Source organism: Humulus lupulus, chromosome 9 (assembly GCF_963169125.1).
Source record: "Humulus lupulus chromosome 9, drHumLupu1.1, whole genome shotgun sequence".
NCBI lineage: Eukaryota > Viridiplantae > Streptophyta > Magnoliopsida > Rosales > Cannabaceae > Humulus > Humulus lupulus.
In genome coordinates, this window is record NC_084801.1 from 142,563,629 (window position 1) to 142,707,807 (window position 144,179).

General features: G+C 39.2%; 1 protein-coding gene and 1 pseudogene across 1 annotated transcript; one reads left to right on the forward strand and one right to left on the reverse strand.

Annotated features, from left to right (window-relative positions):
* Nucleotides 1-5,103: 5,103 nt before the first annotated feature.
* Nucleotides 5,104-6,723, reverse strand: LOC133800114 (uncharacterized). Its single transcript, XM_062238085.1, has 2 exons — nt 5,456-6,723; nt 5,104-5,350 (listed from the first exon to the last, which is right to left on the reverse strand). Exons 1-2 carry the CDS (start codon nt 6,721-6,723, stop codon nt 5,104-5,106), a joined length of 1,515 nt encoding a protein of 504 aa, XP_062094069.1.
* A 55,285-nt stretch (nt 6,724-62,008) lies between these two features.
* On the forward strand, nt 62,009-109,003 carry LOC133800116 (casein kinase 1-like protein 11; annotated as a pseudogene).
* Nucleotides 109,004-144,179: the final 35,176 nt, after the last annotated feature.

Sequence of the window (144,179 nt, forward strand, 5' to 3'; positions counted from 1 at the left end):
AAAAACTTCATTTTGCGAATCTTGCGGAAAATTAGCATAAAACTCGTAGACCAGGGACTTGTTAACATCAGTCAAATTTCCCTTCACAAAAGTAGCCCAGCCTCTACGTGCTATGTTAGCCCGTATAGGCTCATAAATCAGATCCTCATATGGCTCACGTTGAAACTCCATACCTCTTTCAGGGATCACTATCTTACGACACAATTTTGCATATCTGTCTGCCGCATCTTTACTAACAAAACGAGCATTATCATATCCCAGTGGAGGCGAGGGGTCCCTACGACGCCTAGATGATGAAGCTCCAATATTCCTTGTCTTAGGTCCCATTACACACTAATCACAACCTTTTCAGTCAAACAACAACCAGCCAATACACCACCAACCCACAAAAAAAAAAAAATTGACAACAATTCTACCCAAATTTCAGCAGCACTTCCCCTTATTTTACTTCCTTTCCCAAAACAATAGTAATACAGAGTATACTCCCCCAGCAAATATAATCAAGGATACACCAAAATCCTAAATTTCTCATCCACAATTTGCAATTTCACCCCAAACTTTGCTTAATAGAGATTAAAATTGAAAAATAAAGGAAAGGACCTTACTTGATGATAATCCATAAGCAAAAAGTTGTGATGATGAGTCCGCAAACAAAAACCCCATGAGAATAGCAGAAATTTTCAGATTTGAAATTAGGGCTTGAATGAAGAATAGATGTGTAAATTTTTAGAGAAACAAGAGGATGATTGAGTGGTTGGGTATGTTGAATTTGTGGAATAAAGAGATGTTTAGGGAAGGATTTGAGTGAGATCTAAGGTAGAATGGGTGGTTATGGAGGTAGAGAAAGAGATAGAGTCGGAAGGGAAGAAGAAGAAAAAAAAATTGGGGGTAAAATTCGAAAAATTTGGGGTTTTCTTAAAATTGGAGCCGAGGTAGCGCTGGGGCGCTACTTTATGGCGCCTAGGCGCTGCCTAAAAAAAAATTTCTGGGGCTCTCGGGTTCGACGCAGCGCTGGGGCGCTGCCTTTGGCGCCTAGGCGCTATCTGGATCTTTTCTGGGGAGTCCTCTCTGACTTGAGCAGCGCTGGGGCGCTAGTTTGTAGCGCCTAGGCGCTGCCTCCTCCATATTTTTTATTTTTTTTATTTTTTTATTTTTTATTTTTCTTCTTTTTTTTTTCACGCTTTTCACGGTTTAACTTACCAACATAATAATAATAAAATAATTGTCCAAAATTTTTGAAACCAAAACAACACTTAAAATTGTTTAAAACTAAAACAAAACAACTAAAAGCATGGGATGCCTCCCAAAAGCGCTGTCGTTAACGTCATTTAGCCGGACGCTGCTTTTCTTGCCTTCAAGAATCCACCAAAGTAATATTGACCTTCGTCTCAATTTCGCCTCCATAGTAATGCTTCACCCTCTGTCCATTAACTTTAAACGGCGAAGAATCACCTTGTTGAATCTCCAAAGCCCCGTATGGAAAAACTTTTGTAACAATGAATGGCCCCGACCATCGAGACTTTAATTTTCCCGGAAATAACTTGAGACGGGAATTGAATAGCAGCACCTTATCCCCAACTTGAAAAGTCCGATTGACAATATTATTGTCATGCCATTTCTTTGTTTTCTCTTTGTAGATTCTTGCATTCTCGTAGGAATCATGGCGCAATTCATCTAACTCATTCAGTTGAGCTAGCCTTAATGCTTTCGAAGCGGCCGGATTGAAATTCAACTTCTTTAACGCCCACTGTGCCCTATGCTCCAATTCAAATGGCAAGTGACAAGCTTTACCATATACAAGACGGTAGGGAGAAGTACCAATTGGCGTTTTAAAAGCCGTCCGATAAGCCCATAACGCATCATCAAGCTTATTCGACCAATCTTTTCTATTAACGCACACCGTCTTCTCTAAAATCAGCTTAATCTCCCTATTTGACACTTCCGCTTGCCCATTTGACTGCGGATGATATCCCAATGCCATCTTGTGCTTAATTCCATATTTCTCCATTAAAGAATCAAAAATCTTATTGGCGAAATGAGTCCCTTCATCACTTATAATCGCTCGAGGTGTGCCAAAACGAGAGAAAACATTCTTTTTCAGAAACTTGACTACCACCTGAGCATCATTAGTTGAAGTAGCAACTGCTTCAACCCACTTACTTACATAATCCACCGCCAATAAAATATACAAATTACCGAACGACGGTGGATAGGGTCCCATAAAGTCAATACCCCAAACATCGAATAATTCAACCTCCAATATATTAGTGAGAGGCATTTCATGGCGTCTTGAGATATTACCTACCCTTTGACAACGATCACACCGTTTCACATAGTCATAGCTGTCTTTATACAGAGTAGGCCAGTAGAATCCACATTCAAGGACCTTTGCAGCAGTCCTTGCTCCCCCAAAATGTCCACCAGTCGGCGATGCATGGCAATGAAACAAGATGTCCTTCATTTCTCTTTCCGGTACACATCTTCTGATAATCAAATCCGGACCTTGTTTAAATAAGAAAGGATCATCCCAGTAGTAGTTCTTCACATCATGATAAAACTTTTTCAGTCTCTGCCCAACAAATTCCGGTGGCACTACGTTGGCTGCCAAATAATTCACATAATCCGCAAACCATGGCATAAACTCATCCTCCACTGCAAATAATTGCTCATCTGGGAAACTCTCATTAATCTCTCCTGCAGCAAGTTCCGACTTATCCCCCAACTCGAGTCTTGATAAGTGATCCGCCACCAAATTCTCTGTACCCTTCTTATCCCTAACCTCCATATCAAACTCTTGTAAAAGAAGCACCCAACGAATAAGTCTGGGTTTAGCATCTTTCTTAGCAATAAGATGCCTGATTGCGGAATGATCAGTATACACAATAACTTTGTTCCCCATCAAATACGGCCTGAATTTGTCGAATGCATAGACAATGGCAAGAAGCTCCTTCTCAGTGGTGGCATAATTCAACTGAGCGCCATTTAGTGTTCTGCTGGCATAATAAATAGTCCGAAATACTTTGTCAACACGCTGCCCCAGAACCGCACCCACTGCAAAATCACTTGCGTCGCACATTAACTCGAATGGCTGGTCCCAATCCGGTGAAATTACTATAGGTGCCGACACCAACTTCTGCTTTAGTATCCTGAAAGCTTCAAGACACTTCTCATCAAACTCAAATGGCACCCCATTCATCAACAATGCCGAGAGTGGCTTAGAAATCCTGGAGAAGTCCTTTATAAATCTTCTGTAAAACCCCGCATGACCAAGGAAACTTCTCACTCCCTTAACTGAAACTGGAGGCGGCAAATTCTCAATAGTAGCAATCTTAGCCCTATCAACCTCAATACCGTTCTTAGACACCTTGTGCCCAAGTACTATGCCTTCATTTACCATGAAATGGCATTTTTCCCAATTCAAGACTAGATTCGCCTCTTCACATCTTCTCAGCACAGCCTCCAAATTCGTCAAACAACTGTCAAAAGAAGACCCCATCACAGAGAAATCATCCATAAAGATTTCAATGCTCCGTTCCACCATATCAGAGAAGATAGCCATCATACACCGTTGAAAAGTGGCAGGGGCATTGCACAGACCAAACGGCATACGACGGAATGCAAAAGTACCATATGGGCAGGTGAAGGTCGTCTTTTCTTGATCCTCAGGAGCAATGGCTATTTGATGGTATCCTGAATAGCCATCCAGAAAGCAGTAATACTGATGTCCAGCCAATCTATCTAACATCTGATCAAGGAACGGCAGTGGAAAGTGATCTTTTCGGGTTGCTTTATTCAGTTTACGATAATCTATACAAATCCTCCAACCAGTTACAGTACGCGTCGGGATAAGTTCGTTATTGTCGTTTTTCACCACTGTAATCCCTCCTTTCTTAGGGACTACCTGAACTGGACTCACCCAACTACTGTCTGAAATAGGATAGATCACCCCAGCATCTAACCACTTCAAGATCTCCTTCCTTACCACCTCTTTCATTGCTGGATTCAATCGACGTTGTGCTTCAATAGAGGGCTTACTGTCATCTTCCATCAAGATTTTGTGCATAACTGTGGATGGACTTATCCCCTGAATATCTGCTAATGTCCATCCAATTGCTAACTTATGAGTTCTCAACACCCTTAACAATTTTTCCATCTCCTCATTAGAAAGAGAAGAAGACACAATAACTGGTAAAGTCTCCTTCTCACCCAGAAAAACATAGCGAAGATGTGCAGGCAATGATTTCAATTCCAGCTCTGGAGGTCTCTGAACTGATGGTAATGGTCTCTCAGGTCCTTGGCCCAAATCTTCATATTTGCGATTATAAATTGGCCCTTTAGAATTCAACCACTGTACACACTCTTGGACCTCACTGTCTGACTCAGAATCTATATCTCCAATTGTTAAGCTCTTCTGAAGTGAATCCTCTGTGAGATTAATTTCAGCCACCGCTTTCTCTACCAGGTCAACTCTGAAACAGTTGTCATTGACATTTGCAAACTTTAAGGCCTTAAACACGTTGAATACTACTTCTTCGCCCTGAACTCGCAGTGTCAACTCACCTTTTTGAACATCAATCAAAGCCTGCCCAGTAGCTAAAAATGGCCTGCCCAGAATGATTGGTACATCCATATCCTCCTCCATATCCAGAACGATAAAATCAGCAGGAAAAATAAACTTATCCACCTTCACAAGAACATCTTCAATAATTCCCCGTGGATGTTTTACCGATCGATCTGCTAGTTGTAGAGTGACGGTTGTCGGTCTTGCCTCACCCAAACCCAGTCGTCTGAACACAGTTAAGGGCATCAGATTAATACTTGCTCCCAGATCACATAAAGCGTGCTTACATTCAAATTTACCAATGGTGCAAGGTATAGTAAAGCTCCCCGGATCTCTCAACTTTTGGGGCAACTTCCTCTGCAATATAGCACTGCACTCTTCAGTGAGTGCCACTGTCTCATACTCCTCCATCTTTCTTTTCTTTGACAGAATCTCTTTCATAAATTTGACATAACTAGGCATCTGCTCTAATGCTTCAGCAAATGGAATATTGATGTGCAGCTTTCTGAATACCTCTAAAAACTTAGAAAACTGTTTATTTTTCATAGCCTCTGAGGGTATGGAACTTGAACTGGCTGACTATCAACAACGGGATGACACTTGTTTGAACCCTGGTGATCTTCAGTAACCCCATTCGCTTTATTATCTGATTTCTCACCCAACTCTTCAGTCTGAACCACTGACTTTTGTACACTGGGCTGCTCCACTTGCTTACCATTCCTCAACGAAATTGCTTGACAATTCTCTTTAGGATTTACCACAGTATTACTAGGTAAATTCCCTTGCGGTCTGTTATTAAGCATGTTGGCCAACTGACCCACTTGTGTCTCAAGGTTTCGAATAGAGGATCTGGTCTCAGTCATGAATTGAGTCTGAGTATTAGTGAGGGTCAACAGGGCTGCTTGCAATTCATTAGGCTTTTCTGGTTGATCTTGTGGTCTAGGCTGGTGTGACGATGAGGCCTGATTCATAGGCTGTTGTGGCATGTGCTGCTGGTATGGCCCTTGAAACTGTGACTGTTGGCTCTGATTATTTCTCCATGAGAAATTTGGGTGATTTCTCCACCCAGGATTATAAGTATTGGAGAACGGATTCTGATAAGGCCTCTGAAAATTACCAACTGCCTGTACCTGAGCCTGATTAACTGGCATATTACCACACATGTTGGCCGCTGTACACTGTTCATATAAATGAGGCCCTCCACATATTTCACACCCTGATTGCATCTGTATAGCCTGGGCTTGAGCTGAGATCTTGTTTTGTTGCAACTGCTTTGTCAATGAAGCAACCTGAGCAGTTAAAGCAGTTATAGCATCTAATTCATGTACCCCGGCTACTTTTCTCTGTGAAGTGTCTCGTTCGGCAGGCCACTGATAGTTGTTCATAGCCATCTCCTCTAACAATTCATATGCCTCATCAGCCCCTTTACTCATGAAAGCACCACCTGCTGCTGCATCTATTATAGTGCGAGTAGTACCGCAAAGCCCATTATAAAAATTGTGGACTAACATCCACTTCTCTATACCGTGATGAGGGCATTTCCTAAGCAGGTCTTTGAATCTTTCCCAAGCATCGTACAACGACTCTCCCTCATTCTGATAGAAGTTATTGATTTCTCCCCTCAACTTAGCAGCTTTGGCAGGAGGAAAGAACTTTGAGAGAAACTTCTGAGCTAGTTCCTCCCAAGTATTGATTGAGTTGGCCTGTAGAGAAATAAGCCAACTTTTTGCCCTGTCCCTTAGTGAAAAAGGGAACAATCTCAGCCTTATTGCATCATCGCTCACCCCATTAAACTTAAACGTTGCACATAGCTCAAGGAAATTCACTATGTGCAAGTTAGGATCCTCATTGGGGAGACCACCAAACTGAACAGAAGTCTGGACCATTTGTATCATCGCCAGCTTAATCTCGAAGTTATTGGCAGTAATAGTAGGCGGCCTAATGCACGAGTGTACTCCTGTGACAGCGGGGAGCACATAATCTCTTAATGCTCGCACATTTTGGTCCTGAGCGATATGATTCTGACCATCATTGTTGTTAACCCCGTCTCTTTGGTTGGCAGCCATTGATACTTCCAACCTCTTTTTCCTTCTGTTTTGTCTGCAGGATCTTTCGATTTCAGGATTAACAGGAACAAGATTTGCAGATCCTTCACGTCGCATACAAAAGATTCACCTATTAAAACAGAATGCGACAATTTGGATTAGTTCAAATAATAAAAACAGCCAAATTAGAATAAAAATTAACTATTTTGATATTAATAGAATATCAAATCCCCGGCAACGGCGCCAAAAACTTGGTGCGATATTTTAAGGCTACGCAAGTGTACGTAATCGCTTTAGCAGTTTATTCCGGTAAGACCGGTATCGTTCCCACGGAGACTGATTTATCAATTACCAAATAATTAATTTTTTTGGTTTCTATTTGACTAATGAAAATTAGATTTGTGAATTTTTAAAACAAGAAAACAGAATTAAATAAAAATTGCAGAAATCAAATAATAACAAGAACTCAAGGATTAAATTCACCGTAAAATAATTAGGAATCCTAATCTTCTCTACTATCCACTCTATTAATCTTTAATGCAATTACTACTGAAACTCTTCTCACTGAAATGATAGGCATGCAAAAGTGTTAACTATTCGAGTTAAGAGATAGAAAACTCGACCTAATGTGAATTCCCTATATTTCTATGGTCAATTCAAACAATAGGAAGCAATGAATACAGCCATAAATCACATAAACCAATTTGATACTTTCGTTCTAAATTGAAATCTATGTCTATTCAATTTTAGCATATTCAAATCTCACTTTTCAGATTTTGATTCAAATTCATAAATCGTATGTAAAAGTTGATCAATCAATCACATACACAATGAACACAAACTAAATAGATTTCAGATGAAGAAGAAATAAGTAAATGCATTAAATCATAATAGAGTTTCAAGAGAGTCAATTAGAAAACCTAAACAGAAATTTAGTTCATGAACATGACTAAATCAAACATAAGCATAGAATTTAACATAATCAAAATCAAAAGATAAAGAAAAGAACTCTAGGTTTTTGTTTCTTCTCTAGCCTCCTTGCTTAATCTGATCTCTCCCTCTAAAAACGTCATTAAAGAAACTTTTATAGACCCTAATTCATTTTTGCATGAAAAGACACCTTTACAAGCCTATTTATTCCGTCTAGACCAATATGACCCAATCTCAAGTGCTACATATATGTTTCACTATCGGAATCAGTTTAATAGATTTAGGATTAGCTGTTTTTGAATAATTCAAAATTATAAAAAATTTGTCATTCATTATAAGTATGTAATCTTTGTTTATCCCAAAGCATTTGCATAACAAGTAAATAAATAATTTCTTTAAATAATAACTACTTTATTAATAAAAGAAATAAATGTTATGCAAAAATAGAAATAAGTTTCCAAACATTAATAATCAAAATTACTAACAATAAACTAAATTTCTAGACTGTAGTTTTCTTTGTTTAAAGAAATCTAAAATTTCTAAAACAAAATAAAGAAATTTAAATTGTTCAACTAACAATAAATTACTAAATAAAAACTACTCTCCAACTTCTCTAGCTCCTTACTTGCTACCAAAATCCTCATCAGTCTCTTCCTCCTTTTTAGGGTTCTGATTCTGCAAAAGGAAAGACAAATGAAAAATAGATTAGTGGCATATATTTTTGAATCTACTATCCAAAAATTTGAATCTTATATTCATTGTATTTGAATCTTTTATTCAAATTTGAAAAATATATGTAAATCTTATTTACCTTTTTCGTTTGATATAAACGATGACACTCAGCAAAGACTTCATTTGTCATTGCTTGCCACATCTCATGTGCTGAGTCATAGTGTATATATTTTTCCTTTGTTTCGTCAGGCATGGTTGAAAGCATGCAATAACGTGCCAACCGATCGTATTTAATCTAATTTGCATATTTTTCTTTTGCTTCATAGCTAGTACCCAGAGGTGGTTATGTTGGAGGTTTTTCACAGACTGTTGACATCATCTTCTTATAAGAAAAAATGGTCAACATGCCTCGAAACCAGTGTTGCATTTTTTAGGTTCAAAAACCAAGGATTTGAGAAAGGCATCGGTGTGTGATTCACCAATAGACATTTTGCTGGTAATAAATAAATACAAAAAATATTATTATATTTAGAAAAATAAATATCAAAGTTTTCAAAAATTAAACGTGATGCATGAGCACAATTAAAACACATAAAATAAAGATTAATTTCCACGATAAAATTTTCTAACAATTAAAGTGCCGCCTTAGGGTCAGTCAAATTAATTTTAGAGAATTTATAAGACATTCTTATCTTTATTGTTTAATACTTAAAATAACTCTTTATTTTCTCTTTTAAACATTAAAGTACCGCTTAGTTTGGTCAAGTTATGATTATCCACTGCACGAGCTTAATCATAACTTTGTGAGTGTAACCCATTATTTCGGAGTTCATGACTTAACTTAGGACATGCCGCCTTAGGGTCGGTCAAGCCTAAAATACATCATTAGTTCCTATCTATGTAAGAAATACAACATTGCTATTGATATGTCTAGACACCTTCCTTGGGGGGACGAAAACAAAGCCGTCGCGAGGCGCTATTCATATCTCACGGTGTTATATTAATAATGGAGACCATGCGTTATGTTTGAGATATCAACCCTCTCCCACTCACTATTTTGAAATAAGTATTTTTAACCTAATTAATTCCAAATTAATTATAATATCTTTAAACCTTATGAACATAATTAAAATTGGAAAGAAAGCAAGTTTCTAGGTCCATATCCAATTTTAAATTACCAATCATGTTCATCTAAACTTTACTAAAAAACACTTTTACAATAAAGTTGGTTTAAAGAAAATAAGTCATAAAGACTTAAAAATTTGTGTGATATTTTACCAAGTTTTGAAGATAAAACTAAGTAATTTACATGCAATTGATTTCACAAAACAATTCATATAAACAAATAGGACAATCCTAATAATCATGCTTCTACAAATGAGATGCATGATTATGATTGTGTGGGTTTTTATGTATGGCATACAATGCATGAACATGTTATCAATCACATGAAATTAATTATTTAAATAAATAAATAAACAATAAATGTTGAACTGAGTGCTTTTGGGTATTTCTAATTTTACAACCACTTTATAAAATTAAAAATTAAAATAAAACTGCCTTGATCTCCATCGGGCTTCTTTACTTTACTGTCGATAGGATATGTGTCGTTGTTGGTCCAGAATAATAATAAGAAAACAATTTTCTAATTATTTTGATTAATTAAAACAAACTTTCAAATAATCATTATTTTTATTTTTCTTTTTAATTAAAACAACTTTTAATTAAAACTAAAATGAGTTTAAATTAAAATCTGTTATTTTGAAAAAATAAATTTTAAATAAGATATTAAAAAAAGTTTTGTTAAGAAAACAAAAATATCTCATTATTTAAATATCAAATTTCAAAATTATGATATTTAAACATTTTAAAATTTAAAAAAAAAAAGACAGATTAATTTTAGAAAAAAAAAATTATGGACCAGTCAGGCGGGGACACGTGGCGTCAAACGGGGCTAGACTGTACGGAACCGTACGGATCCGTAAGGACCCGTCCGTACAGTCCGTACGGCGTCCCCCGCAGCGGCTCGGAGGTCGGCCTCGGATGATCGGTGGCTGAATTCTGAATCCCAGGCTCCGTTCTGACTTTTGTGTGATCAGAATTACAATTTTATGGTGTCAAAAACCAAATAAAATTACATAAATCCTATGCCCTTTAATGGCTTACACAGTGATCTAATCATAAACAAATCCTAACCCAAAAACACCATACAATTAACGATTCAACATTCCCATGCATTCAATCACATTAACCCATCCATTCATTCATCAAAATAAATAAATGCATAAAGTAAACCCACACAGATTCAATATATATATATATATGTGAAGATGGCTCTGGTACCATTTGTTTGTTTTTATTTATCAAATCAGAGATTATGCGCAGCGGAACAACAATCAAATTGTTAGTTTAATCCCATAAGATTTCTAGATCTACTTCTTCACATGCATATATATATTGAATCAAAGACATGATTAGAAAAAATACCTCAGGTCCTTCCTTGCTGCTATCTTTTTGTATGGCTAAATCCTTGAGATCTCACACCAAGATCTTCCAAAATGTTCTCAACACACAAAGAACGAGTGTGGGCTTGCTATACAAACAAAAGGCAAAAAACTATTTATCAGATGTTCTCAACACATGAGATCTGATAAATTTTGGACCTAGGTTTTGTGAAGAACATTGACTTTTGTTTGTATCACTGTAAAGAACGCCCTAAGCTAATACTTATAAAACATTCGCATAACATAGTTTGTAAAAGAATACCACTCATTATCAAAGTCTCAGTGGGGACTTGCTTAAAACCATGCAAGTTGGCGCCATTAGTTTTAAAAGAAAACATAAACTTTTATGCAAAGTTTAAAAGAAACAAAATTAAATAACTGAGTCCCACTGATAATTTAGGAAAGTCTCTTAAACAAAACATAATTTAAATGGCGTTCTACGATGATCGTTTTTCCGTCCATAGGATTACCCCACGCCATACACCCCATGATGATAGAACTCCTCACGTCACCACACGTGCCATAAAGAAATCCTATTTGCTACCTGGAAGGAAAGTAAGGGGGGTGAGCTAAAAGCCCAGTAAGGAAGTACAAACAAATAAGCAAGTAAGAATACAACAAATACAAACACCAACGTTCATCTATAATATCATGGCATATCAAAACATAATCGTAACATATTATCATTGCATATCATAACGTAGTCATAACATATCACCATATCACAATCATACAGCATACATGATGAGCATGGCTCGCTAGTTGTCCATGTCACCTTATGAGGTAAACAGGAGTCTCTGGTCCTTGAATAACCTCGGCGCGTCCGCCCTAGGAGTTACGTCTCAATGTCCTTAGTAACTCGTTCGATGTATCTAACATCGTAATTTGTTTGATGTATTTAACATCGTAATCTGTTTGATGTATCTAACATCCATACACAAATCACATTCAACATATCATCACATTACGGCATTCATATTTCATAACAATTCATTCATACAACAGTCTTACCATTCATAGCATAAAATCATAGAATCTATCTAACTTCCTTACCTCAGGTCCAAACTAACAAATTTCACAATCTTTCAACGAGCCTATATCATAATCAAAACAACATTTCTTAGGTTCATAAAATTACTATTTTGCCCTTCCATACAACTCATGTGTGCATGGGCCATGCACACATAATAACAGTTACACATAACATGCAATTATTCTTAGCTACACATAAAGCCATAAAAGAATAATGCTCATTTTACCTATTTTACATGCATGACCCTTTTATAAAAACCACATAGTTGAATAATAGACATAATTTTGGATGTAAATGTGGAGTTGCATGTAACATGCATAGGTGGGAACATTACGTAATTGTGACGTTTTCAAAAACGATAATTCTATATTTCTTACTTTTATTGTTTTAAAATCAATAGACATATAACATGCTTTATTTTTCTTAAAATTTCTAAGTTGATTAAATTTTTCAAAACATTATTTTATTTTATAAAATAATTTGATTTAGCTTAAAAATAAAATATGTGCAAATTTCATTTATTAATCTCAAATTACAAAGAATTAACCAAAAACTTGGAATTAATTAAAATACCTATTTTTAATATGTTTCTTTAGAAAAAATAAATTTTATCATTGTGTTACATAAATGATGTGAGAAAAAATATTTTTAAGTGTGGAAAATATATTTTTATTCAAAGTATTTAAGACTTAGTTTTATGTAGCATAAATCCATATGTGACAATTAAATAACAATTTTTAATCTTTTTAAAACAAACTTTCAGCCACCATTTATTTTCTTCAAAAATCACAAATAAATAGAATCTAAATATTTTTCTCAATCAAAATAAAGGAAAATCATAACTTATCAAAATATGCATTCATACCATTAAAAATACCATTTTTCAATATTACCATAACTTAGGAAAATAATTTGTTCCAAGAACTCATCAAATTCATTTTAGTGAAACTCACTTCACATTTTCTTACAAAAATTCCAGCAACTATTTCTATCTTTAAAAATCACCATATTCAATTTAAAAACTCATATTTTCACAAAAATTCTTTAGGTAATTATTTGAGTAAAATATCATTTTAATGGGACTTAAAATACCCCTTTTAATTTCATAAAAGTAACATAACATCAAGGACATTACTTATGCATGCAAATCATTTTTTTTATCAAACTTTTACCCAATTATTTACAAAAATCAGCAAGCTTAATTCCTCAAGAGATTCATCTTTTATCCCAAAAATTTCACATAAAATCATACATGTCCAAAATCTCATCATACTTTTATTATATACATAATTATAAGAATATTACTAACATATTCACATGAAATCTTATAAAACCAATTTTTCTATTCCATTGAATCTACACATGAAATCCAACAACAATAACAATGGCAATAACATGCATAAATTCATAAACACCATATCTCATAAACATGCCTTATAACAAACCTAACATATTTCTTATCATATTTCTAAAATCATCATTTACCATTTTACATAAATCAAAGATTAAAAAGATAACCATAGCAATATAAACATAACATATATCCTCATTATAAACCCTATCAAATCCATTTTCTCAATCATACCCATGAACCCCTTTTAAACAAATCATATTCTCTTAAAAATACAAATCATAATCATCAATCCTACAATAATCAACCATTAGCATCACCATAAAAAACCTCAAAGATAAACCCATCAAAACCAATATATAGGCTAAGAAAGACCATTACCTCTCTTGATTGTAAAATCAAGAACACAATATGATCAACACCCAAACTTCACACCCCTTGTTCAAGCCTAGGGTTTTATTTGAAAACCACCACGAGGAGGAGAAAGAATCCAATCACACACAACAAATAAAAAAAGTCAATAACATATAATCAAGAAAAGAGATTTGACAAACCAAAAATACAAGAAAACATACTCTAAAATGGGTTCCTCTTCACCTTCTTCTTCTTTCTTTCTTTCTTTCTTATTCTCCCTCTCTCTCTACACGCCACTCTCTCTCTCTCTAGGTCACTGTAGCCACAAGGAAGAATGCCCCTCTCTTCCTTTCCTTTCCCCTTTATTCAACTCTCTCAATAAAGCCTCACCAACACAAAATGGTAAGTTTCCTTTTTCTATTTTATTTTCTCATAATTCCTTTTTATTTTTTCTTTTATTATAAAGGATTGGAGTCAAGTGATAGTTTCCCAAAATGTCTATCCTCATCCAATTAACTTTTATTCTCTTAAAAGAAAAATGGAAAAATATCAAACAATTCCTTACACTACACGTCCACTACTCTTTCCATATCCTTTATTATTATTATTTTTTATTTAATTTCCTACTTATTAAAATAAACTACCCAAAAATATCAATAAATGGAAATTATAAAATGTGTAGAAAATCAACACATGTGCACCTTATTACCATATACTAGCACACACTAAAACACTAGAGTGCATCACTATCTACCATGCACCTTAGTGCATTCAACCATAACTCGCATAATTACCTCAATTGTCACACTTATTTAAAATGTAACACTAATAGTAAAATAAACATGTTACACAATTATTCACTTATTAAATTAATTAACCAAACAAACAATTAACAAATTTTAAATCCAAAAGACTATACCAAACAATTCTAACAATTAAATAAAATAATAAACAATCAAATAAAACAAACAACAACTAAATAAAATAACAACACTTAAATAAAACAATTCATCACACTTAACATTTAAATAAAATAAATCACAAAAATTTAAATAATCTAAAAAAAAATTTGGTGCACTACAATCACTGTTCTCTTTTTTTGAGAGAGATTTCTAGATATTTTTTTATCCCTGCAAAATTACGTTCTGAAAAATTGATATCCTATATTTAATATATCCAATATATTAAAATAAAATCTTAGTCATTTTAAACAATTTGAAAATAACTAATAAGTTATCAGATTTTTGTTTAAATAATAATATTTTAATTAAATTGCAATATCTCATTATTTATTTAATATTTAAATAACTAAAATTGTGGAACCTAGAAACTGATCACAGTCTCTTATGCGTATAGCACAGTGACTGTGCACTGTGCTACACGTGTACCACATGCCAGTGATGACATGTGATTTTTCCTAATTTTTATTATTATTTAAATACCAAAAATCCCAAAAATAAATTAATTCAAAATTAATTATATTTTTGTTAAATAAAATAATTAATTAATAACACATAATTATACAATAATTATGTTTGATACATAGAAAAATATTTTACTTATCACATATGTCCTTTTTACCTATTTTTGTATTTACATTTGTCAGTGTTTGTTTGAGCCATTTCGGGGACCATAGACCTATAACATTAAGCTCCAAAAAATTAAAACTAAATAATTAAACTCTTTAATTATAATAGTTAATTTATTAATTATGATATTTCTCCACTATAAATTCATAATTGCACTCTTTATGTTATAGATGTACTTTTACAGAAATCTTTTCTTAAGTCGTCCATTGATATAACCATCTTACAATAGTTCAACCCTCTAATTAATTAGTTCATAAATTAGAATGGAAGAATTACCATTTTACCTTTCTAATTTACTTCTTATTCCTTAAGTACCATCAATTCACTAGTGAATAATTAATCTATAATCTAATTATAGATTTGAGCTCAAAATCATTCAGTTCCAGAATTAACCCTTAAGGGAACTAATATACGATCCGTTAGGAAAGATTAGATTCCGTATTGTTGATACATGTTCCCAGCCATCCATGATATTAAATCTCCAAAACAAAAGTCATTAGCCTCATTCTTTGAAGAGACCTTAACGAATGAATCAAAAGATTTAATAAACATGAATAGAAGTTCATGAACACTCAGGATTTAGGTTGATCTATAAATGATTATCAGTTAGGATATGAATCACAAGTCTTTATTGTTAGATGGTTTTTGGATAAAGACTTTAATTCATATCGGTCCATGTCATATATAATCATATTATATAAAGCACCTTTACCGAGATGTCTTACCACATCAATAATCTGAATCTAAATTATTTGTATCATTATGATACTCAGTAAACCATACTTACAACTCCAATCAAAGAATTCCATAACTTTAATTTGTTATTGTTGACTATTTTTATTCATTCATGTGATCTTAATTCTCTCATACTAATACAAGATCATATCCTCAATAATGAATATGGAATTTTTCTGATATTTACAAAATTATTCAATCAATAATTTAACAATCTAAATATAACAATAATAATAAACCATTGTATTTATTTATTCACAAAAAAAAAAACAAATGTCTTTACATGCTTTTAGGACACACTCCTAACAATCTCCCACTTGTACTTAAAGCAAGTGAGGCATTTCTCTCAATCCCATATATCGTACATGACCCTCTAATTGCTTTGCTGGAAGCGTCTTCGTCAACGGGTTTGCCAGGATGTGTTCTGATACAACATCAGAATGGACACATCTCCTCTATGTACGATTTCTCTGACTAACTGGTATTTGCGCTCTATATGCTTTCCCCTCTTGTGACTTCTTGGTTCTTTAGTATTAGCTACTGTTCCACTGTTGTCACAATAAAGAACAAGTGGTTTCTCCACTTCTGGAACAACTTTCAGATCAGAGTAGAACTTTTTGAGCCACTCAGCCTCCTTAGCTGCTTCACAAGCCGCTATATACTCGGCTTCCATGGTGGAGTCTGCAATGCTGGTTTGCTTAATGCTTCTCCAGACTAATGCTCCTCCTCCAGCAATAAACACTGATCCAGAAGTCGATTTCTAACTATCTTTGTCTAATTGAAAATCAGAATCAGTGTAACTAGTGGAGTTCCGGTCTAATTGAAAATAGTTTTTCTAGTATTTCTAAGATACTTGAGAATATTATTCACTACAATCCAATGACTCAATCCAGGATTGGATTGATAACGACTAACTATCTCTAATGCATAACAAATGTCAGGTCGTTTACACAACATGGTGTACATCAAACTGCCTTCTGTTGAGGCATAGGGATACTGTCTCCTCTTCCTCTTCCTGAGGTATTTTGGGACACTACTTATTGGAAAGGAATACTCCAGAATGGGCTGGCATATCACCCTTTTTGGAGTTTTGCATATTAAAACCTTCTAGCACCTTATCAGTATAAGGTACTTGAGACAGTGCCTAAGTTTTGTTCTGTCTATCTCTAATAATCTTAATGCCCAGAACATACTTGGCTTCTCCCAAATCATACATTTGGAATTGTTCAGCTAACTAGTTCTTTACATTTAATAATGTCTCTACATCATTCCCAATGAGTAGGATATCATCAACATAAAGAAGAGGAATACTACTATACCATCTTTGTTTTGTTTATAGACACAAGGATCGTCAACATTTTGTTCAACAACCAAATGTTTTACTTGTGTCATCAAATCTAAGATTCCAAGATCTAGAAGCTTGTTTGAGTCCATGAATGGACCTAAGAAGCTCGCAAACCTTTTGCTCTTGATCTTTTAATTCAAACCCTTCTGGTTGAGACATGTAAATGGTTTTGTCAAGGTAGCCATTCAGAAAAGCTGTTTTGACATCCATTTGCCAGATCTCGTATTCCATGCATGCAGCTATGGACAAGAGCCTTGCTTTGAAAGTCTCTACTTTCCCATCCGCTCCTCTTTTCTTCTTGAATATCCACTTGCAACCAATGGGTTTGATATTCTTAAGTGGATCTTCAAGAACCCAGACAGAACTGGGAAAAGGAGTAATGAATTTTTGGAAAATCTGGTGTGAGTTAATCAAAGGAAGGTTGTTATTGGTAATCTTGTTTTCTTCTAGAACAGATGATAGTTCATAAAGAAATTCAAGTTTGTTGGTTGTGGACTTGCGGAAAGATGAAGGAGTAAGTGACAATGGCGATATTATAGGAGCACTAGAGCTTGTAGAACTAGAAGATGAGCTTTCGTTTTCCATGATCAAAAGTAGAGACTCATCGGTAGGATAGAATGAAGTACGATTTTAATACCATGCGGTATATAAATATATATATTTCTTCTATATAAAAAATGTGTAGATAACATAAATTCTTGGTTTTAACAGTTTGTTTTGTTTACTTTAATGAAATATTGTAAAAATTTAACAGAATATCCTTTTAAATCTAACTAAAATAGATATTTATTAATTATATTAATATAAATTAAAAATTAGAAAATAACATTATTATAATAATATTTAATATAAGACCACATAAATAATAGTTATATAAATATAAATATAAATTCAAATTCAAATATTATAAGATATCATTATTATAATAAGATATAATACAATATATTAAATTATTATATTAATATAAATTCAGATATTATAAATTATTATTATTATAATAATTTTTAATATATGATTACATATATACTAATTATATTAATATAATTTCAAATTCAAATGTTATAAAATATCATTATTATAATAATATATATTACAAAAGAAGATATTTAATAATTATATTAATATAAATTTAAATGTTATAAAATATTATTATGATAATAATATACAATCCAATTTTTTTACTAATTATATTGATATGATAACATATTATAAATTATTATTATAATAATATTTAGTACAAGACTTGATATTTAATACTTATATTAATATAAATTTAAATATTATTGTTTACTGCCTTTTCTGCTATAAACAAAATCTGAGAGTATGAAGAAAATAACATAAAAGAACACAAGGGATTTTACGAGTTCAGACTATAAAAGAGCCCTAGTCCACGAGTCTATAGTATTTAGTGAGCTTGAATATTATTTTAAGCAAGCTTCAATGGTGGTTCTCAAGCAGCGTATATATTCACTGGGTTACAGATTTTCTCTCTCAAAAAATTCGAACCCTTTACAAGGAGACACCCCAACCCTATTTATAGAGGATGGGGTCATTAATGGTAATCATCTATAATTAATACAAGATTCCCCCCATCTTGGGGTATTAATGTTGAGTTAATACTAAAAAGGGTTACACTAAAACAAAGACTACGACCCATACAGATTCTATGGGGCCCATTACAGAAAGTCACACACCAACATTATGGGAAACATTTTTGTGACTGTGAGGGTGCGGCGCACGTTTTCCCATGTCAGGCAGCGTTGTGGAAAATGATGATTGTCGAGTATACAAACTCGACACCACTAATCAAGACCCACCAAAAATTTTCATATGATCTTCTGGTGGTCCATGCCCGCAGTGACTAACGCCTGGCAGCCACTCCAGGGCCAAGGACTAGAGTCATAAACCTGGAAGGTGGGCGAGTAAGGAGAACTTCTCGGGATGTGTCCTCGCTTGGAGACATCCATGACCTGGAGATTGGCCAGGGGAATTCTTGGGACATGTCCTTACTCTGAGACATCCTCTCCTCAAAGACAGACCTCAGGGTGTAGCCTCACTCAGAGACACCCACGTATTGGCCAGACTGGATTTCCTAGAGGAGCTCACACTTCGAGAAGTTCATAACTCGTCGCTAATTACTCCTAATTGCCACGTGTTGGGTGGTGAAAACACGGACAACATTTGCCCCCAAGTCTTCACTCGTCCTTGGACAGTGGAGACTTTGACTGAGGAGTAATTCAGAAAGGTCTTCGGATGGAGACACTTGGGCTTCCTCTGACTTCACTCTGAAAAGTCACACCACGTGTTGACTCCCTATTGGTGGGCCCATCAATCCATGTAATTAATTAGGAGTCCATTCCACTACTCAAAACGTCTACTCCATACCCTAGGTGTCCTTTCGCTCCATACCCAAGGCATCCTTTTCCTGAGCTAATGATCACGATCCGTGCCTTTTAGATTTTGATCGTTGAATTGTTCTCGAGTACCTACGTCATAGGTAATCCGACAGTCAGGGTGAGATTGCTTCAACCCCATGTTTTACGAGTATAAAAACTCGATAACCTCCTCTCACCAAGAACTCTTACCATTCAAAATTCAAAAACTCTAGAACTCTTTCTTCTCTCTTAAGCCTCCCAATCCTTCAACTATTCTTGACATTGATCTGCGATTCTAGACGGTTGGTGAGAATCATCATATTTTCGAGCGAATGGCAAACAATTCTTCAGAATTCAAACTTGTTTTAGCATTTATCGACACTATATATCGAGTAAGTATTTACTGGTTTTATGTTTTCGTTGCGCTTAATTTGGGAGTTCAGATGCATGCTTAGGAATGGGGTTTTGTGGTATTTAAGGGGTTGTTTTGACCTTCTATAGGTCTTTAAGGCACTTTTAAGTGTTAGAAGTGGTCAAAATGGCTTATGCACACCTTAGGCAACTTTCGCCTTTCTGGACATTTGACCGGAATCTGGAAAATTCTCAGATTCTGACGGTTTCCAGATTCCGACGGTGTTCATAATTTCCGGTGGTGTTTTCCAGTGCCAATTCTTTGGTCCCGAGGGCACCCCTCGTCCTTAGCATTTCCTCTCTCTTCTCCTGGAGTAGTTGTCTTAGGGATTCTCATCTTGACCCATCTTTCTTCGGGGCAAGGTTCTAACTGCTTGGTTTGTATTTTCAGATGTCCGAGGAGCTCCACAAACTACACACACAAGGGTTCTATGCCTAAATGGCTCGAGAAGATGTGTAACACCCTAAGAAGGAGAAACAAGTGGCTGGTAGTAGTCAAGCCCTCATAGTACGATAGGACCTTGCCCTGGTGGCAACAAGAACCCTTTGAGTTGTCATCTCAGAGGAAGAAGGCAACGCAGGTCCGATACCAACGGACAAACCCTACACCATCGCGGGGTGCGAGGTGGAGGCAATCCACATCAAGCTTTGACACTGAGGAGTCGTGGAGAAGATTCTCACCCACTACAAGGTGGATACACATGAGATGTTGGTGCGCTTGACTTGGAAGGACGAGAGGGCGCACAAGAGCATCCATGGGCTCATGCCTTGGAGTTCCTCTCATCTCCACTGCACCAGTACTATGTGGACTTCCTCAAGTTCATCGGCATAGCCCTTTTCCAGTTGTCCCCAAATGGATATTGGATGCTTTTTGGAGTGCTCGAAGAAGGGGGATCAGGATGGGTACTACAACCTGATGAAGCACACGATCTCGGGGAAAGGTTACAAGGCTCCAAGCGACAATGAGAATCACTCTTGGGACTACAAGGATCACTTCTTCTGGGTGAGTAGTTTCCCAACGAGGACAAATCCCACCTTACTCCTAGACTTTGCTAGAGTTGGTAAGCATTTTTGTCCTCACATAGTTTCATCTAACAGTTTCCCACTCACAATTGATCCTTAATCTTAAAATGTGTCATTTCAGGTCCCTATCGCCATACACCTTTCGTTGACTCCACCGACGAAAGATTTATGGTGATGAACACTATCCGCAACGAGGATTTTGATCTCTCATTCCTTATTGTTGATGCCCACCCACCTTCAACAGTACAGGTTACTGCGAGAAGGGTAGAGTATAAGCCTGGTGAACCTCAAAAGATTCTGGGATGCGATGCAATTACGCCACGAGGCGAGGCTCCATACTAACTATATGGCAGCTAAGGAAAAATTTATACGCATGCATCACCTTCGTGAGGAGCATGTAGAGAGCATCCTCACCATCAAGGTCACTGTGGAGGCAAAGGAAGAGGAAGAGCTTGAGGTGGGGATCGATCCATATTCCATGCCCCAAGGTAAATCCCCAATTGGACTCCATTATGCTAAGCACGTAGGGAGGGAACTAGTCCCTACCATTCTTTATTTTTTCCATCACTCTACGAGTGTGGGAAAATCTCGGGACATCGCTGGTCTGAGGAGGAGTACCAAGATTATCAAGACCTCAACGACGTATACCTCCGTCATCCGAGGAGGAAGAGACACCGCCAAGGTTCCGCACCTCTTAGTGAGATGAAAACTATGTGTGCCACTTGGTTTTTTTAGTACGAGACCAATCTGACATAGGAGATAGGTCAGCTCAGAGAAGCCTGATCGTGTTGCAGCTCTCTAGGAGATTTATACTTTGTCTCGCATGCGTTTTTACTTGTTTTTGTTGTTTTCCTTCTCTTTCGAGGGTCTAACCAGTTTGTTTCCTTTGTGCAGAAAGCATGGGCCTATCTAAATTGGTCAGGTCGAAGTGTCAGAGGGTGATGGGACCTTCTCAGATAGATCCCCTGGTGGTGTCAATCACGGCGTCATGATCCCCTGGCTATTGCAGCCCCAGCCCCAGTTGCCCCACCAGCCCTTTCAAGTGCTCCACCGCTCCTTACCCTGAGGACGGTGGCTCCAGGTGAGGCCATTGACCTCGAGGTTTCCTCCCCTCAAGATGAGGAATTCTCCAGAAAGGGTAAGGAAATCCCTCCTAAGTTCCCCACTCCCCTCTGGTCAGAGTACCTCGATTGATAGTCTTCCTAGAACATTATTATAGGATAGACTTTGAGAATCATAAGAGAATTGTTGAGCACTACAACACCCGTATCGATGAAGGTGGTGAGGACTTCAAACTCTTTGCTGAGTTCTTGTGCGAGGTCTGGCCGGAACGCCCTGTTGCTCCTTATAGCTGTGAGGAGTTGGTGCTTCTCCTCATGGGCAGAATAGGAGAAAAGGCTGCTCCGCTCACCGCGGAGCTTCTCCAAGGGATAGCGCGGTCCTGTGCAAGTTACCTTCTTACAGCCTCTCTCATTGTGGCAGCGACAATGAGGTTTCTCTGGTAGCCACCAGCCGCCATTCCTCTATAAGGGTAAGTCTTCAAGTGTTTATCTCAGTTCATTACCTAATTCTTCATCCTTTTACTGATGTAATATTCTGATTTGGCACAAACTACAACTCTCAATCAATGGCTTGGAGACATCATACTAATGCGGTCCTATGAGCTGAAGGAGGCTTGGGCAGAGCTATTGCAGACTCAGGAAGAGCTGGCGCGGTTTTGGGAAATTGTGGTCCCTTTAGAGGAGCACTCGTGACTCCAAAAGGAAGTGGAGGACACGGGGGGTCATGTCTGTGAGGTGTAGAATCTATTGGCCACTGAGCAGTCGAAGTTGTTCATCCTGGAGGACACCTCCTCCAAGTTGTTAGAGGACGCTGTGGGTCAAACTCGGGCCATGTTGGAGGAGCTGACTAAGGCTCGCGAGGAGCTTCGGCTAAGTCGGGCAGAGTCTTTCGCATGTGCCAAGGAGCTAATCAAGGCCAGGGAGGACATTGCATGGGCCACTACTCAAGTCGAGCTTGCCGCCAAAGAGGCGAAAGACCTCCGTCATCAAGGAGAAGAGCTGGAGAAGGATCTCGGCGTGATTGCTGATGATACACTCGTTGTTGCGTGCCAAAGCAATAGAGATATGGACCTCTCATTCACTAAGGAGCCCAACATGAGGACAATGCTCAAGGCACGCCTTGAGGCAGAGGAAGGCAGGGCATCCTAGGATATGGAAGCTTTAGCGGTGGATCGCATTCTCGAATACAATCCTATGATCGAGCGGGTGGCAGAGGAGCCTTGAGGCCAAGGGCCCCAGTAATTTTGTCCTGTTTTATAAATTTTTTTTTTAACTAAGTAGGCCTGCTTTGCATAGTTTATTCGTGTGTAAACAATCAGCGTTCGAGCCCCTGAGCTCTGTTTAACTATTTTTCCATTTAAACTTATGCATCTTGGACTACACTGTTCCCATGATTGCTCTATTGTTATTGAACTGACATTTAATAAATAGATAACATAGACTTTGCTAATTCAACTCAATGTAATGTAACTCGCGAGAGCCCTAATTTGTTGACCTAGATCTTGTATTGATGTCTTCAAAACACAAGTCTTTATCAACTTCTCTTAGCAGTTAGACAATTTTTAGGAATTTATTATTGCTCTGTAGGCTCATAGTCCCCAAGTGTAACTTTAATGCAAAGTCAAGTGACACTTGACACGACCCTACGTCCTTGAGTTCCAACGGCTTAGGACGGGGTCAGTCTATGGTACTTAGAGCATGAGGATATTCCTGCTAGTGCCTAGATGCTTATGCATTTAGTGTTTCTTCTTAGGCTCGCGGTAGTAACTTTAATGCGTGGTCAAGTGAGGGCACTTGACTATCCTACGCCTTCGAATTTCAATGACTCGGGCTTTGAGGTCTATTTACACTATAGGGATTTTGTAACGTCCCAAATTACCTAATAAGGCTTAGGGTCTTGATTAGGGGGCCAGGATGGCAATAAATAGAATTATATGTTAAATGATATATTTGTGTATGATTATGTGATTATGTGAGTTATATGATTATATAACTAGTTATTCATGTTTAGGAATATTATATATGCATGTGGGCCCATTTCTTATTAGAAGGGAAATGTTCATAATTTGACTTAACTGCTTATGTGATTATGTGCTTAACTGCTGAAATATGAAATAAATGCCTTATCTGCGTGCCTATTTAGGAAGTGTGAGACAATCTGATAGGTCCTGGCCCTTGACTGTTACATGAATGATAAGGAACATGCTTATTAGTATTTTTATACATGTGTAAATGTTTGAATATGGTTATGTGCATCGTTAATTGTTTATGGATGCTAGAAATGCTTATTAGCATCGTTATTTGCTGATTAATATCAGGAAGTGCTTATTAGCACCATGGATGAATATATTACGTGTTCGCATGCTTTTTAGCATTGCACCCATTTTTCATTTTGTTTGGTCTTGGTCTGTCAGGCGGCAAGAGGTATGGTTATTACTTACCTAATGACTGATTTGGTTACGGCAGAGTGGGTAAATATTAGTATGAATCCTCGAAGGTCAGAGAGGTTGGCTGGCCAAGAGTTACTAGCCAGGGAAAAGAATGACCAGGGCCAGGCCCCACCGCCAGCTCTAGAAAACATGCAACAGGTGCTTGCTGACATGTAAGCGAGATTAGAGAGGCAGAAAGAAGAGATTCGCTTGTTGAGACAGTAACAGGTTCTAGCAGGGAACCCATAACCTTCAGTACTGGCAGTGATACAGCCAGAGGTACCAGTTGTAGTGCAGCCCCAGTCAGGGGGAGATAGATGGGAAGTGTTGTATGAGAGGTTCAAGAAACAACACCCTCCCTTTTTTGAGGGCAACTCAGATCCACTGAAGGTTGAGCAGTGGACGACTATGATAACCACCATCCTGGATTTTATGAGGGTAGGTGGTAATGAGATAGTGGCCTGCGCTACTTACATGTTTTGGGAGGATGCCATAATATGGTGGGAGGTGGTATCCCAGACCAAAGCAGTAAACACCATGGAGTGGGAGGAGTTCAGAACTTTGTTTAACGAGAAGTACTACAACGACGCAGTTAAAGATGCAAAGGCTAAGGAGTTCAACAAGTTGCTTCAGGGTAACATGATAGTGATTGATTATGCCCTGAAGTTTGATAGATTGGCAAAGTTTATCAGGGATTTGGTGCCCACTGATGGGACCAGAAGAGAGAGGTTTCTCCAGGGGCTACAGCCTATGATAGCCCAAGATGTTCGTACTACTGTGCTAGGATTGACCACCTATGCACAGGTCGTGGATAAGGCGCTTACAGCTGAGAGCATAGAAAACAAGATCTGGCATGAGAATGTGTCCAAATGGGATTTTAGGAGGCCAGGACCTCCATTTATAGGCTTTGAAGGGGCAGACGCCCTAGTGACCGAAAGAGGAAGACTCTGAATACAGTTTCAACTTTGTGGCCAGATAGGAGGCCATAATGCATACAGATGGGCCGCCAGGGTGGCGGAGAGACCTGGAGAGCATTCCCAGAGTGTACCCGGTGCAGGAGGCCCCATATTGAGGAATGTCTGGCGAAGGCCTATTTTGTTTGCGACAGTGTGGGGAATTTTAAATGTCTGCCCGAAAGTAAGAAAGGAAGAGCCCAAGAGGGTGGACAGCCTGACGCCAGCTCGGGTGTTCATCTTGACCCAGGCAGAGGTCGAGGCTAGTCCCTCACTGGTTACAAGTCAGCTTTCTAGTGCTGGAACCTTCTATACGATTTTTATTGATTCGGATGCTACACACTCTTTTGCTTCTAGTAGGATTACAGATGGATTGTGTAGACCATGTGACTTTTATCCTGTGGGGTTTGGTACTATGCTGCCTACCAGGGAATTAGTGGTTTCCAGAAGATGGGTTAGATCACTACCAATTACAGTGGATGGCAGGGAATCGTCAGTTGACTTAATGGAATTGGTAATGATTGACTTTGACATAATTCTAGGTATGGATTGGCTAGAGAAGTATGGGGCGATGATAGATTGCAAGAAGAAGATGGTAACCTTTAATCCCGAGGGTGAGGACCCCCTCGTATTCATTGACACTGTGCATGGACCCTGTATACCTATGATATCTATACTTATAGCTAGAGACCTATTGCAGGGGGATGCATAGGGTTCTTAGCTAGCGTGGTGGATACCACTCAGGTCATGCCAGTGGGACTTGGATAAACTCGATTAGTCTGTGAGTTTCTAAATGTGTTTCTAGAGGATCTGCTAGGATTACCTCCACAGTTGTGAGCTTTCCCAATTCGCAGATGCATTGAATAATCCCATAATAAAAAAAATAGGGAGATAGAGTTTGTGATTGAATTAGTGCTAGGGACAGAGCCAATGTCTAGGGCACCTTATAGGATGACTCCAGCTGAGCTGAAGGAAATAAAGGTTCAACTATAGGAGTTACTAGACTTGGATTTTATCAGGCCCAATTTCTCGCCATGGGGCACACCAGTTCTCTTTGTGAAGAAAAAAGATGGTTCTCTAAGGATGTGTACCGATTATATAGAACTGAACAAGTTAACTATCAAGAACAGATATCCTCTACCAAGGATTGATGATCTGTTTGATCAGTTGTAGGGTAGGATGGTATTCTCCAAGATAGATCTTTGATCTGGTTATCACCAGCTGAGGATCATGGAGGAGGATATACCGAAGACAACTTTTCGCACCAGGTACGGGCATTCTGAGTTTTTAGTGATGTTATTTGGATTGACTAATGCCTCAGGAACATTTATGGATTTGATGAACAGGGTGTTCAAAGATTACCAAGATCGGTTTATAATCATCTTTATCAACAATATATTGATATACTCTCAAGCAGAGACAGAACACGAGCAGCACCTAAGATTGGTATTACAGAGGTTGAGAGAACACAGGCTATATGCGAAATTCAAGAAGTGCAAGTTTTCGTTGCCACAGGTGACTTTCTTAGGTAACATAGTCAGTAAGGATGGAATTATGGTGGATCCAGCGAAGATTGAGGCAGTTAGAGATTGGCCAAGTTCGAAGAGCGCTTCAGAGTTCAAAAGTTTCTTGGGTTTGGCAGGTTATTACAGACGTTTTATAGAGGGGTTTTCCAAGATTGCGTCATCACTGACAGAGTTAACACGCAAGAATCAGAAATTCATATGGTCAGACATGTGTGAAGACAGCTTCCAGAAGCTCAAGAAGGGTTTGATCACCGATCAAGACAAGTTTGTGGTTTATTGTGATGCCTTGAGGCAAGGCCTAGGTTGTGTTCTTATGCAGACAGAGAAGGTGATTGCCTATGAATCACGTCAGTTGAAGGAATATGAGCAGAGATACTACACACATGATTTCGAACTTGCATCAGTGGTTTTTGCACTAAAGGTGTGACGACACTACTTACACGGTGAGAAGTGTGAGATATACACTGACAACAAAAGTTTAAAATACTTCTTCACTCAAAAGGATTTGAACATGCGGCAAAGACGTTGGTTAGAGCTGGTAAAGGATTATGATTGTGAGATTTATCACCCTGGGAAGGCCAACGTGGTAGGAGATGCCTTAACCCGAAAGGGTCCGGGACAGTTATATAGTGCCAGGCAGATTTCAAGGGAGTTGGCTGACGATATGGCTAGAGCAGGAATTGAGTTAGTGGTGGGCCAGTTAGCCAACATCACCCTATAGTGTAGTCTTTTGGAGAGGATGAAGGAGTGCTAGTTAGATGACCCACATTTGGGCCAGATTAGAGAGGAGGTCCTAGCTAGAGTAGCTACAGACTATACGGTGTGAAGCATGGGCTTGTTGAGATACAAGGATCGGATCTGCATTCTGATGGACATTGGGATCAAATAGGAGATTTTGGATGAATCTCAATCTACCCCTTATTCTCTACACCCGGGCACCACAAAGATGTACCAGCATCTGAAATTTTATATTGGTGGCCTGGGATGAAGAAGGACGTGACTAAATACGTGGAAAGGTGTCTGACCTGTCAGCAGGACTGTCACAGTCTCTGGATACTCCAGAGTGGAAATGGGAGGACATCATGATGGATTTCATGGTAGGATTTCCCAGGACAGTGGGCTAGCACGATTTAATTTGGGTCATCATGGATCGGTATACGAAATTAGCTCATTTTCTATCAGTGAGGATGAATTACACGGTTGACCAGTATGCAGATCTCTTGTGAGAGAGATGGTTCGCCTTCATGGGACTCTGAGGTCTATCAAGTCTGATAGGGACCCTATCTTTACTTCCAGGTTTTGGGGAAGTTTGTAGAGAGCCATGGGTACACAGCTAAAGTTCAGTACAACTTATCATCCTCAGACTGATGGTCAATCTGAGTGAACTATCCAAATATTGGAGGACATGATGAGAGCATGTGTGTTGGACTTTGAAGGATCCTGGAGTAAATATTTGCCTATGATGGAGTTTTCCTATAAATATTGCTACCAGTCTACTATTGGAGTGGGACCTTATGAGATGTTGTATGGTAGGAAGTGCAGATCACCCGTTCACTGGGATGAGATGGGTGAAAGGAAATATTTGGCTTCGGAGGTGGTTTAGAGGACCATTGAGGCTATTGAGAAGATTAGAGCTCGGATGATCGCGTCTCAAAATAGACAGAAGAGTTATTCAGACCCAAGGCGAGGAACGTGGAATTCCAAATGGGAGACTTTGTCTTCCTTAGGGTTTCACCACTAAGAAGGGTGAAGAGATTCGGGAAGAAGGGCAACTTGAGCCCTAGGATTGTGGGACCATTTGAGATCCTGGAGAGGATCGGTTAGGTGGCTTATATTTTGGCCTTACCCCCTGCACTGTCTACCATGCACATTATATTCCATATTTCCATACTGAGGAAGTATGAGTCGGATGGGACTCATGTACTGAGCTATGAGGATTTGAAACTGGAGACAAACTTGGCCTATGAGGAACAACCAGTATAGATTTTAGACAGAAAAGACAAGGTCCTGAGGAACAAGACTATACCTATAGTTAAGGTGTTATGGAGGAACAGCAAGGTCGAGGAAGCGACCTGAGAGCTGGAGGCAGATATGAAGACTCAGTATTCCGAGTTGTTCAGGTAAAATTTCGAGGACAAAATTTCTGTATGGAGGGGATAGTTGTAACATCCCAAATTACCTAATAAGGCTTAGTATAGTATCGAGTTATCAGGAAATGGGAATGAATAATTGAGGATATATTTGGAGTTAGTGAGATTACGAGGGAATACTAGGGGATTTTGACTATTTTGCCCTCGGGCACGTTTTTGGTACCTAGAGACTCGGGATTAGCTTAAGTAAACTTAAGCCTTAAGGAAACACAAAAACACTACCTCACCCAACCGACTCTCCCTCTCTCTCTTTCTCTCTTAGCTCCCTAAGTAGGTTCTTGAAAAATTAATAAGATTTTGGCTGGAAACCAAGGAATTCAAGGCTCGGGTTAGAATTAGGGATAATTTGTGGCTAGGGGATCATCACTCATAGAAGAGGTAATACTTTAATCCATGTTCCAGTTGAGTTTCTGCCATGTTTTTCCTTGAGTTTTGAGGTGTTCTTGAGCTTGTAGCTTAAGTAAGAGATTTAGAATTTTGATGAGTTTTTCATTCAGTTTTTAGTTGGATTTTGTTGCTGGGAGGATATCAAATTTCTTATCGGGATTGAATTGTTGGTTTAAGATGGTTTTGATTGAGTTTGGCTAGGGAGAAATAAAGAAATTATGGGTTCACAGTGTTAGATCGCAGCCCTATTCCTGGGGCACCGCGACCCAACTGAACCTAGGGCCCTAGGGGCTTTTGTCTAAGAGGCGCGGTGCGACCCTCAAGGGTAGGTCATAGCTCGTGTCCCATTTCCAGGAGGAGGAGGGCCTCTGACTTGAGGGGCACCCCGTGACCCTCAAGGGCAGGTTGCGGCCCGCTTGGGCTGTTTTGGCCAATGTGAGTTTTTAGTGACGTGAATTTATTCCTAAGGGCACGAGATCAATTCAACTACCTAGTTTAGTAGAATTCGAGGTCCCGGAGGCAAGGACTCGGTCTGAAAGCCTTTATTTCCTCATTATTGATAGAATCATATATTATGGTTGTGACTAGGTTATAGCTAGGGGCTCAAAATTGGGATCGTGCTCGAGGGTCGTCCTTATTTTACGTTATACTCGGACCTGATGTAAGAAAACTGCACCCAATACGTGATATATGTGATTAGGGATTGGCCCAACTGTTAGTAGTAGTTATGAATAGGGCTTGGTCCCTTGAGAATGATTATGTTTTAGTTATCATTTCTTTTGTTAAGTAAACATACTTTAATATTCTGTACCTGATTAAGTGTTACATGACTGTTCGCATGGTTTGCGTAGCTAAGGCTTGACCCCATTAAGGAACATGGTTATTACTATCTCTACGATTACTTAATGATGTATTAGGATTAATATGTATGCATGCATGTATTGTTTAAGTATGCCTATCTATATCGGTTTCTATATCTGTATTCGAATACCTAGTGCAGGGCTTGAGTTATTAGTAAAGGACGACAATAGCGTGTTGCGCGTTGGTTGAAAGGCTTAGGCCCAAATCAACAACGTGCTATTACGTTGGATGACCCAATGGTCGAAGGAAAACAAAGTGTTTGGCTAGCTCTATGGCTAGTTACCCAGAGCTAAGGGCGAGGGTCCTAGGTGACTCTATGGTCACATAGCTACGACATAGGGCCCGGGGTTGACTCTATGGTCAAGTACTCATGGAACCGGCCCCAAAATGGTCCAATGACCATTTATTTGTAATTGTATGCCTGTATGAGTAGGTTTTTACTAGTGGGAATGCTAGATAAGTATCTGGAGATTCGTACTTTATGTTCATCCACATGTTTAAGTTTTCTTGCTGAGCCTTGGCTCATGGGTGCTTTGTGGTGCAGGTAAAGGAAAAGGAAAGCTTGCTAGCTATGAGTTGGAGAGCTTCGGTGGCGGCGTGTACATATGCGGCTGCTCGTCCACCACGACCAAGGATATCTCAAAGTAACTAGGGTTGTAGCCCTAATTTTGCCGTTTAGGTCGGCTGACTTTAAATTTTGATGGATATACACCCTTTTAAATGTTCATTTGTAATATTTTGGGATCCCATGTACGTAAGAAACGTTTTAAATAAAAGTCAACAGTTCTTTTGGCCAATTTTTTTAACCCTAACCCTTATCGTCAACCTTAGTTACACGTTTATAACCAAATGAATTGATTAGCAAGTCTAAACACAATTTAAAATACACAGTGTAACGGTCCTGGATTAGGAGGACGTTACAGTTTTTCCTTAGTTCTTGACGATTATGACATTTAGTGTTATCTTCCAGGCTCGATGTCCTTGAAAGTAACTTTAATGTTTTCCTGTGTTACCGAGTCCCAATGACTCAAGTCCCTAGGAGGTTATTCACACTAAGCCACCTGCCCCTCGGATATGAATCATTGGGACTTGAAACATTGGGACTCGGTAACATAGGAAGACATTAAATTTTCTTTCAAGAACATCGAACCTAGAAGACAACACTAAATGTCCTAAACGTCAACTTGGAACCTAATAATGCGGAGGTTGTGAACTCATCATCCTAAGTTCAGGCAATTGAGCCCCTCGCTTTTAGACTATGCTTTTCGCGATACTCAAGTTTCAGCGCTCGAGGTCTAGCTCTGAGTTTCAATTACTCGGGCTTTTGTTTGCATTTCGAGATCATAGGACTAGGTTATTGCTCCCCGGGCACAATTTCCACGGGAGGAGACCAAAGTCGGTTGTCGCGCTACTTGGGTTTTTTTACTTGTGGTCAAATCCTGACTCCGAGTGCTAGTAACTCGAGCCCCCACTCGCATCTCGAGATCGAGGCACTTGGTTGTTACTTCTCAGGCATGGAGTCCACAGAAGGTAACCCTAAGTCCATTCTTGCGCTACTAGGATTCTTAGTATCCAATCCCTAGACTCTAAGCATACGACGCTCTGAACAAGTTTGGCTTCTTAGGTCGCGGACTCAAGACTTTAGTTTCCTAGGTTTTTCTATTCTCGGGATACCAACCCTAGATTTACTCTGCTTTAGACAAGCTTAGCTCTCTAGGTCTAGCTCTGCGAGGCTGCCCTAACTCTATGCCTCCCAAGTGATCGGAGACTAGTCGCGTTTACTTGTCCAGGGCAATAAGCAGGTGCTCTACAAGTAGTACATACAGAACAAAGGAATCTAAAAAATATAAGCACAATCTATTGAATTTTTTTACCATGTTTTATCTACACGGTTTCCATAAATGGAGCCCGGAAGCTACAAGGAGATTACAAAAACTAACAAATTTACTGCTGATATCACTGGTAATATCGGTGTAGATGCTCAACATTCCAGGCGTGGGGTATTAATTCCCCGCTCAGTCGGGCTAACTTGTATGTCCTCAGACATACAACACTCTTGACTTGGTATGTGTAATGCCCCAAATTTCCTAATAAGGTTTAGGACCTTGATTAGGAGGCCAGGAGGGCCATAATTGATTTATTATGGTATTTAATGATTTTATGCATGTTTACGTGAATTATATTATTATATGATAGTGAATGCATGCATATGGGACTATTTATTATTATAAGGGTATTTTGGTAATTTGGCCGCTATGGGCGTAATTGTGTATTTTGGGTGCATGGTTGTGATTAATTAATATAGCCACATTATAAGGTGGATTGGTTCGAGCTATTCGGCATGAGACGATCATGAGATGTAAGTGTTCGGTCTAGTCATAACGGGTTTAAGTTCAGGGCTCGGGGTGAGTCTCAGAGTCATTTTGATGACTAGAGCATTACCGGGAATTAAAGGGTAATGGGATAAGATTTACTGGTATTTGGGAATATTGAGAATAGCGGGAATTGGAAAGCGTTAGTTATAATTAACGAGATAAGTGGGAAAGGACGATTTTACCCTTGAGAGTGTTTAGAAGGATTTATTTGGCCTAAGGGCATTATGGTCTTTTGACCTTAAGGATTTATATCAGCTTTGAGTGTTTAGAAGGCTGTGGAAAACAGAATAAAACAGAGCCTTATCTCCTTCTCTCCCGTACAAGATTTCTCCCTCATCTTTCCCTTCAATTTTGAGAGCCATTTTGAGGAATTAAGCTAGGAGAGCAAGGGTGGAAGCTAGGGAACGTGTTTCAGCCATTAAAGGGGATTCAAAATCAAGCTTGAGGTGAGTTCTAGTCTTTAGTTTCTGGTTGTGCTCTGTTTTTCCCTTTAGTTTTTCAGCTTTTGATTCTTGTTGAAAGTTTGGGTTTGAAGAGGTTTTAATTGATGTTTAGCTTGGGTTTTGATGAGGGGGAGTTATGGGTGATGTTTAGAGGTTTAATTGAGTGTTTGGAGAAGGTTTGGAGCTAGTTTGAAGGCTTTGTTCTAAGGGAAAACGCAGGGGGGTCGAGTTGGTGCGTTGCTGATTTTTGGCTGATCTGGGTAATGAACCGCGGCCTGGCTTTTGTGTGCCGCGGCCTAAGGTGGCTTCTGAGGAAAAAATGCCTCTGTCAGGGAGATGAGCTGCGGCATGGCTTTGGTGAGTCGCGGCCCATCAGGGCAGATTTGACCAAAATTGTGTTTTTAGCTTAGGGATGCTTACCATAGGCCTCGTGGTTGATCCTACTACTTGGTTTAGTGGAGATTGATGTCCCGGAGGCTAGATATTGGTTTGGGAACTTGTGTTGATCATTTTTATTGATGGTATCCTATATTTGGTTATGACTAGGTGACCGTTAAAGGACTAAAAGTTGATCGTTCTAGCTCGACTTTGAGGTAAGAAAACTGCACCCTATGTATATGTGACATGCATGGCTATTATCGATGCATGTTGGTTGATTATTGAGTATGACATGCATGGTTATTATTGATGCATGTCGGTTGATTATTATGTGTGACATGCATGGCTATTCTTGATGCATGTTGGTTGACTATTAAACGTGACATGCATGGCTATTATTGGTGCATGTTGGATTGATGGATATATTGCATATGATGCATGAGAAACTTGTGATTAGGACATGCTTTGTATGCTGGGTATGATATTGTTCAGAGCTTGTGCCTCTGTGGTTGTGCATGGTCCTAATTGTACTAGTATCTGTTAGTAAGCATGCTGAACACCTTGTTTACGAGTATTGGACATGTGATATATAATTGGTGGCATGACTTACCTGTGTATGGCGCTGACTAGTCAGGGACCGACCCTAAAGTTGAGAATCATGCATTGAATGGATCTATGGCATTAATGCTGGACCGACCCTAAGGTCGATGAACACGCATTGAATGGCTCTATGGCATTAATGCGGGACCGACCCTAAAGTCGAAGAACTTATAAGCGCTTGCCTGGTCTAAGACCAAATGATTTCAGCCAAGGTGTATGACCCCGATGACTGCTTGTCACATGGCTGGGGGACGCTGTCCTTAGTTACGACTCTAGAGTCGGGAGGATGGTTATGTTGGTGACCTATCACCATGCACCTATCCTGATCAAGCTTATGAAGGAACCACTTATCAATTAAGCCCTGGTGACCCTATCGTCACATGGCTAGAGGGAGCTGTACCCACTTCTGTGACTCTTGGCTATTGTCACCTACCTGTTTTGGACCGTTGGTTCTGATTGGCTGTTACAATTACTGTTGATATTATATCATGTTATCTGTTGATATTATATCATGTTACCAGATGATATTACATCATGTTATCTGTTGATATTATATCATGTTATATTGTGTTTTCTTGCTGGGCTTCAGCTCACGGGTGCTACGTGGTGCAGGTAAAGGCAAGAGGAAGCTAGACCATCCTTGAGTTGGAGAGCTTAGGTGATGACGTGTACATATGCAGCCGCTCGTCCGCCACGGCCGAGGTTTAAAGTGGAACTAGGGTTGAATCCTGTTTTGCCGCTTATAACGGCCTGTTGTAAATATTTTCTGTAATAGACTCTGAAATTATATTTTCGGGATCCCAACGTATATATTAAACGTTCTAGTGAAACGTTACATCTTAACCAAAGTTTTTAATCCCTAAACCGCTAATCATACTTAGTTCATGATTTTGGCCAAATGACTCGGTTAGCGAGTTTAGCACAGTTTACAAGGCACACCGTAACGGTCCCTGGAGTTTGGGCGTTACAGTATGGGCCCTCCCAGTTAGGTCCCAGCACTCCCGCACCAGGGTCTCGGATGGCTAAGAAAACCCTTCGCAACACTGGATCTTTATCCCCAAACTTCATATCCTTCACTTTAGAGTCGAAATACCTGGCCACTTTCTGCTGGTGGGACGCTACTCGAAGCTGAGAAGCTTCATAGAGCTCCTCCACACTGTATAGGGATTCTCAAAGTAAAGTGTGGTTTGTGGTCAGAAATACGTATCCCAATAGTGCATGGAGATTTCATCCTCAAATGGGAGCATAGATTCATACCCATAGGCCATTGAGAATGGTGACTGGTCAGTGGAGGTCCTGGTAGTGGTGCGGTAGCTCCACAATGCTCTAGCAAACTCCTCGGGTGAAGCACTTTTTTCCTGTTCAAGCCTTTTCTTCAAGGTGCCTTTGAGTGTCTTGTTGACTGCTTCCACTTGACCATTTTCCTGCATGTGGGCCATAGAGGAAAAGCTCTTCACAACCCCATGCCGCTGATAGAAGTCTGTGAACACTTCGCTGTCAAGCTGCAAGTCATTGTCGGAGACTATTTTTCTCGGGAGTCTGTAGCGGCAGACGATGTTCTTGATGAAAAAATACAGTGCCTTCTTAAAAGTGATTGTAGCGAGTGGCTTGACCTCGACCCATTTCATGAAGTAGTCGATCATCACTATGGCATACTTCACCCTTCATTTACTTGTGGGCAATGACCTGATAAGGTCAATCCCCCAGACAGCAAAGGGCCAAGGGCTGGTCATCAGGGTGAGCTCATTTGGTGGAGCTCGAGGTATATTGGTATAACGTTGGCACTTGTCACCCTTCTTGACATAGTCCATTTCTTCTCCATTCATGGTGGGCCAAAAGTATCCTTGTCTCAATATCTTCTTGAATAGGCTCTGCCCCCAGTGTGGTCCCCGCAAAAAACCTCATGCATTGCTCGAAGTATTAGATTGGCCTCTTTCCTGGACACACATCAGAACAAGGGCAACATATATCCTCACCTATACAGCTTGCTGTCCATGAAAACATATTGAGGTGCCTCGTAAAGTAACTTCTAAACTACTTTCTTATTCTGCGGTAATTCCCCAGAGACAAGTTATTTCACTATAGGCTCCTTCCATAGGTCCTCGAGCTGGATTGCTTTCACTTCCTCGGGGGCTGACATGCTCGGAGAAGCTAAGTGGTTAGTGGGGACAACATTGATGAGTTCAGAATCATTAGTGGTTGCCAGCTTGGCGAGGGCATCGGTGTTAGAGTTATGTTCCCGTGGCACTTGTCGAATTGTGAATTTTTTGAAGCTTTGCAGCATTTCTTGGGCTTTCGCCAAGTAAGTGGCCATTTCTGTCCCCCCTGACTTAGTATTCCTAGAGCACCTGATTAACTACAAGCTACGAGTCATTGAAAATTTTGAGGTTCTCGACTTTGAGATCTAATGCTACTCAGAGACCAACAATGAATGCCTCATATTGTGCTTTGTTGTTTGAGGTGTCAAACCCAAACCTCAGGGCGCTGTGAACCCTTTCCCCCTCAGGGAATACAAAAATAAGGCCTGCCCCATCACCATTTTCATTCAATGTTCCATCTACATATAGCTTCCACACGGGCCTAACCTTTGGGGAATCTCAGGTCTTTCATGGTTTTTTGTGCACTCAGCGATGAAATCTTCTAATGCCTGCCCCTTTGTGGCAGTCCTCGGATGATAGGAGATGTCAAACTGACTGAGTTCGACACACCACTTGAGGAGTCTTTCGGATGACTCTGACTTTTTGAGGATCTGTCGCAAGGGATGGTTCGTGAGGACCTTTATGGGATGTGCTTGGAAATAGGGCCTTAGCTTCCGAGAAGCTGCCATTAGGCAAAAAGTCAGCTTCTCCATGAGTGGGTACCTGGACTCCGCTCTAAGGGTTCTCTTGCTTACATATTATACGGGATGTTTGACGTGGCCTTCTTTGAGATAGCCATGTAAAGCAGAAGGGCCTCTCCGTCTACAGGATTCCACAAGATAGGTGAGTTCGCCATGTGCACCTTAGCTGCTAGAACGCCTGTTCCCAATCCTCCGTCCATTAAAACCTCTGACCCCCTCGAAGTGTGTTGAAGAATGGGATGCACTTGTCAGTTGCCTTGGAAACAAAGTGACTCAGGGCAACAATCCTCCTGGTGAGGCTTTGAACATCCTTATCCTTTCGGGGGGATGACATATCAACCGGGGCTTTGATCTTCATAGGGTTTGCCTCTATCACTCGAGCACTGACAATAAACCCTAGGAACATTTTGGAGGCGACTCCAAAGGTGAACTTTTGGGTATTTACCTTCATCCAAAACCTGCGAAGTACCAAAAATACTTCCGCCAGGTCCTTTATGTGGCCAGGGGTTGTTCTCAACTTGACCAGCATGTTGTCTACATAAACCTCAATATTCCATCATAGTTGTTCCTTTAACATACGGTTCACGAGCCTTTGGTAGGTGGCACCAGAATTCTTCAGTCTGAAGGGCATTACTTTATAGGAATAAACTCATTTATTTGTTCGGAGGCTGGTGTGTTCTTGATCCACAACATGCATGGAAATCTGATTATATCATAAGTATGCGTCCATGAATGACAAGAGCTCGTACCCAAAGGTGGTGTCAACCATCTAGTCGATCTTTTGCAGCGGGAAACAGTCCTTAGGGCATGAATTATTGAGGTCGGAGAAGTCTATGCAGGTCCTCCAGGTGCCATTTGGCTTGGGCACGATGAGCGAATTGGATACCCTCTTGGGATATTGGGCATCCCGAATGAATATGTTTGCAAGTAGCTTGTCCACCTCCGCCTTCAAAGCCTCAGCCCTGGTCTGGTTGAAGGTCCTCCGCTTCTGCTGAATCGGAGCGATGTTTGGATTGGCATTCAAAGCATGACGAGTGGTATTTTGGTGAATGCCCATCATGTCAAAGTGAGACTAGGTGAAAACATCCTTATTTTCTCAGAGGAAGCTCACCAGTTCTTCTCAAACTTCTACCTTAAAAATTTTCCTGACCTTTGTCTTCCTTTGAGGGAAGGAGGCATTGAGGGACACTTCTTCGACCTCCTCCATGGGTTCGATAGCCCTTTCTTCCTTAACCTGAGGGTCCAACTCAATGGTTTCATTAACCTGAACAATATACACCTCCTCCTCCCCGAGATGGGGCTGTTCAGGGGCTAACTCCTCTATAACCATTATTGGTTGCCTAAGGGACATATTGTAGCATTGCCTTGCATCTTTTTGGTCTCCTTGAACCGTGCCGATCCTCGACTCCCCGGGGAAATTTATGCATAGGTGCCTAATTGAGGGAACTGCCCCAAACTCAACTAAGGTCGGACGCCCAAAAATGGCATTATACGTTGAGGAGCAATCAACTACCATCAATGTGCAATACTTAAAAGGTTGGCGAGGCGCATCTCCAAGTGTCACAAGAAACTTGATTTGGCCCATCGGTATGAGACCTTCCCCCGAGAACCCGTATAAAGTTGAGGTGCACGGGGATAGATCACTTCTGGTAAACCTAATCCTCTCATAGGATGACTTGAAAAAGAGGTTCATTGAAATCCCTTTGGAAACCTGGCACTCAATCACCAAAGACTTGTGTTTGGAAACTACACTCTCCGAGTGTCATCCTTGATAAATGTGATGACTTGGTCGATCATCCTTGGCATGTGGGCTAGCAATTGAGCTAATGCCAGCACTTCATCGTCGTGCTTTAAGGCCCGCGCATTCCTATTATGCGAGCCTTGAGAGGTGTCCCCCAAGTGGGGTCCTCCAAAGATGATCCCCACTTGCCCATTCACTGGGGGAGGTCCGTGGACTATCTGATGCTGCGGAGTCGTAGGCACCGCACCCAGAGCTAGGAAGCCACGGAAGATAGGGCTCCCGCAGTAGGTTCCTGTGCTTGTTGTTCTCCATCCAGAGCATACCGACGAAGGTGTCCCAGCTTGATGTGGTTTTCGATCTTAACTTTGAGTTAGCAACACTCATTGGTGTGGTGTCCCACATCGTTATTAAAATGACAAAATTTATTGGGATCTCACCTTTCTCGGTCTCTTTGAATGGGTTATGGCTTCTAGTAATGGACGTGTTGTTCTATGGCCACATAAATGTTCTCCCGAGAATCCACTAAGTCAGTGTACTCAGAATACTGCGATAAATACTCTCATTGGGGGTGGTTCCCTATCCGGTCTACTCTGTCCCATTTCCTTTGAGCTTTCTTCCATTGCCCTTGCCCCCGTGTCTATTGCTATTGGGGGTCCGACTGGGTGCGTCGGACTGGGATGGAGAAACAAGTCCAGCATTGTATGCAGGTTGATAAACACTGTATCCAGTGGGCGCTACTCCATATCTTGTCGAAGCCGCACTGACACCAGCATTCAGCACACCACTAAAGTTAGCTGGCAGGATGCTTAGAAGGGACTGGGCTCTCTCCATACTTGGTTGGACAGGAGCATAGGGTGGATATTGGGTCCCCAAAGCCATGGGGCCAGGCATCATCAGAGCTAAAAAGGTAACGGGCCCTCCAAATGCCCCAATTTGGGTGTCTTCCCAGCTTATATATTCTTGTGCTCAACAAATGAAGTCGTCTAGCCTTTGAGACCCTCTCTGGTAAAGGTCATCCTAGAACAGGGACCCCACACGGATGCCGGCCTCTAAGGTCATTAGCTGCTGGCAGCCATCAACCCTCTTGGTCCTTGCATCTTCCTCCTGAAGTGCTTGATGTAAACTTTGAGGGTCTCGAAGGCTCCTTGATTTATGTTGGCCAGAGCATTTACCTTAAAGCTCACCTTTTGAGCTGCTATGAATTGTATTCGGAATTACGACAACATCTGGTGCCACAAATGAATGGATCCCAGCCTGTGTTGGTTAAAATATTCGTCTGCTGGTCCTGTCAAGTTTATTAGGAACACATGACACTTGGCGTCTTCTGGGACGCGATGCACAGACAGTGAAACAATTGTAGTTGAAAAATGTTTTAAATAAAATAAATAATTGAATTAAATTATTATATACAGACTATGTCTGATATTATATGATAATATTAAGTGAATATTAGAAAATTCCAAAGTTTATCTATGTGGTCTTAATCTCATATAGTTGTGAGAGGATCGAGATTAAGATAATAAACTTGAAACAGTTCGCATTAAAATAAAGTTATGGAATCTTTAGATTAATTAGTGCTAGTACGGTCCACTAGTATTATGAATACATGTGGCCTAGATCCGGGTTACTAGTGTAGTAGGACACTTTAGTGGAGGTACTTGATATATAGTGATATATAGAACTAGACCAGATGAGATTTGTTAATACTTATTTAAACACTGTTTCATAGTATGAATCAAACACATCAAACGATGATCATATACACGATGATCTTAATCCTAAGGTTGCTATGAAATCCTATATATGTCATCTGATCCTTTGACTCATGCATTAAGGTTTGTCAGAATGATCAGGCTAAAAACAATTATTTTGGGGACTCAATGATGTATATTGCTAAGGATGTAGTTTAACAGATATGGAATCTAGACCTTCTTATAGATTGAATAATGGTTCTCTATTAGGTTGGCTTTGGGAACTGAAAATGTTATGAGCGCTCATGTCGCAAACTTGTTGTGACACAACCTTCACTAGTAAAGTCAATGGTACACTAGGAATAACATATAGCTAAAAGTGTAAAATGATAATTTTATTCCCTTTTAAATATGAACCATTAATAGAGGATTAACATTGTATGTAATGATTATATCAATGGATACTTTATTCTTTAATAAATTACTCAGTAAATATATGTCTGTAATTATCAAGAGTTCAATCTCATATTTATATTGGAGTAATCACAAGATTAATAAATATGATTATTTCATGAAAGAGCTTGGATTAATAATGTAATATTTATTGGAACTTGATATTATAGGTCCATAAGTCCCCAAGGTGGTTCTATCAACACCATATCAAGGTAAGAATTAATACAAGAATATAACTGTAATTTGTGAATTTGACAAGAATTTTATTCTTCGGGTCAAGTATACAATTATATGATAATTGATGTTGAATAATTAATTTGAAATTAATTATTAATTTTCGAAAATATATTTATTAATTTAAATATATAAATTTTCAAATTTCATATATATATATAAATTTTTTCAAATTAATTATTTTATTTGAGTGAGAGAAAATAAAATTGGTATGTAAAAAATAGTTTTTGATTTGTTGAATTTTAAAAAATGATGATAATGATGATCATCAATTTGAATTTGGAATTTAGAATTTGGAATTTGGACATTATAATTTAAATTTTGAAATATGGTTGTCATTTTTTCCTTAAAAAGATTAACACCTTATTTTGTGGGATAATAATTTTAATTAAATAATTAAATAAAAGAAAAATGCAAAATCCCTGAAAAATAGAATATTGGGTCATGCATGACACAGTCTAGAGACTGTGCCATGTGTGTACCACATATAATGATATTGTATCAGTATAGTTTTTATTTTATTTATTTAATTATTTAATAATTTGAAAATGGTTTTTCAAATTTGGTAAGTTGGACATTTACCTAAAATCAAATCCTATCATCATTATTATAATATATTTATATTATTATTATTATTATTATTATTATGAATAATAACGAAATATAAATCTCTATATATATGATATAGAAGTAGAAGACAAACAGAGAGAAAAATACACAATAATACAGATACAATTCAAAATAGTTCTCTAAGTTTTTGTCAGACAAAACTTTTTCTTTTTCTTCTTTATTCTAGTCATTCTTAGACCATAATCCAAGTTCTCATGTGTTGAGAAACACTTGCAATTCCTATAATTGCAAACACGTGTTCTCTATGTGCCCGCACACATCTTGAGCTGTAGTGAACACTCCGGAAGATCGTGGTTTGAATACTCAAAGCTTCAAATAGGAAGATCGATAGAAATATGAAAAAAATTCAAGGACACTTGATAAAGTTTGGTGCAAACTTTGCCAGCTTGTCAAATTTCAGGGCGTACATAGTAACTGTCATGCTGTCCTAAACCAACCAATGAACTCATTCACCTTCACCGCCCTCACGGCAACGTTATAATATTTCTAGTTGAATAGATCTCTGAACCCATTCCAACTCATAACGGAAACATCCCAAGTCTGTGATGCCACCTCCCACCAAATACGAGAATCCTTTCTAAGCATGTAGGTGGGACATGCCACCCTGTCATTACCTTCCACCCTCAAAAAGTCTAGGATGGAGGTGATTATACTCATCCACTGTTTAGTCTTCAGTGGATCTTGTCCTCCCTCAAAGGTTGGAGGATGTTGTCTCCTGAATCTTTCTTAGAATGGCTCCCTCTTGTTTCCAATCTCAGGTGGCTGTACTGATGGTGCCACAGCAAGTGGTAAGTTAGGTGCAGCACTCCTTGACAGAGTTTGTTGCCTCAGAAGGCAAATCTGCTTTTCCTGACTCTGAAGTTTGGCCTGCATATCAGCAAGCAACTATTGCAAATTATTAGGGACTGGCAGAGGATTCTAGCCCTGCTCATCATCCCTAGTCTCGACCCCAGTGCAAGATAGTCGTATTGATCGCTTGGACACACAACTATCCTAGTTTATCTGCAATCAATGACTCGGCTGGTCAGGCAATGAAAACAGGTTCATATTCATTTAATGGTCCAACACAAATATCCAGGCCACAATGCACAATCACAATACAAACAGGCATTTAAAAATTGTTCACATACAGTAGCAATGCTAATAAGCATGCCTTAACATATTCTCATAGTAGCCAAGGGCCAGGCCCTATAAGTATATCTCATGCTCCCTATTAATCACACAGATAAAGCATTTATATTTTATTTTAACATTTAATCATATAGTCACATATTTGGTTACCAAACTCTGAGTCGAGCTTGTCTTTGGCGGTGAGTGTACATGCCCAGGCAGTCTTCAGGAACCCTTAAACCTAGACGACTCTGATACCAAGTTGTAACACCCTAGTTAAACCAAGAATGTTACACTGTGTGTTTTAAATAGTACAAGACCTGCTAATCAAGTCGTTTGTGTTGGGGTTTTATGCCCTAATTAAAACCCAAATTCTTTGTAATCTCATTTTATTATCAATAAAAGAATAGAAATCATTTTTTGACTTGGTCAATCACTTTGCTCACATGTTTTATTTTCATGATTATTTGTTTAATATAAACTTCTATTAAATCCCGAGCATATAGCTAATCTTATTTATAGTGACGTAATCACAGTGGAATATAAATATGATTATATGTTCAAAATAAGTTAGTCCTAAGATTAGTCAGTGCACTGGATTTATACTGACTTGCCAATCTACGATATGATCTACTTACACATTACAGTGTTATGTTCTTTCCAGAACATTAGCAAAGTAGATAAAATCGGATGTATTTGTTACATCGGACTGGACAGATATTGACAGTTGATAAGATAAGTAAACATACCGTTATTATCTATTCTAGTCATATCATATAGTTGACCATAGGTCAATTCAATCTCAATTCTGAGTGGTTAGTATTCTAACTGATTGTATTATTTGAGTTCTTTGACTTGTTCGTTACCAGCTTACCCTACGGACTAGCCCATACTTACATCTTGGGAACTCGGTAGTACAATTGAGTGGGAGTTTTAATCATAGATATGAACATCTATAGCTTCTGATGAAGAAGTGAAATGATGGTTTCCTTTTAGTTTGGTTCAAGGTGTTAAATGATAGAGATCTCATTTCAGTAATTAAATTAGTTTACTGAAATATCATTTACAAGGAACTAAGTGTTTTAAGGATAAAATACAATAAGGGGTAAAACGGTATTTTAGTCCTATCTCATTGTAGACCGTCTATAGAGGATTGAGTGATAATTATGGTTGTAACAATGGATTATTAATAGTGTATCTATATTTGTTATAGAGCATTCTATGAATTCAAGAGTGCAATTCCAAGTCTATAGTGGAGTCACGAGGAATTAATAAGTTAGTAAATTTATTTGTTAGATTTATGATAACTTATTGGAGCTTGATTTCATAGGCCCATGGTCCCCATTGTACCTTGGATAAAATCATCTAGATAGTCTCAATTAATTGATTTAATCATCAATTAGAATTATCAAAGTTGACCAGGTCAATTTTGGATAGTTTCACAGAGTTGTGTAATTTTGAGAAGAAAAGAGAAATTATGGCAGATTTATTAATTAAGATAAATTGGTATCTAAATTAATAAATAAATTTAAATCAAGGTTCAAATTATAAATAATTAATTTGATAAAGGATTTAAATAATTATTTAATTAATTAAATCAATAAAAAATAATACAGGCCTTGATTTTAAGTCCAATGGGCTTATAATCAAATGGGAAATTCCACGGGCCTATAGCCCATGATAATTTCGACCTAGGGCTTCAAAATGGCTGTTATTTTATTGATTTTTTAATTAAATTAAATGGCCTAATTGAGTCTATAAAAGGAGTGCTTAGAGAGAAGATTTCAGAGACGACAGATAAGTCACAAGTAAGATTTTCTGATAGTTTTATATTCTCTCTAAACACAAGTCCTTTTCTAAGCCACTTTGTTATTTTCTCTTCTTCTCTCTATATCTATCTCCTGTGTTGAGAATTGCCCACACTAGTCCAGGTGGTTCTAAGGATACATTGGAAGATCGTGAAGAAAATAGAAGATCGGTTCAGTTTCTTGATAATACTCTGCTACAGAAAGGATACAAGAGTTAGAGAAACTGAAGGAAGGACTCTTAATTCCGCTGCGTATACTGTAAGTATTATATTATTTGTTTCTCTTTGAATTCAATTTTAGAAACATGTTTTAGGCTATCTCGTATTAATTTTTTTAATATTAGATATACATGAAAATAAATAAAGATCCTGTATAAGATAATCCAACAGTTTGAGCATAAATGTGTTTCCTAAAGTCAATTGATAGGTTAGGGTTAAAAGATTTTGATCATAAACGGTTAATTTTCATTAAAACACATGTTTGATACATGGGATCCCAAAAACAGGGTTTACATGGCAAATACAACTCTCAAAGACTGATACAACAAAAGCCAGTCTAATGGAAAATTTTAGTTTAGAGCTCTAATTCCTATAAAATTTCCTCGACTGTGGCGGTTAAGCAGCTAACAATGTACACTCTGCCCCTAGATCTCTCCAACTCATGGTTGGTTAAGTTTTCCTTTACCTTTACCTGCACCATGTAGCACCCATGAGCCAAGGTCCAGCAAGAATACCATAATCAACAAGCATAGATAGCAACAAGAGCATATAATCAACTTCAATCCAATTAGTTAAACTAATCAGCAGAATACAGATATAAAGCTAGATAACAATAAACACATACTTTAAAACATATATCTTTATCAGTAATACAAGCAATTAGGTGTCGATGCCCTTAGGCCGAGACCTCTAATTATTTAGCTGATTCCGACTCGCTTAGGTCGAGTTGCGTTCAGTACGCTCATCATCAGCCTCGGCACCCTTAGGTCATACTTTCATATTGCACATAATAGCCATACAATTACAGAATACATACGTTCAATTAGAGGGAATCTCAGTCTCAAACGCAACCACATGGGTGCAGTTTTCTTACCTCAAATCCCAAGCGATAGATAAAGAGCAATCCCGAGCTTGATCCTCAGTCAAGAGCCTTAACGGTAACCCTAGTCACAAACAACAATGGATAACGGTCAAACTCTAATATAATTAAATGTTTTGGAAACAAATACTAGCCTCTGGGACCTCGAATTCTACTAAACCGGGTAGTAGAATTTGTCCCGAGCACTTCGGTTTCAATCCTTGAGCCTCCCCGAGCCTAAAAACAACCTTAGGGAAAAACTACCTAGGCGGGCCGCGACATGGCCCTGAGGGTCGTAGCGTGCCTCAAGTCAGAGGCGCAACCTCTTGCATCTGGGGGAAGGCGGCCTAGGGTCGCAGCGCGCCCCGCGTACCTAGAATCCAGGTTCAGATATGAGTCTAGGACTCTTAATTACATATCTTAAGCATAAAAACACCCAAAATCCTACTAAATTTACCATCCCAAATCATCAATCAATCATCACTCAAGAACCTAGAAAAATTCATCCATATAACCTGAATTCCCAACAAAACAAAACAGGGTTCTTACCTCAGCTATAGCTTAAATCCCCTAGTTATTCCTTGTCCCCTTCTAGCCTCATACTTTCAATCCCCGAGCACTAAATCCCAGACCTCTCCTTTAGCAATTCAAAGCTTCAAGCACAAGAGGGAGTGAGAGAGTGAACGTGAGTGAGAGGAAGAGAGAAAGTTGAGAGTCCACCTACTGATTTCTAATGAATTCTTGTTAAGCCTAGAGTATAATTGACCATATCCCTTAATCAAAGTGGACCAAAATGCCCCTGAAATTTACTCAACCTCGTTTTTACCCTTGAGGGCATAATGGTCATTTATCTCGATTCCCGCTAATTCCTTGAGTCATCCTGCCAATTCCCAATTAATCCAGGCATGCCAATAAATCACCAAATACCTACCCGTTATTCAATAAACCCCAAAATATTCTCTAAGTTCCCAAAATACCCCTAGGCTCACCGCGAGCCGGGTATTAAACCCTGTTGTGACTATTTTGCTAATTTGCTGACTAGGCTCAGCTTAAGCCGTATACTGCAAATATATCCACATAATAATGTGGTCTCAACCATTTAACACATATAATGACATTTATGCCCTTAACAGGCCAAAATTACAAATACACCCTTATAAACAATAAAAGGCCCACATGCATATCTAATACTCATAAACATGGATATAATATATTCACATCATCATATATATCATGCATGCCACATAGTCACACATTTAAATCACATAATCACATACATATCCAATTGTGCCCTCCGGGCATGCTAATTAAGGCACTAAACCCTATTAGCATTTTTTGGGCTGTTACACTTGACTTCTTCAAAACATATTGTCATGTTGAAAAACCAACAACTATACGCATTGTTTTCACTCTTGCAGTTTAATAAATGGGGAAGATGATGCTTACATATATCGAATTATTACTGACTTGCTTCTTGAGTATTCTTAGAAAGTGCTTGGTTCGGTTAGCTATTTTCTTAGCTTTTAAGTTTTTCGGAACTCTTAAGGAATATATCTTAAAGCATGTATATTAGGGATTTTGTGCTAAAATTAACATGCTAGATGCCATACAAATGCCAACACCTTTGTATTCTGGTTTACAATTGTAACTTGACAGTGGTGTTCCTTTAGTTGATGCAACAATGTACAAGAGTGTAATTGGGGCATTACATTACCTTACATTAACTAGACCCCGACAAAGCCTTTAAGCAAATAAGTTGAGTCAATTTTTGAAAGCACTAACCACTGATCACTGGTCTTCTTGTAAAAGAATTATGAGATATTTGGTTGGTCATCCTCATCTCAGATTGCATTTAAAAGTAGCAACAAAACTAGATATTTGATGAGTGCATATTTATACACTCATTCTTATCTTTTAGACTATAAATTATTGTATCTTCCTTAAGTATTTGTGTTAGTTTTGATGTATTCTCTTGAGCATGCAATAATAAGCGTAAATAATGGTTTTATAATGAACTTGGAGCACACTAGACATAATTCAGTGAAGTACCAAAAATGAGAAGTGAAACGAGCTGAAAAATCAAGTTTTCTAGAAACATTCAGGAGAGGCGCCATTGCGCCTAGAATGCTGGCAGAAAAAAACATTACATCTTGAGTCAGGGCTTCAGGCACCATTACGCCTGCTTTTAGGTGCCATTGTGCCTTGATAGTAGATTCAAATTTTTAATCAATTTTAAATGGAATTTTGAGGGTAATTTCTTGGGCTATAAATAGAAACTTAGGGTTTCGTGAAAGGGACTTTTAGAACATCGTGGAGGCAGAGAATACATTGGAGAACAAGGAGAAGAAAAATTGAAGTCAAATTGAACATCTAATCTAGTTTTTATTGTCTTACTTTTCCTTTTAGTTATGAACATGAATGTTTATGGTTTAATGTTTGTGATCATGAACTAAACATATTTTCTAGAGTATTGATGGAACTGTTTTAAGTTATTGAATTAAAATTTTGATATTATTCCCATGAAGTTTCTCTAATTTGTTCATGCATTCTTTAGTTTAATGTTATCTTTTTAATGCTTAATCACCATTAAATTGAATTGAGATTTAGTATTTTACACTTCAGAGAGGTAATCTTAAATTGGACCTAGAATCGTATGACATAGGAAAAGTGTGAGATTGAGAGATTCCATGATTTCTACGAGCTTCATCAAAAGAACTTAAAGAGTATATACAGAGGAAGGAGAGTCACTTAAAGAGTATATATAGAGGTTTATGTGAGCAGCGACTCGGGCCAAGACCGTTGGAGATGAGGGAAAGATGATGGCCATCACAGCTGGAGTGCAAGACCAATCTGCCATCTGGAGCAGTCTACAGAAAAATGGAGTCAAAAGAACCCAAGAATTTTTGGATCGAGCAGACATGTACATTAAGCTAGAGGAGGCTACTGCCAATGAAGGAAAGTCCCCAAATGCTAACCAGGGCAAGAAAGAAGATTTCACCAAAGCCGCCAGTGGGTTTAGCAAACCCAACGGCAACGGATAAGGTAACAATAAGAATGGAGGAAAAATGGAAAATACTGAACCGGAGACATCTGATATCAAGCGCCCTAAACAGAACAGATATGAACCGAGGTTCACCAACTACACAGCCCTGGTCGATAGCCGAGCCAAAGTGTATCAGGTCAGCCATACCACAGTTCCTTTTAGGCGATCAGGAAAGACATACCCAAAAGGTGCTCGTGGTAAGCGATGAATGGAGCATTCGATCAAGGTAGGAGGGTGGTCGTAGATCAGGCTTAGTCTACACAACTAAGTTTTTTGTTTCCACAATGACTATGGCCACGATACCAACAAGTGTAACCAGCCGAAGGACGAGATTGAGTTCCTTATCTTACAGGGACATCTGAGAATATATGTATGAGCGGGGGGAAATTCCCAGCATGGGGTTGACGGAGGCAACGAGCAGGCCCCTGTACACCAACACTCGCCTCCTCTGCAGCCAACTCTAGTCGTTGGTACTTTGCTAACCATCTGTGGGGGACCGCATATATCTGGTGACAGTGATAAGGAAAGAGAAAGATATGCCAGAACCCTACGTCACGAGCAGGACATAGAAATGCTAAACGTCGAGGAGCGAACTCCCAAAAAAGCTCGAACAGAGGAAGAGTTAATAACTTTCTCCAAGATGGACGTGCAACATGTCTGTTTCCCCTACTCAAATCCTTTGGTCGTGGATGTACAAATCGCCAACATGATGGTTAAATGGGTATTGGTGGATACGGGAAGCTTGGTCAAAATTCTATACAAATCATCACTGGAAAGAATGAAACTATCAGTGAAAGATTTAGAACCATGCAACCAAAATATCTATGGTATTTCTGGCGAGGGGCAAGCACCAACAAGGTTAATATGAATCGCGGTCATGGAAGGAATGGCACTCGCGAATAGGATATTGCTCGTTACTTTTATAGTAGTTGATTGTCCATCTGCATACAACGTTGTGATTGGAAGACCCATTCTCATCGATATGCGAGAAGTAACTTCGGTCTGGCATCTGGCCATGAAGTTTCCAACTGACGCAGGAGTTGGATGCATATCGGGAAATTATCAAGAGGCCAGAGAATGGTACAATTCCTTGATCACGAAAGAAAAAATAGGTGAATCAAGGAGCACAACAGAAAAAGGTCGCTGGTGGTAAATGAATAACAAGCCCAATCCGGTGAACAAGTCACCAAATAGGGCGTTGCCCAAAGTGAGGATAGAGACTTAGATCCTTTCTTTGGGGATTTTAAAGAAAACATTGGACCCATGTAGGACCTCAAGGAGGTCCAACTAGAAGAAAAGATCCGACCAAAGTTGTGAAAGTCGGTAAAAAATTAGAGACAAGATTCAAAAAAGGGCTGGTGGAGTTTTTGAGGAGGAACCAGGAGGTCTTTTCCTGGTTGCATAAAAACATGGTTGGGATAGACCCAGCAGTTATAAGCCATGTCTTGAATATAGGCAAAAACTAGCCACCAGTGCAACAAAAGAGAAGGTTGCACGACAAAGACAGATGTAAAGCCTTAAAGGAAGAAGTCGAGAAGCTAAAGGAAAATGGATTCATCAGGGAAGTGTTTTATCCGTCTTGGGTCTCTAATCCCGTACTAGTTCATAAACTAAATGGTAAGTGGAGGATGTGCGTGGATTTCACAGATGTTAATAAAGCCAGCCCAAAGGATTATTTCCCACTTCCAAGAATCGACCTTCTGGTCGATGCTACATCAGGACATGAAGTTTCGTCATTCATGGATGCATACTCCGGCTATAATCAAATTAGTATGCATCCACCTAATGAAGAGCACACTAGCTTTGAAACAGATACAGGGCTTTACTGCTACAAAGTAATGCCTTTCGGTTTGAAAAATGCTGGTGCGACTTACCAACGTCTAGTCAACCACATGTTCAAAGATAAAATCGGCATAACATGGAGGTATACACTGATGATATGCTGGTCTAGTCGAGAAAAGTTGGTGAACACATCAAGGACCTACAGGAATGATTCAACATCTTGAACAAATATCATATGAAGCTTAATCCTCTCAAGTGTTCCTTTGGAGTTGGATCAGGAAATTTTTGGGATTCATAGTAAACTCACGCGGAATCAAAGCCAATCCCAAAAAGATTCGAGCATTGATTGAGATGCAATCACCAGCCAACGTTAAAGATGTACAAAGCCTGACAGGGAGAATCGTGGCTTTGAGTAGAGTCATATCTAAGTCTACAGACAAGTGTGTCCCATTTTTTAATCTACTCAAATGAAACAAAAAGTTCAAGTGGACAGAAGAGTGCAAACAGGCTTTTCAAGCACTATTTAATCGACAACAGAGCAAGGACCTTCACGGCATAAGGCTACCCTTTGGTGAAAGAAAACTGGCCATCAAAAGATAACCTCCACGACCAAGGGAGCTACCCGAACCCAATCCATATAGAGTTCTTTATGGTGGAAACCATGCCTAGTAGTTATTGAGGATATTCTCTCCACATTTTCTCACATCAATCTTGCCGACCAAAGTGTAGTAGTTATCAAACTTGGCAGCATTATGAGCAATGTAATTGACTTCTCTATCAATCTTTGAACACTCCCAATGACATAATCTAGCACAAAACTCCTGGAATTTGCCTTTAATGTCAATTAGATTTGGAGCTTCGACCATGGAATTCTTGCGGAAGACATCAACTAATATCTTGCAATCACTTTGGGATATGTATGATGTATAGGCTTGTTGTTTTGCGGAATGAGCTGCTAACAAGAGGGCCAAGGCTTCTTCTCTTGTAGGGTCCATTTCCTAAATAGTTTCTGTGATAATTGTGATGATTGATTCTGTTGAATCACGACACACTGTTGCCAAAGTTGTGCCGCCCACTGAAATTGCCACATCCGTTGAGAAGCAAAGCTAGTCGGGTGGTGGTGGCAACCACATAGCCTGGATCTCCTTTGGGGAACAAGATGCAATATTCCATTTGGCTACACGACCACTGAACTTAGTGCATAATACTATGAAAGGCTCAGGGTGTGAGCCATGGGCAATAGTGTAGCCTCCCAAATTTGCTACTAAGGCTTAGGGCATTGATTAGCGTGCCTAGAGGGCAATAAGTGATTTATTATATTAATATGTGAATTCAATGAGTATGCGATTAGAAATGCATGTTTTTTTGAATTAAATATGCATGTGGGCCCCATTTGGTTATTAGGGGCAAGTTTGTAATTTTTAGCCCGTTGAGGGCATAAATGCAATATTTGTGATTATTGTGATCTATACTACATGTGAGTGGTGATATATTTGTGATGCACGATCCGAGACAGTCCTAGGGAGCGGTTTAGCTGGGAAGTCACACAGGACCCAATACCCGACTCGAGGCGAGTCAAGGGGTATTTCGAGTATTAGACATTTTCCTGGGTTATTGGGTTATGAAAATAAATATTTGGAGATATATTTGAAGTTAGAACGTTTAGGAGGGAATATTGGAGAAATTTACCATATTTCCCTCGGGGACGTTTTTGGTACCCCGAGCCTTGGAGGTAGCTTAAGTGACCTAAGATAAGTAAGACAAAACATAAGAAACACTCAGATTTTTCCTAAATCGACCCTATCATCTTCTCTCTTCCTCTTGTTTTCTCTAAACTTTACCAAGGGAAACATTGAAGCTTAAGCAAGGAATTGGGGCTCTAAACTTGAGGATTAACTCAGTTTTAACTTGTGGATTTAAGCAGAGGTTAAGGGAAGCTATTAATTGTGATTTTAGCCATTTAATTTTGTAGTTATTGGCTGAGTTTTTTAGCTTTCTTGAGTCTTTGAAGTTGAAGATTGAATTTGGGATTTGAAGAGGTATTATAACTTTTTGTTAGGTTTCGTTGCTAAGAGTATTCTAGAACTACTGTGGTGATTAATTTGAGTTGTTAGATTGGTTTTGGGGTAAATTGGCTGGGTTTCGGTTGTGAAAATGGGGGATTTTTTTTGGTTTGAAGGGTCAGGCCGAGGCATTGTTCTTGGTGATCCGCGACTTCTAGAGCAGAAAGGAGGCCAGGAAGAAGGGTGGGCCGCGGCGCCCCATAGGTTGGGCTGCGGTGCGTATAGGCAAAAAAGGGGAGGCTGGGCTTCAGGTTGAGGCGGGCCGTGGCACAGGGCCTTGGGGCCACGACACTTAGTGGGTTATTGGACCCCGAGAAGGTTTTAGGCTCGAGAATCCAAAAGTTAAGGCTTGGGATGGATTTTATCACCCGGATTGATAGAATTCAAGGTCCCAGAGACTAGAATTTCATTCCAAAGTTATTTAACGGATTAGAGCTTGATGGATGGATGTTGTTGATACGTTGTGACTAGGTTTTTCAGCGAGGCTTGGACTAGGGGACAGTGCTCAGGATACCGGTGCTCAGAAAGCTCGGGACTTAGGTAAGAATACTATTGTATCGGTAGAGCAGGGCGTGGCCCTATAGTTTGTATTGCAGGGCACGACCCTATGTGATTGTGTTGCAGGGTGTAGCCCTATTGATTATGTTTATATATGTTTAAGTATTTGTTAAATTTATGATATGTGTTGTATATTTGTGAATGAACAACCAAGGTCGGGAACGACGAAGGCTGAGAACGGCAAGGCCGAGTACGGCAAGGGGCCGGGAGCGACGTTAAGCACGCGAAGTGCAATTCGCTAGGGTGAGACCTTTCTCGGATGCCTGAGACATTCTCACGGTGTAGAATGCGAACCCAGGGCCTGGTAAAGCACCTGGGACGGCGTGGTCGTTATGTGTTTTGCCTGTGGGCTGCTTTATTATATGATGATTGCTAGTTATGCATATATCGATTGCTTGTGTGGAGTTTTCTTGCTGGGCTTCGGCTCACGGGTGCTCTATGGTGCAGGTAAGGGCAAGGGAAAGGTCTATCAACCATGAGTACAGAGAGTGTGATGAGCGGCGTGTACATGTTCGGCCTGCCTGGCTGCCACGGTTAGGGTTATTTTTGGGAATTGATATGTATTAAACCTTATTTTGTCGTTTAGTCGACTTTAATCATATTTTTGAGTTGTAAATATTTCTAAACAGTATTTTGGGATCCCGAATGTATAATGCTTTTATAATTTCAATGAATGATTACATTTTCAAATTATATGAGTTTTATTATAGTTTAGCTACACTTTTAACTTAAAACCTCGATTAGCGAGTTAAATGCATGTTTAAAACTCACTTAGTAATGACTCTAAGGAAGTAGGGCATTACAAATAGCGTTTCTTTCCTTCCAAATAATATCCACAATAATCGAAGTTGAATGAAGAACTCCTCAAATCGGAGAGGGGCAGGAATATTGAGATGACAATCGAAGAAGGAGAACCAATCTCGCCAACTCTCAATACATGTTAGTTTAGTGCTAAGACCATAAAGATTAGCAAACCACAATTTTTTTAGTCCAGTTGCTTTTCCAGAACAGGTGGAACGAGGTTTCTTCAACTTCCCTATAGAAAAGGCAACAAGCTATCCCCACATCCATGAGTTGCGCCAATCGTCCAGAGGTTGGGAGTGCATCGGTCACGATTTGCCACCATAGGTGTTTTAATCTTGTGTGTATTTTTCTTTTCCAAATACATTCCCACTCTGACCCTTGTGATTGGCCTAAGAACGGTATGGTAAAGGTTGACTGAATTTAGAAGTTACCGGTAGGGTCATAAAACCATATCCAATCATCCTCCCTATTCTCCATAGGGATGTTAATTTTAGTGATTCTCTCCACATCATCACTTGCGAACCATTGGGAAAATTTTGCTACATTCCACATTTTATTCTCAATGAATTGGCTAACACAACTGACCCACAAGAGGCGTCCAAAAGCGGGACCGGTCTATGAGGTGAAGTTGGGAGCCAATTGTCGAACCAAATGGAGGTAGAATTCCCATTTCCAATTCTTCTACCGAGACCTTTCTGCAATAGGTTCACAGAACGCATGATCCCCTTCCATAAGCGAGAGTAGTTCAGTTTAGTCGCATAGCCGAGGATGTTCTCTCCTTTCAAGTACTTAGCCCAAACTAAATCGTGTCATATACCTTACTTCCCCACTAGATTCTCCCTAGCTCTCTTTGCCATACAAGCCTCATTAATGGCTTTAGAAGATTTGAAACCCAGACCACCTGATAGCTTAGGCGCACATAGTTTCCCCCATGAGAGAGTATGCACCCTTCTCTTAGTTACCGTATCCTTCCACCAAAAAGAGCATAGAGCCTTGTCCACTAACTCGTGCAATGAGGAAGGCATTGGTCCTGACGCTGCAACATATGAAACTAGTGAAGACCGCACAGCTTGGACCAATGTTGATCTTCCTGGTTTAGATAGCATTTTCGCTTTCCATCCTTGAACATGACCATTGAATTTGTTAAGAATGAAGCTCAAATCTTTTGCTTTCGATCGAGTTGTAAGAAGGGGTAGACAAAGATGGGAACAGTCTCTCTTAGCTCTCGGCATTTGAAAGAATTCCGCTAGCGCCATTCTTTTAACATTTGAAACACTCTTAGAGAAATGAACCACAGATTTTGGTTCGCTAACTCTTTTCTCCAGACCAAGAATAAAAGATATCCACACACTCCATGAAATGTTTTTCTTCCTTCTCAGTTGCCTTTCCAAACAGTACAATATCATCAGCAAAAAGGAGATGCATAAATCATGTACCTCTTCTAGCCACTTTGATACCACATATTTATGTTGACTCTCAGCTCTTAGTAGAAATTTAGATAGCACATCTGTTGCTTTGATGAACAGAGCTGGTGACAGCGAGTCGCCTTGTCTTAAGCCTCTTGAGGGGGTTAAGTTACCCGTTTTTGCCCCATTAAGCAACAGAGAGAAGGTTGATGATGAGAAACACTTCACGATCCAACCCACAAAAGTATCATGGAAACCCCAGTTAAACAACACCGCCTTCAAGAAGTGCCAATCCAACCTATCATAGGCATTTTCCATGTCAAGCTTCACCAAAAGGAATCCATCTTTACTTTTTTTATACTGCATTGAATGAAGAATTTCTTGGACCACCATAGAGTTATCATGTATAACTCTTGTACGAATGTAGAATGCATAGGAGAAACAAGAAATGGTAGTAATGGTCTCAATCTGTTAGCTAGTAGCTTCGAAATGATCTTATAGGCCACATTACATAAGGCAATTGGCCTATAGTCATTAATGGAACTCGGTTGCTCTCTTTTAGGAAAAGGAACCAAATTGGCTGCATTCAGTGAAACAGGGAGTTCACAATGGATGAAAAAATGTTTAACCATGTTGATGACATCATTACCAACCGTATCCCAGTGTTGCCTGTAGAATGAACCTGGCATTCCATCGAGCCACGGTGTCTTGTCCGGATTAATACAACGAAATGCCTCTAAAATTTCTGTCACTTGCAATTCATGTAAGCATCATGTTTAGAGCTTGAGATATACCAGGAGAAACCAAACCATCCAAACCTATAGGAAAGTGAGTGGCCGGCGCTATAAAAGTGTCCCTAAATTTTTCCAAAAAACAATCTGCAATCTCTTTTCTAGAAGATAACCAAATACAATGAGAGTCTTTGATAGTACTAATGAAATTCCTCCGCCTTCTAATAATGGTGGAGGCATGGAAAAATTTGGTGCTTTTATCCCCGTCCTTGAGCCAATCTATTCGGGATTTTTGCTTCCAAAGGATCTATTCCCTCCTTAAAGATTTGTCAAGAGACATTCTAGATATCACCTCCGCCATCGGGTCATGATTATTAGAGCATTCAGTCTTCAAGAGTCTATTTTTGGCCTCTGAGATTTGGTTAGACACTCTCCTGAATTGAGAACGATTCCAGGCAGTCAAATCAATTCTCACTTGGCGCAGCTTAGCTTCAAAGTTCTGCATAGGATTAGGATGGTGTGCGGATTTTCAGGCTTTGCGCACGACCCATATACTTCACTTGTCACACCACCACATGTTTTCCTATCTGAACTCTCGTAAATTTTTCTCCTTATCCCCCAAGGTTTCCAGCAAAATGGGGTTATGATCCAAGGAAGTTGTTAGAATATTTGTAACCACTACTTCAGGCAACGAAATTCTCCACTCAGAATTAACCAAACAACGGGCTAATCAAGTATGCTTGAGAGAACTTAGACCACCCGATGTCCAGATTTTCTTTCTCCAAGTGAATGGGGTGCCACCCACTCCCAGATCAATCAGACCTGTTATAGATACCATTCTCCTCAAATCAAAAGAGTAGTAGGAAGTATTACCCAATTTTGTGTAATTAAGACTCTCTGAATCTTTTAGCGTTCTGTTAAGGTCGCCAATGATGAGAGCGAGGGTAGAAGATTGGATGATTTCCTCTCCCAGATGTCGCCAAAAATTTTGATGGCCAACAATTGAAGGAGTGTCGTATGTTGCATAAATATGTCAGTGGGTGTGACCAGGATCAAATTTAATTGCCCCTTTGATGTAGTTCTTTGAGGAGTGCGATAACTCAAAATTGACTCCTTTCTTCCAACATATACCGAGGCCACCCGAAAGACCCAAAGGAACAACATAAACATAGTCAACAAAATGAAATTTCCTCAACATGGTTGAAAAACGTTCCTCTCGAACTCTAGTTTCAGACAGAATAAGAAACTCAGGACAATAAACACAGTTGAGTTTTGCTAGTTCCCGAACTGCCGGCCCGCGGGCAAGGCCTCGATAGTTCCAAGAAATGAGTTTCATGGGGATCGTGGAGGCTCTTCTGGGCCAGCCTCCAAAGCCCTAAAATGAAAAACCTAGGCAGTTTATGTATTTTCTAGTACTGATGGGGAAGCAGGTCGGGCCTCCTCCATAGCCGAATCCTGATTTCGATCAGAGGTTCCTTCGGCATACTTAGTTTCATCACTCCTCAATTATCTAATAAATTTTTGAAATTCCTTTTCTTTAAGTGTTTGCATTGTATCTAGAGTTACCTCAATAGACACTTATGCATCTTCCTTGTGTACCTTGCGTGGTCTCCCCCTAGCTTTGCCACTTGTAGAAGTTGACTTGGAACCCCTTGGTCGTGACGGGGTTTTAGAATGTTTACGTTTTCTACTTCCTTTTGCATGTGAAACTTGATTGCCTGTTGGGGTCCCTTCAGTGCTAATTGCGAAGCCTTGAGTTGGCATGGTCAAGACCGGAGCTACCTTCGAGGATGGTCAAATAGTTTATGTTGAACCGACAAGTGAGGATAGAATACTTCTTGACGTTACTTGAAAAGCATCAGATTGTGGCATAGGGATTATGGGTCCAGCCAACTTCCTCTTCCTCAGAGGCTCTTGTGTATGGTCAAGTAAGTCATCAAAGACTAATGGAGGCTTGTAAAGGGACTATTGGGCCAGTATTTATTAATGGTCTCTTGGCCAAAATAAAGCTTAAAATCTTGAGCCCAACAATCATTTGATGGCCAAGGAATAGATACTGGTTCAGGCCCAAAGAAGTTCTGAAGTAACTGGGCTTTTACTTCCTCTGGACTGTTATTAAGACCATTAGGTAAAGTCACGTGTTGATTGTATAACTTTTGCATGGTACTGTTCTAAACATTAACAGGTACCAAGTTGCTCAACGAGAAGGGGGTACCTTTTCCACCTCTTTTCTAGGGCGCTGAATTGTATCACCGAAAGTGGTAAACCTCATAGCTGGACTCGAGCTCACCGAGGTCTGAATCATTGTAGGGTGGTCTGGCTATGACTGAACATTAGTCATCACGTCTCTGTCAGTTGTGGAGATGGTTGAAGCCGCCGTTTTACTACCATAAGCATCCTTTTCTGGTGGAGCTAGCCTCTTCTTCGACGAAGGAGATCTAAAACTTAAGTTCTCTGGTGGTGCTTCTGCAGTCGTCGGGGGGCACTGCTTCTCGATGCTGGACCTAGGTTTTGATGATGTCCAGTCGAGAAACCACTTGGGGGGGACAGAATGAAATGGTGAAGGTTCCTAGCTTTCCGCTCGGATCATTCGCCAAACATCGGGATGCTTTGGCCTTCGTAATTCTTCAGTAGAGTTTGTTGCCAGAAACACTACTTCATGTCATGGCCCATAATGCCACATTAAAAACATATTTTCGGAAGCCTTGCATACTTAAATTGCAGCCATAATGGAGCCATATTTTCTCTCCTGAAAGGGAATCCTACAACTAGAGGTTTTTCAATCTACATAACATCTCTGAATCTCAGAGTTCCGATTCCGTAAGTCAAAGCATGATCCGGTATCACATATATGTTTTACTTGCCCTAGCTGCCACCATGTGAAGATTTGCATCATTCCAAAACCCTATGGGGATCCCATGTACAAAAATCTAAATAGGTGTAGTTGAATACTCCACCTCATTGTACCCTACGTCGATAGGCCATGGCTCTAAAGCTAGAAGCACCCCACTTATGGTCCATGGACGATGATCCAGAACTCCTTGCGCATCACTTCTGTTTTGAAATCGAAACATAAGGAGCCCATCTTGGAGTTCTTTGAAAGCCCTTTATTAATGCCCATGCCACCTTCAGCATTGCTTTAATGATGGTTTGGGACACTCTCTTTTTTGAAAATAATTTTCCCAGCCGAAGGTTCCCATGCACGTAAGAGTTCACTGATGGGACTAGTTCTTGCTCCATCTCCTCCATGGAAATCTGAAGGGCCTCGTTGAACCATTCAAACAGTTCGGGAGCTTCAACTGTTTGACTTCTCATCACTACGAGAATTTTAGCATAATATAACACCTAAAAATCACAATTTTAAAAAAACGCTATGGTTAAATATGAAAAATTAGGCGCGCTCTTGGTACAGTAAATTTTAAAGCCCGCCACTAGCTTTTCCATCTCCCCCTCTAATATTCTATTAGCCCTAAAGTATCTCTCTCTCTCTCTCTCTCTCTCTTGTATCTTCTTCTTCACAGATCAACCCTAACCGCGTTCCCCTCTCTGTCTCTTTTTCTCTCCCTCTAAAAATAGCCACACACACTCCAATCTCTTGCCTTCTCTCAATCTCTCGTTCATCCCACTCACAGTGACTCTCTCTTTCGCTCTCTCTGGTTTGGAACCATCGTTCATCTCTCTCTCTCTCTCTCTTTCTCTCTCTCTCTCTCATTCTCTTTCAGATCTGGGTGCTAAGGATCAATGATGAAGGGTCCCAGGAAAGGGCTTTGGGACAATGATGAAAAGACGCAATAAGGGGCGAAGCAGATGCTCCCCAAAGTGCTTTGACCCTTTCTTCTCCCTAGCGCGAACCAGAGGCCTTTCCTCCATGGGCGATGGGCAACCGAGTCTGTCCATTATGTGAAGTAAGGTAACTTTAACCCATTTTTTTAATTTATGATATATGAAGTATGGTTTATATGTAAACTAAGGTAATTGAGCCTGTCAATTTTGATTTTTTTTTTTTTTGGTGTTGATTTATGGATTTGAAAGTTTAAAATCCTAAACCTCAAACATTTAATGGTCTGAATTTTCTCAAATTTTTATAGTTTTTTCTTGCCATTATATATGTAACACTCGATCATGCTCTTTGATGGGTTTTTTTTTTGCAGTTTATTTTAATATTGATTGTGTTCATGTTGCCATTTACGGACCAAAAACAAACCGGTGAAGCAAACCATGACCACACCCCTGCTGAAGCCTCCCTCACGCAGCTGAAGCACACCATGACCACACCCGTGTTGAAGTCGTTGGGTCACTCGTCCCTCCCCCTCTGTTTATCTCTCCTGCTGGCTATGAGCAAGAACAGAAGACCTCTGTTTATCTCTGTGAGAGGTATAGTTTGTGTTTTTTTTTTTTTTTCAGATTTCAATATCAAGAAAACATTTTGAATATTATCAGTATATATATATATATGTGTGTGTGTGCTTGTGTTAGAATTATTTCCAAAATCCTGACTTTCATATGTATAGGCTCATTTGTCTCTCATTTTTTAGATTGAGCGTAATTTTCTCAGAGCTTGTGTTTGTGAGAACTAGTTTTGTCAGAGAGAAAGGTGTTGAAAAACTCAATCTTCGAGTTGTAATTTTTGAGTATGTACTATTGCTTTGTGTGACTGGAACCAAGTAATTTTAGTTGTGTTTCTTCTCTTAATTTCTCAGTTATTTTTCATTTATGCTTTCATGCTACTTCTTTCGTGTTAAATCTAAGTGTTTAAATCATGGATTTGGAGTAGTTAATCCTCAGTGTGCCTTAGAGTTTAGTTGTTTGGGCCTATGGGAAATTTGCATGTTCTGTATGTCATTATCTTTTGTGGCATTTTTGGCTTGTTGGTCTTATTTCTTCTATGACAAACTTTGTATTGTTATGTTTTCTTATTTTGATGAATATATTTGGATACTGCCTTGGAATTTTTTCAGCATATGATTATCTTATTTCTATTTGGTTGGAGGTCTATAAATAAGAGTCACCTTTTCATTTTGTATTTCTATTTGGTTGTGATTATGTTGGTTTTTGTGAGTGTTGAAGAACATGTTTGAAGGGCTCCCTTTCTTATTTCATTTTTGTGCACAGTAGATATTTGTTTAGTTGATTTTCCTTAGTTTGAATGCCTCCATGCACGACTAATATGAAGGGTTAAGTAGGGTATATACTTATTCAAACTACTGGATAGATTGAGATTCTTGACTCATTGGAATTAATTCATCCAAAGTAAATGGAACTTTTAGGTAAATTAAGAGTGATTTTAAAATAAATAAATTAACCATATAACTATTGAGTATTCTCTTGACGACAACACTTAGTCAATACCTTACTATTTGTATTTGTTAGTGTCTTTAGTTCTGTTAGTATTACTGTTAATATAGACTCTTCCTGTAACTAATTGTAGTTAGTCTCTACAATGGTTAGAATTGCTTGTGTTGGTATTTTTGTAGTTACCTCTCCTTTAGTCCTTTTTGCTGTATTTTTTTGTATGAAGTTAGGATTGTCCAGATTTGATTTATGCATGTTGTATTATCTGATTTTATTAAGCTTTTGTTATAAGTGTGAACTGAAGCTCTACTCTCTTAAAGTTAAACTATTATTATTTGCTTATCTTTTTTTTGCAATTGTATTTCATTTGCATGTTTTAGGTTCTTGATCACAGAAGTGAAAAGACATTTAAATTTTGCATGTTTAGTAAATTTGTTCTTCTATTTTATTAGTTATCTTTTTGCCTGAAATACTATGTTTTGCACACTACCTTTATGTATTTTTTTGTAATGATGAAATGGAGATCATTGGCACTTGTCTAATTGAGGATACAACCAAATTGGATTGTGAGATTTTGGCCATTTGATAATTGAAAATTTGCTTCCATATGCAAGCAATTTATGAAATTATTGAAACCTGCCGTTCTTATTTGATAATGACCAAGTGCTTAGCTCCAATTACTCAACATGGTATGTACTCAACTCAGTTTTTTATTTTGTTTCTTAGTCATTGAGTTAATATAATATATATGGCTTCAGTTTATTCTTATTTCTTGCCTGACCTTTTATTTTCTTGAGTTCTTTGATTCCTTCCAGCTTTTCCTCTATTCTGAAGTTGTTTTTGAACTAAGAGAGATGAGTAGGTATTTAGCAACTTTATTTTATAATTTAATTTATATTAATAACAAGGAGGGAGAGAATCCATTGAGCGTTTCTGTGGCTGCCTAGTAACTTCCCCACCGCTGCTGGATTAGCTTCCTCTATTGCTGGTTTAGCTTGTTTTGGTAATATAAAAATTTTAAGTCTTTCTTCTTTTCATATAGATGTAGTGTTGTTTTAACCGTTTTTCTTCTAAAGTATAGTTAAAAGAACCATAGCTTTGATTGTGTTTTCTAAAGTGCTAAAGTACCATTAACTTGATTTAAAATGTATGTTAAAGTGATCTTTGATTTATTTTTAATCATTATGCAACAAATTTTCATTACATGACTGGTTATGTTTCATTATTTGACATAATTTTATGTTTTCTTGCATACTGGTTATTTATATTTTCAGCTTTATAATATGTTTGTTTTTTGTGGCTAGAACTTTTATAAATAAACCTTATATTTTCACATTATGGTTGTGTCAAGATCCTTTAAGTGGGATTTAATTTGTTGGTTTTGCTTAAATATTATTTCTTTGGTTTGTGCTATTGCTTTTGTTTTTAATAATTTCTTTTGCTGCAGTTGATGAAGGTAAGCCCTTTCCCCTTTAGTTCAGGTTTATTCTTGTTAATATTTGTATTGGTGTGCGATTTTTCTTCAACTGTTTTGTATGCTAAAAGATTAAATTTAACAAAATGGTTTAGACTTTAATAACTTTCTGGGTTGGTTTATGAGTTCTAGTAGATCTTTTTTTTTTTTTTTTTGCAAAATCAATAGACCTTGTGCTTTCAATATTCCATTTGGACTTTTGATACATCTGGAAACTACTTTTGATACATTTGTTGTGTTGTTGTTGGTCTTTAATCTTTCTTTTTTTTCTTTTCAGTTTGCTAGCTACTTTCCCAACTTCTGGCCTTTGTATTTTAAACTTTAGTTGTTATTTAACTTTTGTGAGTTGTAGTTTCTAAGAACAGAATTTCATATAAAGATAAACTAGGATAGTTGGAACCTTGGCTCTTGTGTTACAACACCTTAAATTTGAATTCATATTTTCATTGATTGTGATATTGGACACTAAACTTCCTAAACTTATGACCCTTTATGAATTAGAGTAGGGATGGCTTTATCCTTTTATGAGTCGCTTTCGTTAAGTTCACCTGACCTTGGTTATGCTATCTATCAAAGCTAGAATAATTAATTCACAGTTTGATGTTGGGACAGCCTAACACTCTGTTTTTTAATTTTATTTTTAATCTTTATTGCATGTATATATCATAGACTATGGTCTTGCGAAAAAGTATAGGGATCTTTAGACGCACAAGCACATTCCATACAGGTAACAGATATTTGAGAAATATTATGGTCTTAAGTAAAGTGGAAGGTGTTTATATCATGTGTAATGATTATCACTATGCTGAGTTTTAACTTATAAATGTTAATATTAAATAACAAGTTTTTAGATTGGTTTGGGCAAACATTAGGGTGATACTTATGTGTTTCTCTTTATCAATTTTGTGTTCTTTGATGCAAATTCGCTTCAACCTTCAAATTTCTGCTCATTATGTTAATTTATTGCTTCAGGGAAAACAGGAATCTCACAGGAACAACTTGTTATGCAAGTGTTAACACTCACCTTGGAGTTGGTGAGCCATTTATAATTCATAATTAGAGAATATGTTATTTGTTTCTCCCTCTAATGCTTGAGACTTTTGGGCTTTATCTAATTGTGAATGTAATCTTTATGCAGAGCAAAGGAGAAGAGATGATTTGGAGTCTCTTGGTTATGTGCTTATGTATTTTTTGAGGGGAAGGTTGGATACTTATGTGATATGCTGAAATCCATTTTCCTTTGTTTCATTGCTCTGTTTCACCATATTATTTACTTATTTTATTTTCTTTACTAGTCTTCCCTGGCAGGGATTAAAAGAAGGTACAAAAAAATAGAAATACGACAAGATCAGTGAAAAGAAGATGCTTACTCACATAGAGGTAGGGTAGGGTGAAGTTAGCATTTATAACTCTCATATGAGAATATGGTATTATTAGCTCATTACAGATGGTTGGTGGTGAATTTTTCAGCTCATTTAAATTGATACCATGTACTGTTATTTTTTAAAGTAAAGGCATGGGAGATACTGATATGCCTACTACTTTGGCAGGTTCTTTGTAAATCATATCCATCAGAATTTACATCGTACTTCCGTTATTGTTGGTCATTATGGTTTGAAGACAAACCAGACTACTCATATCTGAAGAGGCTTTTTCGAGACTTATTTATTCGAGAAGGTTAATCATTAAAAGATTCTTGAGGCTTCAATTTCAAAGCGTTTGTCACCATTATGTTAGTGATGCATTGGACTTTTAAGATGATGGATCTTTTGAGAGTTAATCTTATCTGAGTGAGAATTTTTTTTTTCAGGGTATCAATTCGATTATGTATTTGATTGGACTATACTGAAATATCCACAGATTGGATCCAGTTCAAGAGCTCGGGTGTGTACATTATTTATTACATCTGCAATACACTTGCAAAATTACCGATTGGAACTTGCATCCATGCCTTCTATATACTCTCTCTTATCCATGTTTATTCTGTTTTCCCCCTTTTGTAGCAACCAAGTGGGAAACTAGTTCTAAATCCTGGGCCACCTGCAGAGAGAATAGAGAGACCTTCAGGTTTGTTCTTTTTTTTTTCTTGGAAACATCCACCCTCACTGCCCTAGTGGACATTGTTTGCACGTGTTTATAAGCTCTATTATGTGGTCAGGGAATTTTTGAGCCTTTTTCTCCTTATTTAATGTTGAAGTTAAACAAATTGCTCATTGTTTTATGTTGGAATGTTCCATTAGTGGGATAGGAGATTCGAGAAAGATTCTTTGGTGTAGCTGAGGCTTTTGCGAGAAGGAATAGCTCTGGGCATGGTTTGCATGGAGACCATTCCAGACACAGATCTTCAGATGATGCACCATCGTCAAAAGATGTGGTAAGTGTTTTGCAAGCACTGCAATAAGATTTCACAGATTTGATTTATGCAGATTTTAAGATGTCTTAGGCATGTCTAATATCTGAAGGGACACATTTTCATATCCAAATTAGAGCAGCCATAACCATTTAAAATCATCATCTTCTCTTCCAATCTTATTGATGCATAATAGGACATGTCATTATCTGCTATACCAAGGGTTGCTTACTTATCTCATTATCTGCTAGAATTATGCTTATTGAAGGTTTTTTTCATTATTTACAAGCTGTTTTTTGTCAACAAAATGTAGAGATATATTTTTCAATACCAATATCATTTGACTTGCCACAAAAGTCACAGCCTCTTTCTACACAAATAAAACTAATAAGTGAGGTTTTCCTATATGAATTCTTATCTACAAAGTGGTTGTACATGTGAAACTAAAGTAACTTTTTTTTCATGTATATCACAATTAGATTATGAAATATGACTATAGTACTGCCAAGTATTTTGCTAAGGCAACAGAGTTTGTTTTTTAGAAAGAGCCAAAAGATGAGATTTGTAACTTTATTTCAGCAACTGCTTAAGTCAAGCAAAGAATGAATGTTTGATACTTGGGAATTCGAGGACTTGGGATGGTAGTGATCTCAAGTTTATGTGTATTTATATTCAAGAACCTTGAAAAGATATGGTAGTGATCTCAAGTTTATGTGTATTTCTTAGCTAAGTGTAAAGAATCTATGCTTATTTGGATGAGCATCTTGTCAAGTCTCTTTCCTTTTCTATTAAATACCATATTGTTAAATGCTTTTAATTTGTCTCATTCTTAGAAATACATTTATCTTTTACTTCTATCGTTGTGCTTAGTTTATGCTTTGTACTCTTTTGTTGTATTGTATATATATATATATATATTTATATGTTTAGTTGGTGTATCATTTGCATTTTTATTTCATAATCATAAAGTGTTTGAGCTAACTTTTCTAATGAGTATTTTACTAAGCATAAATCTTCAATCTTTCATGCCTATGTGCTGTAGTTAGTGTAATTGCATGGCCAGCTTAGTTAGTGTAATTATTGTAATTGCATGGCCAGCTTAGTTAGTGTAATTAGTGTAGTTGCATGGCCAACTTATAAAGTCGTAATGAGGTTATTAACTTTCTTTCTTTTCGTACTCTTTTAGTTTACTATTAACTCTAAGTTTAAGCATTAATTATTTAAACTCTTGTGTAGCTAAGCAAATCAACCTCACAACAAAGACAAGTACACGATGAAATGGATGAATTAGAGGGTGGAACAAGCTTCATGGTTTACTTTTTGTGTATCTTGTTATGTTTCTATTTTTTACTTTTGAAGTAAAAGATGTGCAAGACTATAGAATTTTATTATGTATGCTTTCAAACTCAAGTTAGAACTAAGAACTTTTGAAGTGGACAGTGTCATGGTTTGAAATAGTTCGTCTTCAAATGTAAAAATACTCATGGTTTATCATTTATATTGAATATTTTAGATTTTTTGATCTATTTAATATTACACTTGTGATCAATTGTGATTTTTTTTTTATCAAAATACAATAATAAAAAACTTTTTACAAAAATTAAAAATGCATACTACAAAAAAACAAAATGTTATTACTGGGAGAATTTACAATAATTATGGTTGTTTTGTATAATATATTATAATTGAGATAAAATGTTATGATTTATATAATAGAATGAACTAAAAACGTTATAAAATGATCAAATATAACAATTTTCATAATAGTTGGAAAGTGTTATGCATAAAGTATATAAGATTAAACTTCAAATTTATAACCAAATACTCTAATTAAATGTTATTATTTGAATATTATAGCAACTAAAAATATATTATTGAATAGTTTAAGATAACATCGAACATAACATTTGAATACTAATATAGTAAAGACAGGACTTTTAATAACAGGGGTTATGTTAGCGTTTTCAGAAGCATTATCAATACTCCCGATTAACAGTTTTTAAGTGTTATGAATATTATTTTTTCTTGTAGTGCATGATGAAGAATAGGTAAAAGGACGAGGCTTAGATACAGCAAGAAAAACCCCCAATGTTTAGGATAATCTCTAAAGAAACAGCTGAAATGATTCAATAACTTAGGAACAAGAAAACCTCTATTGCTGATATGACTCGTTTACCCATGTAAAGACGCATGAATAAGACCATTAGAGTCTACACTGGACTAACCATAAGCTCATAGAGAGCACTTTTATGATATTACTGGAATCCTATATATTTTCATTGGCCTTTTCCACTCATTTCGCCCGACATGGTAAGATACACATATAAATATATATTTATTTATTTAATTTCTAGTTAGTAATAAGGTGATCTTACATCTAATAACTAGAATATATATAATTACTTAACTTTCGTCCTTATAGTATTAAATCAAGAGTATATTAGTAATGAAGATTTTAATTTTTTTATGGCATTTATATACCAAAGGTTTTTAAAAATATGAGCATTTAACTTTTTCACATTGTTATAGGTTTTTTTATTTAAAAGTTAATTTTTTATAGATTTTCTTTCCCATTTGTAAAAAAAAAATATAATTATGTCATATTTATAATAATATTTATTCTTTCTTTAATTTTGAGGGAAATTTATTTTTTCTATTTCTTTATTGTTTTTCCTTCATTTCTCTTTTTTTTACCTTTCTTTTTTTTTTCCCAATCGTTTCATTTATTTATTTTTTCTCCATTTTTTTATTTCTTTCTTCCCATTTTTTCCTTCCTTTCTCTTTATTTTTTTCTCTTTTTCTTTATCCTTCCATTTTTCTTTATAATAATAGTTCATCTATTTTTCCTTCCATTTTTCTTTTTACTTATTCTTTTCTCTTTCAATTTTTTTCCTTCAATTTTTCACATATATTTCATTATTACATAATTATTTCATTATTTATTATCATTTATAATTTATTTTTATTATTGTACTATAATTATTTTTTACTATATATAAAAAAATCAAATCAATTTTTTTCAGATTTTCTATTTACATTATTTTATCTTCTAGATCGTGGTTTTTGTTTATGTTTGGTTATGTTACAAGTTCCTTATTAGATTATCTTTGAATGTTCCTACTAGAGTAACCTATAACTATTTTAGGAGTAACCTATTACCTATATTATAAGTAACCAATTACTGTTAGGATAAATTGTTTCATTTTTTTCATTCTTTTTTTTTTTGTAATTTTTTCCTTCAATTTTATCTTCTTTTTTCTGCTATTCTATTCTCCTTCTATTTTATATTTTTTTTCTTCTAATTTTTTCCTTTATATATAATATAAATAAATATTAACGTTGTCAAAATTGTAAGGAGCAAAAACTAATTTTTCATATAAATTTGTGGTTTTAGCATAAATAGTTCATCAATTTTCAATTTGGTAATTCAGCCCTTGAAAAGAAAATTGATCATCAAATCATTGAGTTTTATAAACAGTATTAATTAATTGATTATTTTTTTCTTCATAAAATTTCTTAGTGTTTTGAAAGAAAATTTTGAAATTTTCTATACACTAAGACATGTTTTTAAAAATGGAGATATATACAAATTTATCCCAAAAACGTTAGAATTTTGTTCAAAGAAATAACTAGAATTAATTGAATATTTTACTATTTTGAAATTTAATTACTTGATTAAACAAAATAAATCTCAAAGATTATTGACAAATGAGCATTGCTATAAGAGACTATGGTTCCAACAGGTCCAACACCACTTGGTAATGTGTGAAATCCAATATTAATGATAAATTACACCAATAGTGTGGTATGTCATATCAAGTCTCTTGAGCACCATCAATGTCCTTCAACAATAATACTATAGACCAATAGAACGAAACTTTGTCACTGTGTCTTTGCTGTCGAACTCCGATTCGAGGATGTTGAGTCGTTAACTGAACCGGATGACGACGATCCAATCAACAACCGCTTCGAGGCCGATTTGAATGCCAAGGTCGCCAATTTTTATAGATGAATTCAACAAAATGACAAGTATAGTATACCTAACTCAGGCTTATTGAGAATAATAAAACTAACATTATTTGTCCCTAAGAGGTAAAGAAGAATTTGATTTTCATCATCAATATTAAGGTATCATTGTTGATCTTCTTATTCTTTTTATTAGTATCATCTTTTTTCTAGTGGAGAAACCAATGTTTAAAGGTTCTTCCTTTCTTTTATTTTTCAAAAGATTTTCCTTTTGAGTTGGAATTTTTCAATTCAACTCAAATGTTCAAAATTTTAATATGGGTATTGGGTGAAAGAAACTGAAGAGTGTTGGGAAGGGTACATGAATATATAAAGGTTGTTGATCTGATTTTTAGCTGTAAAAAATGGTCGGCTTGATTCTAGTATTCGGATGAGAAGTTGGTGATGCCAATCAGGGATTTCAGCAGAGTCGGGGATGGGAAGATGTCAAACACTAAAATGTTTCGGCGTGCGAATGGGTTCCTGAAACATTTTGGGAAGGACGGTAGTTCTTAGTTGGAGATGTCGATAAACAATGCTGTAATTGTGGAAGGGAAATTTCACTTTTAATACTTAATGATGCCTAATATTACCAAAAAATCCCAACACTAATAATATTTTCAATTTGATGTTAAACATTCATCTCATGCCCAAAATACCCCTCTCATTATATCAAAAAATCAGAAAACCTTCTCTTCCTCTCTCTTCCCTTTCTCCTCCCTCTCTCTCACTCATTCTCACGAAATCATCCATAAAACCTACAAATTTGTATAATTTTCTTGTCAAAATCATTGTTAGTCATCTCCATTGTCTCTGTGAAGTCGTTAATATCAAATGTAACATCTATTTTGAGAGTTTTTGGAGGAGAAAAACCATGGGTAATAAGATTTTACATTTTATGTGTTGGGTATTATTTGTTTACATTTTCTTGGCTATTTTGAACAGATCTGATGCTATATTGGTGTATTTTTCGGGATTTTTAGAGAGATTATGCGATCTGTGTATTCTGGGTTTTCTGCAACTTTTTGCTCGTAGCACCTCGATGATACGTAGAAGAAGGTCTTGTCTGAGCTTGATGTAGCTCGATGTGAGCTCGATTATAGCTCGATAGGTTTGGTTTTTAGTGCTCGATTGTGCTCGATGGAAACTCAATAAGGGTTCGATTGGACCCTACAATATTTGAGCTCGATAGGTTTAGGTTTTCTCGATATGTGCTCGATAGGGTTCGATGGAGGGTTTGGTTAGGTTTTATGTTCGATACATGAAATGGTAGCTCGATGCTAACTCGATAAGAGCTCGATGCTAACTCGATAAAGCTCGATATTAGCTCGATAAAGCTCGATAATGTTCTTTTTTAATTTATTTCTGAAAAAATGACAGTTTTCCTGACAATGTTAATGTTTTTTTTTTCCAACACAGGCTCTATTGTCTACGTTTTTGTATCCTACAATGGTGTTTGGGAATTACAAGGGAATAAGTGGATTTTCAAGGACCCTCAATGCATGGTGATACCGATGGAGGATACTATAATGTACTTGTAACTTCTTGACATATTGCACAAGGAACTTAAAGTTGATAAACAGATGTATGAGTTGAAATTGGAGGTTCCTTACACTTGCGGCGACTAACCGTTTACACCCGTTCATGTTGAAAGTGATCTTGGTGTCCGTTCATTCTTAGGAGTAACATCTAAAGAAAGGTTGGCCTTGTGTGTCACTTCTGTTAAAAAGATTGTCATTGCAGAGCCATATTCCACTCCCGGACCTGAGGGAGCAGCCAGTACTTTAGGATTTCCTATTGGTGACCCGAGGGACAACCAGTATGAGTACAACCCCTATGTGAATGACAATCCAGTAGCTGAACACAATGAGGACTTAGGATACAATTCAATGGATGATGATCTAGTAGCTGAACATTTGAAAGTAGAACAAGCACAAGAACAACTAATACATCATATTGCACGGACGAACCCACCAAGTGAAGGACGTCGAACACCTGGCACCAGCTCTAGTCCTCCTGGTGGAACAGAATATAACTATACAAGGAACATTTCAATATGTTCAATAGAAGATCACAGAAAATGGAGTGCTCCCATGTTTACAAAAGAAGATATCATGGCTTGTAGTCGTTCTGAATCACCTTCATCCGGTGTAGCATTGGGGGAATTACATCTTGGGAAGACATTTGAGAACAAGTTGGAATTGAAAACCAAAGCGACTCTCTTTGCAATGAAGAATAATTTTGAGTTTATGGTTAAGAAGTCTGGTACTGATGTGTTGTATATCAACTGCAAGGATCCTGATTGTGGTTAGAGAATAAGAGGGAAAAAAGTAGCGCGATCGGAGATGTTTGAGATCACTGTTTATAATAGTGTACATACTTGCTCACTAGAATTGCGACAAAAAGACCACCGTCAAGCAGCACCTTCTGTCATTGGGCACCTTATCAAGAATACATATGCTACTGATGGCACTAGCTATCCACCAAACAGCATAAAGGAGGATATGAAGAATAATTTTGGGATCGATATGAGTTATATGAAGGCTTGGAGATGTAGAGAGAAGGCACTCGATTATGTCAAGGGGACACCTGAAGAATCGTACTCCAAGTTACCTTCTTACCTGTACATGCTAGAGCAAAAGAATCCAGGTACAATAACTGATTTTGTCACAGATGACGGTCGCTTTCTTTACTGTTTCTTCTCACTCGGAGTTTGTAGAAGGGGATTTACATCATGTCGTCCTGTTATTTGTGTGGATGGCACTTTCTTGAAGTCAAGGTACGGTGGCCACATGTTGTGTGCTGTCGCATTGGATGCGAATAACCACATTTATCTAATTGCATTCACGATTGTTGACAGTGAGAATCATGCTTCTTGGAAGTATTTCATGATGAAATTGAAGGAAGCCATTGGAGTTGTTGATAATCTGTCTTTTGTATCAGACATGCATGCTAGCATTATTCATGCTCTTGAGTTGGTATTCCCTGATGCCTACCACGGCGCATGCTACCATTACATAAGTATGAATGTAATCGCTAAGTTCAAGACCGATCACTGTCACAAGGAGATGTGGAAGGCGGCATATGGATTTCGGAAGTTAAAATTTCACAGGTTCTTCAACAATATAAAGCAAATGGATCCTGCCATATCTCAATATCTCGAGGGTATTGGCTTCGATAAGTGGACTCCTGCTTACTTTCCTGAGAATCGATACAATGCAATGACAAGCAACTACGCTAAAAGTTTCAACAACAAAACCAGAGACGCAAGAACCTTCCCAGTCACTACTTTTGTGGAATTCATTCGTTTCACAATTCAATCATGGTTTGCCGCGCGTCGTGAGGAGGTAGAGAAGTGCGCATCCAAATTAGCAACAATATATGAGAAAGATGTCTCAGGCATTGCGGATGATGCAAGGTACTTGAAAGTCCATCCTCTTGGATAGTTTGAATTTCATGTGGTAGACCCAGAAGATGGTGAGGTGAATTTGATGACCAAATCATGCTCTTGTGGTCAGTTTCAAATAATGGGTTACCCTTGTGTTCATGGTGTGGCTGCGGCCATGTTGTGCAGTGTCAACATTTACTCACGGTGTTCACCATATTACACTACTGAGATGTGGAGGGAGTCTTACAAAGAAACAATTTACCCAACTGGCAACGAGGATGATTGGGAAGTTCCCGAGAACATAGAGAAAATGCAAGTTGGGGTTCCCGTTGAAAAACAACCAGTTGGTCGACCGAAGAAGAATAAGGTGGGAAGAAGGAAGACAAACCGCACTCCATTGAATGGAGAAATCATTCGCAAAGAGCGCAAGTGTAGCATGTGTGGTGGTCTTGGCCACAACAGGGTTACATGCAAGGCTTTAAACTCTTTTTTCCCATTTGAACTTGTTGTATTAATAAACCCTTTTTATTTTATTTTTCTTAAAAGTTATGTTAATGGTTCGATATGAAAATGATATTGCTCAATTACAATTCGACAACAGTTCGATATAGCATGATATTAGCTCGATAACAGCCCATGAAAGTTATAAAAAAATGATAACAGTTCGAAATTGTACATGTAAAGACCCCGTATACAAGATTATCATGAAGGTAACAAATTTTGATAATTCGATAACAGTTCGATATAGCTTGATATTAGCTGGATAACAGCCCATGAAAGTTATGAAAAAATGTGAACAAGAAACTGTACATGTAAAGACCCTGTATATATACAATCATCAAGGTAACAAATTTTGATACCACAACTCTGTGGTCCACTTGTTCCTAAACACCTCCATATTTTCATCGCAGATAGTTTCCAATTGAAGACCGACCATTAGATGCTCAATATGCTTGACAGCATACACACCACAATCACCACTGTAAAAAAAAAGTAAATATTAAGTGCACATTACTATAATTTTAGGTAGATACAAAATTAGTATGAAGATGATGTTTGTTACCTTCTCTTTGACTGAGGGAGCTCGTGTTTCTGTTTGCGACGCCATGTGAACTGATGCAGCTTCTTTCCTGCTGATGGAATCTTCAACATCAAGCTATTAGTAAACAGTTTACTCTGCATTAACAGAGAAGGAAGCAAAAAGCACCATGGACTCATAATATCCTCAAGCTTTGCGTCACTAATCACCGACTTGTCCGAATCGTAAACAGTCAGAGTCCAACTAGAAATGGAAGCCTCAATGGCAAACCAATGTTGTTGTCCATAGTTCTGGCACCAATATACATCCTTAACTCTTCCCCAAGATGCCAGAAACTGTTGCTCGATGCCAGTCAACGTGGCCATAACGTCAGCATCCCAAGTATACTTTGTTTTGTCGACTGTTTTCTTGTACTGATCATATCGGGCAGGTATCACTTGTGAGAAATAACTGTTCATCACAACTGCATTCTGTCGATATATATTGGGAAGATACTTGCGACGCATACGAAGCATGTGTTCTGCCGCATCAATATGCTGGAAAGAGAGAACGATAAAAAAATTAGCAAAGACCATCATAAATTGTTGCTGTCGAGCTCCATCGAGCTCACATCGAACTACTATTGAGCTCACATTGAGCCAATCTGAAACAGTAAAGAACAACCATATTTTAACATCCCTATCGAACTCATATCGAACTACTATCAAGCCAATCTGAAATAGTAAAGAACAACCCTATTTTAACATCCCTATCGAACTTACATCGAACTACTATCGAGCTCACATCGAGCCAATCTGAAACAGTAAAGAACAACCATATTTTAACATCCCTATCGAACTACTATTGAGCTTACATCGAGCCAATCTGAAACAGTAAAGAACAACCCTATTTCAACATCCCTATCGAACTTACATCGAACTACTATCGAGCTCACATCGAGCCAATCTAAAACAGTAAAGAACAACCATATTTTAACATCCCTATCGAACTACTATCGAGCTCACATCAAGCCAATCTGAAACAGTAAAGAACAACCCTATTTTAACATCCCTATAGAATTTACATCGAACTACTATCGAGCTCACATCGAGCCAATCTGAAATAAAGAACAACCCTATTTTAACATCCCTATCGAACTTACATCGAACTACTATCGAGCTCACATCGAGCCAATCTGAAACAGTAAAGAACAACCCTATTTTTAACATCCCTATCGAACTCCTATCGAGCTCCATCGAGCCAATCTGAAACAGTAAAGAACAACCCTATTTTAACATCCCTATCGAACTACTATCGAACTCCTATCGAGCTCACATCGATCCTGTAAACTCCCATCAAACTCCTATCGAACTCATATCGAACTATCATCAAGCTCATATCAAGTCAGTAAAAATAAAAAATGTAAAATTGAATTAAATGATCCATAATTAGGTATAAATGGCTTACCCCATCATTGAGCCACGACTGGGGTGTCTTCAATGCCAGAAACCACGCTGGACCGTGACTCCCAGTATTTACATCCTGTGGAGTCTTGTTGGGCATGTCTCCAAGTAGCCACTTGCACATTGTCCTATACTGTTTGGGATCTGGCTTCTTTAGAGGGTCCAACACCTGTGTAGCCTCATGTGTAGCCTTCTCTGCTGGTGCAGCTGCATCAGTGCCGCGAGGTCTTTTCCTTGTGGGATCGGTGTAGTCCTCAAACCAATCTGGCTTGCGTCTTTGGCATCTAGTCCACAGAAACTGAACCCCAGCAACATCCTCAGGGTTGACAATAACGACTCCCGGAGTCCCAGCATCAGGTGTCACAATGATGGTAGGAGGCGTAGTTGGATCATCAACATAGTCTAGAGGAATATCCAATGACTCTGAGTCTAAATCTTCATTGGAGCCCCTCGATTTCTCCTTAATAAATGTCAGGATCTAACTGACTATGTCCAAGATCAATGACTGGTTCTTTAGGAGGGTCTCCTGTCGACCCTCGACTCTGTCCAACCGCTGAATCAAGTCGGCGAGCTCAGGGGCTGAGGCTGAGGCTGGTGTTGGGGTTGGTGTTGGGGCTGACGCTGAGGGTGGGGATGATGTTGGGGCAATGGCTGAGGCTGGGGCAATAGGAGGTGTGGGACCTGCAACCTCCTCCCTCGGGGCAGCATCAACAAATATCTTGGCTGCCTCGGTTGCCTGACAAACTATCTCCGTGATTTTCTCAAAAGTCGCATCCTCCTCCTCATCAGTCTCTGAGGGATCCTGGCCAAGCCCAGGATAAAGGGTAAGATCTCCCTTAGTCAAAGACAAGTAATAGTCTTTTTCTGCTGGCCAAGGCTTCAACATCAGAAGAACAATTAACTGCAAACAACATAAAACATTTGGTTAACTCAAATAATGATAAAAGATACTCATATAGATAAAAAAAACATAACTTACATTCTTCTTCAATAATATCAGTGCGATGACGGACTTGGTGAAATCCTTGTTCCTCCGATGCGACCAACTAAGCATCCTCGGGAACATGTTTCCCGAGCTCAAAACAAGCTCCACCGCAAGCTGCTGGATAGCCTCATATGCCCAGTACTGTAAGGCCGGGGCATAACCATACATACTGTACTTGGACTCTTGCTGCACCTTGGCATCATTGTTGGACTTTTGCTTCACCATGTCCTTCTTACAAGAATGCAATAGCCTCTTATAAGAGTACTTCCCCCATGGATAGTTGAAGAAGTACTCTAGATTCTCAACAATTTTTAGAATATCTCACCAAATGTGCAACTTTCCCTCAATGGCATTCAGAACCCCCTCAACAAACAGACATAGACCAAGCTTGTACACATCTTCCACAACCGTACAAGTCTTGAAAGCATGGTCCACCTATGAGAGCTTTACTTTCTCAACATCGTTGAAATACTCCTTTATCAACCGATCGCTGAGATTACGCCCTTCCAACTATTCTGGTGACGGGAAGGTACTGAAATCCAACCCCGTCACCAGGGCAAACTCTCCCATGCCGAATCTACAAGACTTCGACCCCAAGAAAAAATGCACCTCATCTTCATTGTTACTAGCGATTTTCCTCAGCAACAGTTGATGCACCAAGACTCCGGAGAAATTAAACTCCGAAGCCAAAAAGAATTGCTTGAAAGGGGATTCCTTAGCCCTTTCAAGCAGCCCGAGCTCCAAAAACCTGGTCTTAAGGTGATTTAAAGTACTACTACCCCGATATGTCACTCGACCAGGAAAGTGATCACTGAACGGAACAAGCAACTTAGGCATCTGCAACAACACATGAAAAAAAATTTGGTAAGAAAACAGAATGTTAAACATAATCAGGAAAAAATTCAAAATAATTTCATCAAAAAACTGAAATAAGCTGTCTACGAGCTATAATCAAGCTGAAACATACACTATCGAGCCAATGTCGAGCTTATCGAGCTAAGCAAAATATGTCTACATAAATAATCATCGAGCCTATTATTGAACCATTATCAAACCTGTCGAGCCCTATTTATTAATACCACAGATCCATCGAGCCTACTGTCGAACCCTTATCGAACCTATCGAGCCCTTTTAACCTAATACCACATATCCATCGAGCTCTTATCGATCCACCATCGAACCATTCATACTACCCTATCGAGCCTACTATCGAACCATAATCGATCCTATCGAGCTAGTTTCATAAATTACAATGGATAACATCGAGCTTCTATCGAACCTTCATTGAACCTATCGAGCTACTGGTTCAAACCCAGAAAAAACCATCGAACCATTCATACTACCCTATCGAGCCTACTATCAAACCATAATCGAGCTTATCGAGCTAGTTTCATAAATTACCATGGATAACATCGAGCTTCTATCGAACCTTCATCTAACCTATCGAGCTACTGGTTCAAACCCAGAAAAAACCATCGAGCAATCCAGACCAAAGAACTACCATACCCATTCCACACCACCAGATTCAAAAGAATCAAAACAACAAAAATATCACGAGGGTTCAAGAATATACCTTAATGAGAAATGGGTTCGATTGATGGGTTCGACGGGTTCGATGACGTGGGTTTCGAGCTTCTTTGTCGCCGTTGGCTCGATGGGTTCGACAGCCGATGCCGGAGAAGATAAAATGGAGCCTGAGATCGAGGATTTCCTTCGTTTTTTGGGGTTTTTGGGTTTCCTTCTGATTGTGTTTGGGAAAAAATGAGAGAATTTCTGCAGTTTGGGTTTGGGTAAAAATGAGAGAGGTTTTGGGATTGAGAGACTGAGAGAATGAGAGAGTTTGTGTGGGAAAAAATTTGAGTGGAAAAAAAATGAGAGGGGTATTTTTGGTACTTCTTCAAAGTTTAACACTACTTTGAAAAGTTTATTAGTGCTGGTATTATTTAGTAATTATACCCACTATTATGCATAAATAGTGAAATTTTCCTTGTGGAATACCAGGTAACTGCAAGCTGTAATTTTTAAAAATTTATACTATGAAAGAACTTAAATTTAATTTTGACTTTTGTTACATAATTATGTAAGATTTGTAATTGATTATACGCTTTTTTAATTTAATAATCATTTCTTTTTGGAGGTGCTTATTATTATTAATAGGGTAACTCATTCTTACCACTTTTATTTTGGGTTTTTTACCTCCAATTTTTTGTGGCATTTTGTAGCCTCCAAATAGTTTAACTTTTTAAATGATACTATTATGATACATATTTATTTATCATTTATTTTAATTTTTTAATTATTATTTTTAAAAAAAAAAGATGTTTCTAATTGAGATTATAATTTTATGTGTTTATTACAAAATAACATATTATCTGTTATTTTAAAAATTTTGGTATCAAAATTTCTATTAAGTTTATTTTGTGCATTTATCTTATTTTTAATATGAATTTTATTAGGACTATTAGGAGTGTAGACTTTAATTTTAAATGATACTAGTGCATTTTGAGATTGTTAATATTTTTTTTCGCAATTTGAGATTATTAATATTATTACTAATTTTACTGATAAAACTGTTTGAATATTTTTTCTACATTACCAAAAAACGTAAGTAGTTTTGTGGCTAGCCTTGTGCAACATTTAGTTTGTTTTGTGCCTGTTTAGGCCTGATTTTGTGTCTATTTAGGCTTTTCTTGTAAAGACCCGACTAATTTAAAGAACTCGGACCTTCAAAACTACTAAGACATAACTACTATATTTTGGATATATTCATAAAATAATCAAACTATATTATTAATACATAGAAAATGTAGTGTCCCAAATTTGCTAATAAGGCTTAGGGCCTTAATTAGCATGCCTGGAGGGCAATAATTGATTTATTGTGTTAATATGTGAATTTGATTAGTATATGATTATAAATGCATGTTTATGTGAATTAAATATGCATGTGGGCCCCATTTGGTTGCTAGGGGCATTTTATAATTTTAGCCTGCTAAGGGCATAAATGCAATATTTGTGTATACTGTGATTGACACCACGTGTGAGTGGTGATGTAATTGTGATGCACGATCCAAGACGGTCCTAAGGAGCAGTTTAGCTAGAAAGTCACAACGGGGTCAAATACCCGACTCGAGAGGAGCCTAGGGGTATTTTGGGTATATAATATGAGTGTGGAATTTATTAGGTATCGGGTAGTAATTTAGTAATGATTTGAGTATGCCAGGATTAACATGGATTTTTAGGTGTACTGGAGGACTTAGCAGGACATGTCAAATGACTAAACTACCCTTGGTGATATTTGAGGACTTAGGTTAACTTAAGGGGAAATTCAGTCATTTTGGCACGTGGATATACTCAGTGGGAGCTGGGATTCTCGAGGCAGCTAGACAAAACAGAGGAAAGGAAGGAAAATGATCAATTTCTCTCAGCTCACTCTCCCATTCAATTCTCTCTCTCTCACCATAGTGCTTGATTTTGAAGGATCTTAGGCCAGAAAATCAAATGTTCAGAGGCTTAGTTAAGATCAAGGGTAAGTTTTCTAGTCAGTTCTTTATTGATTTCAGTTGGAAGTCTTGTTTTGGTGAGCTGAATTTATGTATTCTTGGTGGACTTTGGGATGAAGTTTTTGTGAAGCTTAAGCTTAGGAATTTGGGAATTTAAGCTTGGAACTGGATTTGAAAGAAGCTCAGGGTCGAATTCTTACTCAAGGTAAGAATTTCATTGATTTCTAAAATTAATTTCCAGTTGTGGTTTAAGTTTTGAGGAGTTTTGAACCACTAGGTGATTTTGAGTTTGGATGAGTGTTTGAGTTTGTTGGTGGTATTTTTGAGTTGCTATACTGTTTATTTGAAGTTTTAGGCTGAACTGGGGCTTGGGTGTACTCTGGTAGTGATCTGGTTAAGTTTTTGCTCGAGAAAAATGGTAGGAAAAACCCAGTTTTCTGGGTTCGTGTATGAGCGTCGCGGCTCTGTTCTTCCGTGTCGCGGTGTTGGGTTGAATCAGGACAAGGGAGGCCTGATGGGCGTCGCGGCCCCTATAAAGTTGTGCTGCGGTGCTAGGCCATTTTTCAAGATGTGGGATTTTGCATTTTTAGGGTTTTGTCTCGGCTCGGGAGACGCTTTCACCACCTTGTGTGGGGAAACGGGAGGTCTTGAGAGCACGGGATTGGTTCTGGGGTACAATCATGAATTGGTTAGTAATGAGAGTGTTACTTGTGTGTTGTGACTAGGTTTTCAGTGAGGCTCAAGTTAGAGGACTGTGCTCGGGATTTCGGTGGTCAAGAAGCTCGGGACACAGGTAAGAAAATTGTTGTACCCTTAGAGCAGGGCGTGACCCTATAGTTTGTATTGCCGGGCACGACCCTATGTGAATGAGTTACAGGGCGTAGCCCTATTGTGTTATGTTTGATATATGTTTAAGTGGTTATTGATGTTTTGATATGTATGCTTATTTATGAATGAACGACGAAGGCCGGAAATGGCGAAGGCCATTAATGGCAGAAAGCTAGGTGCGGCAAGGGGCTGGGAATGGCATTAAGCATGTGGAGTGCAAGGCCGAGTATGGCAAGGGGCTGGGAGCGACGTTAAGCACGTGGAGTGCAAGCCGATAGGGTAAGACCCTTCTCGGATGCATGAGTCATCCTCACGGTATAGACCGCGAACCCAGGGCCTAGTAAAGCGCCTAGGATGGCATGGCCGCTATATGTTTAGCCTGTTGGTGGCTTTGTTATATGCTTATTGATGGATATGCATATGTTGATTATTTGTGTTAAGTTTTCTTGCTGGGCTTTGGCTCACAGGTGCTCTATGGTCCAGGTAAGGGCAAGGGAAAGGTCGACCAACCATGGGCACAGAGAGCTTGAAGCGACGTGTACATGTTTGGCCTGCTTGGCTGCCACAGTCAGGGGTATTTTGGGAAGTCGTTATGTATTAATCAGAGTTTTGTCGTTTAGTCGACTTTAATCATATTTTGAGTTGTAAATATTTCTAAACAGTAATTTTGGGATCCCAAATGTATAACACTTTATAATTTCAATGAATAATACATTTTCAAATTATATGACTTTTATTAAAGTTTAGCTACACTTTTAACCTAAAACCTCGATTAGCGAGTTTATTGCACATTTAGAACTCACTTACTAACGACTCTAAGGAAGTAGGGCGTTATAACTTGATATCAGAGCGAGCTAAGGTTTATGGTTCCTTGAGATTGACCGAACATGTACGCTCGCTGTCAGTGACAAGCTCGTACATGTTCGGTCATGCATATGTTGAATTATATGCTTGATTATGTGTTTGAGTGCCATGTTTGCCTGATTATTTTATATAGAGCATGATGAATGTGTTAACATATGCATGATGCCAGGGCATGGCCCCTTGAGTGTTGTATATTATTTTTCTTATGTGGACTGCTATTTATGGTTGGTTGATGTGAATTGGGAGGTGGTTTTGGATGTTGTTATCATGCCTGATGAGTGGCGTTGTTGATTAAAAGCATATTGTTAAGATGCCTAGTCAATCAGCCAGACTCTGCGGCAGTAGGGCCGAGGATGACAACCAGGGTCAGGACCCTCCACCCGCCCCATAGAATTGGCAATAGATGTTTGCCGACATGGAAGCCAGAATGCACCGTACAGAAGAAGAGCTTTGACAGCTGAGGCAACAGGCTCCTCCTAAGGGCACTGGGCTGCAGGTTCAGTAGGTTGTGGTGCCAGTGCCAATTCAGCCTGTTATGGAGAATAGGTGGGAACCGTTGTATGATAGGTTCAGGAAGCAGCATCCTCCCACCTTCGAGGGTGGACCAGACCCACTACGGGCAGAGCAGTGGATGAATATGATTTCCTCCATCCTTAATTTCATGAGGGTGGAAGGGAACGAGAGGGTAGCTTGTGCCAGGTACATGTTCAGAGAGGATGCCCGCATCTAGTGGGATGTAGTGACATAGAGAAGAAATGTTGCAATTATTACTTGGGAAGAGTTCAGAAACATCTTAAATGAGAATTATTACAGTGTTGTAGTCCGAGCAGCAAAGGTTGACGAGTTTACCAACCTGACCCAGAACCGGATGACAGTTACTGAGTACGCCTTGAGATTTGACCGGTTGGAAAATTTTGCATTGGATTTGGTGCCGACTAATGCAGCACGAAAGGATCAGTTTGTACGGGGGTTGAATGTCATGATCGCCCATGATGTTAAGATAACTTTGGATCTGGGGACTACTGCATATGCTCAGGTAGTGGATAAGGCCCTGATAGCTGAGGGGGCCGAGGATCAAATTTGGAGAGAGGGTGCTGGTAGGCACGATACCAGGAGGATGGTGCCTCCTTTTACCGAATCTAGTTAGGGTAGTGGCCCCAGGTAGTAGAAGAGAAAGCCCCAAGATTCTTTTAATCCTCCTAGCTCAGATAGGAGGGCATGGGGTGTTTTTAGTGGCCGTCAGGGCGGGGGTGACAACTGGAGGAGTTTCTCAGTGTGTCCTAGGTGTAGACGACGACATCAGGAATAGTAAAGGATCAGGGCCTGCTTTATTTGTGGGAGTGTCAACCATTTGAAGAAGGACTGCCCACAAGCTAGGAAAGAGGAGCCGAAGCAGAGCGACAGTCTCGCTCCTGCCAGAGTATTCATCTTGACCCAGACTGAGGCTGAGGCTAGCCCCTCGGTCGTAACAGGTCAGATTTCTAGTGCTGGTTCTTCTTTTACTGCATTGATTGATTCGAGGGATACTCATTCTTTTGTGTCTGCTAGAGTGATAGATAAGTTTTTGTAGACCTAGTGATTTGTATGCTAGGGGATTTCAGACTTTGTTGCTAACTAGGGAACTGGTAATCTCTAGGAGATGGATTAGAGCATTGCCAATAGAGATAGACAGTAGAGATTTGTTTGTGGATCTAATCGAGTTAGCGATGGATGACTTCGATATGATTCTAGGGATGGATTGGTTATCGAAGTATGGGGCGACGATTGACTGCAAGCACTGGATGGTGACTTTTGAACCAGAAGGGGAAGTACCCTTTGTATTTGTGGGGACAGTTAGTGGACCGCGGGTACCTATGATTTTGGCATTGAAGGCTAGAGACCTGATGCAGGAAGGTTGCATAGGATTCCTAGCGAACATTGTGGATACCTCTAAGATTATGCCGGCTGGACTGAGTGAGACCAGATTGGTATGTGAGTTTCTAGATTTATTTCCAGCAGACTTGCCAGGGTTGCCGCCACAGAGGGAGATCGAGTTTGTTATAGAGTTAGCGCCAGGGGCGGAGCTAGTATCTAGGACACCTTATAGAATGGCTCCGACAGAATTGAAGGAATTGAAGATTCAGTTGCAGGAGTTACTAGATTTGTGGTTCATCAGACTGAATTTCTCACCATGGGGTGCTTCAGTGTTGTTCGTTAAGAAGAAGGATGGATCACTAAGGATGTGTAATGACTACAGGGAGCTGAACAAGTTGACCATTAAGAACAAGTACCCACTACCTAGGATCGACGACTTGTTTTGATCAGCTACAGGGGAAGACAATGTTCTTTAAGATTGACCTCCGGTCAGGTTATCACCAACTAAGGATTAAAGAGGAGGACATACCAAAGACCGCCTTCCGCACGAGATATGGACACTATGAATTCCTGGTTATGTCCTTTGGATTAACCAATGCCCCAGAAGCTTTTATGAACATGATGAATAGGGTCTTCAAGGACTACTTGGATAAGTTTGTAATTGCGTTCATTGATGACATACTGGTGTACTCACAGTCAGAGAAAGAGCGTGAGCAGTATTTACACCTGGTGTTACAGCGGTTGAGAGAGCATAGGTAATATGCTAAGTTCAGCAAGTGCGAGTTTTGGTTACTGCAAGTCACGTTTCTGGGCCATATTGATAGTAAGGAGAGGATTTTGGTTGACCCAAGTAAGACTGAGGTAGTGAGGGATTGGCCTAGACCGAGCAATGTACCAGAAGTTAGGAGCTTCCTGGGTTTGGCAGGGTATTATGAATGGTTCGTTGAGGGGTTCTCCAGGATAGCCACACCGTTGACTGAATTGACAAGAAAGAAGACTAAGTATGTATGGATAGACATGTGTGAGAACAGTTTCAAGGAATTGAAGTAGTGACTGATCACCGCTCCAGTATTGAGTCTACCGTCAGACAATGAGAAGTTTGTGGTTTATTGTGATGCTTCCAGACAGGGTTTAGGGTGTGCACTGATGCAAGCCGGAAAAGTGATAGCCTACGTGTAACGCCCTACTACCTTAGAGTTGTTACCAAGTGATTTATAAATGTGCCACTAGCTCACTAATCGAGGTTTAAGATTCAAAAAGTGTATTTGAATGAAATCAAGAATGATTTAATAAACATTAAGTATAAAAAAGTTGATCCTTTATTGAAATTCGTAAAAATATTACATTGGGATCCCAAAATATTGTTTTGAAATACATTTCCAATCCAAAGTACAGTACGGTCGACCTAAGCGACAAAACTGAACATTTACCACGTGTTCCTTAAAATAACCCCAACGGTGGTGGCCAGGTAGGCCAAACATGTACACACCGCTCCATGCCCTCCAACTCATGGTTGTAAGATCCAGCTTCCTTGCTCTTACCTGCATCACAGAGCACCCGTGAGCCGAGGCCCTGTAAGAGAACTTCAAGCACAAAATGTAATAAAAATATATATCTCACACTCATACTCAATCAGAGTAACAAACAGATCCCAGAACCTACTAGCATGCTCAACCACACAACATCTAGACCAGCTCTAAATCACAATGGCATAACAGCTTATTAATACAGTAGTACAATAACACATTAGTACTATAACACGACAACATAATAATACAACAGTATATTCACTTAACAACTCAATATTGCAACAGCATATAATAAAGCAGCCAACATGCTAAACGCAAAGTGGCCATGTCGTCCCAAGCGGTTTACCAGGCCCTAGGTTTGCGGTTTGCACCGAGAGGATGACTCCAGCATACTAGGAGGGTCTTGCTCTAACTACTTGCAATCCACGTGCTCAACGCCATTCTCGGCCCCTTGCCGCTCCCAGCCCTGGCCTCTCCCGGATTTTGCCAATCCTGGATCTTGCTAGTCCCGGCCCTAGCCTCTCCTGGCTTTTGTTGATCTCGGCTCTTGCCGTTCCCGGCCCTGCCTATCAGTCATAATAACAGATATGACATAACAAACATAAACAACACATATAGTAAACTCACCACATAGCTCTACGGGTACAAGCAGTTCTCTTACCTGTGTCCCAAGCTTCGTAAGCACCGAAATCCCGAGCACAGTCCTCTAAACCGAGCCTCGCAGAAAACCTAGTCATAATACACAAGTAATGCTTACGTTACTAACCAATTTATAATTGTACCCCGGAACCAATCCCGTGTTCTCGAGACCTCCCATTTCCCCACACAAGGTGGCAAAAGCGTCCCCCGAGCCCACTGAGCCAAAACCCTAAAAATCCAAAATCCCACATCCTAAAAATGGCCTAGCGCCGCGGCACAGCCCTATAAGGGCCGCGGCGCCCAGCAGAGCTCCCCTGTCCTGATTCAACCCAGCTCTGCGGCTCGAAAGAACAGGGCCGCTCATACATGAACCCAGAAATCTGGGTTTTTCCCACTATTTTTCCCGAGCCAAAACTTACCCAAATCATCACCCAAGTATACCCAAGTCCCAATTCGACCCAGATATCCAAATGAACAACATCACAACACATAAACACCATAAAACTAACTCAAACACTCATCCAAACTCAAAATCACCTAGTGGTTTAAAATTCCTCAAAACTTAAACCACAACTGAAAATTTATTTCAGAATTCAATGAAATCCTTACCTTTAAGAGAAATTCGACCCTGAGCTGCTTCCATTCCCGCTCCAAGCTTAAATTCTAAGATTCTTAAGCTTAGCCTTCTTAAAACTTCATCCAAAACCAACAAAGTAGAACACAAATTTAGTTCACAACCACACCACTTCCCAGCAAAAATTCAACAGGGAAATTGAGTTAGAAACTTACCCTTGAACTTCACTAAGCCTCTGAATTAATTCCCAGAATTCCAAGCTGCTAGCCTCCCAAATTCCAGCCTTGAACCCTTGAATTCCTGGCCTAAAGTCCTTCAAAACCCAAACACCATAGAGAGAGAGAGAGAGCTGAGAGTTCTTTTTGGTTCTTTTTCCTTTCTTCCCTTCAGTTTCATCTAAACTCTTCTAGATTCCCAGCTCCCAAACCGTGTATATCCTCTTGCATAAAGGTCTAAATTGCCCCTTAGGTTAATCTAAATCCTCAAATACAACCAAGGGTAATTTAGTCATTTGACATATCCCGCTATGTCCTTGAGTACACATACAAATCCCCGTTAATCCCAACATACTCAAATCATTACTAAATTACAACTTGTTACCCCATAAATTCCAAACTCATATTATATACCCGAAATACCCCTAGGCTCCTCCAGAGCCGGGTATTTGACCCCGTTGTGAATTTCTAGCTAAACTGCTCCCTAGGACCGTCTCGGATCGTGCATCACAATTATATCATCACTCACGCATGGTATCAATCACAGTATACACAAGTACATCATTTATGACCCTCAGCGGGTTAAAATTTCAAATATGCCCCTAACAACCAAATGGGGCCAACATGTATATTTAATTCACCTAAATATGTATTTCTAATCACATACTCATGAAATTCATGTATTAACATAATAAATCAATTATTTCCCTCCAGGCACGCTAATCAAGGCCCCAAACTATAACGCCCTGGATAGCCAAGACCGCTACACTGTGTATTTGTAAAGGTGCAGGACTTGCTAACCAAGCCAACCAGTTAAAAACGTGAATGCTAAAGTCATTAATGTGCTAGGGTTAAAAGGTTTTGGTCTCAAAAGATACTTTCCATACAATTTAAACATTTACACATGGGATCCCAAGAGAATTAGTGTTTAAAAGTCTGTTTACAAAATTTCCAGTGTATAGACAACCACCAACTTTTCTAAAGGCAAAGCAGAAGTTTATGGTTTTCCTGTCCCTGTCTACCCCTCAACTGTGGTGGCTGAGCAGCTAATCATGTACATTCTGCTCTCAGAGCTCTCCAAATCAGGACTGATCAAGCGTGCCCTTGCCTTTACGTGCACCATGAAGCACCCGTGAGCCAAGGCCCAGCAAGAAAACATAACATATTACATAAAAAGAAATACTATCATTTGAATAACCCCTTTAAGCATGTTCATATACTTAACATACCACATTAATCACAAAGCATGAAAATTCAACCAATGAATCAGCTAATTATCACCCAGCTATACAGCATAACAATCCACCAATCAATAATAACAAACAAATTACATAATAATCAGGGTCTACACCTTAGGTCGCACCCTCTGTTTACCCCACTGACTCCAGCTCGCTTAAACCGAGCTCAGTGCATAATAAGATGTCCTCAACTACCAGTGGTCGAGTCGCGCCCTATGCGCTAGTGTAAACTTTGGCACTTTTAGGCTGTTAGTTTACTATTTACATGGCATAATACCACCCTTTACAAAGCATACAAAACAGGGAACCCTTAGTCCCATTATAAATCCACAACCGGGTGCAGTTTTCTTACCTTTAGTTTCCAAGTTTAGTGGTTACGGGCGACGCCTCTCGAGCACGATCTGCTTCCCGAGCCCTAACTTAATACCTAGTCACAACCAAGATAGGGAGTACCATTAATAATCACGTTAACATTTCCAGATGGAGTTCTAGCCTCCGAGACATCGTATTCCACCAAACACGGTGGTGGAATCGATCCCGAGCACTCTAGGTTAGGTTCCTGCTCTTAAAACCTCTAAAAGATCAAAATTACCCTTAAGGGCTGTGACCCTTGAAACCCAGCCGCGACCCGCCCCTGAAACAGAGGCTAAGCCTCTCTGAAGACAGACATGCGCCACGACCCTGCCTTGTGGCGTTGCGACGCTTCCCCATTGCAGAGCCTCCTTGGCTATTCCTTGCTTCGCAGGGTCGCGACCCTCTAGAATAGAGCCGCGGCCCAGCCCTTCATGCCCAGAAAAACCTCCATTCCCATCATTCTAACCTTGCTCAAAACCACCTCACCTCAAAGCACCCTAATTCCAAAACCCATTGATCACAAGACTTTTAACATGATTCTAGCAACATAATCCAACAAAAACCTAGCTTAAAAACTCCTTAAAATCCCATTTTGATTTTTGAAACCCAGTAGCTCAAGAACTCTAAAACCAGTCATGCAAACTCAGAATTTAAACTCTAAATTACGAATTGAAGCTTACCTTCTTTGATGAGCCACTTCCTTAACAAATTTCTGAGCTAAAACCCAAGCTTCTCAGCTTCAATTCAGTCCTTAAACATCAAAACCATAAACACTTTTAATACTCAGCCAAAACTCAGAATTCTAATGATTAAGAGTGTAACTCATCCGTTACCTTAATCCCGGTTGAGTTTCCTTAGCTGAACACTGGACTAAACCTTCAAGATTACAACCCAACCATTGAATTCCCTGCTGAATTCCCTTAGGTTTCAGTAGTTTTTTTTTCTTGAGAGAGAGAAGAGAAGGGAGAGAGGAACAAAAAGGGTCGGTTTGGGTTTTCGTTCTACTGTCTTCTATTTACTTAGTCTAACCTTAGTTAATTAAGTCAATCCCGAGGCTTGGGGTACCGAAAACGTCCCCGATGGAAAAATGGTAAAATTCCCCAATATTCCCACCTAGGCTTCCTAACCTAAAATATATCTCCACATATTTATTTCCATAACCCGATAACCCAAATAATCATCTAATACCCGAAATACCCCTTGACTTGCCCCAAGTCAAATACTAAGCCCCGTTGTAACTTTTCCGCTAACTAGCTCCCTAGGATCGCCTCGAGTCGCACACTGCAGATTTACCCACATAATAAAGTGGTTCTCACAAATACAACATATAATCACATTTACATTCATATAGCCACAAGCATGTTTATCATATAATCACACGTTAATTAAATAAATTCACACATAAACCAATTATGCCCTCCCGGCACACTAATCAAGGCCCTTAAGCCATATTAGTGATTTTGGGTCGTTACACAAACCTTATTAGCAAATTTGGGACACTACAACTATCCCGTCCTTACAGAAATTTTGTCCTCAAAATTACCTGAATAACTTGGGATACTGCTCCCGCATATCTGACTTAAGTTCCCACGTCGCCTACTCTACCTTGTTGTTTCTCCACAACACTTTTACCAAGGCGATGGTCTTTGTAATGCCCCGAATTCTCCAATGTGGTTTAGTGGCTGTTTAGTAGGCCAGGAGGGCCGTAACTGTTTAATTACGCCATTAAATGAATATATGCATGTTTATGTGAATTATATTATAATATGATGTTATATGCATGCATGTGGGTCCACATTTGAAATATTATGATGTTTTGATAATTTGGCCCATTAAGGGTAAATTTGTGTATTTGGGTGCATGATGTGATTTGTGAATGAGATTCCATTATTATGGAGATATATTCGAGCTATTCGGCATGAGATGGTCCTATATGATGGATTAGCGGTTTTTGATAACGGGGTCAATTATTAGGTAATAAAAATGTTATTTGATGATAAATTGAGAGTATTTAAGATCAGGGTGAAATTCTAGAAGTTTTGACTATAATGTCCCCGGGGGTGTTTTTGGGACCCCGAGCACTAGGTTTTATTCGAGGTTACTTAAGCTTGAAGTAGCTTGTTAGATAGAACGTACGTTAGAAAACCTCTCGTTCTTCCTCGTTAGCTCATTTTCACCGTTCGAAGCCTTTTCGAAGAAATCTCGAGTTCTAGGAGTCGGAATCAAGTGAGGATTGAGGCATAGCGATCCTAGGAAAGATTAGAAGCTTCTTGACCAAAGGATTTGATGAGAAAAAACCCAATCAAAGGTAATCAAAGTTTAAAGTTTTGATTTTTCAGAGTTTTTAAGCTTTGAATTGGAGTTTGTGAATTGTTGAGTTTTTGGCTCAATTGAGCCTTGGGTTTTGATGGTTTTGGAGCATTGGAAAGATTGGGAACTTTGACTTGATGAATGGGGAATGTTTAGGTATGATTTTGGAGGCTTTGGGAAGTTGAACACGTGTTTGGGAATGGCCCAGGGTTGGGGGCCGCAACCCTGTTCTTGGAGAGCCGCGGCCCTTGCTTGAAGAAGCAGGTGGGGAAGTTGTGCCTGCTGGGCATCGCGGCCCTTGTTTCGGAGGTGGATGGGGGCCGCGGCCCTGGATGCCAGGGCCGCAGCCCTTGAGTAGGGTTGAGCCCGTTTGAGTGTTTTGGCTCCGGGAACATGGTTTTAGGCCTCGGGATCACTCCTACTACTCGGATTAGTGGGGATTGATGTCTCAGAGGCTAGATCTTGGTTTGAGAACCCTTGATTATCATTTTATTGATGGTATCCTATAATGTGTTATGACTAGGTAACCGCTAAAGGACTAAAAGCTAGACCGTTCTCAAGGGTCATTCTTTTATTCATTCTAGCTCGAATCAGAGGTAAGAAAACTGCACCCCATATGTGACATGCTTGGTTGTTCTTGAGGCATGTTGATTGTGTAAATGTGGACATGAATTGATTATTGAATGCTTAGCAAATCTTGCTCACTTGTGCATGGTACTGACTCATTAGTCAGATTTGACAAAGGTGTCGGTATCAACTGTGAAGCTGTGACTCATTAGTCAGGTTCGGAAGTGGTACCGGGCACTGGTCACATAGTGCTGACTCATTAGTCAGGACGGCTTTAGTGTGTTAAACGCAAGCCAATAAAGATTAGATCTAATCGATATCTGCATTGGATGACTCAAAGAGCATTAATGCCGGACCAACCTCAAGTTCGATGAATATTATAAGCGCTTGTGTGACTTACCTATCAGTCACTCATCTGTTAAGTTAGAGACTTACCTATCAGTCTCTCATCTGTTTAAGGCTAGTGGCTTACCTAGCAGCCACTCTTCTGTTCAAATTAGTGACTTGCTTGTCAGTCGCTCAGTATGGTTTTCTAGAACCTCAAGTGATATTCACTCATCTGCTTAAGAGCTATAAGCTCTGTGTGATTATAATGATAATCCTTTGATATTGTTTATATACAATGCTGTGTTTTCTTGCTGGGCTTTGGCTCATGGGTGCTATGTGGTGTAGGTAGAGGGAAAGAAAAGCTCACCCAGCCCTGCGTGGAGAGCTTAGGTGGTGATGTGTACATATGCAGTCGCTTGACCACCACGGCCAAGGAGTTCTCAGAGGAACTAGGGGGTTTACCCTATTTTTGCCGCTTAGGTCGGCGGGTTTGTAATTTTGAAATAGTAATGACCCTTTTGAGTTGTAAATAACTTGTAATTGATCTTGTGGGCCCATGAACAGTTTTATGTATTAAATAAAACATATCCTTTCCTTTTTATTGATTTTCACCTTAGCCTGTTAATAACACTTAGAACACGTTTTTAACCAAAGGACTCGGGTAGCGGGTCAAATATCCGGTTCACCGTAACGGTTATGGGGTAGCCAGGGCGTTACAGTCTTGCTCCGTAAGACTTTATTCTTCCAGTCAAGACTCTGAACCGGCTTCTCCTCATAAGTTAAATCCCGATCCAGCTCCAAGTTCTCGTAACTCAATACATGCATAGAATCTGATACATACCTCCCAAACTATAGGCCCTTGGCCTAATCCCTATTAGGATTTCACAAGCATAAGTCAACTCCTCTTTCCATCTTGAACTATCATACCCTTGCCAGTTCATAACACCCGGAGGACACAAAGTTCACCCTCCCGGAACTCCACGTTCCTATATCTAGACTTGCGAATTCTCATATCCTTGTAATAACGCAGACACTCCTGACCTTAACGTTTTCTTAAAAAATTTATTGGTCCTTGGGCCATAACTAACTTAGGGTACTTCCTGTCCCTAACTTCACTTTCCAAATTATGCACTTCTCGTTCCCTGTTTCACAATATTCTACTCGGAGTCACTCTACGATCCCTTTTTCTTTTCCAAAATCTAAAAGTCAATGGGTTCCAATCTGATACTATCACCCTTGGTGCCCAATGGAGACGTACAATCTCCTCTCACACCCATCCTCTCTTTTGATACCTCACCCACACCAACCATGGTGTGCCAACCAAATAGGTAAAATCACACTTTTGTATTTACTTACCTCATCTGTAACCCAAGGTGATCCACCCCTAGGGTTTATATTCATATCCTTTTATAATAACTCCATAATACACTATAATCATAATAACCCTTCTAGCCTCTGATTATTACCTCTTGTTTACTAAATGATTAGGCCATATGCCTCCCGATATACATAGTGCAGTTTCAACATCCATTCAACTTCTTGGATGTAATACCCGTAAGGGGTAATTTAAGGTTCATCCCACATCTTCCTTCATTGCCAATATCCTTCGGATCACTCATCTGAACTGCATAATTTAACTCATCTATTCTAAAGTAGGATTCTTAACCTTTCCTACAAGATCCTCTTCCTGCGTTCCATGTTCATTCATAGGAATATATTTACCAACTATCAATCGCAAGTTCCAAATCAAACTCAGTCATTACTTCATTCTAACTGTGGTTAACCAGCATGACTATCATCTTGCCATTCACTGTGAGGTGAATACGATCACTCTTTCAGGTACACACAACACACCTAACTCATAACATAATGCACCGGAACTCCATATTCTAAGCAAGGACGACGTATTTCACATCGTTCTCCTGTACCAGTCCATACATGCAAACCTTAATACTGTGACATGTGAATTAATCTTTATACTAACCTCTGAAAATTCGGTACGCAACTATCCATTCATATCAACTTTATGTTCTCATGTTACCATAGTCAAAGTATGGATGTCCTCGAAGATGCCTCATATAGTAGTAGATGTGTTCCTCTAGTTTCACTATATCCTTCGCCCCTAAGGCATTCCTTTGGTAATTCCCTTAAGGTTTCTATCTTAATTACATTGTACATGATCCCATTTCCTCCCATAACACGACCATGAAATTCTTCCAGAGAAATCAGAACTTGTCCTTCTTGGAACCCTTCCTATAACCTTGTTTCCTTAACCTTGATACCATCAATAAAGGTGTTATTCGTGTTCTGCTTCTAGCTGGGAGTAATCTGAAACATCCTTGATCAATCTGAATATGACTTATCAGCATTGTCCCTGTACTCTCTGCTTAACAAACTTACCTGGGCCGCTGAAATATCAGTCAATTTAAAAACCTTTACCAATACTCCATCATATTCTACTTAGTGCAAGTGGAGATTCTTGAAATGCCTCTTGCCTTGATCTTTATCAGGGTAATTCTTGAAAAAATTATTCTATCCTCGTAGACTAGGCCCTTTTTACTTGTCAAATCGTATTGACGTGTCCCATGATAACATGCTTCGTCTAATCAACCCTCAAGTCAAACACTTCTTCAACTAAACCTTAATTCTTCCCGCTGATCTAAATCTATACTTCATAATGTCTCGGATACCACTTCTATCTCTGCCTTAATTCCATTACATGCTCCTTTCCCTAAATGCGACAATTATCCCACCGAATCCTCATGAATCCATCTGAAACCTTATCCGTAGATCCAACATTCGTCTGGTCTATCTGGTATAACCTCAATGGTATCTTCCTCAACAACTAGGCACTCAGCAACTGCAACCAGGTCCTTTCTTTTTAATCTCAAAAGTCACCATCTTCTTCTTCAATCCATGGTTGTCCAATATTTGACCAGCAAATACATATTCAAGATCACCCCATATACCTCATAAAACCAACTTAATCAATTCAATTAATAAGCAGAAACATGAACTAGAAAGCCAACCAGTCGCCTCCGAGGACCAACCTCGGGCTCTAACCATATCAAAACGTTCACTCGAGCTGGGGTAGAGTTACCTGTACTCTTTAGTTCTTCTATCCTTTCTTCCGGATACTCTCCTTGATGAGTCCTATGATTCCTCACTAATAACATGCCTCCACTCAACACTCACTCACATGATGTCTCCTGCACCCAGCGCATACTATGTAACCCCTCCGAACCTCACCGTCGTCCCAACGACCACCCTGAACACTATGAACTCTCCGATTAGGACCAGGAGTAATAGAACCATCCGAGATCTTTCTTTCCTGGTTACTGGGCCTCCACCATTACCTGCTTCCGCAAATGATGATACCTTTGGCCGAGCTTTCTACCCATCGGCACTCTTACTTCATGTCTCGATTCTTGCGTCCTCTATACTAAGGGTCCTCCCTACTGCCCAAGCATAGGTGAAAATCTCCTACACTAGAGCGATCCTAACGCTCTGGCCATCCCAGGGTTCAACTCTCAAGTGGATCGCTCCTTCTGGCCACATCTCCTGGTATCAGACCAAATGCAGATTTCGCTGATCTAAGCTCACTAACATACTCTATCACTGTCATACAATTCTAAACCGAGTTCATAAACCCATCAATCTTTGCAATTCAAACTACATCACTGTAGTGCTTCTCATTAAACCATTGACTGAGTTTCCACCATGACCGTATTCCAAGTCTGGGATACAACTTCCCACCACATTTGGGCATCCTCCCGCAACACGTACGTGGCACAAACCATTCTATCATTGCCTTTTACCCCTAAATAGCCGAGGACGGATCTAACCATGCCCGTCCACTACTCAATTCTAAACGAGTACAAACCTCCCTCAGAGACTGGAGATTAACACTTCTAAAGTCTTTCATATAGTAATTCCCATTTATTTCCACCATTAGGTTAGGTTGTAATTGGTGCCATTGTTGCCAACCCTCAGAAGACATCATTCCCTGACAAAACCCACTGTCTCATTCACTTAATCTCTTCCTCTTACCTTTACAATCCTGTATGTATATCAACAAATACCTGCCGCCAATCCCAGGGCCAACGGATGATTCTGGCCTCAACTGCCACCATTCACCCTGCCTGATCCAATGGTCTGCCTCAGATACACAACCTCCAAATCTATCTACAGCCAACAACCTAGCCTACCAGCCCTGATACTCTTATACAATGATAAAATATAGCAAGGCTAATCAACATAATAAATAAAAATACACAAACTACAATACAAAACCAAATGCTCATGTATCAATCATCAAACCTCATTCCCACGAATCACATACATATTCATCATGCTCCTTATTCTAGGAGATAAGGCAACTCACATAAACCGTTAAACAAATATTGCATTCAATACCAACCATGAGTTAAGCTTGTCTCTGGCAACGAGCGTAGATGTTTGGTCAATCTCCAGGAACCATAAAACTTGGCACGCTTTGATACCAAGTTGTAACGCCCTACTACCTTAAAGCCGTTACCAAGTGATTTATAAATGTGCCACTAGCTCGCTAATCGAGGTTTAAGATTCAAAAAGTGTGTTTGAAAGAAATAAAGATTGATTTAATAAACATTAAGTATAAACAGTTGATCCTTTATTGAAATTCGTAAACATGTTACATTGGGATCCCAAAATACTATTTGGAAAGACATTTACAATCCAAAGTACAGTACAGTCGACCTAAGCGACAAAATCGAACGTTTACCACCTGTTCCTTAAAATAACCCCAAATGTGGTGGCCAGGTAGGCCAAACATGTACACACCGCTCCATGCCCTCCAACTCATGGTTTTAAGATCCAAATTCCTTGCTCTTACCTGCATCACAAAGCACCCATGAGCCGAGGCCCTGCAATAGAACTTCAAGCATAAAATGTAATAAAAATATATATCTCATACTCATATTCAATCAGAGTAATAAATAGATACCAGAACCTACTAGCATGCTCAACCACACAACATCTAGACCAACTCTAAATCACAATGGCATAACAGCCTATTAATATAGCAGTGCAATAACACATTAGTACTATAACACAACAACATAATAATACAACAATATATTCACTTAACAACTCAATATTACCACAATATATAATAAAGCAGCCAATAGGCTAAACACAAAGAGGCCATGCCGTTCCAGGCACTTTACCAGGCCCTGGGTTCGTGGTCTGCACCGAGAGGATGACTCCAGCATCCTAGGAGGGTCTCGCCCTAATGGCTTGCACTCCACGTGCTCAACGCCATTCCCAGCCCCTTTCTGCTCTCGGCCCTGGCCTCTCCCAACTTTTGCCGATCCTGGCTCTTACCGCTCCCAGCTTTTACTGATCTCGGCTCTTGCAGCACCTGGCCCTGGCCTCTCCCGGATTTTGCTAATCCCGGCTCTTGCCACTCCCAGCCTTAGCCTTTTCGGCTTTTGCTGATCTCGGCTCTTGCCGCTCCCGGCCTTAGCCTTTTCCGCTTTTGCTTATCTCGGCTCTTGCCGCACCCGGCCCTGCCTATCATCTATAATCACAGATATGACATAACAAACATAAACAACACATACAGTAAACTCACCACATAGCTCTATGGGTACATACAGTTCTCTTACCTTTATCCCAAGCTTCATAAGCACTGAAATCTCGAGCACAGTCCTCTATTCTGAGCCTCGTTGAAAACCTAGTCACAATACATAAGTAACGCTTACGGTATTAACCAATTTATAATTTTACCCCGGAACCAATCCCGTGCTCTTGGGACCTCCCATTTCCCCACACAAGGTGGCAAAAGTGTCCCCCGAGCCCCCTGAGCCAAAACCCTAAAAATGCAAAATCTCACAGCCTGAAAATGGCCTAGCACCGCGGCAGAGCCCTATAGGGGTCGCAGTGCCCAGCAGGGCTCCCCTGTCCTAATTCAACCCAGTGCTACAACTCAGAAGAACAGGGCCGCGACGCTCATACGCGAACCCAGAAAACTGGGTTTTTCCCACTATTTTTCCCGAGCCAAAACTTACCCAAATCATTACCCAAGTATACCCAAGTCCCAATTCGACCCACACATCCAAATGAACAACATCACAACACAAAAACATCAGAAAACTAACTCAAACACTCATCCAAACTCAAAATCACCTAGTGGTTTAAAACTCCTCAAAACTTAAACCACAAGTGAAAATTCATTTCAGAATTCAATGAAATCCTTACCTTGAGGAGAAATTCAACCCTGAGCTGCTTCCATTCCTACTCCAAGCTTAAATTCTCAGATTCTTAAGCTTAGCCTTCTTAAAACTTCATCCCAAAAGCAACAAAGTAGAACACAAATTCAGTTCACAACCACACCATTTCCCAGCAAAAATTCAACAAGGAAATTGAGTTAGAAACTTACCCTTGAACTTAACTAAGCCTCTTAATTAATTCCCAGAATTCCAAGATGCTAGCCTCCCAAATTCTAGCCTTGAACCCTTGAATTCCTAGCATAAAGTCTTTCAAAACCCAAACACCATAAAGAGATAGAGAGAGCCGAATGAGAGAAAGAGCTGAGAGTCCTTTTTCATTCTTTTTATTTTCTTCCCTTCTATTTCATCTAAACTCTTCTAGAGTCCCAGCTCCCAAAGCATGTATATCCTCTTGCATAAAGGTTTAAATTTCCCCTTAGGTTAATCTAAATCCTCACATACCACCAAGGGTAATTTAGTCATTTGACATATCCCGCTAAGTCCTCAAGTACACGTACAAATCCCCGTTAATCCTTGCATACTCAAATCATTACTAAATTACTACCCATTATCCCATAAATCCCAAACTCATATTATATACCCAAAATACCCCTAGGCTCCTCCCGAGCCGGGTATTTGATCCTGTTGTGACTTTCTAGCTTAACTGCTCCCTAGGACCGTCTCGGATTGTGCATCACAATTATATCATCACTCATGTGTGTTATCAATCACAGTATACACAAGTACAACATTTATGACCCTCAGCGGGCTAAAATTACTAATATGCCCCTAACAACCAAATGGGCCCACATGCATATTTAATTTACCTAAACATGCATTTCTAATCACATACTCATCAAATTCACGTATTAACATAATAAATCTATTATTGCCCTCCAGGCACGCTAATCAGGACTCCAAGCCTTATCAGCAAATTTGGGACGCTACACTACGCATCGAGACAGCTGATGGAGTATGAGCAGAGATATCCCACGCATGATCTATAATTGGCAGCTGTGGTATTTGCACTTAAGTTTTTGAGACATTATTTATATGGTGAGAAGTGTGAAATATACACTGACCATAAGAGTTTGAAGTACTTCTTTACTCAGAAGGATCTGAATATGTGCCAGAGACGTTGGCTGGAATTGGTTAAGGATTACGACCGTGATATCTTATATCATCCTGGGAAGGCTAATGTTGCGGCCGACGCCCTGAGTCTGAAGGGCCCAGGACAATTGTTCAAATCGAGGAAGATATCTGATAAGTTAGCTGAAGAGATGACCAGAGCAGGTATAGAGTTGGTGGTTGGTCAGTTAGCCAACATCACTCTTCAGTCTACGCTCCTTGAGAAGATCAGGGAGGCACAGTGGGAGGATCCCCAGTTAGTAGAACGTAGAGAGAGTGTCTTAGTCGGAGCGGCTAAGGACTTCTCTATTTCAGAGATGGGATTACTGAAATACAAAGGTCTGATTCGTGTTCCGACGGATGTGGGTATTCGGCGAGAGATACTAGATGAGTCTCATACCACTCACTATTCTTTGCATTCTGGTTCGACAAAGACGTACCAGGATTTAAGAACTCTGTATTGGTGGTCGGGAATGAAGAAGGACGTGGTGGACTATGTTGCTAAGTGCTTAACTTGTCAGCAGGTAAAGGCTGAACAGCAGAGGCCAACATGGTTATTGCAGCCTCTAGGGATTCTCGAGTGGAAGTGGGAGGATATCACCATTGACTTCGTGGTTGGTTTGCCGAAGACCATGGGACAACATGATTTTGTGTGGGTGATCATGGATAGGTATACCAAGTCTGCCCACTTCTTGCCTATTAGGACGACTTATACTGTGGAGCAGTATGCTGAATTGTAAGTGAAGGAAATTGTTCGACTTCATGGGGCTCCAAGGTCGATAGTATCTGATAGGGACCCCACCTTCACTTCTATGGGCACGCAATTGCGGTTTAGTACCACTTATCATCCTCAGACGGATGGACAGTCTCAGAGGCCGATTTAGATGTTGGAAGATATGCTACGAGCCTGTGTATTGGATTTTGGGGGATCCTGGAGAAAGTATCTCCCTTTGATTGAGTTTTGATACAACAAAAGTTATCAGGCAACTATTGAAGTGGCTCCGTATGAGATGTTATATGGGAGGAGGTGTAGATCACCTATACATTGGGATAAGACGGGTGAGAGAAGGTACTTAGGTCTTGAGATGGTTCAGAGGAACAATGAGGTGATTGAAAAGATTAGAACTCGAATGCTCGCCTCCCAGAGTCGCCAGAAGAGTTACTTGGACTTGAAACACAGGAGCGTAGAATTTCAAGTCAGTGAACACGTGTTTTTTAGAGTTTCTCCTTTTAAAAGGAGTGAAACGGTTTGGTGTTCAGGGCAAGTTGAGCCCTAGGTTTGTTGGCCCCTTTGAGATTCTGGAATGGGTTGGAGAGGTAGCTTACAAATTGGCGATGCCTCCAGCTTTATCAGGGGTTCATGATGTGTTTCACATGTCCATGGTCCGGAGGTATGTGTCAGATTCTACACACGTGTTGAGTTACGAGAGCATAGAGCTGGATCAGGATTTATCTTATGAGGAGAAGCCGATTTAGATTCTTGACTGGAAGGATAAAGTCTTGCGGTGCAAGACCATCGCCTTGGTAAAAGTGTTGTGGAGGAACAACAAGGTAGAGGAGGAGTCGTGGGAACTTGAATCAGATATGTGGGAGCGGTATCCCGAGTTATTCAGGTAATTTCGAGGACGAAATTTCTGTAAGGAGGGGATAGTTGAAACGTCCCAAATTTTCTAATAAGGCTTAGGGCCTTGATTAGCATGCATGGAGGGCAATAATTGATTTATTGTGTTAATATGTGAATTTGATAAGTATGTGATTAGAAATGCATGTGGGTCCCATTTGGTTGCTCTGGGCATATTTGTAATTTTAGCCCGCTGAGGGCATAAATGCAATATTTGTGTATATTCTGATTGACACCGAGTGTGAGTGGTGATATAATTGTGATGCACGATCCGAGACAGTCCTAGGGAGCAATTTAGCTAGAAAGTCACAACGGGGTCAAATATCCGACTCGGGAGGAGCCTAGGGGTATTTTGGGTATATAATATGAGTTTGGGATTTATTAGGTATCGAGTAGTAATTTAGTAATGATTTGAGTATGTCGAGATTAACGAGGAATTTTAGGTCTACTCGAGGACTTAGCGGGATATGTCAAATGACTAAACTACCCTTGGTGATATTTGAGGACTTAGGTTAACTTAAGGGGGCAATTTAGTCATTTTGGCATGTGGATATACTCAGTGGGAGCTGGGAATTCTAGAGGCAGCAAGACAAAACAAAGGAAAGGAAGGAAAAGGATCAATTTCTCTCAGCTCACTCTCCCATTCGGCTCTCTCTCTCTCTCTCTCTCTATCTCTCTCTCTCTCTCTCTCTCTCTCACCATAGTGCTTGATTTTGAAGGATCTTATGCCAGAAATTCAAGTGTTCAGAGGTTTAGTTAAGATCAAGGGTAAGTTTTCTAGTCAATTCTTTGTTGATTTTTGTTGGAAGTGTTGTTTTTGTGAGCTGAATTTATGTTTTCTTGGTGGACTTTGGGATGAAGTTTTTTTGAAGCTTAAGCTTAGGAATTTGGGAATTTAATCTTGGAACTGGATTTGAAAGCAACTCAGGGTCGAATTCCTACTCAAGGTAAGAATTTCATTGATTTCTGAAATGAATTTTAAGTTGTGGTTTAAGTTTTGAGGAGTTTTAAACCACTAGGTGATTTTGAGTTTGGATGAGCGTTTGAGTTTGTTGCTGGTATTTTTGAGCTTGGGTGTACTCTGGTAGTGATTTGGTTAAGTTTTGGCTCAGGAAAAATGGTAGGAAAAACCCAGTTTTCTGGGTTCGAGTATGAGCGTCGCGGCGCTGGGTTGAATTAGGACAGGGGAGCCTTGCTGGGCATTGTAGCCCCTATAAGGCTTTTCCGCGGCGCTAGGCCATTTTCAGGATGTGCGATTTTTCGTTTTCAGGGTTTTGGATCAGGGGGCTCGGGGGACGCTTTCGCCACCTTGTGTGGGGAAACTGGAGGCCCCGAGAGCACATGTTTGGTTCTGGGGTACAATTAAGAATTGGTTAGTAACGAAAGTGTTACTTGTGTGTTGTGACTAGGTTTTCAGCGAGGCTCGGGTTAGAGGACTGTGCTCGAGATTTCGGTGAGAAAACTGTTGTACCTGTAGAGCAGGGTGTGGACCTATAATCTGTATTGCAGGGCATGACCCTGTGTGATTGAGTTGTAGAGCGTAGTCCTATTGTTTATGTTTGATATATGTTTAAGTGGTTATTGATGTTATGATATGTATGCTTATTTGTTAATGAACGACAAAGGCCAGAAACGACGAAGGCCGAGAACGGCAGGAAGCAGGGTACGACAAGGGGCGGGGAACGGCGTTAAGCACGTGGAGTGCAAGAACGAGTACGGCAAGGGGCCGGGAGCGGCGTTAAGCACATGGAGTGCAAGCCGTTAGGGTGAGACCTTTCTCGGATGCATGAGTCATCCTCACGATATAGACCGCAAACCCAGGGCCTGGTAAAGCGCCTGGGACGGCATGTCCACTAAATGTTTAGCCTGTTGGCGGCTTTGTTATATGGTGATTGATGGATATGCACTTGTTGAGTTTTCTTGCTGGGCTTCGGCTCACGGGTGCTTTATGGTGCAGGTAAGGGCAAGGGAAAGGTCGGCCAACCATGGGTACGGAGAGCGTGAAGCGACATTTACATGTTTGTCCTTCCTGGCTGCCACGGCCAGGGGTATTTTGGGAAGTTGTTATGTATTAATCAAAGTTTTGTCATATGGTCGACTTTAATCATATTTTGAGTTGTAAATATTTCTAAACAATAATTTTGGGATCCTAAATGTATAACGCTTTATAATTTCAATGAATGAATACATTTTCAAATTATATGACTTTTATTAAAGTTTAGCTACACTTTTAACCTAAAACCTCGATTAACGAGTTTATTGCACATTTAGAACTCACTTACTAACGACTCTAAGGAAGTAGGGCATTATATAAAATCTAAAAAAATACGGGAACCCATTTTTCATACATAAAATAATAAAGAGAACAAAATCTTTAAAATTTAATAATCAAAGTACTAAGTGCGAAAACTTTAATAAAATAATTCAAAAGACTCAAAAATAACAATGTCATCCTCGATCGATCACATCGGTTAGTTTCTTTAGTTCCTCGCCCGATACACAAACCAAAGCCTCCTCAGATCCATCCCGCATTCCATGTTCATTTTCCTAGACAATCTAAATAAAAAGGGATGAGCCTAATGCCCAGTAAGGAAAAACTACTAAAACATAAGATATAAAATATAAAATAGAATTCAATATTAATGGTCATTAACTCATTATCGTAGTATGTGATAAAAACCTCTATAGTCCTCTTATTTTAACAATTACTTTAAAAGTAGGTTTAGATAGAACTATAGTCTACGATAACAATAAAAATCTCGGAATTTGCTATCTAAGCAACCATATTTCTCAAGTGACTAAAGACATAAAAAATAAACATACAAACACATAGCACATAAAATCTAACTTATTTTCCTTACCAAAATCGAGAAATTGGAGATAAGTGCGGAATCAGAAACTCCTAAAACCAAACATTAAAACCATAAGTTTCCTAGAGAAAAGGATAAGAATAATAGAAATAGACTAGATCTGAGGAGGATTAAGAGTACTTTAGATAGCTAGAGCTTCGATCTATACCACAAACACTGAAATCACACTATAACTTACTTCCCAAGTGTTTAGAAAAACTTAGATTTGAAAGCTTTTAACCCCAAAACTGTTTTTCTCTAGAACGAAAATTGTAGCTTGGAGGCTTTGAGAAGTGCTTGGAAAATGATGCAAATGGATGAGTGAAGGGTCCTATTTATAGGGTTCAAAGAGTGAAACTAACTCTCATTAAAATGAATAAAAATGGCACTTTCCGCTCAAAATATGCCCAGAACTCGGTCAAAATCGTTTAAGAACAAGTCCAAGCTGTTGAGGATTGATTCTAGCTTCGGATTCCATGAAAATTCAAATGTGGCACACACAACCGATATATCGACCACTATAGGCGATATATCGCCTGTCCTGATTTGTCGGGGCCCCGTGGTTTCGATCATGCAAAGTCGACGTGTTTTTTCGTATTAGCATAGGCGATATATCGCGCCCTATAGTTGTGATATATCGGCTTATGCTTATGTACTAAACCACGTTTCTACACTTTTTAAGCACGCTTAAAAGCTGTTTAAACCACTTTGACTAATTAATACGAGATCCTAGCATCTAAGGGAAGGTTTTAGACTTCCTAAGCTTATCCTTTCCTTTATATTTATCCTTGATTATTTTTTATTCATCTAAAATCCTTTATAAATATACATATGACAAAAGTCACATTCTTAATTATTCTATTTAAATCTTAGGCTATAATAAATAATATTTCTAAGACCAACTACAATAATTAAACCTTGTGATAAAATTAATATTTCTAAACTATAGGCTAAACTTATAAAATTCATGACTACCTCTATGAGTTCCCAAATAATTCCCGGCTTGGACCAATATTACGAAAATTAAAATACTACAGCATGAGATAATATTATCTAACTAAGTAAATTTCTAAGGCACTATATGTCTAGTGCATTTTTGTGTTTGTCTTGTGCCTGTTTGGGCTAGGTTTGTGGCTTCTCAAGCTAGTTATGTCTTCTCAGGCTTTTCGTATGTCTGCTTGGACTAACAGCGACACCATCAGATTCAGAGACCTTCGAGATAAGTTTTTTTATATTAATATTTAATTCCTTTTAAAAAAAATCATCTTACATAAATATTTTAGTTTTTGTTTTGCTATTATTATAATTTTTGCTAATATCCTTGTACCAAAATATTAGGTGGATACCCCAAACTCCAAAATCACTTCTATTTTTTATCTTTAAGGTTACTTATCTTTGTTGGGTAATAGATAACTTATCTTCCTTGATTTATGGTTTATGTATCTTATTGGCATAAAGAACTAATTAGATCTAGATGTGACACATCCAATTATGGGGACTTCACATATTAGTCTTTGTTTTTTTATTTTAAAATTATTTAAGAAAATATTTTTTTCTAATATCAAAATTTTTAATCATATTACTCTATCATTATCTACTATTTGATACTAATCTACTTTTTTTTATATATTTTGTAAGTGTTCATTTGGTTAGATGAAAATGAGTTTTGGTGTTTTATTTTTTAATTTTTTATTGTCTAATTTTCAGAGATATATTTGCATGCTCTTTGGCTAGACAATAATGTTAGATTGTAATCTTACACTATTTCAATTTGAATAATAATGTTTATTCCTACAAAACAAATTTAAAACTCCACTACAAATATCGACCATCTCTCCTTTAACACATATATATATATATAATTCCATGAATGAATATGTTGTATTAGCTAGCTAGATATAAGGTGATATTTTAAATTTATGCGAGAGAAATTCATGATTAAAAAACTCATATATCAATATTAAATGTTAATTTATTAAATTTTGTAATATTACTCTAAAAAATAAGAAAGAAAGAAATACATTCAAGCCTTTTCTAAAAATAAAAAAGTACAAATTGCCTCCATTGATAAAATAAATTTCTGGCTCTATCCTAACCTTAAATCATCTTGTCAAATCCATATTGTAGTATTAAAATATAGCACACTTTAAAAGTTAACTGCTTCAATAATGTGCTAAAAGTTGAGCCGAATTTGACATAAAATATAGCATGATCCAAATTTAGATCAGCAATAAATAATTTCTTTTTTATTTACTTTTCTACCACTAATGATTATTTTATTATTATTTTAAGTGTCTAATTTATTATTAACATTAAATGTAAATGTTGATATGTTTTTTTTATAATTTCAATAAATATTAAATAATCATTAATTGAAAATTTATTTTTGCATCAACTTTACATCTATATGCAATGGAAAATAATTATAAAAATTGTGTCAAATATATCATTTATTGTATATGTGTGCTAAATTTAGCACAATATATATTTACATATTCCATTAGAAATGATCTAATATGTGTTTTGTACCGTATGGTACTTTATTGCGATATGTAAGTTAAACTTTCTACCTAGGTTATTAGATTTAGTATGTCTACCTTAAAAATTATCAATCACTTTGTTTACATATAATTTGATTATATATATATATATATATCTGAAAAATTACATAGTAATTTGTCACGTAGATGACAATGGTTGTGTGGCTATTTGTGGCTTTGGCGATCACACAAACATACACAACCAACCTTAAGAGCATGTTGACCGTACAACAGCTCGAACCGAACATTGGAGCACTGCACAGTAGCAAGACTGTGTTTAGGTGTAGTAGGGGAGCTTATGTCCAAAAGTACTTAGTAGACGTTTTGAAATACCATCCAAATCAAATTAAGAACTTCATCACAGAAGAAGAATATGCTGAAGACCTTCGAACTAGGCAAGTAGCTGGTGTTTTTCTTGATTATCCTTTGGCCAAAATCTCCTTTGCCAAACACTGCAAAGGCTTCACCATGATAAAAAAAACATATAAATCTGGAGGCTTTGGATTTGTATGTTTATAATTTTCTCAATTTTTGCCCTTTACAATATATTTACCGATAGTAGTTTTTTTTTTACAAAAAATATCTATCTAAAATGAAAATTCATAAAAACGTTAAATTAATATAATTAAAATAATTGATGTAAATAAAATTTTATTTTAATGCTATTTTTGCTAAAAATGACTTTTAATAATTACAAAGTAGTCTTTTAAACAAAGTTTGAGTGTATTCAACGGGGTGTTGTGTGTCGAAAGGTTATTACTTTGATAAAATTATCAAAAGAAAACTATAACATTAAAAAAATGACTATTTTCCAAATACATCTCCATTTTTAATTTTAATGAGAAATTTACATTTCATGTGGGTTTTTGCATTTTAATTTCAAAAGTCAACTACACATTTTTATTTACAAAAATGCCTTGCCATGTTATCAGAAAATACCGGATTTAAAAAATAATATACTTGAAATATAAAATTCACAGCATCCTGAATTTTCATTTTTTTTTTCCAAAAGTAACATTTTGGTTACTTATGATGTTGATAAGATACCGATTAGTTACTTTTTCCTAAAAAGTTATTTTTTATGAAACTAATGAGTTACAATAAAATATAACAACTTACTATATAACTTATTAGCAAATTTTACTTTTAGTATTCTAGATAGGGATATTTGCGGCATAAGTACTCAATGTTTGGGTTTTGTATGCGGCATAGACCAAATATTTATTTTTAGTGGCAATAGTACCCAAAGTCAGTAAAAGTGTAATTCTGTGAGTCTCCTCCGTTAGGTCTCCATTTCGTGATGACTGGACCAATACGTGTCACTCCATGATTGGTCCAGCTCAATAATATTTTAAAAATAATTATGATTTGGACCAATAAAAACGTGACACGTGTGTAATGCCCTGAATTCTCCGTTGTGGTTTAATGGCGGGAATAGTAGGCTGGGAGGGCCATACTTGCTTAATTATGCCATTAATTAATAGAATGCATGTATATGTGGATTATATTATAATATGATGTTAAATGCATGCATGTGAGTCCATATTTTTAATTACAGGGGTTTGATGGTAATTTGGCCCATTGAGGGTAAAATTGTATATTTTTATGCATGTTGATGATATGTTATTGAGACCACATTATAATGTGGGTTTGTTCGAGCTATTAGGCAAGAGACGATCTTGGATTATTGATTAGCAACCTAGTCACAACAGGTTTAAGTTCGGGGCTCGGGATGAGTCTTGGGGTGATTTTAATGATTAGAGCGTTACCGGAAGTTAAAGGGTAATGGGATGTGAATTATTGGTGTTTGAGATTATTGAGAATAGCTGGAATTGGAGAGCGTTAATTATGATTAACGAGATAGGTTGGAAATGACAAATTTGCCCTTGGGAGCCTTTAGAAACCCTTAAATGACCTAGGGGTATAATGGTATTTTTACCCCTAGGATAGATATAAATTGAGTTCAGCAGTAAAATTGAAGAGAAAACAGAGTGTGATCAAGAGCTTACCTGTACCTTCCTCCTCCTTCATCTCCTTTGTGGATTTTGTGATCTTGTTGAGGATTTAAGCTTGGGAAGTAGGCCTTGGGAGTTTGGGAGAGTGGTCTACCATTGGAGAGCATCACAACCTGAGTTTGAGGTAAGTTTTTAGCCACTAGTTTCCATGTATGCTCTGTTTTAGTTGTTAGTTTCAGCTAATGATTTCTTTGTGGATAGTTGGAATTGATGGAAGTTTTGATTGGGGTTTAACTTGGGTTTTGATGAGGGAGCATTATAGATCAAGTTTAGGGGTTGTATTGGAGGTTTGAGTGGTGTTTGAGCTTGGTTTGAAAGGTTGGTTCCAAGGAAAATCGCAGGGGAAGAAAAAAACAGGGATTTTGGCTGAATTGGAGGTTGGGCCGCTGCCCTTGAAGGATGCTGAAGGAGGCCGCCTCTGTTTGAGGGGCGGGCTGCAGCATGGCCAAGGAGGGCCGCGGCCCTTAGTGGCTTTTTGGCCAGAAATGGCTTTTTGGCTTGGGGATTCAAGCCTTAGGCCTCGGGATCGGTCCTACTACCTGGTTTAGTAGTATTCGATGTCTCGGAGGCTAGGTTTTGGTTTGGGAACCTTTGTTATTCATTTTATTGATGGAATCCCATAATTGGTTATGCCCAGGTATTCTGCTAAGGGGACAAAAGAAAAGTCGTTCTCAAGGGTCGTTCTTATATTAATTCTCGCTCGAACCAGAGGTAAGAAAATTGCACCCCATATGTGACATGCATGATTATTCTTGAGGCATGTTGATGGTATAAATGTGGACATGAATTGATTAATGAATGCTTAGAAAATCTTGCTCATTTGTGTATGGCACTGACTCATTAGTCAGAATTGGCAAAGGTGCCAGTATTAACTGTGAAGCGGTGACTCATTAGTCAGGTTCGGCAGTGGTACTGGGCACTGGTCACACGGTGCTGACTCATTAGTCAGGATGGCCTTAGCGTGTTCAACGCAAGCCAATAAAGATTAGATCTAATCGATATCTGCATTGGATGACTCAAAGAGCATTAATGCCGGACCGACCTCAAGTTCGATGAACATTATAAGCGCTTGTGTGACTTACCCATCAGTCACTCATTTGTTAATTTAGAGACTTACCCATCAGTCTCTCATCTGTTTAAGCTAGTGACTTACCCATCAGTCACTCATTTGTTAAGTTGGAGACTTAACTATCAGTCTCTCATCTGTTTGAGGCTAATGGCTTACCCAGCAGCCACACTTCTGATTAAATTAGTGACTTGCTTATCAGTCACTAAGTATGGTTTCCTGATTCGATGTTTCTCATTTTTTTTGTTTGGGGTTTGAAGTTTTCTATTCGTCGTGAATTACTTCTTATGTCTCCTACTGATTTGGCTGATGCTATGGCCAAAGCATAGTTGTTCAAAGATCGCAATAAGGATCTAGTGGGACGTATCCGTCATGATCAGTTTGCTACAGGGATTTTGGGTTGCAAGGTCAGTGGTTCTGATATGCTTAGGGGTACTAAATCACTTTATTCAGGAGCACTAAGCAATTCAGGATCGAGCTCTACTGCAAAATCCACTGGGTCCTATTCGAATTTTCCTGTCAAACGACTTTCACCTGTCGAACTCAAGGTGCGGTGCGATAAGGGTTTATGGTTCACCTGTGATGAGAAATTTCACTATGGACATAAGTGCAAGACCCGTGTACTTTCACTGTGTGGCCACGACAGAAAAGAAGATGGTTCTGACGGTGTGGATTATGAGGCTGAGGAATTGGAATAGGAGGTTAGTCTCCATGCTCTGTCTAACTCAGCGAATCCCCACATTTTTCGCTTATTAGCTCAACATGGTTCAAAGTCCTTGGAAATGTTAATCGACACCGGCAGTAACAACAACTTCATCCAAGAATCTTTGGCTGAGACGTTGAAGTTGCCCTGCAAATCTACTAAGGCGTTCAAAGTATATATGGGCAATGGGCAGTTCTTAACATGTTCCAAATTTTGTAAGGATATGGAACTTAGTTTACAAGGGCACACGTTTCGGGTAGATCTGTATGTCTTGTCGATTTGGGGCATTGATATTGTACTCGGCATGCAATGGTTGCAAACTCTTGGTCTGTTCATTCATGACCATCGGGCCTTGACTATGGAATTCACATGGGGGGGGGGGGGGGTCAAACCGTTAAGCTAGATAGAAATCCCGCGTGGCAGGAAAAACATATTTCCTTCACTCTACTCACTTCAATGATGAATGAAGGCCAAGTTAGTTAGCTGTGGCGTATGCACCCCGTTCCAATTCCTGCTGCTGACCATGACCTTGATTTGGCACATCTAGAGGCCAATTTGGGTATCTCTATGTTTCTTCCCACTTTGGTTCCAGCTGCACAAAAACTGATTCAACACTATAAGTCAGTTTTTGCGAGCCCACAGCAGCTTCCTCTGCTGCGGCCTATTGACCATCGCATTTTTTTACAGCCCGATTAATGTGCAGCCATACCGCTACCCTTATTTCCAAAAGGATATCATTAAGAAGTTGGTCCATGAAATGACGGAGGCGGGCTTCATTCGTCATAGCACGAGCCCCTACTCCTCCCCGGTTTTACTAGTTGAAAAGAAGGATGGCACTTGGAGATTTTGTGTGGACTACCGCGCACTAAATGGGATCACTATCAAGGATCAATTTCCCATTCTGACAATTGACGAGTTACTTGATGAACTAGGTGCTGCCACTGTTTTTTCTAAGATGGACTTGCGGGCCTGGCTATTGTACGGACTTGCGGGCCTTGCATCAGAAACTAGGCAATGGACAGCCTTCGCATTCACTCTACACTTGTCGTGACGGGCTGTTGCTCCACCGAAACTGGTTCGTAATCAGTGATTCCTCCTCAATGGCCTGAACAGAGGTGCTACCTCGTGTATAGCGGCACAAGACAACTTTTGGTACACACCAGGTACACTATGAATTTCTCGTGATGCCATTTGGACTCACCAATGCTCCCGCCACCTTCCAGGCAGCGATGAATCAGGACTTTAAACCATACTTGAGGCAGTTTGTCATAGTATTTTTTGACGACATTCTTGTGTATAGAAGCTCCATGACTGACCACCTCAAGCACTTGCATTTGGTGTTCCAATTGCTGACCCAACACCAGTTCTTTGCTAAGGCTAGCAAGTGTTTGCTGTTTCAGACATCTATAGAGTATTTGGGGCATATTGTGTCGCGGCAGGGTGTGGCAGCCGACCCCTCCAAAGTCTCAGCCATGGTCAAATGGCCTCTACCTCAAAATCTCAAACAGCTCCGTTGGTTTCTCGGCCTAACGGGTTATTATCGCTGATTCATGGCTCATTAAGCATCAATTGCTGCACCTCTTATGAAAATACTAAAGAAGGACGGGTTCGTTTGGACAGTCGCTGTAGCGTTGGCCTTTACACAATTGAAAAATGCTATGATTTCTACACCTGTCTTACAACTGCCTAATTTTTCTAAGACTTTTATCATAGAAACGGACGCTTCTAATGTGGGATTTGGAGGAGCTTTGCTACAGGACGGTCATCCTATTGCTTATTTCAGCAAGAAGTTCAGACCGCGAATGCTTGGGGCATCTGCTTATGACAGAGAGTTACGAGCGGTGGTAGAAGCAGTGACTAGATGTCGGCAGTATTCACTGGGAAGACCCTTCATTATTAGAACTGGTCACAAAAGTCTTAAGGAGATCCTTATGCAGGTTATTCAAACCCCAGAACAACAATATTGTTTATGGAAATTGTTGGGTTTTCAATTCTCTATAGAGTACAAAGCAGACGAAGAAAACTCGGTGGCAGATGCTTTGTCCCAAAAAGATGAGTTCCCAGCCACACATCTTCATTTGACCATATCAGGGTTTACATTTGAATTCTTAACGGACTTGCGTCGCGAGAATGAAACTTATGTTGATTTGGTCGCCTTGCATTAGAAACTAGGCAATGGACAACCTTCGCATTCACTCTACACTTGTCGCAACGGGCTATTGCTCAACCGAAATAGGTTCGTAATCAGTGATTCCTCCTCTCTCAAGCTGCCTTTATTACAAGAGTTTCATGCTTCACCTATAGGGGGACACGCTGGGGTAGAGCATACCCTTTTACGCCTTAGTACCAATTTCTTTTGGGCTGGAATGAGAAAGGATGTACAGGAGTTTGTTGCTTCTTGTTTCACTTGTCAAACGATTAAGTACTCTACTGCTGCCCCCTATGGCTTACTTCAACCGTTAGAGTTACCGGAACGAGTTTGGGAGGATTTAGCCATGGATTTTATCGTGGTTCTCCCTCATTCGCAAGGCTTCACAACGATAATGGTGGTAGTGGATCGCTTCACTAAATACGGTCATTTTGGAGCATTGCCTACTCATTATACAGCCACTAAGGTCGCGGAACTTTTTTCCACAATGGTCATTCGCCTCCACGGTCTCCCTCGCTCTGTTGTCGCTGACCGTGACCCTCTCTTCACTAGCAACTTTTGGCGAAAGCTTTTCGAGCTCATGGGCACTCGTCTTAAACTGAGCACATCTTACCACCCACAAACAGATGGTCAATCGGAGGTGACCAATCGGTACTTGGAGCAGTATCTCCAAGCTTTCACATCTGAATATCACAAGAAATGGAACCAGGTTTTGAAGTGGGTCGAATACCATTACAACACGAGTCACCATTCTTCAATCGGTATGACTCCGTTTCAGGCCGTATATGGCATACCTCCTCCTTCGATTCCCATGTATACACGTGGTAGCACCTCTGTTCAGGCCGTTGAGGAGGAATTACTATCTCAGGATGCCTTACTGTCTCACTTGAAATTGAATTTGCAGTGAGCTCAACACCGAATGTGTCAGCAAGCCAACAAAAAGAGACGTCACATTGAGTTTGCTATCGGGGATCTCGTGCTCGTAAAGTTACAACCGTATAGGCAGACCACCGTGGCTCATCGTCTGAATGCTAAGTTATGTCGAAGGTATTTCAGACCGTTCTCAATTGTGGCACACGTTGGCCCTGTTGCTTATACTCTTGACTTACCTCAACACAGCCGCCTCCATCCTACTTTTCATGTCTCGTTACTCAAGCCGTTTATTGGACAATAACCAGTGAAGCATTACCCACTACCTGAACTACAATGGGGACACCAACCCTTATTGTTACTCATTGCCATCCTCTCCAATCGCACTCTACAGCGAGGCAAGAAGACAGTCCCACAGGTTCTGGTTCAGTGGTCTCACAGTCCTTTAGAGGATGCCACTTAGGAGGACTTTGCTTCATTTTGTAAACTATATGGATTGGAAGACCTTGAGGACAAGGTCAATTTTGAGGGGGAGAGTAGTGATAGCCAGGCCCATGTCACCTTGGACTCCAAAGCAATTTAAGCCCAGGCCCAAGCTTGGCCATGTGATGTAGCCCATGCTCCTAAGGCTACTAAAGTGCAACAAACTAATACAACAAGAATAGAAGAGGATGCAAACAAAGAAGAACAGCTGAGAGAAGCCACGCGTGGGAGGAGAACACGCGCACCCTCGAGATGGATGAAGGATTTCGTGATGGTTGAGTCGCGTTGAGCCGGGTCGAATTGAGCATAACAAATTTCTGTTACATTTCTGTTATGGCAATTTGCCTTGTTTGCTTAGCATATAAATATCATTGTAAGATTGTGGTGACCTTTATCTTGAATGAAGTAATCTGAGATATTCAGGAGATTTGTACTGTCTCGAAGAGTACGAATTGCTATTAGAAAAGTTTTATTATACTTTTTGAAAACTCATGTATGTAATTTACATGTGAGTAATAGTGGTTTTTTATTAATCAAACAGAAAAAAAAAACTTAGAAGTAATTTCGAATTATAATAGAAAATGTACATTTTGCTCTCTTAAAATTAATTTTTGTTAACCAAATAAGAAAATACTTGCTATACTTTATTGTAACTCGTTAGTTTCAAAATATAGGTTTGAATGTAACTAGTCAACACTTAGAAACAGTAGTAAGAAAAGAGCTGGTGAAGTTTTTTAAAACAAATCAGGAGGTTTTTGTGTGGTTGCATAAGGACATGATTCAGATTAATCCGGCAGTAATTATTCATGTCCTTAACATAGACATGAAAATTTTCCACTAGCGCAACAAAAAAGAATGTTCCTCAATAAAGATAGGTCGATAGCCATAAAAGAAGAATTTGAAAAGCTCAAAGAGAATGGATTCATTTTGGTAGTGTTTTATCCATCATGGGTCACAAATCTCGTCCTTGTCCCCAAACTGAATGGTAAATGGAGGAGATGTGTGGATTTCACAGACCTTAATAAAGCATGCCCGAAGGATTTCTTTCCACTGCTAGTCGATGCTACATCAGGTCACGAAACACTATCTTTTATTTATGCTTATTTTGGGTACACACCAGCTTTCGCACTGACACCAGACTATATTGCTATAAACTTATGCCATTTGGTCTCAAAAATGTTGGAACAACTTGTAAATCCTAAAATCAGCATATTTTATAGAAATATCTTTTTAATTAAAAGATCATTTTTACTTTCCCTTCTTGTGATTTTCGGAATATCACTTTCCCTTTCTTGTGATTTTTGAATTATTTAGCTTAATTTTATCATAATTTGATTATAAAGGGAAGATATATCTTGTTTATTTAAAGCAAATATTCAGTACTTACTCAAAGTCGTTTCTGGAATATTTGACTTTAAATTTTCGTGCAGCTCAAGATTATAAAATTCAGGAAACTGAATCTTTGATGTCATTAATTATTATTTCTATCTTGAGCATTTTGATCTGACACAGGTATTAGCTGTCTCCACCAAAATTGTATCTGTCGGATCAACATATTCTGAAAAAGGCAATTCTTCATCAATCAAGAATATCTTCAAATATTCTTGCCTTTATTATGAGATTCATTTTCAGCCTTTATGAGCACGAAATGGACTCTATAAATAGGTCTCTAAGGCTTTGAGAAAAAGTGAACTCTTAGATGCTTAATTTTTGAGTGTTTTGTAATATTTGTGAGAGTTCCTTATTTGTATTCAAGATCAAATTACTCACGTGATCTTGTGAAAAAATGAGTGTTTAGTTTTTTGTGGTGAGTTTATACCACATTCATGAGTGAATACACATTGTAATTTGAACACAACTTTTATAGTCTTCGGGAGAGGATTTTTACAAGCCTTGCGTCGGGAGGATGCATGCACTCGCTGACCATTGAAGGGAGTTCAAGTGGTTGAGCATTTCAATCAATATCAGATTAGTGAAGAGAAGTTGAACAAAGTTGCGGCAAATCTCAAGAGGGAGTCTTGTTTTGTTTAAGTCAATATTTTGTACTTATGATTCTTTATTAATTGGTTTTATTCTCTAGGTGTGGCCCCAAGGAGTAGGTTATCCGAAAGGGTTTCTGAACCTTGTAAAAACTCGTTGTGTTCTTTATTGTTTTTGCACTGTCTTTTTATTGTGTTCAGTTTCTGTCGTGACAAGTTCGGATTCTGTCCCAACAGAACTAAAATCTGTTTAAACATTTAATTACCATTCCACACTTTAATTAATTCACATGATTTAATTAATTTGGTAATTACTAGAAACAAAATTTCAATTGGTATCAGAGCGGGTCACTCATTTTTTAGTGTGATCTTGGTTTATTCTGTTTGTTGTTCTTGTTCTTGCAATGTCTTTTTTCATAGAAAGAGGCTCCATAACTCGCCCCCCTTTACTCAATGATTCGAACTATCCATATTGGAATGTTAGAATGAGAGACTTCATCAAATCTCAAGATGAAAAGGCTTGGAGAGCTGTTTTGAGTGGTTGGACTCCTCCAGCAGAAAGCAATGATGTAAATAAGGTAAAATCTGAACTTGATTGGACTGATGCTGAAGATAAACTTTCCATTTACAATAATAAAGCATTAGATGCTATTTTTAATGGTGTTGGTGAAGGTTACATTAAATTGATTTCTTCATGTGTTTCGGCCAAAGAAGCTTGGCAATCCTTCAAACTCAATTTGAAGGAACTGCTGATGTCAAGCGTTCTAGGCTTGTTATGCTTACAACAAAATATGAAAATTTGAAAATGAATGAAAATGAATGAAAATGAAACCCTCAGTGAATTTTATGAGAAAATGTCAGATATAGCTAACGAATATTTTGCTCTTGGTAAGAAACTTGAAGAGAATGTTTTGGTTTGAAAAATTGTTAGGGTTCTCCCTGACAAGTTTCAGACTAAGCTAACTGAAATTAAATAAGCAAATGATCTGGACAAAATAAAAGTATAGGAATTGATGGGTTCACTTTGAACGTTTGAACTAAACCAACAAATTAGACAAAAAGGTAAAACAGAAGAAATCAAGGAGAAATCTATTGCCTTGAAATCTTCTAGAGAAAATAAGGAAAGCTCAGATGATGAGATGGCTTTATTAACAAAAAAATTTCAAAAGTACAAAAAGAAATCAGGAAACAAAAAGGCCATAACCAAAACTCAAAATGTAATTTTTCTAAACCCTTTGAGACTAATAAAAAGGGTATTCAGTGCAGGGAATGTGAAGGATTTGGACACATTCAATCTGAGTGTGCAAATACCTTAAAGAAAAAGAAAGTCGTGGCAGTCACTTGGAATGATCAAGACTCTGAACAGAGTGATGAGGAAGAAAACAGTGTTGCCTTAACCTCTGTTCACAAAGGTGTGATTTTTTCTTCAGTTGATTACAAGGATTTGTTATGCCTTAATAATTATGTTCATAATATTTAGAATTTTGACATTGACTCTGATGATTCTGACTTAGATGAGGAGTCATTGAAAGAGTCTTATAAAATAATGTATGATCAATGGCTGAAAGTTTGCTCTGAGAATCGATTAATGGCTAGTAATAATAAGAAAATATGTTGAAAAAATTGAAGAACTTGAGATGATTATTGCTTCCAAAAATGATGAAATTAGTTTTTTGAGCAAAAAGGTGTCAAAATGCTTAATCCAAGATATGGAATTTTGGATGATATTCTCTCTGCAAGAAAAAAGGCCGGTGATTACAGTGGATTAGGATCTAATGGATCTGAATCCTCAAGAAAAATGATTTTTGTAGAATCCATTAATTATCCAACTGTTGTGCCAACTAATCGTTTTGCAGGAACAAGTAACTCTTCAGAGACCACGAAGTTGTCATCTGTTCCAACAGATCTACAACTAAAGAAAATTTCTCCGAAGAGAAACATTGGAAAATTTGTAACATTTTATAATTTTTGTGGGATGAAATGACACATAAGGCCTAAGTGTTTTTCTCTGTTAAATTTGTTTAAAAAGAATTATGTTAAACTCTTTGGTAGCATTAATCTATTCTTGACCAAAAGAAATTCGAAATAAAAAATAATATGGGTCAAGAAAGATAACTCTGTTTGCTTGGCTACCTTTACCTGTCATAAAATACATGCATCTAGTTCATGGTACTTGATAGCAGTTGTTGAAGACATATGACAGGTAATGCCAACATACTCACCAACTTCAAATCCTTGAAGTGTGGAGTAGTAACATTCGGGGATGGAATTATAGGAAATATTTTAGGTAAAGATACTCTAAACATTGAAGGGTTACCAAAACTGAAAATGTGCTTCTTGTTGATGGGCTGAAAGCCAACTTAATTAGCATAAGCCAAATTTGTGACCAAGGATTTCTTGTTAATTTTTCGCATGATGAATGTAATGTTATAAATCAAAGTGGTGACATTGTTCTTAAAGGTTTTCGTTCTTTGGATAATTGTTACACACTCATACAAAAACTCACATGTCATATGTCATCATCGAGTTTTAATAATACTGATTTATGGCATGAAAATCTTGGACATATAAATTTCAAAATCTTGAAAAAGATTGCTAATGTAGGTCTCATCCGTGGTATACCCAAGCTGGGTAAAGTATCACTTGGTAAGTGTGAATCATGTCAATTGGGAAACAGTTGAAAATTTCCCATAAAGCACTATCTGATGTTAATACTTCAAATGTATTGGAATTATTGCATATTGATCTAATGGGTCCTATACATGTTGAAAGTATTAATGGTAAGGAGTTTGGAAATTCTGTTTATGATGAATATTGTAAATCTTTTGGAATTTTGCATGAATTTTATGCACCCAAAACCCCATAACAAAATGGGGTAGTGGAACGGAAAAATCGTACTTTGCAGGAAATGCCCAAAGTTATGCTAAATAGCAAAAAACTCACAAAGAAATTGTGGGCTAAAGCAATTAACACTGCTTGTTACACAATTAATCATGTTTTTCTGCGTACAGGTACAAATTAAACTCTGTATGAGATCCAGAAAGGTAGAAAACTCAATGTCGTTTATTTTCATGTATTTGGGTGTCTGTGTTATATTCTTCGCGATCGTTAGAATTTTCTAAAATTTGATGCCAAAAGCGATTTGGGATTTTTTCTTGGATATTCCACCAATAGTAGAGCTTATCGTGTTTATAACATGAGAACCCAAACTATTATGGAATCTGCTAATGTGGTTGTTGATGATCTAAAAGATTTTTTTTAGTACTCCCATGAGGAGGGAATTGACAGGTTCGTTGATGTTCGACATCATAAAGAAATGGCAGATCTGATAGCACAACCTTCAGAGGCGAAAACTACTACTGATGATGTATCAGACGGTGATTCTGTCGAAGCAACAACTGGACAAATAGAGAAGGAAAATTTAGTTATTTCTTCTGACTCCGTTCAAAAAGTACCATAAACCAGAGTAAAAAAGAATCACCCTTCTGATCTCATTTTGGGAAATCTTGAAGAGAGTATGGTCACTCGAAAGAGGTATGTAAACTTGGTTCAATTTGTTTGTTTTACTTCTACATTGGAACCAAAAAATATTAAGGAAGCCTTAAATGATGAATCATGGATCAATGATATGCAAGAAGAGCTAGATCAATTCACAAGGAATGAGGTATGAATCCTTGTCCCTAGACCGAGTCATACTAATGTTATAGGTACAAAGTGGATATTTAAAAATAAAAATGAACTCTCTTTATCTCTCTCTTGGTGGTTTGAGAAACTTTGAGGAATTGAAGAACTAAGCTTGGAAAATTGGAGGGATGAGCTTGGAGAAAACTTGGGGATTAGTTCAAGGGCATTTTCATCTCTGAGGTAAGAGTTTAATTCAATTTCTTCTTGATGTTTCTGTGGCATTGGTTGAAGGCTTAAGTGTTTGCATGTTTATTGTTTAGAGAATGAATTTTGGGTGTGCTGATGAGTTTTAAGCTAGTAGTTAGCTAGGTTTTTGTTGCTGTAAAGAAGTTATATTGATTATCGGAGTTGAATCGAAGGTTTAAGTTATATTTAGGGTGTTTATGATTGGGTTTGGCTAAGGGGAAAAACCCAGAATTCTGGGTTCGAAGGGCTGGGCCGTAGCGCTGCTCTTAGTGTGTCGCGGCCCTCTAGAGCAAAAACGAGCCAGGTTGGGCTCTGTGGCAAGGGCGGGCCGCAGCACCACAATGGTTGGGCCACGGCACGTGTCTAATGGCTGGGGAGGCTAAGCCTCTGATTAGAGGCGGACCGCGGCATGGGAGCATGGGGCCGCGACTCTTAAGGGGATTTTTGGCCCCGGGAAGGTTTTGAGTGCGGGAACTCAACCTTTTGTGCTCAGGATCGATTATACTTCCGTGTTGAGTGGAATTCAACGTCCCGGAGGCTAGGACTCAGTCCGGGAGCCTTAATTCACTTGTTGTTGATGGAATTATTTATCATGGTTGTGACTAGGTCTACGCTAAGGGCTCGGATCAGGGATCGTACTCAAGGGTCATCGTTAGTAGCTTACACTTGGACTGAAGGTAAGAAAACTACACCCAGTATGTGAATGTATGATTAGAGTTTGACCTGATGGTTAAATATAGATATGATTAAGGCTTTGGCTCTGTTAATAAGCATGATTATAATTATGTTTGTGAATATCTGGTTAAGCACACTGGAATGCGCATGATTATGATTATGCTTATGTATGTTGTTTGGTGTATTACAATACATTGTATCTGTATGTATGTATGATAAGTGGAATATGTGATTGTCTGCTGAGATTAGTAGGCTCGTTTTATAAACTGGGCAATTGTTGTGATATCTAGTTAGAGATCGACTTATTAGTCGAGGGCATATCTGACCCGAGGGACTCGGCTTATAAGTCGAGGGGCTTCAAAGCTCGACTTATAAGTCGAGGGTCTTAAAGCTTCAACTTACAAGTCGGAGGTGTGTGAGGCTTGACTTATAAGTCAAGGACTTGTAGGAATCGGATTATGAGCTGGGATTGGCAATATGCACGTGGATTGTAGGCCACCATGGCTAGGCCACCTAGGGAGTGTGACACGCACTTGACTGGCTCGGATGCTAAACAAATGGAAAGGGAGTGCGACACACACTTGACTGGCTCGAATGCCATTTAAATAAAAGGGAGTGCGATACGCACTTGTGTTACCCTGTGGTTGTTGATATATATATTTGATTGGGAAACTTCAGCTTATAAGCTGAAGATTGTCTGTGTTATGTGATAAAGGGCCTGGCTTAATAGTCAAGGTTATAACATGTTCTACAGACTCGACTTATTAGTCGAAGGTTAAAGGATTAAAATTATCAATCGATGATTGAAAGACTTGATTTATCGGTCAAAGGATGAAAGGACTCGACTTATCAGTCGAAGATTACGGATCCGACTCATCAATCGAAGGTTACAAATGCGACTTACCAGTCGAAAAATAAAGACTTGACTTATTAGTTGAATGTGAAAGGACTCAGCTTACCAGTTGAACTCTAAAGGATTTGACTTACTAGTCAAAGGCTGATGGACTCAACTTATTAGTCGAGAGTTTAAATGCTCGACTCAGGAGTCGAGGGCAGCAGTAACATGCCAAACATTGACCGACAGGGTTAAGCCAATCAAGAAGCAAGATATATGCTTGACTGCTTCTGGGGTTGCCCAAAATGTTGGCATCACACCCTCTTGGCCAGCTCTAGGGCTGGTTGTATAAAAGATGAAGATAGATTCTAGTGTTGCTCTATAGCCACTCTTCTATGTTAATTGCATGCATGAGTAGGATTTTTATTACTAGGGACAATGTACTGATTATAAGTATGATTATGTTTTCTTGCTGAGCCTTGGCTCACGGGTGCTAGTTGGTGCAGGTAAAGGAAAGGAAATGTTGGACCAGCCATGAGTTGGAGAGCTTCATAGGTGGAGTGTACATATGCGGCCTGCTCATCCGCCATGATCGAGGTTGTCAGTTGGTACTAAGGTTGGACCCTAATTTTGCCGCCTAGTTCGGCTATTGTATTCGTTTTTGGGTTTGTAACCATTTTTAATTACCATGGAATTCCATGAATGGAAGTAAATTTTTTTTACTAAATGTAGAGTCCCAGAACTTTACTTAGCTAGTTAGATAGTAGTAGTAGTAGTAGTAGTAGTAGTAGTAGTAGTAGTAGTAGTAGTAGTAGTAGTAGTAGTAGTAGTAGTAGTAGTAGTAGTAGTAGTAGTAGTAGTAGTAGTAGTAGTAGTAGTAGCTAGTAGTAGTTATTGTATGATAGTTACTGTGGTTTTTGGTTTAAGCCAGGACTTAGTTGAACACTCGTAGCAACACTTATAGGTTTTATAAGTTTAACCTATAGTTTAAGAATATTAATTATAACATAAGGTTTGATTAATATAGCTGATTATAAATATGTCATTATTATACTATAAGGTTTAGATAGAATTAATAAGATCATGCCACTTGTAGTGTGCATGTTTATTTAAGAATTTAATTATAGTTTAAATTAAAGAAAGTTCTAGAAACTCTAGAATCTTCCAAGACCATTAAGAGAATGACACTTGTCACAATCCTGTTTATTTGAGGATTTAAGCATTTTAAGTGGATAATTCAAAAATAGAAGTTTCTAGAAGCTCTAGACCCTTCCAGAACTTGCTGGAATCACGTATTACTTATTCAAACCTGATTAATCAATTCAAATTATGCTGAAAAAGTACAATTACGTGTTTAATATATTGATGTATGCTGATATATCACAGCATAGGGGCCGATATATCGCCTACGGAAGATACGAAAAACACGTCGACTTTGCACGAACGATCAAACCAGCCTCGGGAATACTGGGAGTGGCGATATATCACCTATAGGGGGCGATATATCGGCCCCACCTATGTATTTTTGAAAGTTTGGTTTTTCAATTTTAAAAATAGCCTTAACCTCTCGACTAGCCTCTGAACGTTTTTGACCGAGTCTTAAGCACCTGTTGAACGAATATTCAAATATTTTTCAATTAATATTCATTATTTTATTCAAAGCTAAAAGAAGATACTTCCACACCTTTAACCCTACAAATAGGACCTAGTACCCAGCTATTTTTCTCATTCTTCAAGCTGTGTTTAGAGCCTTCAAGCTACTAGGGTTACTATAGAGTGATAAACACTTTTCGAGGATATTCCAGGTATCATCAGCTCAAGGTACAGGAAGAGGATATTCCTAAGACAACTTTTAGAACTCGTTAAGGGCATTAAAAGTTTCTAGTTATGTCTTTCGGTCTTACCAACGCTCCAGCCGCGTTTATGGATCTAATGAATATGGTCCTTAAGGACTACTTGGATAAATTCGTCGTAGTGTTCATCGACAATATCTTGGTGTACTCAAAGGACGAAGTCGAGCATGAGGAACATTTAAGATTGATATTGTTATGACTAAAGGATCATTAACTTTACACCAAGTTCAACAAGTGTGAGTTTTGGCTTTCGCAAGTAGCATTCCTCGGGCACATTGTATCCAAGGACGGAGTTGCAGTAGACCCATCTAAGGTAGAGGCTGTGAAGGATTGGCCAAGACCAAAGAACGCGTCAGAGGTAAGAAGCTTTCTGGGATTATTAGGTTATTATCAGAGGTTTGTTGAGGGCTTTTTCTAAGATAGCCACTCCGCTTACCAACCTGACTCGGAAACAACAAAGGTTCAACTAGACTGATAATTGTGAAGAAAGCTTCATGTTGCTTAAGGATAAGCTGTGCTCAGCACCAGTACTTTGTGTACCGACACCCAACGAATGTTTTTGACCGAGTCTTAAGCACTTGTTGAACGAATATTCAAATATTTTTCAATTAATATTCATTATTTTAGTCAAAGCTAAAAGAAGATACTTCCACACCTTGAACTCTATAAATAGGACCTAGTACCCAACCATTTTTCTCATTCTTCAAGCTGTGTTCAGAGCCTTCAAGCTTTTAGGGTTACTATAGAGTGATAAACACTTGGGTTGGGATAAAAGCTTTATCATCTTAAGCCTTATAAACACTTGGGAAGTGAGATATAGAGTGTGTTTTCAATTTCGAGGTGTAGATCGGTTCTAGTACATCCAAAGGTATTCCTATTCTTAAGTTCATTTCTGTATGATTCTTTAGTTTCCTTTAGTTTTCTTTACTAAAATCCTAACTCGTTGTTTTCGATTCTTGGTTAGGTATTTAAGTTCTTTGAACTTAAGGTTTCTTTTCGGTAAGTTTCTTCTTGGTGGTTTAGTTCTCTTCTTTTCATCTCTTCTCTTTAGAAATACTCACCATTCTTATTGTTGGTTTTAGGAGTATTCCAAATCCCGTCCTTGTTCTCAAATATCCCAGTGTTGGTAAGGAAAATAGGATAGTTTCTATATGCTTATATGTTATGATATGTTTATGTTATAATATGTTTATGTTATGATATGTTATGATATATATATATATATATATGAATATGTTTTTATGTTGCTAGGGGCTCATAGTTTCTTAGCTAGCAAACCCTAATGTTTACCATGTACGTGGGTCAGAGTTGTGATGTATGTTTTATAGTATATGTTTTGTAGTATTATGTTTATGTTTATGTTATATGTGCTAGTAGATTTTCCTTGCTGGGCATTAGGCTCACTCCTTTATTTTTATGTATGCAGGAAAATAGTTATGGCGGCAGAAGGATTCATGGTAGCTAGGTTTGTGTATTAAGGATGAAGGGATTCAATGGACTGAGTGACGATTCGAGGATGACATTATTTTTAGTCTCTTTATATTATGTTTTTATGTATTCTCCGCATTTAGATTTGTAAACAATTTCCTTTAGTTTAAATTTATGTTTTATTTTAAAACAATGGGATCCCATACCACTCATTTATGTATTTCAATATTTACTTTGGAGTTTTTAATAAAGTTATGAATATTCCTTATGTATGTTTTCTCAAAAATAGTGGCTATGTCTAGTAGTTTTAATGGTCCAAGGTCTTAAAAATAGTTGGGTCATTACAATAAAATTGTTAACTTTTGACCGAAATTTTTAATACATAAACCTGTGGTTAGTTTAATTACACAGTTTAAACTCAAATGACTTGTTTAGCAAGTTGAGCACTATTTAAACTACACAGTGTAACAGTCCTTATTAGGAGGGCATTACAATTTGGTATGAGAGTGGTTTAGGTTTATTGGTTCCTAAAGATTGGCTAGGCATGTACACTCACCGTTGAAGAGAAGCTCGAGTCACGGTTTGGTAACTATTTATGTTAATTCATATTTACCTGCCTAATTGACATATGAATGTCTGATTTGGATGCTTGTTTAGGAAGCATGAGTAATATTGATAGGGCCTGGTCCTTGTCTATTATGTATGATAAGGGAGGTGTTTATTAGCACTATTGCTATTATGAATATTGAGAAGAATGTGCTTATTAGCACCCTGATTGAGCATGAATATAAACTGACTTGATTATTAGCATGATTGTTTTATGTGAAAGTTATTGAACTGCTTATTAGCACTATGATTGATTATAAATGTTAAAGAAACATTTATTAGCTCTGTTAATTGCATGTAGGCCAAGAAATGCTTATTAGCACTGTTAATACTGGCATAGATTAAAGAACATGCTTAATAGCATTGTTATAAATGTATAAATGCTTGAACATGCTTATTTGTCTTGTTATCGCTTATGAATGTCAGAAATGCTTATTAGCGTTACTATTTGGTGATGAATATTAGGAACTGCTTAATAGCACCGTGGTTGAATATAATATGTGTAGGCGTGTATATTAGCATTGCATCTATTTGGTTTTGGATAATTGGGCTGCAAGAGCTATAGTTATTACTTACCTAACGACCGGCTTGATCACTGTAGAGTGGGTTAGATACCAGTATATTTCCTCGAAGGTCTAGGAAGTTGACCGGCTAAGAGATACAAGCCAGGGAAGAGGATGACCAAGGCCAGGGCCCACCGCCAGCCCCAGAGAACTAGCAATAGTTTATTGCTATTAAGAAAGTTAGGATATGGAAGTAGGAGGATGAGATTCGTCTCTTGAGACAACAGCAGGCTCCAACAAGGAACTCGTAGTCTGCAGTACTGGCAGTGTCACAGCTAGGGGGTACCAGCGGTAGTACAACCCCAGGTAGGGGTAGATGGATGGGAACCCCTGTATAGGAGGTTTAGGAAGCAACACCCTTTAGTTTTATAGTAGTTCAGGCCCACTGAAGGTTGAGCAGTGGATGGTTATGATAACCACCATTCTAGATTTCACGGGGTCAAGCGGGGAGTGGTATCCCAGACTAGGACAGTAAACATTATGGAATGGGAAGAATTTAGAGCTTTATTCAACGAGAAATATGACAATGATGCAGTCAAAGCTGCGAAGGCTGAAAAGTTCAGCAAATTATTTCAAGGTAGCATGGCAGCGACCGAATGTGCTTTGAAATTTGACAAATTAGCTAAGGTTGTCGGCGATCTAGTGCCCACAGATGGGACTAGAAGGGGGAGGTTTCTCTAGGGGCTATAGTTTATGATAGTCTGGGAGGTTTGCATCACTACTATGCCAGGAGTAACTACTGATGCACAAGTTGTTGAGAAGACTCTCATAGTTGAGAGCGTAGAAAGAAAAAAGAGATCTGGTGTTAGAGTACGGCCAGAAGGGATTTTAGGAGGCTGAGACTTCCATTTGCGGGTTTTGTAGAGGCAGAGGCCATAGTGACCAAAGAGAAGGACTCCAGATACATCTTCAGCTCTAGGGCCAAATAGGAGGCCACGGGATGTGCTAATAGGCCGCCAAGGTGACGGTGAGACCTGGAGAGTATTTCTTAGAGTGTATTCGGTGCAGGAAGTGCCATATCGAGAATATTACGTAATGGGTTTGGAACCTAGTTGCCTACTGAGGAGTTAGTGGTTTTCGGGAGACGGGTCAAGACATTACTAGCGATAGGGAATGGTAGAGAATTGTCATTTGACTTGATAAAGTTGACTATGACTGACTTGATGTGACCTTGGGTATAGGTTGGTTAGCCACATTTGGGGGCAACGGTAATTTGCCAAAAAGAAGATGGTAACCTTTTAGCCTAAGGGTGAGGACCCCTTTATGTATTTGTTGGCACTATGCATGGACCCTATACTTATGATATATGTACTTAGAGATAGTGACCGGTTGCAAAGAGGGTGCATAAGATTCCTAGCTAGTGTGGTGATTATCACCCAGGTTGTGCCAGTGGGACCATGGCAGACTAGATTAGTTTGTGGGTTTTTGGATGTGTTTCCAGAGGATTTGTCAGGATTACCTCTACACAGGTAGATAGAGTTTGTTATTGTATTTGTTGGCATTGGGGAACTGTATTGAAGGGCTCCAATAGAGTTGAGGAAATTAAAGTTTTAGTTATTGGGTAAGATGGTGTTCTCCAAGGTGAATCTTCGATCTGGTTAATACTAGCTGAGGGTCAGTGGGGGAAAATTATTCAGATGGCGGCTTCTTATACTAGATATGGGTATTGTGAGTTCTTGATTATGTCACTTGGATTGACTAATGCCCCGATAACACTTATGCATTTGATGAGTAGAGTGTTCAAGGAATTTTTAAATCGATTTGTGATCGTCTCTATCAATGATATTTTGGTATGCTCTCAGTCAGAGATTGGCCAAGGCCAAGGAACGCCTTGGAGATTGGGAGTTTCCTTTGATGGGCAGAATATTACATGTGTTTGGGGGAAAGATTCTCAAGGATAGTTACTTCATTGATAAAATGTCGCGCAAAAATCAAAAGTGTGCATGGTCAGAAAAGTACGAGAATAGCTTCCAAGAACAGAAAAGGTGGTTGCCTATGCATCACGTCAGTTGAAGAGTATGACCAGAGCTGGAATAGAGTTACTGATGGGCCAGTTAGTCAATATTATGCTACAGTTTACTCTTTTAGAGAGGATTAAAGGAAAAAAAAAAGGTAAGTGATCCCAACTGGGGAAAATAGAGAGGATGTATGTGACGCCCCACGTCACTATGGCGGCTTCTTATACTAGATTTGGGTATTATGAGTTCTTGATTATGTCACTTGGATTGACTAATGCCCTGATAACACTTATGGATTTGATGAGTAGAGTGTTCAAGGAATATTTAAATCGATTTGCGATCGTCTCTATCGATGATATTTTGGTATGCTCTCAGTCAGAGATTGGCCAAGGCCAATGAATGCCTTGGAGATTGGGAGTTTCCTTTGATGGGCAGAATATTACATGTGTTTGGGGGAAAGATTCTCAAGGATAGTTACTTCATTGATAAACTGACGCGCGAAAATCGGAAGTGTGCATGGTCAGAAAAGTGTGAGAATAGCTTCCAAGAACAGAAAAGGTGGTTGCCTATGCATCACGTCAGTTGAAGAGTATGACCAGAGCTGAAATAGAGTTATTGGTGGCCCAGTTAGTCAATATTATGCTACAGTTTACTCTTTAGAGAGGATTAAAGGAAAAAAAAAAAGGTAAGCGATCCCAACTGGGGAAAATAGAGAGGATGTCTGTGACGCCCCACGTCACTATGACTGCTTTCTAGAATGACGACTGGCCCTACAAACCAACACGAGTCTTTTCAGCGTGCTTTGTCCTCACTCACATGCTTCCTAGGAAACTTCCCAGGAGGTCACCCATCCCTAGATTACCCCAGGTCAAGCACGCTTAACTTTGGAGTTCTCAAGTGATGGGCTACCGAAAAGAAGATGCATCTTGTTGATATAGGTAGTACCCATCAATCCATTTAAGCCCTCTTCAACTGTGTAGTCCCATACCTACACAGTCTTAGAATCATCACACTTGACCTTCCCCAAGCGGTGTGGGATTGCACAACTTACCCGGTCTTTCCCCTTACGGATCACAGGATTCTGACTGTCACAATGTCCTAGCTGGAATAGCTGAGGACTATAGGGTAGGAGAACATCACAATGGATTTTGTGGCGGAACTGCCCAGGATTGTGAGTCAACATGATTCAGTTTGGGGTCATTATGGACTGGTATATAAATTTAGCTCACTTTTATCAGTAAGGACGAACAATATAGTTGACCAGTATGTAGATCTCTATGTGAGAGAGATAGTAGGCCTTCATGAGACTTTGAGGTTTATCCTATCAGATAAGGACTCTATCATTACTTCCAAGTTCCGGGGAAGGTTATAGAAGGCAATGGATACACAACTGAATTTAGTATAGTTTATCATCGTTAGACTAATGGTAAATCAGAAAGGATTATCTAGATATTGTGAGACCATTCGAAATCCTGGAGAGGATCGGTCAGGTGGCCTATAGATTGGCCTTATCTTCGGTAGTGTTAGATAGTTCCAGTTATTGAAATAGGTTTTTTTATGGGTTTCTAGTCTAGGTTTCAACTGGGTTATGTTGCTGAAATCTTGTGGGAAGATTTTGGATAGTTGAGTTGTGCAATTGGGGCAGTTTTGGATTAGTTTGCAGGAGGTTTGAGAGTCAAAAATGGAGGTTTTTTTCTGGGTTCGAAGGGGTCAGGCCGCGACATAGTTCTTGGTGAGTCGCGGCCCTTCGAGGCTGATGTGTGTTGAGGAAGGAGGACAGGCCGTGGCATGGTCTGATTAGGGCCGCGGTTCGTGTCTGTTTTTGGGCATTGGGAGGCCTCTGCTGGGGCCATGCCGCGACATGGGTGGCTAATACCGCGACCCTTAAGGGATTTTGGGATTTTGAGATTCTAGGCTTGGGAATTTAACCTAGGGTGCTTGGGATTGAATCTTTTACCATGTTTGGTGAAGTTCAATGTTCCAGAGACTATAACTTTGTCTAGAAGCTCTTTTAAGATTGTTGAAGGTATCCTTTATCTTGGTTGTGACTAGGTGCTAAGCTAGGGCTCAGGGATTGGATCGCGCTCAAGGAGAATCGCTCGTAGCTAGTACACCTGGAAGCCAAAGGTAAGAAAACTACACCTGGTTGTGTAATTGTAATGGGACTAAGGGTTCCCCAATATGTATGTTTTGAAAGGATGGTATTATGCCATGTAAACAGAAAACAAACGGCCTAAGAGTGCCAAAGGTTACACTTACGCACAGGGCGCGGCTCAGCCACTGTTAGTCGAGGACAGCTTATTATGCACTGAGCTCGGTTTAAGCTGGCTGGAGTCAGTGGGGTAAACAGAGGGTGCTGCCTAAGTTGTCGGCCCTAGTTATTATGTGACTTAACTATTATTAATGATTGGTTGCATCTCTCATTCCGATTACATGCTATGTGTTAAATGTGGAATGTTAAGTGTTTGATCATGCTTAAAGGATTATTCTCTTGTTATGATTGTTGAGATGTGTATTATGTTTTCGTGCTGGGCCTTGGCTCACGGGTGCTACGTGGTGCAGGTAAAGGCAAGGGAAAACTTGATCATCCCTGACTTGGAGAGCTTTGTGAGCGGAATGTACATGATCAGCTGCTCAGCCGCCACAGTTGAGAGTATAATAGGAACAAAAGAGCTATTAATGTTTGTTTTGGCCTTAGAGTTGCCGATGGCGATCTGTATGTTTTGGAAATTTTGTAAACCAACTTTTAAACATTGTTCCTTTTTGGGATCCCATATGTAAATCTGTTTGAATATATGAAATGTATCTTTTGAGACCAAAACCATTTTAACCCTAGCACATTTATGGTTTAGTGACACGTTTTGACTAAATGACTTGATTAGCAAGTCTTGCACCTTTATAAGTACACAATGTAGCGGTCCTGGCTATCCAGGGCCTTACAACTTGGTATCAGAGCGTCCTAGGTTTAAGGGTTCCTGAAGACCGACTGGGCATGTACTTCGCTGCTAGAGACAAGTTCGGTTCAAGGTTTGGTAATGTATATATGTGTTTATATGCTTATATGCCTGGAATGAACTGCGATTGTTGTTATTTGTTTGATTAACAAGGAGCATGAGATACTGATAGGGCCTGGCCCTTGACTGTTGTGTGAGAATATTGAGGCATTTTTATTAGCATTGTCGTGCATGTAAATGAGTATTCGGATGATTAATTGCATATTATGTATGGATGAATGCTTGTTTCATAGTTGTTGTGTGATGAGATTGGGGCATGCTTATTAGTAGCCAGTGCGTGTGGATAAATGCCTATATGTTGATTGTTTGTGATTGGTTATGTACCATTGGTGAACTTTGGAGAAGCTTTTACCCTGTCATCATGGTCTGATTGCTGAGTCGTTGATTGCAGATTGAATTTGGTAGCTATGCGTCCAAGAAAATCTACGCGACTAGCCGGCACTAGGTCTGGGACCGAGGGTGATGACCAAGGCCAGATTCCTCCGCCAGTCCTTGAGAACTGGTAGCAACTCATGGTCGATATGCAGGCTCGGTTGCAGAGCCAAGATGAGCAGATCCGTATTCTGCGACAGCAGGCTCCACCAGGGAGTGTTGCCCCTATTGTACCACCTGCAATGGTACTAGTTGTGCAGTAAGGAGAGGTTGGGAATAGATGGGAGTCATTGTATGAACAGTTCAGGAAGCAGCAACCCCCAATCTTTGAGGGTGGACCTGATCCATTGAAAGTCGAGCAATGGCTAACCATGATTACCATAATTCTAGATTTCATGAGAGTAGAGGGGCATGATAGAGTGGCCTGTGCCACTTATATGTTGAGAGAGGATGCCCGCATCTGGTGGGAAGTGGCATCGCAGACCAAGGATGTTACCGCTTTGAGTTGGGAAGGCTTCAGAGACTTGTTCAGTCTGAAATACTACAATGTTGTCGTCAGGGTAGCAAAAGTTAATGAGTTCGTGGGTTTGGTGCAGGGAAATATGACTGTTAATGAATATGCCCTAAAATTTGACAGACTTGCGAAATTCGCAACAGATCTTATGCCTATTGATGCTGCTAGGCAAGATAGATTTATCAGGGGGCTTAATGCTATGATAACCCGGGATGTTAGAATTACAACGGTACTTGGAGGAACAACTTATGCCTAGGCCGTTGAGAAGGATCTTACCGCTGAGGAAGCGGAGAACAAGATTTGGAAAGAAAGTGTGGTGAGACGTGCGGGCCGCAGAGCAGTGCCTCCTTATTCAGGGATAGGTAGGGGCGGAGACCCCAGTGACTTCAAGAGAAAGACTCCTGACACTTCGACCGCTGCTGGTCCTGATAAGAGGGGTCGGGGTGGGCAGGGTGGTCGTCAGGGTGGCGGCGAGGCATGTCGGACCTATCCGGAGTGCCTAAGGTGTAGGAGACACCATCTGGGTGAGTGTCGGGCCAATGCTTGCTTTGTGTGTGGAACAGTGGGGCATCTTAGGAAAGATTGCCCAACAGTGAAGAAAGGTGAAGCAAGAAAGGTACATAGCTTTACTCCAGCTCGAGTATTCACCTTGACTCAGGCAGAGGCCGAGGCTAGTCCCTCGATAGTTACAGGTCAACGTTCTAGCGCTGGCTCTCCTTTTACTGTATTGATTGATTCTGGTGCTACACATTCCTTTGTTTCTAGTAAAGTGATTGATAGATTGTGTAGACCTAGTGAATATCGGACTGCAGGGTGTGAGACTTTATTGCCTACAGGGAAACTGGCAGTTTCTAGGAGATGGATTAGGGGCACTGCCAATGATGGTTGATAGTACAGAAATTTTGGTGGATCTGATTGAGTTAGATATGGAGGATTTTGATATGGTCTTAGGGATGGATTGGTTGGTCAGGTATGGGGCTACTATCACTGTAGGAAGAAGATGGTGACTTTTGAGCCTGAGGGCGAGGATCCGTTTGTCTATGTGGGTGCGGTGTCTAGACCCCGTGTGCCCACGATTTCAGCATTGAGAGCCAGAGACTTGTTACAGGGTGGATGTATAGGTTTTCTGTCTAGTGTAGTGGATACTACCAGGGTTATGCCAGCAGGGCCAGGAGAGACCAGATTGGTGTGTGAGTTTTTGGATGTATTTCCTGAGGATCTACCAGGGTTGCCGCCGCGCAGGGAGATTCAGTTTCAGATTAAGTTAGCACCAGGGATAGAACCAGTATCACAGGCACCATATAGGATGGCACCAGCAGAGTTGAAGGAATTGAAGATACAGTTGCAAGAACTTCTGGATTTGGGATTCATCAGGCCTAGTTATTCACCATGGGGCGCTCTAGTCTTGTTTGTTAAGAAGAAGGACGGGACTCTAAGGATGTGTATAGACTACAGAGAATTGAACAAGTTGACTATCAAGAATAAGTACCCTCTACCAAGGATTGATGACTTGTTTGATCAGCTGCGGGGAAAGACAGTGTTCTCAAAGATTGATCTTCGATCTGGTTATCACCAGCTAAGGATCAAAGATGAGGATATACCGAAGACGGCCTTTCGGACATGGTATGGGCACTATGAGTTTTTGGTCATGTCTTTAGGTTTGACCAATGCCCCGACAGCTTTTATGGATTTGATGAATAGGGTGTTCAAGGACTTCTTGGATCAGTTCGTCATTGTCTTCATTGACGACATCTTGGTATACTCCAGTTCAGAGGCAGAGCATGAGCAGCATCTTCGACAGGTTTTACAGAGGTTAAGGGAGCATCAGTTATTCGCCAAGTTTAAGAAGTGTGAGTTTTGGTTGCCAGAGGTGACTTTTCTTGGGCATATAGTTGGAGCAGAAGGGATTAAGGTGGATCCGTCCAAGGTAGATGCAGTAAGAGATTGGCCGAGGCCAAGGAATGCCTCGGAGGTGAGGAGTTTCCTTGGGTTGGCAGGTTATTACAGACGATTTGTAGAGGGGTTTTCAAAGATTTCTTCACCAATGACAGAGTTAACGAGGAAGAATTAGAAGTTTGTTTGGTTAGAGAAGTGTGAGAACAGTTTCCAAGAGTTGAAGCGACGGCTTATTTCTGCACCTGTGCTGAGTCTTCCTTCGGAGGAAGGAAAGTTTGTAGTCTACTGTGATGCATCGAGGATGGGTTTAGGCTGTGTGTTGATGCAAAATGAGAAAGTTATAGCTTATGCATCGTGGCAACTGAAGGAGTGTGAGCAGTGGTATCCTACTCATGATTTGGAATTAGCAGCAGTGGTATTCGCACTGAAGGTGTGGTGACATTACCTGTATGGGGAAAAGTGCGAGATATAAACTGACCATAAGAGTTTGAAGTATTTCTTTACTCAGAAAGATCTACACATGAGACAAAGGCGTTGGTTGGAGCTGGTTAAGGATTATGATTGTGATATCCTTTACCACCCTGGGAAGGCCAATGTGATGGCAGATGCGTTGAGTAGGAGGGGCCCAGGGCAATTGTATAGTTCCACCCAGATCTCAAGGGAGTTAGCTGATGAGATAGCCAGGGCAAAGATAGAATTGGTAGTAGGCCAGTTAGCTAATATTACCTTGCAGTTGACCCTATTAGAGCGGATCAAGGAAGGACAACTGATGGATGCGTAGTTGCAAGATGTTAGGCAGCATGTCTTAGCAGGGACAGCTAAGGATTATTCTATTTCTGAGACTGGTATGCTTCGATATCAGGGATGGATTTGTGTTCCGGTAGATGAGGGGATCAGACGAGAAATACTGGATGAGTCTCACACTACACCATACTTGCTTCATCCGGGTACCACAAAGATGTATCAAGATCTACGGACATTATATTGGTGGCCCGGGATGAAGAAGGATGTGGTAGAGTATGTGGCTAGATGTTTGACATGTCAGCAGGTAAAGGCTGAGCATCAGCGACCAGCGGGATTGCTTCAGCCTTTGGGTATCCCAGAGTGGAAGTAGGATGACATTACTATGGATTTCGTGGGAGGACTACCCAGGACAGTGGGACTTTGTGACTCAGTGTGGGTGATAGTGGACAGATACACCAAGTCAGCTCATTTTCTGCCAGTGAAGTCAACGTACTTAGTGGAACATTATGCGGAGTTGTATGTGAGGGAGATAGTTCGTCTCCATGGGGTTCCAAAGTCTATTGTATCTGATCAAGACCATATCTTTACCTCCAAGTTTTGGGGAGCTCTGTAGAGAGCCATGGGGACTCAGTTGAAGTTTAGCACAACTTTTCATCCTCAGACTGACGGACAGTCTGAGAGGACGATTCAGGTATTGGAGGACATGCTTAGCGCGTGTGTGATTGATTTCGAGGGATCTTGGAGTAGGTATCTTCCATTGATCGAATTCTCATATAACAATAGTTACCAATCAACGATTGGAGTGGCTCCTTACGAGATGTTATATGGAAGGAAGTGCAGATCACCCATCCATTGGGATGAGATGGATGAGAGAAGGTTTTGGGGTCAGACATGGTTCAGAAGACCAATGAGGCTATTGAGAAGATTCGATCTAGAATGCTTGCTTCGCAGAGTAGACAAAAAAGCTACGCTGATCCTAAGTGTAGGGACGTGGAGTTCCAGGTTTGGGACCACGTGTTTCTGCGAGTTTCACCACTAAGAGGGGTGAGAAGATTTAGGGTAAAGGGCAAGCTGAGCCCTCGATTTTTTGGACCTTTCGAGATTTTAGAAAGGATTGGACGAGTGGCTTACAGGTTGGGCTTGCCACCGTCGCTGTAAGGAATTCATGATGTATTCCATGTCTCCATGTTGCGGAAGTATGTTTCAGATATGACACATGTGCTAAAGTATGAGGACTTAGAGCTACAAACAGACTTGTCCTACGAAGAGCGACCAGTTCAAATTTTGGATCGGAAGGACAAAGTCTTACGGAATAAGACAATTTCATTAGTTAAGGTGTTATGGAGAAATAGTTAGGTTGAGGAAGCGACCTGGGAGTTAGAGACAGCGATGCGGGATCATTATCCCGAGCTATTCAGGTAAATTTTGAGGACGAAATTCTCAGTAGGAGGGGATAGTTGTAACGACCCAAAATCACTAATATGGCTTAAGGGCCTTGATTAGTGTGCCAGGAGGGCATAATTGGCTTATGTGTGAATTTATTGATTTAATGCATGATTACATGATAAGCATGCTTGCATTATTATATAAATGTAAATGTGGTTAAATGTTATGTTTGTGAGAACCGCATTATTATGTGGGTAAATCTGCAGCAGACGACTTGAGGCGATCCTAGGGAGCTAAATAGCAGGAAAGTCACAAGGGGGTTAATATTTGACTTTGGAAAAGTCAAGGGGTATTTCAGGTATTAGTTGGTTATTTAGATTACCAGGTTATGAAAATAAATAATTTGAGATATATTTGAGGTTAGGAAGTCTAGGTGGGAACGTTGGGGAAATTTTACCATTTTGCCCTCGGAAACGTTTTTGGTACCCCGAGCTTTGGGATTAGCTTTATTGCTTAAGGATAGGCTTAAGAAAATTTTAGAAAACAGTGGAACATAAAATAGACCGACCCTCTCCTTCCCTCTCTCTTTCTCTCTAAAAATAAAAACAATAGAACATAGAATTGAGGCTGGAATTCTGAAGATTAAAGCTGGGATTTAGAGGATTAGCTCAAGGATTGTCAAAGGAACTTAATCAAGGTTGAGGTAAGCATTGAATCCCATTTTATGTGGCTGAAATTCTGTGTTTTTGAGTGTGTTCTAAGAGGATTTGGGTTTTTTGATTTGAAGATTAAATTAAAGCTAGAACCTTGGAAGTTAGCCCAGAAATCTCTTAGAGGAGTGGTACTGTAGTTGAGGTAAGCTCGAATTCAAGGTTTAACGGCTGAATTATAGTGTTTCCATGGCTGGGTTTTGTGTTCTTGAGTTAGATAGTTTTAGTGATTGAAATAGGATTTTTTTATGGGTTTCTAGTCTAGGTTTCAGCTGGGTTATGTTGTTGGAATCTTGTGGGAAGTTTTTGGATAGTTGAGTTGTGGAATTGGGATAGTTTTGGATGAGTTTGCAGGAGGTTTGAAAGTCAAAATGGAGGTTTTTTTCTGGGTTCGAAGGGGTCGGGCCGCGGCATAGTTCTTGGTGAGCCGCGGCCCTTCGAGGCTGATGTGTGCTGAGGAAGGAAGGTGGGCCGCGGTATGGTCTGAGTAGGGTCGCGGCCCGTGTCTGGTTTTGGGCATTGGGAGGCCTCTGGTTGGGGCCATGCCGCAGCATGGGTGGCTAATGACGCGGCCCTTAAGGGATTTTGAGATTCTAGGCTTGGGAATTTAACCTAGGGTGCTCGGGATTGAATCTTTTACCATGTTTGGTGAAGTTCAATGTTCTGGAGACTAGAACTTTGTCTAGAAGCTCTTTATTGTTGATGGTATCCTTTATCTTGGTTGTGACTAGGTGCTAAGCTAGGGCTCGGGGATCGGATCACACTCAAGGAGTATCGCTCGTAGCTAGTACACTTGGAAGCCAAAGGTAAGAAAACTACACCCAGTTGTGTAATTGTAATGGGACTAAGGGTTCCCCAATATGTATGTTTTTAAAGGATGGTATTATGCCATGTAAACAGTAAACCAATGGCCTAAGAGTGCCAAAGGTTACACTTGCGCACAGGGCGCGGCTCGGCCACTGGTAGCCGAGGACAGCTTATTATGCACTGAGCTCGGTTTAAGTGGGCCGGAGTCAGTGGGGTAAACAGAGGGTGCCGCCTAAGTTGTTGGCCCTAGTTATTATGTGACTTGATTGTTATTAATGATTGGTTGCATCTCTGATTCCGATTACATGCTATGTTTGAAATGTGGAATGTTAAGTGTTTGAGCATGCTTAAAGGATTATTCTCTTGTTATGATTGTTGAGATGTGTATTATGTTTTCTTGCTGGGCCTTGGCTCACGGGTGCTACGTGGTGTAGGTAAAGGCAAGGGAAAACTTGATCAGCCCTGACTTGGAGAGCTCTGTGAGCGGAATGTACATGACCAGCTGCTCAGCCGCCACGGTTGAGAGGATAACAGGAACATAAGAGCTATTAATGTTTGTTTTGGCCTTAGAGTGGTCGATGGTGGTCTGTATGTTTTGGAAATTTTGTAAACCCACTTTTAAACAATGTTCCTTTTTGGGATCCCATATGTAAATCTGTTTGAATATATGAAATGTATCTTTTGAGACCAATACCATTTTAACCCTACCACATTTATGGTTTAGTGACACGTTTTGACTAAATGACTTGATTAGCAAGTCCTGCACCTTTATAAGTACACAGTGTAGCAGTCCTGGCTATCCAGGGCGTTACAATATGTATGATATATATGTATGGAATTTGAATGGCTAACGTTGTAGGGACATGGGAGATTTATACATGAGGTAATATGGCTCTAGTTTGCCTATTACGATAATCTATGCCCTCATAAACTGCTTGTTTCGTTATTATGTATGTAAGGATATCATTTGTCTTTCATAGGTTCACTTTTGGTATATGTTATGATGTTAGTAAAGTTTATGTATGATTTTGTATGGCTATGTTTAATAGGTATATGTATGTGATATAAGACTTGTTAAGTAAACTTGTTGCTAGGCATTATATGATTGTTATGCTTATGTATTTGTTTGTATTTCCTTAATGGGCTTAGAAGCTCACTCCTTATGTTTTATATGTGCAGATAAAGCCAGGTAAAATGTTAGACTGATGAGTGCAAGTTGATTCCAACCAGCAGTATGTGTATCAGCGAGGATCATATAGTTGGTGGTGGTCAAAGGGAACACACAATTTTTATTAGTTTTTATTTATTTTAAATAAGAGATTAGTAATGTTGCTTTATTTTACATTATTTTATGCATTAAAGATTCTAAAGTATGTTTTCTTTTGACTAGGTACCCTATTGCATTATTTATAATAAAAGGGCAACAATTATTATTATTTTTAAACACTTGAATTTATTATGTGGTTTTATTGAATAAATGGGGGCATTACAAGTGGTATCAAAGCCACATTATATCGATCCCGAACGTTCTCATGAGATACACAAAGTGGCTAGAAAGAGGGTCAACTTGCTACTCTGTAAGTATGTTTAAGTTTTGAATAGTTTTGTGTTTCTAAGAATGTTAATTTTTGGAGGAAAAAGGGATATTTATTTAAAATGGTTGTAAGTGAAAATGATATCAGGGAAATTAAGTCTTTAAGGAGAATCCAGATACCATACAACATTACAGGTCCATTAGAAAGAGTATATCTAAAGATAGTGAAGATAGACACTAAAATGTGACAACTGGTAGGGACTATATTGATATTGTTAAGAGCATATGATCAATTTATAGTCTTATTGCATTCACTAGAAAATGAACATACAACCAGTGTTAGACTAAAAGTAATATGGCAAGAACTAGAGGATGAAAGGGTACTAGAACATGAAGAATACTTGAGGTTGATAGATCGTTTCACAAGTACAATTAGATACCAGTAATACAGAAAGTGATAACAATTGATGCCAATGGAGAGCATGAAACAATGGACTCTAGAGACCTTTTTCTTATTGAGGGTCTTGGTAATGTTAAATAAGTAATTTTAAGCTCTAACAAGTTTGCATGAAATGGTTATGCTGAAATCCAAGATGTGTACAAAGTAAAATGTAGTAATAAAATGATAAGTTATCATGATACAACAATAGGTAGCGAGGATATGTGAGCTTTTGAATATTTAGGATTGGAATATATGCTATATTGAGGGAGCCTAAGAATTAAGTTTGGAACAACGACAAGTTTCGAGCCTGAGAATTAAGTCATATATGGTGGTTAGAAACAAGCTTAGAAAATAATAAAGATGGCCTAATAATCTAAGTATAGAAACACACCCTAATTTATAAATATGAATTACATAATTTGTCATAATAAATTGTAACTGATAGGCCCAAGTTATGTTTGCTTAGACTAAGTTTTTGCCTTAGAAACTATTAGGGTAAATTCTAGCATGTTTCTCTCGACACTTAGAATTATGTCAAAGATGTCGCTCCGAAGGTCTGCACGCACTAACGACAATGCCCCAGCACCACCAATGGGACACTCGAGATCCCTCCAGTTCGAAGAAAGGGAAGACCTGCTGCCATTGCTATTGCTAATGAAAATGCACCACCTCCAATTGACAACAACACTGAAGTTATTTGGTTACGACGACAAGTAGAAGAACTGCTGCAATAACAATGACAACCTCAGTCGCATCCTCAGGCAGCAACTCAAGCACCCCAACTAGAGCAGAACAGAGGATATCCAAATGGCGACTATTTGAATGGAGGATATTCGTATGAGGGATGGCCAATGGAAAAAATTTCACCCTATCTAGCTTAGTACATGGAACCAATCTACGAGCGTTTTCAGAAGCGACACACTCATATATCTCATTAGGAATGATAGAGAAATTAGAAAAACCTTGTGAAAGATTTAGAAATAGGTTTGTTATGGAACTTCCTTCGGGCGAAATTTTTCTATCATCACGAATAGTACAGGGAGTACCGATCAAAGTTGAGGGCACAGAGCTAGAAGGAGACCTGATAGAGCTAAAGATTAAATACTTTGACATAATACTGGGCATGGACTAGCTAAGGAGACATGGCGCAACCATCGACTGTCGATGCAAGCAAGTGACATTCGAAACCCCTGAGGGTCAGAAACTATGTTTTATGGAAAAAAATTTAGGACTACGTACACCGCTTATTTCATCTCACAAAGCTTAGAGGGTGATAGAGAAAGGATGTCACACATTCTTAGCAAGCATCATGGATGTGGCACAAGAAACACGATTAAATGTTGGAGACATCCGCATTATAAAGGAATTTCAAGAGATATTTCTTGATGGCTTACCAAGGTTACCCCTACTCGGGGAATTGACTTCATAATCGAACTAGTACTAGGAACCAATCCTATCTCAAAGGCACCATACCGAATGGCACCTACCAAACTCAAGGAGTTGAAAACGCAGTTACAAGAGCTCTTAGACATGGGATTCATCAGATCGAGTCATTTGCCATGGGGGGCACCAGTTCTAGTTTGAGAAAAAGAAGGATGGAAGCATGCAGATGTGTATCGATTACCGCGAGCTGAACAAGGTGACAATTAAGAACAAGTACCAACTACCCTAGATCGATGACTTATTCGATATGCTCCGAGGAGCGGCAGTATTTTCAAAGATTGATCTACGATTCGGTTATCACCAACTCATGGTAAGGTAAGAAGATATACCAAAGACAACTTTTAGGACTCAATACGGACACTACGAGTTCCTAGTTATGTCTTTTGTTCTTATCAACGCTCCAACCAGGTCTTCAGGAATTAGTTGGACAAATTCATCGTGGTGTTCATAGACAATATATTGGTGTACTCCAAGGATGAAGTCGAGCATGAGGAACACTTAAGACTGACCATGGTGCGACTAAAGGAGCACCAACTTTATGCCAAGTTCAAGAAATGCAAATTTTGGCTATCGCAAGTGGCATTCCTCAGCCATATAGTATCCAAGGATGGAGTCGTAGTAGACCCAACTATACTAGAGGTTTTGAAGGATTGGCCAAGACCTAAGAATGCGTCAAAAGTTAGAAGTTTTCTCGGGCTAGTAGGCTATTACCGGAGATTTGTAGAAGGCTTTTCTAAGATAGCCACTCTGCTTACCAACCTGACCCGAAAGCAGCAAAAGTTTAACTTGATGGATAAATGTCAAGAAAGCTTCCAGTTTCTCAAAGACATGTTGTGTTCTGCACCAGTACTTTGCGTACCAACACCCAATGACAAGTTTGTAGTATACTGTGATGCATCCAAGCAAGGTTTAGGTTGTGTGCTTATGAAAAATGACAAGGTGATAGCCTATGCCTCAAAAAACTGAAGGAATATGAGCAACGCTATCCAACACACGATATGGAGTTGGTAGCGGTCGCACTGAAAATCTGGCGCCACTATCTATATGGAGAACGGTGTGAGATTTATACGAATCACAAAAGCCTAAAATATTTCTTCAGGAAAAAAGAGCTCAATATGAGGCAGGGCAGGTGGTTGGAACTAGTAAAGGACTATGATTGCGAAATCCTATACCACCCAGGAATGGAAAATGTAGTTGTAGATGCGTTAAGTTGGAAGAGTTATAAAAATCTGGCAACATTATCCAGAATTGAAAAGCTGCTATAGCAAAAGCTGATTAATGCTGGAATAGAAATATTCATGGGTCAATTGGCTCACTTGTCCATCCAGTCAAGTTTTCTAGAAGATATACGAATTGGGCAAGGGCATGATGACACGTTATTATCACATATGGATGAGTCAAAGAAGGAAAGTCTACGGATTTCTCTATATTAGGTCATGGTTTCTTAAAATATAAGGGTCAGGTATGCGTGCTGAATGACCATGGGATTAAGATGAAGATATTAGAAGAGGCACACACTACCCCATATTCAGTTCACCCGGGGTCTACCAAGATGACTCATGACCTTAAGGTACTATATTGGTGGTCGGGAATGAAGAAAGACGTAGCAGAGTATGTGTCCAAATGCCTAATATGTTAACAAGTAAAGGCGAACATCATCAACCTGTAGGCTTATTGCAACCGCTTAGTATTCCATAATGGAAGTGGGAAGACATAATCATGGACTTCGTGACACGATTACCGCGGACAAGTAAGCAACACGACTTGACTTGGGTTGTGATGGATAGACTCAAAAAGTCTGCTCACTTCCTGTCTGTCAAGACTACATACACTACGAACGAGTATGCATACATCTATGTTCGAGAAATTGCACGACTGCATTGAATCCCTAAGACCATAGTATCTGATAGAGGTTCGGTGTTCACAACGAGGTTTTTGGGAAGCTTGCAGAAAGCCATGGGTAGCAAGCTAAGTCTCAGTATGACATTTCATCCTTAGACCGACGGACAGTCCAAGCATACCATATAGATTTTAGAAGATCATTGAGTAAGTATTTACCGCTTATAAAGTTCTCCTACAAAAATAGCTACCAGGCAACCATCGGTATGGCGCCCTATGAGATACTTTATGGAAGGAAATGTCGATCACCATTACATTGGGATGAGGTAGGAGAAAGACAACTTTTTGGACCCGAGGCTGTTAGAGAGGCTCAAGACGCAATGGAACAAAAGAGTTATGCGGATGCCAAGCGATGAGGTGTAGAATTCAAAGTCGAAGATCAATTCTTCTGAAGATTATCTCCAATGAAAGAAGTGAAGCAGTTCGGGAAGAAAGGCAAACTTTGTCCTCGGAACATAGGTAATGTAGCGTCTCAGAATTTTACTTAGATAGATAATAGTAGTAGTAGTAGCTTGTAGTGTTTTAGCTTTCGTGATTATTGATTCAAACCAAAATTTAATTGGAAACTCATAGAAATAGTTATGGATATTATAAGTTTGACCATAAGGTTTGATTAATATAGCTGGCCCTAAAAATGATATTTATTATAACCTAAGGTTTAGATAGAATAATTAAGAACATGGCACTTGTCACATGCATGTTTATTAAGGATTTTAGATGAATAAATTTGTTATCCCCAAAAAATTTATTCAATGACGTGGCAATCAGATGGACAAGTGGCAGGGCATGGTCAATAAATGACACATTAATAGTCAGTGGTCTTGCTCGTGCCGACCAGTGCTTGCCCATGCCGACCAGCAGTATGGTTTGGCCGGCTGGTGCTTGCCCATGTCGACCAGCAGTATGGTTTGGACGACCGGTGCTTGCCCATGTCAACCAGCAATATGGTTTGGTCGGCTGATGCTTGCCCATGGCGACCAGCAATATGGTTTGGCCAACTGGTGAATTTTCTTGGCTGACTAGTAACTTCAGGGATGGATTTGGTTGGTCGATGGATCAGTCTCAAAGGTTATTGTGTAGTGACTCTTCAGTAAAGCCTCAGTAACAGCTTCAACCCAAATCGCTCGTAACTACCGCAAGAATCTCTCAAATATCCCGAAGTAGTAACTATATTGTTGTAATTTAAATTTGTTTATTATTTATTACTTAAAGTTTGTTGAAACAACCAAGGACCCCGTCAAAACAAGATATTTCTCATGTATGATCCATGAGCCTATAAATAAATGGCTCATGGCATCATTTGGGGGGATCTGATCTCTTTTAGACTGAAAGAACTCTCTAGTTTTGAGACCATTACATGGGGCATTATGGGAGTATTTACTAAGAGTTTAGAGAGAGAAACACTGTATATTTTTATATACACTTGAGAAACTCAGTTGACTCACGTTCATCTGATCTTAAGTGTATGCTAAATATATCATAACTCCAAGTGGATTAAGCTATTACCAACAAATTGGGGCTGAACCACTATAAAAACTATTGGTGTTATTTACTTTCTATTCAAGGTTCTTGTCGTTTTTGCGTCTACTCGCAGTTGGCCAAAATTGTGGTCAACATTTTTGGTGCTTTCATTGAGAGCCTGAATAGAATAAATACATTGCTATCCTACCAATATGGCTCCCAAGAATACCAGTATGGCCTCCAAAAATCCAGGTACATCAATAGAGCCTGCTAGAGCAGAAGGTCCTAGACCTTAGAACCCTGAGACTGAGCCCAGGGTCTTTCTCAAGGAGACAACTCCAGAAGTTGAACAACTCCAGGAAGCAATAGGCGCTTTCCAAGAGGAGATGATGCAATTCAATGCTCGGCAACAGTCTTTCGCCGAGGAAATGGCCAGGCAGAAGGCTGCATTCGAGCAGCAAAAATAGGAGATGGATGCCAGGAGTGAAGAGATTAGGCGACGGCAGGAGGAGGCCGACCACCGACATCACGAGGCTGCACTTTCTCTAGAAGCGGCCACTCAATTGACCCAAGCCAATGCCCAGACCGCAGCATGAGGAGCAGCCACCGAGGGAGCAAGGATTAATATTACGGGTCGGAGGACCGCTGGCAGAGCCAATTCTCAGGGACTAGACAGAAGTAGGAGTAACCCCCCTGGTCAGGAGGATGATGGGGTCCGCTCCGAAACTGCCTCGACACAAAGGGAGAACTCTAGAACCCCCTCCAGGAGCCACTGATCAAAAACCTCTAGATCAAGAAGTCACCGGTCGGGCAGTAAGAAGACCCCACTAACGTAGGATCAGACCAGGACTCCTCGAGATAAGAAAACTTCATAGTTTAAAGATGGATATGGTCGTGATGAGGCGGATAGTCATCACACTGATCGGTCAAAGGATAAAGAAGGCAACAACCCACAAGGAGGAAAAAACTGCCTCGAACGTAGTGAAAAGCCTCCACTACATCCTGGGCAGCAGTGTAGTGGGAGAGAGCAAGTCTCGCGCAGTAAGCCTTCTGAAAAGTCTAAGAGCACAGTGTTTGATCAGTTAAGAGGACGCATTTCCCAGAAGGATCTATGGGATGTTATCAGTGACAAGAGAAGGACCGTCCCGGTCGAAGGGTGAGATCTGAACTGCCCTGCCAGTAAAGTAGAAATACTTGACGACAGTGCACCAGATAGAAATTCCCGACCAGGCGGTCAAGACCTTGAGACCCCAACTGTTGCCCCAACCATCCAAGCCTAGCTTGATGCGCTAACGGCTGCAGTTCAAGGTTTGTCAAAATGACCTTCTGTAATGGATGCGGTAGACCACAGGAGTGGCAGTCCGTTTTGTGCCCCAATCAGAGCAGCCCAGCCACCGGCAAAGTATAAAGCACCGGTGCTGCCAGTATATACAGAAAAGGCAGATCCCATAAGACATGTTGGGAAATTTGAAGACCAAATGGAGTTGCTCGGGGTAAGTGACGATTATCGTTGTAGAGTTTTCCCTACTACGTTGTCTGATAATGCCCAGGAATGGTATTGGAGATTAAAGCCAAATTCCATTACCTCTTGGGAAAATTTCAGGAAAGAGTTTTGTAGACAGTTTAGCGCTGCTCGAACTCCACCCGTTTATGCCAACCACTTGGCAGACATCAAACAGG

Excerpts from the sequence above, each read along its gene's own strand:
- LOC133800114 (XM_062238085.1), bottom strand. The coding sequence starts at position 6,723 with ATGCGACGTGAAGGATCTGCAAATCTTGTTCCTGTTAATCCTGAAATC. Across the intron at positions 5,351-5,455 it reads AATGAATTGCAAGCAGCCCT|ACCGCAAGGGAATTTACCTA; the intron begins GTTGACCCTCAC and ends GCTTAATAACAG.